Source organism: Ornithodoros turicata, unplaced genomic scaffold (genome assembly GCF_037126465.1).
Source record: "Ornithodoros turicata isolate Travis unplaced genomic scaffold, ASM3712646v1 Chromosome15, whole genome shotgun sequence".
Classification (NCBI taxonomy): Eukaryota; Metazoa; Arthropoda; class Arachnida; order Ixodida; family Argasidae; genus Ornithodoros; species Ornithodoros turicata.
In genome coordinates, this window is record NW_026999318.1 from 1,124,101 (window position 1) to 1,268,279 (window position 144,179).

At 46.3% G+C, this 144,179-nt stretch overlaps 3 protein-coding genes and 1 long non-coding RNA gene across 5 annotated transcripts in view; 2 read left to right on the plus strand and 2 right to left on the minus strand.

The window, feature by feature from the left end:
• The window catches only part of LOC135372427 (uncharacterized), a 4,088-nt gene extending 1,871 nt beyond the window's left edge, over positions 1-2,217 (plus strand). Inside the window, exon 2 of the mRNA XM_064606039.1 lies at positions 1,785-2,217. Coding sequence (XP_064462109.1) covers positions 1,785-2,084 — 300 coding nt within the window. The 3' untranslated portion in view covers positions 2,085-2,217. The remainder of the gene's footprint in view (positions 1-1,784) is intronic.
• Positions 2,218-14,607: 12,390 nt separating this feature from the next.
• Positions 14,608-18,142, plus strand: LOC135372491 (neprilysin-1-like). Its single transcript, XM_064606101.1, has 2 exons — positions 14,608-14,797; positions 14,875-18,142. Exons 1-2 carry the CDS (start codon positions 14,738-14,740, stop codon positions 17,899-17,901), a joined length of 3,087 nt encoding a protein of 1,028 aa, XP_064462171.1. The 5' UTR covers positions 14,608-14,737; the 3' UTR covers positions 17,902-18,142.
• Positions 18,143-40,539: 22,397 nt separating this feature from the next.
• On the minus strand, positions 40,540-101,739 carry LOC135372512 (sodium-coupled neutral amino acid transporter 7-like). Of its 2 annotated transcripts, none has more exons than XM_064606118.1 (10): positions 101,680-101,739; positions 96,068-96,210; positions 90,809-90,927; positions 89,335-89,485; positions 70,035-70,170; positions 59,535-59,630; positions 59,342-59,399; positions 58,582-58,844; positions 52,464-52,663; positions 40,540-40,822 (listed from the first exon to the last, which is right to left on the minus strand). In XM_064606118.1, the coding sequence occupies exons 2-10, from the start codon at positions 96,174-96,176 to the stop codon at positions 40,647-40,649; spliced, it is 1,308 nt and encodes a 435-aa protein (XP_064462188.1). In that variant the 5' UTR covers positions 96,177-96,210; positions 101,680-101,739; the 3' UTR covers positions 40,540-40,646. The 2 variants fall into 2 exon arrangements, with proteins under 2 accessions (XP_064462188.1, XP_064462187.1); XM_064606117.1 differs by having other exon boundaries at positions 89,287-89,485.
• LOC135372513 (uncharacterized) lies at positions 63,796-64,759 on the minus strand. Its single transcript, XR_010416016.1, has 2 exons — positions 64,539-64,759; positions 63,796-63,939 (listed from the first exon to the last, which is right to left on the minus strand). It is a non-coding gene; the product is annotated as an uncharacterized LOC135372513 (long non-coding RNA).
• Positions 101,740-144,179: the final 42,440 nt, after the last annotated feature.

Consider the following 144,179-nt stretch of genomic DNA (forward strand, 5'->3'; position numbering starts at 1 on the left):
TAACTGCGTGGTGTTCTGCAACGAATAAAATGAGCTCCTGAAAAAGAACGATGCGCGCAGGTGTCCTACAGAGAGCGCGCAAGGCCCTCTGTTCCGTAGACCTTTCAAAAATCCTCCACTCCTCGTGGAGAGAGCGCATCGCAGAACGAAAGGATGTCGTGACGCAACATGGTCCCCGGCACGTTGGCTGCTCCTTTAAGGCCGTAAACGGAACGGTCGTAACCTCTCCGGTAGCCCAACAATAATATCGGATGAGTCGATATCTTCCTTTATTTGTTGAAACCGGGAAGCGTAAGCCTTTTTGTGACAACGTACGCCTCCCAGCCTGTTTGCCGTCTAACTAATTTATTAGTGTCAGTTTCGTAATACCCGTTTTTCGAAGCAGCTATGAGCATTTGTTGTGGGCGTTCCATCCCTGGCCAATAGGGTAGAGGACTGAGATGGATGACGATGTGACAGGCGCTACGCGCATGAGCTGCTGGGTTCTGCCAACGCCACATAGATACAGAAAGCCTGCCTAATGCTTCCTCTCCCTCCTTCCCTACATGAAAACATAGTTCAACCGCTATTCGCATATGCAACCTCTCAAATGATTGCAGTTAACTTCGCAAACTTGAACCTGTAGAGTAAAAGTGAAACAGGCTTTCCAGAAAATGGGTCTTGAGAAAAATATGGGACCGTTTTTGCGCTTTATATTGTCTTCCCATTTCAAATGACATCGTCCTCTGCCCTGATTTGTTGAAAATTTTCAAAAAAATCAGGGCAGAGAACGATGTCATTCGAATTGATGGTTGGATTACAGGTGAATTATCTGCCGTTCTGCTAACGGCTTTGGGTTTGCCGTCTGACTAGGGTAGTAGATCGCCTGCTTAATAACTCCTCTCACTCTTTCGCACGCAGACGTACTAAGTCTGGATGTCAGCCAATCGCAGCAGAGAATTTCAAACACAGGTTTTCTGTGGATACAAGTGGCCGCCCTTGGAGGCTCGTGTCCCTATAAGTACGATTTCCGAAAGCACGGTCGGGATTGGCGGAATTTTTACGTCACGTTCTTTATGCGATCAGGCTTTGTTTCTAGGTGTTGTTTGTTTACCGTGCTTAGTCGGTCAGTGTTCGATAAGAGAGGAATAAGGATGTTCCTCTGTCGTCTTGGTTGACTATTAGAAACAGCGTGTAGCGTAACTAATATGACTTGAAAGCGATGTCGAGGAAAATGTCTCGCTTGAGCGACTCACATATATACACAGGATGGCCAAACGGGTATTGAAGCTACTATATTGATGCTAGGTCCCATTCAGGGTCATGGGTAAATGCTGCACCATTCTTATTGATCCTCAGGGCACGTGACATGTCCCAAGCCTGCCGCATACGTGCAGCGTGAAGCCCGGCTGAGCAGCTTCTGCGGAGCTCGGAGAGTGCGTTTTAAAAGTTATGTTCAAGTTATGTTTTTAAAAGTTATGTTGAAGTCAAAATGGTGATGTAGATAGGCGGGAATAATTCGCTGCGGCGAGGTCGATTGTGCCTGTTAAGGTGATGGCGGCGAGGTGGCACAGGAATGTTGACCACGTTTAAAACAAGCATTCAACAAATATATACATGCGAATCAAAAATGAAAATAGAAGAAACTTATCAGCCTCCTGGTGGCCCAGCTGACCGACATGGACATGAAGGTCCCCTAACATTTGAAACGTTGCCGAAGGATCAGCAATATTCCTTTTATGTATTTTTAAACGCGTGCCATGATATCGTGTTATTTTATGATGCGAATATGTACTCTTTCGCAGTCTACCGAGGTGCTCAGCGGAAACCATCGTCATGCGAATACAGCTTCACCCCTTGGTGGGAGTCGGTGTTCGCTTTTTGCGCGGAGTCTCCTGCTCTCCCTGCTGGCCCTAATGGGCGTCTCCTCAGTCCTGGGCGTGGTGTCGTGGCGTCTCTTTCAAGAAGCCCAAAGCATTGATTACGCCCGCAACGCCTCATCTCTGCTGAGGCTCTTCCTGAACGGGTCGTTTTTCCCAATCACGAATGACTCAGAAGCGTACGTGGATATCAACAACGATACCCTGTCTCCTGTTGGCCTCTAATGTAGACTATTAAGTACGCTGGATGTGTGGCCTCACTGTTGCATACGCCTAATCCAGAACTCTACAGATAGGTCACGATTGGGCGCTAGCTCACTCATTATTTAGAGTTTCCAAATACACTATTATCTCGCAATTTGGAAGGTGTATTTTCATTCTCTCTATTTTCACTGAGCATTTGGGTGCGTATGGATTTTACAGTTCGTTCTACGACTGGTAAGTTCGGAAGCTGGCATAACCAATGTAGATCGGAACTAATGTATATCAGAAGTTGGCATAACAAATCAGTGCATGATTGTAACAATGAATTAGGGGTAGAGGGCTTTGAGTTAAAGTCGACGATGTTTTCGGCTTAGAATTTACGTTGCTGACTTTCCTAATTTGGTTAATGAGGTGACTTTGAGCGGTAAGTCGTTCCACTATAGTTGACAGTTCTCAAGCACCTGAATAACGTCTTGCAGGCGACGTTGCTTGGTGATCGAGCGTGTACGAGACCGTCGCGGCGATATTGGTGGAGGAGCCGGAGACGTCAAAGGTTGCTCTACAGATTTTCCCGCTTTGACCTCGGACACCATATGCTCCGTAACGCTCAAACGTGTAAACGTACGTCGGAACGAGATCTGTGAAGGAATCGCAGATGTCAAAGGTTGCTCTGGACAGGTTCCAGCTCTATGCTATGCTGTAGACGTCAAAGGTTCCTCTGCAAGTTTGAAACGTTACGCGAAATTGTTAGTGTCCGCCGTGCACGAGGAAGTTGGGACGAAATTGGTGGCGGAACCGTAGATATCGAAGGTTGCTCGGCACGTTTTCTGGATCTGATTTCAGACGCCCTATGCTCCAACAAAATCGGTCGAGGAAACGAAGACGTCGAAGTTTGCTTTCCGGGTTTCCTGGCTCTATGCTCTTGAACACGAAATGCTCCGTAACACTAAAACGTTACATGGAATTCCTCGAGTGTCAGCACGTATGAGAATGTCAGGACGACATCGGTGAAGGGGCCATAGGCATCAAAGGTTCATCTGCAAATTTTCTGCCTCTATGCTCCAAAACGCCACAACGTTACACGAAATTGCGTTATAAACGATTGGAAGATCAGGTAAGAAAAAAGAGAGAAATTGTTATATCGGCAAGAGGGGAAACTAACAGCGCTCTAAGAAATGAACTTCACTGCACAGCACGCTGCTAGCCAACCATCATCCCGAATGACATCGTTGTCGCCCATGATTTGTTGGATACGGGAGGCGTACGCCTTTTTTGTGACAATTATGTACCGCATAAGAGCCACAACAACAAAAGGCGGACACGTGGCTGGCTAGCACCGTCGTTGGCTAGCGGGAGTACACAGTACGTAAACGAAACACCCATATGAATCTCCTTCCTCTCCTTTCTTTACTCACCACCTTTGGCGGCAAGGGTCAACCTCGTGCAGCTCTTTTCGCTCTCTAGAAACCTGCACTTGGCTATAGTGCAGAGACATGTGTTAGTGTGCAGGACACACTCCCTCAGTTGGGCTCGATGGTGGGCGACACACCTACTGCACTGAACGTACCTGTATCTCCTTATAGATAATATCAACTCCAAAAAGAACAGATCGGCACCTAAACGGAGCCGCACCGGGGAATGACCATTGAATTTCCTTGATCCACAACCACTAGTTTCAATAACCTTCGTTTGCCAAGTTCCTGATTATCGACTCGGATAACGAAGCAATAAAACCTGTGTCTAGAGTATCTACGTTTATAGTTAGAATCCCCATTTTTTTCTTTCAATCATCATCATCATCATCATCAGTTTATAGTCGCAAGCTCACTTGAACAGGTGATAGGAAAGGCATTTCTGGCAAAAAAAGTTGAGTACAGGTGACATTCAGGTCGAGGTAAACAATAAGAGACAAAGTAAAGTACAGTGGGGTAATTCCATCTCAACTCAGGCAGGGTGGTCCGGACACCATCACCGATTTCCTTTGGAAAAATATATGTTGTACCACAGCACGCATACACACAGGAGCAATAAATATTTTGGCTCTATGTGTTGTGGTCCGTCAGAAAAAAGGAAAAATCCCAAAGAAATTGACTCGGCGACGGAGCTTTCTGGCGGAGCGACTTTGACATTTTATTCCTCGCCATCGGACGGTCCCAAACTATAGATTTTTTTCGTACAATATGTCAGGTACAACGACTTTCAGTGTGCGTGAACAGCACGGGTCAATTCTATTTTGATGTTCAACTAAAAGTCACCGAAGTTGCGACAAAATTCACATTTTGCTCATATTTGTCTTTGCGTTGTACCTCTCCTATACATGCCATTGAGATATATGAGGTACCGGCGTGTCGGTCGAAGCGTGCTCTTGAAATTGATGCCAAATTTACATGTCTATACTTCGCCCCCTCTCGGCGAGGCGGTGTAGGGTACAGCTATGTTCTCAAAAATTGAGGTTTTTGGGCTCTCGTTTCTCAAAAACCCCACCTCCGATTTCCTTCATATTTTGTGGTTATGCAGCCCAGGATATGACCTACATCTGTTCGCAAAAGGGAAGTTTCCCTCTCAGCACAACTCGGGATAGCCCGCAACAAACGTGGAGTGCGGAACACACGGTGTACATCGCGACCGGGAGAACCACGCCGGAGAGTTAAAGGTACTGTAAAGCAGCTGAGGTCGAATGTCATTTGGCGTGGCTATTCGATAGTCCAAGCAATCAGTACAAAAGCGGCACAGATTTCATTTAATTTCAAGAGATTTCACCGCAGTGCAGACCAGCAAGTACATATACAAAGGAAAAATAGCCGAAGCTCTGTGGGTGCACGCGGAGCATGTGTTTATAATTTGATCGTGGACTCCCAGCCGGGTACAGCTGTGTCGTCCTTGCCAAGGCTTGACGGCATTGCCAAGCAGAGGTCGGCATTTCGGCCCGAAAGAACTCACGATCACGATCATCTGATAAGGCGAGCGTGAGGCTGAAGCCGACCCACGCTCACGCTCAGGCTGATATGGCGCGTGATCGCTGTGCACCATGAGCACGATACTGGATCGCACTCATCCTCGCGCCACTGTTTATCGCAATCAGAACGTCGAACGAATGAGTTAATCGCGCATGCATCGATCATCATGAGGGTGATTGCATGAGTGCGATCACGATATCAGGCAAAGGCCGTTCGTGTGATATCAAGGCATTATCGCACTGACGCGATCACCATGTAGTTGCGCTGTTGGCACATGGCACCTTGCGCACAGCAAAGGCAGGGAGGGCGTGAATTTCCTCTTGTGATTGTGCTTTCGGGCCAAAAATAGGCAAATGAAAGATCGTAATGGCAGTAAAAAGCTGTTCGAGCCCGGGTGTGGGTCCTTTGGGCACTGGTTGTGCAGGCAACAGGTGTTGCGCCACTGCTGAGGCGAAGAATCATGTCTGATCGCGTTGACGAGCTCCACACCATGGGTGACTTCGCTGTCCCCGATTGGCTGCAGGACCACTTCAAGTATATCGGCAGCTCTAGTGACGGCGAGAAAACGTTTATGATGTGTCTTCACTGTAACACGCGAAAGATTGGAAAGAGAAGAGCATGGGAAATTTCGAGCACGGTCAGAGAGCGCTGTGGATCTTTCCACAGCCCTCGGCATCCACGATGTCCTTGATACAGCGTTCCTGGTGCCTGAAGTTCGGCAGACGTCTGAACTTGACAAGTATCTTGCGGAAGACTATGACGAGCAAGATATCTGTACCTTTTGGAAACACGACACCAGTCGATATCTTAAGCTGGGTAGTCTGGCGGAGGTCTGCTTCGGCATACCGGCCACTGCCGGTGGCGTCGAACGGCTTTTTTCGGTGGCCGGTGCAATACAAAGGACGCGACAACAAACCTCACTTCTCCCGACTACAGTGGAAAATGTCATCCCCGTGGCAGAAAGCGTGAAGGGGACAAAAGGGCAGGAAGCCGGCGAAATTCCACGACGCAGCCATTAAAAGCTCACTACCCAACACGTATTTCTCCATGTCAATGTGAGGATGTTTCTCCCTTCATGTATTTCCGCGCGCTGAATAAATAAGTATGGTATTAAATGGTAATTAGATGGTATATGGTAATGGGATTAGAAGCACAATGTAGGCTACCGATTATGACAGATTTCCTCACAGCCCGATCGAAAAATCCATCAAGACTCCATCAGAAATTCTAATGGTCATTTAGAATATCTTGATGAACCATCAAAATAGCTTGTTGGCACATTAACAACTCCTAGTGGTCCAACAGGACTGTTAGCGGTCCGACAAATGCTATCTCAGAGCCCGTAAGGTGGGCCGAATGGCCCCACAAAAAGGCCTGATGGTACCACAGGGCCCCTGACGGCCCAACAAAGGGTATCTAACTACCCTTCAGGTGAGCTTAGTGGTCCCACAGGACAACTTAATGGTACGTCAACCAGGTTTTGCGATCGAATAGGTGATGCCTCATTGTAGATCAGGGGCCCGTAACGGGACATAGGAGATATGGAATGGCATATAATCGCCAAAACACTCCATGCAGGACGCCGTAAAGGACAGAACTGCAAAAGCTAAGACGGAACCTGCGTCCTGTCCTAGTCTTGTTCTTTAGTGTTCCCTTGTGTCGAAAGTTCTAGCTGTTATAAAAAATCAGCAACGCTGTAGCCGACGTTCTTCCAGTATATTGCAGCTCGCATTGTCCTGACAGGCCGATAGACCTCCGACCGTCAGGCTACTAATTTTTTATGCCGTCTTACTCATTATGACTCGGAATATTCTAATATTTCTTCAAGATATAGTCGTTCGTGATATGTGACCCCCATAAAATTCCCTAAAACTGATCAGCTCTCAAAGACTCAAGCTCCGAACGCCGCAGCGTGTAAAGACGATTGAGCATCGCGCGACGCTCCCAGCCTATAAAGGGCATTAAAAGCGATAAAAACCCCCTTACCGGGAAACAAACAAAAGGACGACACAACACACAGCCACACTGACGAACAAGATTTTTATTGAGAGACCTGCTTAAATAACCCGAGCCAGCAACGCTCTTTTCTGCAAGGTTACCCCTTTACACCCTCAAGCCTGCCTAGTAACTTCATCTTTTCGAAAGCACGATACTTATCAAGGGTCCCTCCTATTAACAACTCCTATGTCCTGTACTTTCGAAAAGATCAAGGCACTAGGCAGGCTTGAGGGTGTAAAAGGGTAACGTTGCAGAAGAATGCGTTGCTGGCTCAGGTTATATAAGAGGCAGGTCTGTCAATAAAAAATCTTGTTCTTCAGTCTGTGCTGTGTAGATGGGTAGAAATCCAGCGAACCGGTAGAGATGTAGGAAGCAGTGGCGTCGGAACTATTTTTCCAGTGGGGGAGCGAAAAAAAGTGCTACCATAAACATCATCATCTTCATCATCATAACTTATTTTCCTTGAGGGCTCATGCTGGCGTTATACAGGGTTGCTACACAAACTGTAAACGTGCTCCAGGCAAACGACATCTGCATATTTGTACAGCAAAATAGCATTGCAGAAGTTTTGTAATGAAATAGCGCTTGGTGATGGGCTAGTTGGTATGAGTTCAGTGCGTCCGGCTTTTTTATTTCTGCGCAGTGCCTAGACCTCTATGACAAGTAATGTGTAAGGAACTTCGGGGACTTGTCCCCGGCAACCGTCGTCGCGGCATGTACGCGTGCCGCGACTGGAAGCGAATATCGTCCGATCCGCAAGCCTTCTGCGGAGAAACCACAATTTCCTGGGGCGGTCTGGAGCTCAGCAAGAATGTGTCCCTTTCACACCCAGCTCTTTGACTGGGTGTCACGCTGTGGTTATCAGTCCAGGGCGACTCAATAGGAAAAGCCGGGTAAATGACAACAGCGGGTAGTTTTGGACGTCAATACGGTGGAAAGTGAGGAGCCAGCAATCCGGTTAACAGCTAGAATATTTTACTATGACAAGTGAACATATACATAATATGAAGACAACAAACAAGCTGCGATACATATCTCTTACCAGAGGTGTGGGCTTCTCCGATGTCTATGGCGTTTGATGCGTCATGTAACGCTGCTACAGGCGACAACTTGATGGCGCTCCCTCGACGTTGCCGTTGTAATCCGACACGTGAACACAACACCGGTGCGACGTTTCGTCTCAGTCAATCGCACTTATTGTCATACTACAGGTCTCACACGCCAGCTCAAAGTGGGCACCCTGGCCACAACCGACTGAAATCTGTGGCTGCACCTGGCAAACCGCCCCTATAGCAACCTTCAACCGGGCGGTATCTTTGTATCCTTATTTCCCCCGGATGCCTTGTGTCTTGCGTGCCTTTCGCGATTCCCGTTTGCGCCTCTATCCCCCCCACCCCCACCCCGTGGATTCCTCCAGCGGAGATCCACTTGGCCGGGCTTCGAACTTCCTACGAACGTGCACTTTGCGGACATAACCAGGAGATACGGACGGAAACAGGAGTTCTCTTTGATGTAGCGTGTACCTCCAGCGCGTGTTACTTTTTTATTTTTCAGAAATCACTATACGCTTTGTAGTAAAATATAAAGCGTGTTCCCGCCATTTTTTAGCATCTGCCACCGTCGCCGGTCGTTTCACTTTCTGTTGCTCCGCTTTGCTTCCCATGAGGGAAAATCAGCGCGTGTTTAAAAATAAATAAAAAGAAAAGAAAGAAGAAATAGCAACAAGAGATTGGGCCACTCAGCCGAAATGCTTTGGAAATGAAGATGCATTCACTTCCAAACAGGGAACAGACACTGTACATTGATGTTCTCGCGAGCTTCTACACATTCGAGAGCCCTGTTCGCCTGTGAGTCGAAATGAAGGGTGAGCTGTCTAAGTTTAATTCGATTGCATGCACAAAGAACTGCGAAATGAGAAATTGTTTGGCGTATTAAGTCGACGTAGAGGTAATGTCTCTGTTTGTTACTCATGTAGCTTGAGAAAGTGACTTGGTTCATGGAAAGCCGAATTTCTACGGTGCTACATCGTCCCGCGTTTCTCTCTCTCTTCAAATACATGATCCGTACAGCATCCCATCACGGAGCTGATTCGGACAATCCGTGAAACGGCCGCAACAGGACCAGTGATTTCCCCAGAAATTCACTACTGGAGGGGTGCCGAGCTTTCGGGGGGGGGGGGGGGGGCTCACGCTTGGTGATGGTTCCACTTACGGAATTTTTCTTAGACACGGAGAGAATCGTGGCACAATGGTGACATATCTGCACAGCTTTCCCGGTTTATTTGTACATGTTAACACAGTACATTAGAATAGAGATTCATTGTGAACGGCATTTCCACATTAAGATGCATCCCACGACCGACAAAGATAAGTGACTACCATCTTGTCAACGAACACCTAGCAATCAACGGTGAAAACCTTAGAATACCTCCCTTGGTTGAGTTGGGCGCAAATGGCTCTTGATGATCCACATTGAGTTTCCGTGCCCGCACGCATTTTTGCTCGTACATACGCGCAATATATGCATTGCACAGTCACTTTCAAATGATTTTGGACAAATGCATGGTACGATCATCTGCATGACTGTGGTCCTACAGCCCAAGTTTGACAGCACAGGATGTAATTCGCTGCGCCGGACTCACTACCAGAACGTGTTGGTGGCCGAGCTGGGTGGAGCCAGCTGAGAAATTTCAGGGGGGGTGTTGCAAAAATGCAGGGAGGGTGTACACCCCCCCCCCTGAGGGGGGTGTAGGGAAATCCCTGAACAGGACCTCCTGCGGATATACGGCTACGGATATCCTTCCATAAATATCCGAGGAGAGTCCCACGGAGGTCAGTTTTCGGATATGGACATTGGGATCTATTTCGGACGTCCGTAGGAGATGGTGTTCTGTCTGGGAAGGTGGCGCAAACATTGGATGTCTTAGAAGCTCTTATTCTCCAAGTTGAGAAGTTTCCCTGGCTATGCAATAGCAAAAGAAGCGACTACAGGGATGCCACGCATGGATGACAATTAGCATAGCAGTGGGTCTGTCAGATGATATCTTCACGCAATGAATCTGTCCGACGTAGCGAGTTGTACATTGCATTGTTGACGATGGCGTTAAGTTAAGAACATTAACAGTTAAGAACATCGTCAAGGAATGTCTGATTGTCTTCCAAAGCAGCCGACACCGGGGTGCTGGACGCCATGCTACTCTGTGGCTCTATTTCACTTTTCTTCGGAAGGATGGCGCTCTAGGAGGCCGCTCCTCATTGGAGGAACAGAGCGCCGAAACGTAGTAATGTGAACGATGCAGGAACGGTAGCCGGCAACGAGATGGGTACTACGTAAGCGCAACCCGTAGCCCGTAAGCGCGAACGTGGCAGTGTGAACCAGCCTTTAGAGTGTGGAGGGGATTATGTGAACGTAGTGATCTAGGCTACAGACCGGTTACAGAAAAATGGAAGGTTCACGAACACGTGGACGAAACGGGACAACAGGCAAGAATTGGCAAGCATAGCGAAATATAAGGAGGTTAGTGGTTACGTGGGGAAAATTCCAGAACGAGCGAACGTTTTTTTTAAATATATTCGTAATACAAAGTTGTGTCATGAAATAAAGAAAGTAGAAAGCAGTGGCCATGCATAACATAACAGATGATAATGGGGGTAGAAGGGAAAAGCATATTTTATTTGTGAAGTGTTTCCAGGGTGCCTTGTGATTTGGCACCCATTTGGCATTTGGCACAAGGCACCCTGGAAACACTTCACAAATAAAATATGCTTTTCCCTTCTACCCCCATTATCATCTGTTATGTTATGCATGGCCACTGCTTTCTACTTTCTTTATTTCATGCCACAACTTTGTATTACAAATATATTTAAAAAAACGTTCGCTCGTTCTGGAATTTTCCCCACGTAACCACTAACCTCCTTATCTTTCGCTATGCTTGCCAATTCTTGCCCGTTGTCCCGTTTCGTCCACGTGTTCGTGAACCTTCCATTTTTCTGTAACCGGTCTGTAGCCTAGATCACTACGTTCACATGATCCCTTCCACACTCTAACAAAGCAGCCATTCACTCCGGCCGTAAAAGCCCGTACGGAACCTTTCTTCCCTCCGGGCTGTTGACCCACAATTCGCATGAACCTTTAAACACGTCACACCTAACCCTTTAAATACCATGCCAATGATGAGGACGGTGCCCAGAAGAAGAACAGTCTCTGTTCTAAACATCGGCGGCTTCTGTCCTGAGGCAACTCCCTTCCTAGTCTGTGCTGTGTGTTGTGCCATCCTTTTGTTTGTTTCCCAGCACAGTTCTTTTTGTCGCTTTTAAAGTATGAAATACCGAACAGTCCAATTTGTAACCATTTTCTATAAAAGGCCACGTGGCATGCGCGAGTACCATAAGCATGCATAAAACGACTGGGAGCTTCATAGGTGGACGTCGCCTTCCGTATATCCGCCGGATGTTGCGTGACGGCAGTTTCAAATATTTTCCTAGTCTTGACGGAATTCTCTGATGGAATGGTGTGTTGCGAGAGAGAAAAAAACGCGCGATTGCACTACAGAATAATCGATTCTCGATGGATCTAGAGGATGTCTAATCCAAAATGAGTAAGAAACACAGACATTGTGGTAGACTTCAGTTAAAACCCCAAGCCATTCCTCACTTCAATGTTGCGTGTGTGAGTAAATTAAATAAATTTAGACACCTCACCCCTTCTGTTTAACAGCGGCAGCAAACAGGGCTGTCGGATTCGCCAAATGACGGAAGACAAGCTGCAAGTATAGTATATGTGCTATCTGCACCCATTTCCACTTCGATGCCAATGCATCAAAGAAAATGGACACTGCCAACCTAAGTGAGGTTTTGGTCTTTGAGTTCTTTGGAGCGTTTATTTTATTTTATTTTTACGTTTTCTGTTCACTTCTTGAAATGTTGTGCGCATTGTATGTTTTGAAACGTCTTCGAAACAAAGGAAATAGGAATTGAAGCAATTAAGAATTGAATTCTGTCATGAGAGGAGTCAGAAAAAAGACAGAAAGAAATATTTTTTTTTACTTTTGTGGAGTTCTCATCAGGCCATCAGACCCGTAGGTCCTAATGGTCCCATTAAACCGAAATTACGATAGGCCTCTTGGCCTATCGTAATGATGGATTTTTCGATCGGGTGACGTGGCCATTGGCCCTCTCGTCACCAGTATGTCTACATGCCAAAGCAAAGTGCGGCAAACAGAAAACGACACAGACCACCACATGCCAACATTGCAAAATTCTAGCATCGTGACAACAGACATTGGTCACCCGGCAACAGGTTCACAACGACACAGTGATCGGCGAAGACGAGATACGAAAAATTAGAGACGCGGAGCATGATAGCAACAGTTGAGAAAGCATCCAAAGACGAGCGTTCTGCAAATATCGCCTCTTATATTTGAGCTTTATGGGCAGCCTGATGTTGAGGGTAGACAGCAGTGAAGCAGAGCATCAACCATAATATAAAACTAATCAGAACGGGACTGCACACGCGGCGTTGCGAACGCGCCCAGAAAAGTGCGCGCTTCCCTATACTTCCCGCTTTTGCAGAACAACATGATCGCGGTGATGTGCGCGATCACGCAATAATCGCGCTCAGCGCAAACAGCCTGATCGCAATCACATTGTAATTCCTATGAGTGCCTGCAGAGGCGCGGCATCGTTGTCGCAATACAGGAATCACGAAAAACAGATTACTGCCGTGAGCGCGATTGCGATCACCACAGGTTTTCCTGAGGTTATTTTAGGTTATTTTCAGGTTATTTTAACGCGCCGTGGTCATCGCAAGGGCACTTCAGTGACGATTGCAATCACAGCCACACTCATCCTTTTGGTGATCGTGATGGCGTTATTGTGGGTTATCGCGATCATGCGTGATTTCGCCGAGGTCTGTTGCCAAGGCTTTTGACTGTTTGTTATGTTCGTCTCATTCATAAGCTCTCCTCTCTTAATTTATGTCCGGATGTGTTGAAATAGATTGAAAATTACCTGACCAACCGTTCTCAAATAGTAACTGTAAACGACCATACTTCTACACCGCTTCCCGTATCTTCTTGCGTGCCTCAGGGTTCAGTACTCGTTCCTCTTCTCTTTCTTATTTTTATCAACGACGTCCCGAACTCCATATCTTCCTCCATATGCTTTTTTTTCTCGATGACTGCGCCGTTTATCGTCTTTTTCTTTTCTGATTCTGTCAGACATTCCTTAGAACATGACCTCGATCGAATTAACGCCTGGTGTTCCACTCGGCTGCTATCACTTAATGTTTCGAAGTCTTCGCATATTTCCTTCTCACGCGCCAACCAGCCTTATCATTACTTGTACACACTAGATAATCGCTCTATCCTAAAATCGGATTCGTACAAGCATCTCGAATTGCATCTTACATCTAATCTAGGCTGGGGCAACCATATTAATTCTATAATCAGCGACGCCAACCGCAAACTAGGATTTATACGCCGCAACTTAAAACGCTCCTCCGTCCATAAAGAAACTAGCTTATACTACGCTGATTTGACCTAAATTCGACTACGCGTGCAGTATATGGGATTCTCACATCGCTAACATTGGCAACATTCTCGAAGCGTTACAGAACCGGGCTGCTCGTTTTATTACTAACGTCTATCAGTATCATTCAAATGTTACAGCTATTAAACAATCCATTGACTTTCGTGACCTCGGGATACGCAGGGAATTTATTACGCTCCGCCTCTATCATGAATTTTTTCATAGAGCTTTATTGAGACCAAATTTTGTGTTACCGGCTGTACAAATATCACCGCGACTTTTAAATTTGAACCTTTTTCATGTAACACTGCACATTTTTCTCGCTCATTTTTTCCTCGATGCACCACCGAATGGAACAGTCTTACAGTGCCGCTTGTCACTGGTCGTGATATAACTGCTTTCAAACGTGAACTGTTGTACTTTCTCCAGATTTGAGTTACATGTTCATTGAAATTGTCTTACATGTATCCGTTATGTCTCACTGCAAGTATGCACGTGTTCACCTTGCTTGTTATGAGTGTGCCTCGCTGTAAATATGTACGCGTCTATGTTGTTTATTACGTGCGGTAACCTATTAGTAAGTTTTGTTACTCCCCCCTCATGTAATGCCCCCAGCCTTACTGGGTTAATTTGAGGTTTAAATTAGATACTTAATTAGTTAATAAGAATAAATAAAAATTAACTTACTTACTACATCAAAATATCTGAATTAAATTGAGAGTGATCGAAGTAAATCCTAGGCCCAAATTCTCGCAGACCCTCTCAAACAGAGAGAGTGCACACCTCTTGTGATTTTTTTTTTCATCCTCAGCGGAATAGCAAGTCGACCTGGTGTTTCACTACCCTTTCCTCCTTCCCTTGGAATAAACATATAACCCCGGACTTCTGTGTGCCGAGATCTCAGCGCACTTTAAGCGACCGCAAGGTGGGCAAAGTTAATTCACGGATGCATCATCCTGTTGTCGCCTATGATGATTGTTGCCTCGCGAGGTAAAAATCCGGAGTTATTGTTGTTATCTTACAGATTGAAGACGACGAAGACATTTAAACGATGAAGACGATGCTCGGATCCTGCGCTTCAAACGTCAGCAATCCACAATTACGGCCTCTGAGTCTAAGGAGGAAGACGAATGGTTGCGTGATCTCAAACCAGTGGCTTCGAAAAGCCGTCGAACAGACCAAGTATCTTGTCATGTTCAAGTTCGCCCACCAACAATCGAGCAACAGCGCAAGTGATAGTACAAACAGCGTTGTAAGCTGTCATACTTAATTTTCATGCGTCAACTGAAATGAACTTGACGTCACTTACGGTGATTTTCGCTTTTGCAGGACATCAATAACATCCTTCATCTGAGGACTGGTAGGATCACCTTGGCAGGGCTCATCTTGGTCGTTCTTTTTGTGCTGCTTCTTGGGGCGTTGACGACAATATTGGCTCTGAATGACGTAAGTGGGACATCGTCTGCATTGCCTAATGACGATTCACATAGGGCCGGCACCGTGAAACAACCTCTTGGGGGGGACAAAGCTGGGCCAAATGAAACAGTTTGGCGCGAGATGAATGACGAGAGGACGGAAGAGGGGTTTGACAGTGATTACATCCCCGACCCAGAAAAGAGAATCAAAGGTACGCCACCTGTACAGCCCACGGATGGACTGAGAGGGAAACCAAATATGAGTTCGGACGAAGACTCTGAACGAAAGATTGATGTCAAACCTGAGAATAAAAATACGGACAAGCATATCCCGAGAAAGAAGGTTCACAAAAAGGTGGGACATGACTCTGGAGCTAGTACCAGTACCATGTCAGGGACGCTTACCATGAATGTGTCTGGGTACACACCTTTGATTACTTCAAAACAGACGGACATAGCAACTCATTACGTCACCAAAAAGAGAACGAAGAGGACAACTAAAGCGTCAGCACGAGGGTCATCTGTTGTAACACACGAGACGCAAGCGACAAGGAAACCGACATCAGTTGCGGTAGAACCGAGTGACACGTCGATATCTAGAAGTGTGAAGACGATGGCAGGAGCAACAAATGAAGAGAAGGCCAGGATAACAACTGGAGCAAATGCGCTAAGCAATGGAACAGCTGAAAGCAGGAGGGAGCCAACAGGATCTGGATTAAGTTCAAAAAGGACTACAGGAGACCCTACGCAGAGCACGGTAGAGAACTCCGTGCAAAGCACTCAGAAGAAAGCTTTTAGGGTATCTGCGAGTGAAGCACCCACGAGGCCGAATACGGTAACGGTTGCAAGAGGAAGCAAGCAAGCAACATGGAGCGAAGCCAATACTGAAGCAAAGACGTTGTCAAAGTCCACGGAAGAAGCAGTAATGGAAATCACGGATGCGACGACCTCTGATCATGCTAAGGCTAACGGGAGATTAAAGCCAACGCAGAAACATGACGAATACGGCAACGAAACGGTATGTAGTACTCCTGACTGCCTTTACATACGATGGCTGATTAACAGCTCTGTGGACGTATCGCAAGATCCTTGCAAGAACTTTCACATGTATGTGTGCAGCGGGTTCAATGACAAACTCTCAAAGACTTTTGACCTGGTGAATGGAAGTGTGTCCAACATGATAACTTACAATTTATCATCCGATATCTACCGACAATTGGTTGCGGAGGTCCCTCGTGTTAAAGGACAATCTGCTTTTGAGAAAGCAGCTTCACTGTTGAAGCACTGCTTGTCTTCTACTTTGTCGGATAACACGAGGGCTATTCGGGACTTCCTCCAGCACAATGGAATGACGCTTGTAGATAGCTTGGAATTTGATCCGCTGGAGAAGCTCGTCGAATTTTCAGTGCACATCGATATCCCGGTGTTATTCCAATTAACTGCAGACTTCGCACCCGACACGAAAGAGTTCACGTTCTTTCTAATGCCATGCCCGCAGATGATGACGTTGAAAATAAATAGTTTACTTAGTAGAATCACTCGAATGAAATTCGTTGAAGACATTTTGGCATTAACATTTGCCGGACATCCTATCAATGAATCCATAGTTGCTGCCGTCATAGAAGCGGAGGACAAAATAATAGAAATAACCAGCAAGGAGTATCCCCGACATAGCTACGTGATACCTATGTCCGACTTGGGGTTTGTAGACGGCGACAAAGACTTGTCGGTGAGGTGGCACAGTGCGCTTCTGCTCCACACGAAGGGTCGCCTTCCCGGCCAACGAACGCTCCAAGTTACAGCTGCCGATTTATATATTTTTTGTGATATATTTTTGCGTTCGAAAGTAATAGGCCTGCGAAATACGCGGATATTCATTGCATGGGGGACTGCGTTGTACCTGAACATCATATCTGGACATCTGGAGAAGAAGGCGGCCCTAAAATATACATGCTTCAGCACTGTCCTCAAAGTGTTTCCTATCGCCGCAGCGTATCCAGTTCTGTTTAAACACATCAGCAATTCTAGGATCGCCATGGTGAAGAAAATGACTGAATCCATAACGCAGGCACTCGAAGAATCCTTCATGATGTCCACATGGCTTGATGATCAAACTCAGATGGCGGCACGCAAGAAATTATCGATGCTCAGAAAATACATAGGGTACTTATTCAACCTTACATCGCTAACAGCCGTCGACATTCTCTTGAAAGACGTCCCAGACCTGACGGGTCCCTATACCGGTGACCTGATCAAGGTCAAAGTGGCCCACACGAAATTACTGTGGGAAAATGTGTTTGAAGGATCCGTGGAGTACGCCACCCAGGGTACTCTCAATGGCATGACGCCGGTTTATTCCGCTAACGCCTGGTATTTCGCACAAACGAACACGATTGTCATCCCTGCGACCATCATGTTCAGTCCGATGTTCTCACATGGAGCACCACCGGAAGTCAATTACGGTGCCCTGGGACGCATCATAACTCACGAAATGATGCACGGCTACGACGAGTTTGGCAGAAATTTTGACGGGTCGGGTCGGCGTTCCACGTGGTTCACAAACGGCAGTGCGAGAGCTTACGAAAAACTAGTGGGGTGCCACAACATCAGCGTCAAAAAGGCTACGAAGACTACGCGCTTTGAGGCCTTCTTCAACGAATACCTCGCAGATACGATGGGCGAGCGTTCGCTGCTAAAGGCTTACAGGATGGCTTCTCGACGGTCGTCGGTGACTATTGGCCGCGTCAAGGATCTAACGAAGGATCAGCTCTTCTACGTCTCCTGGTGCTTGCTCTGGTGCGGAAAAAATTTTCCCAGCGAGTCGCATCCGCCGCCGGAGGACAGGTGCAACTTTCCCCTAATGAATTCCGTGCACTTCAGTGAGACGTTCTCGTGTCCCGCTTATTCTCCAATGAACCCAAAAAAGTGCCCCTTCTGGTAGAGAATGATGTAAAAGCAGTCTCGCACATTATATTCCTAGATGTTATGATACTGAATAGACAAGACTTTGCTCGTTCGAATAAAATGTATCTCCTGAAAGTACAAAAATACTGATAGTGTAGAACGCTACAAACGAACAAACAAATGAAAAACAGACTACGGTACTAGGTCATTTGTCTTGTGTTTACAGTTGTTAGCTGACAGTGATTTGACTTTAGATCGAATAAAACGTGCTGAAAGGATGAAGTTTCATTCGTGTACTCGGCTTGTTAGAATAAGTACCCTGTGCAACAAATCATCGCTCTGTCGCATCGTTTGTTACTTGTCCGCTTTACTTTTGGCCAGCAAAGGCGTTCACATGAGATAAAAAAAGGTCAAATGATAGGGACGGGTCCCGCCGGTGTCCTGCATAAAGGCCATACATGCGTGTTTGTTGGTCGATCAGTATCACTTTCATGCTTCAAGAGGAGCCGAAGTGATGCGTTTAGCCAGGGGAGTCGGACTCGTACGAGGAAGCGTTACAACACCGGAGCTGCCATCCGTTGGTCATGAAAGGCGTTGCCTTCCGTTCGCTGCTTCATTCCGCTAAACTTGACGTGCTCGTTTCCCAAAATTCATCACCTACTATCGAAATTCAGCATTGTTTGTGCGTAGCTCATACGTATTTCTTAACCCTTTCGGCCCTGGTGTACTAAAAAAAAGAAACGTACACAACAAAGATCTGTTTTGACGCCTCAATGAAATGGCCGAAATAGACAAAGTAGAAGAGGACAACAACAACTTTATTACAAGATGATGAATGGGGAGTTTGATGAATGAAGGGCGATACTCTACCCCATTGCTAGTGGTGATGAGGGGAATGAAAGAATGAGGAGCCGCTTCATAATAAGGATCGAAGTCCTATGGTATCCAGAAAGGTGAAGAGAGCTTTGACGGCAGTGCGTTGGTGGGCTGGATGTGTCCAGGGACGAAGCAATTTTGTGAGAGAGGGGGGGGGGGGAGGCGAGAGTCCAGCTCGTTAAGAGGTCCGGAGAGTACAGTTCGGGAAGGTTGGTGGTGTAGGCAATGGAGAAGAGTGCTCTAGATCTTCTACAGCGCCGCAGTGACTGCATTGTGGATAGTCAACTTGCCTCAACCGGTAACGCCACGGCGCTGTAAAAGCCACATCGAGGCGCATTCGATGAACTAATTCGGCACCTTGACGAGAGGTGTGTCGAGGCATGCGGAAAGCAAGCGCTGGATCAACTCTGCTCAGCATGGCTGGGGGGAGAATGTCAGCGGTCCATTGAGGGGAAGCCAGAGGAGTCGTGAGGCGTCGAAGTACGGAACGACGATCTCCTCTCAGCAGCACAATAGGCCCCGTGTGCTAACGAGAGGCACCACTTGCGGGGAAAATCGGTATGACCGAACTGAGCGCTGACTGCGGTCGCGTGTTGCGCAATGGCGAACGCAGCAGCTAGTATCAAAATCAGATGCGGCTTCCGACCTCCTAAAGAAGCAGGGTTTCTTTTTTTGACCAAGGAAGGCTTTACGCGTACGAGTCCGGACACGTTTCTGAAGTGCAAGTTGTCTTCGAATACCCGGGAACAAGGGACAGTGCGGTGATAACAACCTGCCTTTTCTCAACTAGTCTTACCGTTTCAGGTTCATGCCTATCTCAGACGTAGGTTTTGTGGTTTTCGACATTTTCTGAAAAATGTCGAAAAACTCCCCGAATGATTTTTTGTCAAACTAGGCATATCCCGAAAAAGCGGACCGCTATGCGGATGTGAGTATGGTATACAGGGTGCTTCACGAGAATCTTCCGGCTGAATAATTCGTGAACAGGTGGCGCTATCGAAGAAATTTCTTTTTGGTAAAGATCCTTGGGACATCGGCCATGAACTGAGTAGTGAGCAGCTCATTTACATATGCTCATTAAATAGATAAACATCTTAACTCTTAACTTTTCCTTCGCACGATTATGGAACTTCTGTTTTACGCATCGGGACCTTCAGCGAAAAATGTTGCAAGGAAAAAACCGCATCGACACTTAGTGATTTTTTCGAGTAATTGATCGGTTTCGGTTTACATATTTCTTGCGCGGAGCAGTGCCCCAATGCGCTCTTTGGATCATCTATCCGTCTGTCAATTTCGTGTTCATCCGCCTGGTTGACACATGGGGTTGACGGAAGATTAGGAACAGCCGCAAGAGACACTTTGATATTCCTTCTCCAAGCGACTGGTAAACAGCACTGTCGATTCTGTTGTTCCGTAGGTGAGATAGCATGCTGTTATCATGGATGATGACGAATGCGCCTCGAGCGCTGTGAACAAGTGGGGTACACTCTTAAAAATTAGCTACACCGCGTAGCACGATCCTAACCAACCATCATCCCGAATGACAACGTTCTCGCTCGACTTGTTGAAAACGGGAGGCGGGGCCTTTTTTGCCGTTATGTTCGGCATAATTGACAGTACAAAACAAGCGTACGGCTCCCATTTTCCTCAAATCAAGGGAGAAAACGTTGTCATTGGGGATGATGGTTAGCTAGGAGCGTGCTATGTGGTGTGGTTCATTCTTAAAGGGACTCTGACCAGAAACTGTGGGAGCACTTTCGTACTTGTAGTCGATAAAGCACCCAACAAGGACTCTCCATGCGAAAATGCACGCATTAAAACCCCACGGTTTCTCTAAACTCGAATTTTAAACATTCGACTTCATCCGAGTGCAGCACGCCTAGCGTCAAACCGAGAAAACATACGTTTATATAGAATATCCACCCCGGCCCACCATCAAGATGACGTCAACACGGGGGCCACTCGCAACACCCACAATTGGCTCAAACGCGTCACGTGGTCACGCAATATCTGTCAATTTCCTTCATGAAATGGCATTTCTACATTAATATGTTTTTGTTACAGAGCCTCAAAAAGAAAAATATACCCTGCATTTATCACCTGCAACAGTTTCTACGATTTTCTTTTCAATCTGTACACGGCGTTCGATATATGCTTCCGTATCCGGTCAGCTGTAATGGATGCCGTATGCCGTGCTTGCGAACTGCGAACTTGTGTGACTCCCGGTTCATCCTCTTTGTTCGGGTCATTGGGTTGGTGTTGGAGTTGGTCACCATATTTTGAACGTTTCACCTATCGTTGCGGTGTACTGTTCTTGATCTGCTGCGAAGCGACGAACCGCAACGGCAATCACTCGCCTCAGCGAACTTCTGTCTGCTGCATCTCAAAGGAGCATGGGGACCTCATGATACCTTCAACTAAAAAAAACAAATGTGCTCTCGTGTGGTCCTGACAGAAAAGTAGTATCAACAAGGTTAGCACATTTATTTTTCAGTTCCAAGTCTACGTACTGAAAACCATGCAGGTGCAGTCGATCATTCTCGTAGCTGTTGTGTAACGCGTATGCTTTCTTACATATCCCACAGAACCCTCCACTTTTTCGACCAAGTTATCGTTATGAGATCCTTCTGATGGCTTCTTACTAGACTATTCCGCTCCGAAGCATTAAGATGACGAAGCGTCGTGGTAGCTGCACCCTCTGCCTTCGAAAGATGAATCAGTCATTCCACACTGTGCTTACTGGCTTTGTATAGAGTCTGGCAAATCCGACAGACTTGGACTGCATTTTTCAAGAAAGTTTGAAATGTAAGTATGTGTATATTGGTTTCACATATCCACCACATAATGAGCGTGTGTATGATAGTACTTTATATGCTACAGCGTATCAGCATACATTATTATTCAACACATAGTGTGGCAAACTCGACATCAGTCACACAAAGCCAACAATTGCCTTTTCTTCAATTGCTTATTTTTATCATATGTTTTTGTCTATATCTCAATTTACCAACCAACAAAGTATATTATTTTAGTATAATCGTCTGATATTTAACAAGTCACAGTTTTACCATGGTTTTGGCGCACTATAGCCCGAGTTGCTTATGCGTCATTAAATTGAATCATCGTCATCTTCAACTGCCATTATTCAATTGAAGTGCCAGGTGGATATAATGATATGGCAAGATATATTTTTTGCTGTCATCCTGGAATTGCTCATTTCAGAAGAATAGTCACCGTGAAGTTTGTTTTCGTTTTCAGAAACATTAAGAGGACTAAAACCAAACACTTTTCTTTCAGAGCATCCCTTATGCACCTGCATTTCAATTCCAATCTGTATTACAAGAATGACAGACCACTCAACAGAGATGAACATCTGAAAGTGAAAGAGCTGGAATGAAGATACGTTAATCTGTGTCAAAGGTTCTTAGTATGTGTGCGAGTCGAGGACATAGGTCTCAAGCTTATTCCTGTCTTCAGAAGAGGTGACAACTATGCTCCTTCTATCTATTAACCAGCTCCACTTTTTAGGGTTCCCTGTAAACTAATGGAGCACATCATGTACTACCACGTTGTCAACCAAGTTGACTCTGTCAATTTCTCTTTTTAAATTCCAGCATGGCTTTAGAAAAGGGTATTCAGGCAAAACTAACGTAGTGGAATTCGTTCACAGCATTTCAAACTGTCTTGATTTCTGGGTCCACGTAGATGTAGTATTCTTTTTATTTTGTAAGGGCTTTTGACACTGTGCTCTACGCTCGCGTGTTGGCCAAAGTAGCCTAATTAAAATTTGATCCTGCTACCTGGATATGCAGTTTCTCAACTAACCGTAATTGTGGCGACAACTCGTGAGGAGAACCTATCATATCGCCACCATGCAGCATTTGTTATATTACAATCGCTTCACATTTTAATCTAGTCAAAAGCAAGGCCTTTTGGTGATCGGTCTTGTATAATTACGTGCCCCTCCGTTATGTAACACCACACTGGGTTCTTCAACCTATGAGAGATAAATAAATATATTGCCGAGTAAATTGTCTACAAGGCTCGTTATTCCATTTCGCCACACTACCATAAGCAATTGTTGGAGTAGTGGCCCAGGGTATGAAGCTCGCCACTAATCATCATTCAAACAAAGTTCATAATGTAAAATGCTTTACTCAGAACACTGGCCTAACACAACAATTAAGAATAAAGAGAGTAAACGTTTCATTGCCTATCCAGGTGGCATCATCCCTCCAACAGAGAACAATCAAAAACAACATCAAAGGAGTCAAATCGGTGGTCCGCATTCCTTTCATCCAATGTATTTCATATGCTATTTGGAGGGCACTGTGCCCATCAGGCATTTTGACTGTGCATATCAAGTTGAGTGCATAGAATGTGATGCAACCTACATTGGCGAGATAGACAAAAGGCTTGGGACAAGACTAAAAGAGCCAGTTGCCATGGCTACTAATGCTTAGCTTAACTAAACAGGACCGAATCAGTCTACCACTGCTGTCCTAAGGGACATATATTTTGATGGTGCAGTAACCTTTGCTCATGACTAGCGATGGGGCCCTAGAAAGTTCTTAGAATCATAGACCGTGAAAGTTCTTAGAATCCTGCTTTATCAGGCGTGATGCTTCAGCCTGTAATACATACCGTGGCCCCCTATCGGATGTGTAAGATTTCCTCTTAGATAGGCTGATGTGCTCATCTTTGGCCTCTGTTGTACTGATGATGCCACCCGGATAGGCGACAAAACGTTTACGCTCTGTTTTTATTCGTTGTGTTGAGCGGTGTTTGCAGTAAAGGACGCTACATTATGAGGTTGTCACCCGGCTTTTGGAATATATTTTCAAATAAAGTTGTTGTTTTACAAAGCTCAATACATTGCAGAAATCATTCTTGTTGCCTATTGTTTTGGGGGTGCCATTCTTGCAGTCACATGAAGCACTGAAGGGCCAATTTAAAAAGTAAAGGCAGTCTGATTTATGTTCTTGCCGACATGGCACAGCGTATGTACGAGGTAGCTCCATTTCAGAAGCCTGAGAACACTCAAAGCAATTAGTGTGCTAGCATCAGATATGGTGTACAGCATTACATATTTGCTTTTGCTAGGGCAACTAAGAAGTGTGGATAGAAAGGCAGTTACAACCTGTTTCCACAAAAGACACTCAGATTCATTAGCAATTTCCTCCAAGAGAGCCAAGGCTTTTTCTAGATTACTAGAACATGGGTACCTGGTTATAAATAACAAGAATTCATCTACCAGAAGTCAGTGTTTCACACACCCTGCTTTCCATCAACACTATTAAAAGGTGTGACCCCCCAAACCTGCCCAAAATTCCTGGAGAGTCTTTACTGGACACTGTTGCTGTCCCTCTCACCAGGTGTTCTCTATGAACCCGATTCACAGTTCTGGATGCACTGCCTGAGCTAACTTCAGCATGCTTTCCCAACACGAATGGTAACTGCTATGAGGAGTGTTGTACTTACTGAAAGCAACATGAAATGCTGTACCTTGACAGGTAACGTTGATATCCTTCTTAAGACCGTAGAGAGATGTTCCTTGCTCCCTTTCTTCCCAATCTAACTATCAGACGCAAGCCCACTTGCCACCAAGCCAATGAGATGTGCCTCACAGTCAGTGCAATCAAGGGAATCTATCACTGAGGCTCAGAAAAGCTGTTTTCCATCGGGATCTGATCCAGCACTGAGCCGTGAGTAGCCCCGTGAAAGTACCAGGGTTTCTCCGAATTTTAGATGTGCCAGCATTTGTTTTCCTCCCCTCCTTCTTTTTATGTAGTAGCTGATTACTTTAGCCTTGTACTGCTTTGGAGATTGAAGATGTGGAGATGATGTAAGAGGTGGAACTAGGCTTTATGCAAAATGAGGCAAAGTGTGACTATGTACAAATCTCCTGAGAATGTCTATGTATCATTCACACAAAGAGAGGATACGTGTTACATCTTTTTCCGGTTTTGATATTCATTTATTTATGAATATATCTCAAAGGCCATTGCAGGCATTACATCAGGGGGGACATCAACATGGGTCACTTAACAAATACGGAAGTTACAAGGAACATACATATTTGGAAGACAAGACTCTATTTTTTGTTTGTTCATCAGTCTTGCTCAAGAAATTGTTCACTGTAGCAATGGCACACAATGTCACGAAAGGAGTGCTCATCTATCGTTCCGCAAGACTCATTAAAAAGGACTAGTGTTGTGTTTCAACATAACATGTTGAACTCATGAACCATGCATCATCCTGAGAGCTATAGATCATCCTAAATACAGATGCTGAATTATTTTAAATGTGATAGACGAGCTGTGCGAAGAGGTACCCCCAGTTAGGATCTTGGGTACTTGAAGCCTGTGGCATTTTCTGTGGGAAAGGCTTGCCAGACCCTCTTCACTGCACAGGCTGGGATGACCATGATCTTGTTTTTTCCAAGCTTGTGCCATACTCACCTTGCAAACTGGCGATACGCAGTGTATCTGCATCGTCTACACAGATGTACATAAAATATAGTTTAGGCAAATAGGTAACCGGTTACAGTACAGTGTGTGTGCATTGTCATTTCTACATGTACCTGAGAGTAACTGCAGTTTACCTGCCCACACCTTGTACATTACTACACATGCTGTGTTCTTTTAGAACCCAAAATTGTTTTACTTTTCACTGAATCGACAATCAAGAACACTCAATATCGCTAAAAACCTATGCTAAAACCTTATGCACAGGGCAATACATAAAAACGTGACTCAGGTCGCAGCACACTGACAATTACAAAATTGCCTATATTGGTTTTCTCCAGTCGTGTACTGTACAGTCGTGTACTGTATAGCCTTTTTATGTGCTGCGCCCTGTACTGCAGTTTTTAACGACTCTATTGCAGGACCAAACCAGTTTTGGGCGCCCAAATTTTAACATCGTTCGACAAGGACACATGTGACTTACTTGTGAATACAGTCGCTCATAGGTTCGCGCTGCCCACGGAGTTCAATATGCGACCTTCAGGACAGTCATATTGAAGAATAGAAGTTGGAAATCTTTGTGGGTTGTAATGCACTCATACTGCAGTCATTCGGCAGTGTTTTCGAGCTCCTTGCAGCACAAGCATTCGATCTCCTTCGGCATTATGACACACCAGCCACACCGGCACCATGAACAGCAAGTGCGCATTAGATATCAGAACACGAAATTTCTGAGAACGTTTACATGTTCGATCACATGCAGTGTGCGTTAAAAAGCTCATCGCTTACCTGAAGACAGGCGACTCATGCTGTTTGCTTCGTCTGTAACTGATGTTCGTAGTGCAGTGCATTGCGTAGTTGCAAGTTCGTAGTGCAACTTCGTCTCGCATTCGCGGCATCGGCGAAGTTTCAAAGGCCTACCGAGCTGTTCAGCACGCAGAATTTTCTTCTCGATGTCTCGATCGCAGAAAGGTCAGAAAGAAGTTCCGGGCTCGAGGTCTCCGCATTCCTGCCTTCGACGTCCATATTGAAGATCGCTTTCCGGACGGATGCCGGCGCTCTCACAAACTCACTAACAACAGAACTTCCGGTCCGGGCGCCCAATGAAACGTGGCCCTCGTGATTTCGTCACGCACACGGAAATTGGCGGATGTCCACTGCAAAGAGGCTAGATTTCGGCCCCGATTGCGCGAGTTGAGGGGGAAAAGCGAAGCCGGTTTTCAGCTCCCTGTTTGGCAAACTTTGCCTCCGCGCACAGCCAAAATATTTCGCGTGTGGCTTGGAGGCATATTATACCTTCGTAATAGATGCAAACGAAATATTTGTCGAACTTCTGGTCAGAGTCCCTTTAAGAGTGTACCGACTGTCGATGCGGTTTTTTTTTCTTTCTTGGTCTTGGTATTTTCTTTCCAGTCTAACTTACACTGGGAGGGTCACATTAATCAGGTTGTGTCCACACTCTTAAAAATGAACTTCACCACATAGCACTCTCCTAGCCAACCATCACCCCGAATGACAACGTTCTCGCCCTAGATTTGTTGAAAACGGGAGAAGGAGCCTATTTTGTGCCGCGCATAATGGCACAAAATAGGCTCCTCCTCCCGTTTTCAACAAATCAGGGGCGAGAACGTTGTCATTCGGGATGATGGTTGGCTAGGAGCGTGCTATGTGGTGAAGTTCATTTCTAAGAGTGCAGGGCAAGTCGTACTTTGTTTTTCCTACACTCTTAGAAATGAACTTCACCACATAGCACGCTCCTAGCCAACCATCACTCCGAATGACAACGTTCTCGCCTCTGATTTGTTGAAAACGGGAGGAGGAGCCTATTTTGTGGCCATTATGCACGGCACAAAATAGGCTCCTCCTCCCGTTTTCAACAAATCTGGGGCGAGAACGTTGTCATTCGGGGTGATGGTTGGCTAGGAGAGTGCTATGTGGTGAAGTTCATTTTTAAGAGTGTAGACGTAACTTGATGCGGGCGCCCCGTAATTTAAAGGAAACTGTTTTCAAATCATATGATGTTCTCCCCATATTGGAATATGCTTCGGTGGTGTGGGATCCCCAGCAGGAATATTTGCAGAAAAGGATTCAGGGAGTACAGAATATGGCAGCGAGGTTCGTGTCGGGTAATTATTCTTTTCTTATCTGCTCTCATGAACTTATTGCTGACTTAGGGTGGGACAACTTAAAAAATAGAAGGCGATATAATCGGTTGAAATTGCTGTACGATATTCATAGCGGAGACACTGGTCTAAATAAGGATGAATTTCTTCTGCCACCTGTGTATGCATCGTCCAGGATGGATTACTCTAAAAAGACTGAACCACTCCGTTTTTCAAGGAGTGTTTTAAGGCAATCCTTCTTTTGTTCTACCATCCCAGAGTGGAACTCCTTGCCCCAAGAAGCTGTTAATGCTGCCAATAACTCATTATTTATGGTTAAGATTAGGTCTCTTATGCACTGATTCTTAGTTTTTGTTGTTATTCTTTTTTATTTTTATTTTTTATTTTTTGTAATATTGTGTGTGTTGACCTGCTGAGAATGATGCAAGTAGCATCACTATTGTACTGCCTCACTCCTCTGCTGTAATGCCTCACGGCGCTGCAGAGCTCTCTGAATAAATAAATAAATAATAAATAAATATTTTCCCCTGAAAGTCCCGATGCGTAAAACAGAGCTTCCGTAAGCGTGCGAAGTAAAAGTTAAAAGCTAATATGCTTATTTAGTTAGTGAGCGTATGAAAATGAGCCGCTCACTACTCAGTTCATGGCGGATGCCCTAAGGATTTCTACCAAAAGAAAATTTCTTCCATGGCGCGATTATTCAGCCGGGGGATTTTTGTGAAACACCCTGTATACGCTTGCATTTACTACAACAAAAGATAGGCTTTCCTTGTTTCCCTGTTTTCTACTGACGGCAAACGCCACTGTTCACTTGGTATTTCACTTTTGCTAGTTAGTTGGCTGTTTCCCTCACTCACAAAATAGGCATTGCTTCGCGTGCAATTAGAGAGACGCCCGCATTCGGACATCCCGTCCGTACCGACGGAACATAGCTGCAGAAAGAATCCGATTTTTACTAAACCATATGAATGTCGGTAAACTCCCCCTGAATTTGCTTGAAAGTAAATGCCGAAAGCCACAAACTCTACGTATAATCAACGGACATTGCGAGTGTAAAGCGGGAGCGGCCGGCAAATGTAAACACAATGCGGCACTGGCGATACTCCTCAATCGGCCAATTTGCCACCGTGGCGGGGATCAATCCCAATTTCAAAAGGAAGGGAATACTAAGAGAAGCCTCATTGTTTTCATCACCCGGTATTTTCTGCTATATGATGAAACTGGTGCGCAAACATTATGCACACCAGATGACGTGTGTAGAGAAGTTTTACCTCGGTGGTTTGACACAACGTAGTCACATAAATTATATGCAGATTGCAGAAATGAAGACGTTCACATTTACTGCAAAACAGGACGCAGGTATCACATGAGTAGAATTTAGATTCTATTTCAGGATAGATCATATTTCCTTGTCGCGCCAGATGACTTTAATCCGGCGTCGCCTGCGGCCGCGCTTGTACAGGCGGGCAGGGAAACGATAAAACCTCATACCTCCCTTGGTTATCGGAGTGCCAACGACCCAGCAATATGAGCCATGCGGATCTGAAGTACCCGAAACGTACTGGTCATTGCAAAAGTCGAAAAAAGTCAAGAGCAGCTGCCTCCGGCAGGAGGGAGGAGGAGGAGGAGGAGGAGTGTCGTTGGGAGGAACCGAGAGGTCTGCCTGCCTGATTAGGCGGCATGTTTCTCGGGAAGGGAAAGGTGGTGGAGAGGAGGAGAGGAGAGGGTGAAGTGGAAGACCGAGCGGAATCCGCTCGGGGGGAGGATAGCTGCGTCCATGGGCCGACTTCAGTGGAACTGTGCCGGCATACGCCTATTACACATCTGAGGGAAACCCAGGAAAAACCCCAGACGGCACAGCCGGCCCGCGGACCTCCCAGTCTCCAAGCGCACCTGTTACCGCTGCGCCACCAGAGCTGGTCCGGCAGGAAGGCGAGAGCGGATTCGCCGGGTGTTGTTTCCAATGCAGTCCCCAATAGACGGATTATCTCCGATGAATAGAAGGATTAGCCATTGTGTAGGGTACACCACTAGAGGGCGCTACGAGCGAAGCTTCACCACTAGGGGCCGCTGCTGTCGCATTCCGCGGATGACGTCATTGCTCCGTCGGGGAGCATGGTGAGAGAAGCGGGAGGCATGGGATGGTGATGCGAAATAGAGCGCCCTTGTGCAAGGCTGAGGTGGCGCTGCGAGCGATGTGACAGCCGCTCCCCAGGGCGTTGTTATGGCCTCGTGACCGCGATACGTGGCGTCGGCGGCAAAAGGTTTTGGGTCCAGCGCTGTGTACCAGTCTGAGCGAGTTTTTATTAATCTCACTCCGTTTATTGTTCAACTGATGGTTGTTGTTTGAGAGATCAATTGCTATGCTGTGAGATTGCGGTGTACGGCACGCATACGGCATACGACAATATAAATAAATTAATTTAAATAAAATGATGTGCACGATAAATTACGCCACATTATTCTTCCCGTGTTGCTACACTTTGCAATATAGAGGCGCTTTCGCGAACCAGTCCGTTCACAAACAGCCGTGTGCATCAAACGCCGTGTGCAGTGTATATATTAAACTTGGATACTTTTCTTTTAATGTCGTAATGACGCTTTTGCGACTCGAGCGCGTATATTAGCAGGCTCAAGACTTGCGGAATATCATTTTGGTGATGGTGCATATGTTCAGACAAGAGCGGAGGACAGTTGTTTCTATTCGCATTATGTATTTATTCACTTCAATATATCATTCTCACATACTACTTTAAGTTTAATTAGCTGTTAGTAATACTGTAGTATAAGCAATTTGGCACACTACAGTGCTGTAAGATATATTGTAAGCAGCTTATGGCTGCAGAATCACTGGGTGGATGTCAGTAAAATTTTCTGTGGTGGTCACTGTCACTAATAGGGATTCATTTAAGCATTGTGGCAATTACAATGTAAACAGTCATCTGCTATATTGGAAAGTGAGTGATTATGGTCAAACAAGTCTCAATAAACATGATACCTTCTACAATACCATCTGTGATTCCTAAATGTCAGTATGACAAGGTATGAAGAAATGTTAACGTAGTGCATGTTATCCAAAGCAGGTTCTTACACATCCCCCCATGGGCACACACTCAGAAAAAAAAAAAACTGGTCTTGGGTTTGCCTCTGGTAACATAATTTAACTACACAAATGCAGATATGTGCGTACAAAGACATTTGTAAGGAAAGCATGAAGATTATTGCAGTTGCAACAGCCATGTCAGTAGGTCATGCACACCTTGGTATTTTTGAAATTTCTCAAATATTTCCATATATTTTATATTCAACGTGCTGGACATTTGGTGTGCAACACCTGATATTGAATCAAAATCTGAGCCAGTATTGGGTCATGAACACACCGGCGTAACATGAGCAACAATAAGGCCGACGACATGTCAACAAGTTGCAAACCGCTGTTCCATCTTGCACATTTGTCATGCCCATCTAGGTATTTTTGAAATTTCTTAAACAACTGCATATCTTTTATATTCAACGTGCTGGACATCTAGTGCGCAACACCTGATATCGAACCAAAATCTGAGCCAGTATTGGGTCACGAACACACCGGTGTAACATGAGCAACAATAAGGCAGACGACATGTCAACAAGTTGCAAACCGCTGTTCCATCTTGCACATTTGTCATGCTCGTCTAGGTATTGAAATTTGAAATTTGGAATATGAATAGGATGAATAAATGTTAACATAGTGCATGCTATCAGAAGCAACTCCTTCCACCCCCCCCCCCACACACACGCATACTCAGAAAAAAAAAGTCTTTGGTTTGCCTCTGTGCGTGTAGCTTCTCTGATCAAATTACCTAATATTGATACAAAGAGTCTGAGGGACGCACACTAAGATGTTCAGCACATTGAATATAAGAGATGTGGAAATGTTTAACATTTTTCAAAAATTCCTAGATGAGCATGACAAATGTGCAAGATGGAACAGCGGTTTGCAACTTGTTGACATGTCGTCTGCCTTATTGTTGCTCATGTTACACGGGTTTGTTCGTGACCCAATACTGGCTCAGATTTTGATTCCCTATCTGGTGTTGCACACTAGTTGTCCAGCACGTTGAATACAAAAGATGTGGAGATGTTTAAGAAATTTCAAAAATACCTAGATGAGCATGACAAATGTGCAAGATGGAACAGCGGTTTGCAACTTGTTGACATGTCGTCTGCCTTATTGTTGCTCACGTTACACCGGTGTGCTCGTGACCCAATACTGACTCAGATTTTGGTTCGATATCAGGTGTTGCACACCAGATGTCCAGCACGTTGAATATAAAAGATATGGAAATGTTTGAGAAATTTCGAAAATACCAAGGTGTGCATGACCTACTGACATGACTGTTGCAACTGCAATAATCGTCATGCTTTCCTTACAAATGTGTGTGACTGCACATATCTGCATTTGTGTAGTTAAACTGTGTTACCAGAGGCAAACCCAAGACCCGTTTTTTCTTTCTTTCTTAGTGTGTGTACATGGGGGGATGTGGAAGAACTTGCTTTGGATAACATGCACTACGTTAACATTTCTTCATAACTTGTCATGCTGGCATTTAGGAATCACAGTTGGTATTGTAGAAGGTATCATGTTTATTCAGACTTGTTTGACCATAATCACTCACTTTCCAACATAGCAGATGACTGTTTACATTGGAATTGCCACAATGCTTAAATGAATCCCTATTAGTGACAGTGACCACCACAGAAAAGAAGGAACTAAAATTTTACTGATATTCACCCAGTGATTCTGCAGCCATAAGGTGCTTACAATATATCTTACAGCACTGTAGTGTGCCAAATTGTTTATACTACAGTATTACTAAACGCTAATTAAATTTAAAGTAGTATGTGAGAATGATATACTGAAGTGAATAAATACATAATGCGAATATAGGAACAACATTGTTCCGCTCTTGTCTGAACATATGCACCATCACCAAAATAATATTGCGCAAGTCTGGAGCCTGCTAATATACGCACTTGAGTCGCAAAAGCGTTATTACGCCATTAAAAGAAAATTATCCAAGTCTAATATATACACAACGGGATGTACACAGCTGTTTGTGAACGACTGGTTCACGAAAGCGCCTTTATAATGCAAAATGTAGCAACACGGGAAGAATAATGTGACGTAATTTATCGTGCACATCATTTTATTTAAGTTAATTTATTTATATTGTCGTATGCCGTATGCGTGCCGTTCACCCCAATCGCACAGCATAGCAATTGAGCTCTGAAACAACAACCATCAGTTGAACAATAAACGGAGTGAGATTAATAAAAAGTCGCTGAAAGAGTGGTACACAACGCTGGACCCAAAACCCTTCGCCGCCGACGCTGCGTATCGCGGTCACGAGGCTGTAACAACCCCATGGAGAGCGGCCGCCGAAAGCGGCTGTCATACCGCTCGCAGCGCCACCCCAGCCTTGCACGAGGGCGCTCTATTTCGCATCACCATCCCATGCCTCCCGCTATCTCTCACCATGCTCCTCGACGGAGCAATGACGTCATCCGCGAAATGCGACAGCAGCGGTCCCTAGTGGTGAAGCGTCGCTCGCCCTCTAGTGGTGTACCCTACACAATGGCTAATCCTTTTATTCATCGGAGATAATCCGTCTGTTGGGGGCTGCATTGGAAACAACACCCTCGGAGCCTATACGCGTCCGTCTACGAGACGGGAGAGCTGCTTCTCCGGCGCTGTCGGCCTGTTCGTTCCCTTCGGCACCGCAATGGGCGGAAACCGATTGGAGAACCAGCCTGTGCCCTGCTTCGTAGACAAGGCAGTAAGCCATTAACACGTCCAACACCAACGGTGCGGATGAGCCTCGGATGCCAGAATTTTCAATTGCTTGCAGCGCAGATGTAGAGTCAGTGAACACAACCCATTCCCGCGGGGTAAAATGAACGATGTGCTGCAGAAAGAAAAGTATGGCCTAGAGTTCCGCAGCTGTGGATGAGGTCTGATGCGAAAGGCGACGTCCTTCCACTACTCGTTCAGACGGGATGACGAATGCAGAGGCGGACTTGCCATTTCGAGATGCGCCATCGGTATATGCAGCGGTAGAGGTAGAAAACTTCGCGTCTAGCAGAGCACGGAGCATAAAAATGGGCTCGAGGGCCTTGAGGGGGGAACTTCATCTCTTCGTTCCTGGAGGTCCGGAAGATGTACAAAGGTAGGTGGCACAGGCAGAGACCACGGGGCGTCCGGCGGTGGGACTTCCGTAGCTATGAAGCCAGTGAGAGCGGTGCGTGTCCTCTGCGCTACGCGATGGAAATAACTTTCAGGACGGCATCGAACTTTCCTGAGTGGTGGGTGACGGGGAATGTGCGCACGCAGACGTAGAAAGTGCCGAGCCAATTCATGCTCACGGAGAACCTTAACCGGGAGTTCACCAGCTTCAGCCAGGACTTGCCTTGTTTCAGCCATTCTTGGAAGGCCAAGGCAGCGACGAGGGTTTCGGGCAAACAGCGTCCGAAGGGCATTTATTGATGTTCTGGAAATCCTGCGCAAGATTGGAAGAGAAAATATTCGTAACACATCCTAATCCGCATCTGCATCGCTTGTCGGGATCTCGCGTGCCCTGGAACAGGGGAAGAAGACGACGAAGAAGGTAAAGGCACCTGCAAGGGAAGCAGCGGGAAGTACAAAATATTTTTTTTTATGACTCAAGTATTGTAATGTGCATGATGAGAATTTTGCATGTTATTTATGAAACACTGAAGGCCTTATGGACACTGAAAAATAACTATTGCCCCATCGTATGCATCGGATATGGCACGTCCAGGTACATACGTGCTATATTTAGTACATCACGGCCCAGCGTCTGTCACTCCTTGGAAGTTGAACTCAGGAAGTACTCCTTTGCAACAGTGTTTCCTTTGTTTTATTTTTATTTTATGGATAGGAATTCCGTCTAGTAGGTTTTATTTTGCGACGAAGACATATTCATATTCTCATATTTCCATCTGACCGAGAAAATTATCCAGGTAATGAGGAGGACGGAGAATGTGCTTCACGAGGTGCGGCAGACGACGGACATCATGTATTACATGAGCTAACTGACGTGTTTGATGAAGAGCAAATCACAGGGAATGTATAATGGCGAAACAAACTAATGAAGAAGCTATACAGCTCATTTTTGGGGCTCAAAAATTAATGTTCATCTTCCACATGCTCTGCAGTATTTTTGGCAACTGTTAGTTCAAAATGATCGTGTACATTTTTCCGTTTCTGAAGAGGGTCCAAAAAAATTGTATCGTCAAATATTTTTACCTTTTTCACAACCACTGAGCCCTGATGTACTACATTTAGTACATGACGCCATCGTCTCTAGCAAAGAAATAGTTACCTCGTATTTTGTATTTTTGGGTTCCCTAGCCGGTATGGAAACCAAATCAGGTCTGAAAAGATCCAACTGAATATTTTCCCACTACATCATTTGCGCGTGTGCTCTCATTCGTTCGTCACTTTATTATCACGAACCTCGATAGACCAGAGCATGGAAGGGCGTGTGGTTTTGCCATTTCCGGTTCCCATTGATTCGCAGAGTAGCATGAAGATAACGGTTGACTGTGTGTATTCATCTTTGAATTACTGTTGTCTTCTGAACTACATACCTACATTCGTTATGATTTATTGGTTTCACTCGCAAAGCACACAAACGCCACTTCAACACGCCGTAGGCGGTAAACATGTTCATCCGTCTCGCTGGAAAGCAAGGGGTTGGCGGTGTCGCATACCATCTCACACATAAGATATGAGTCACGTTTGATATGACAACGTTTTTCTTCCGATAATGATAGCACAAATTTTACACGCACCCAAAAGGGTCGCACGTACTCAACACAATTACGCGGCTTGCCTCGTTTCCTTCGCTCGACGTCGTTCCCTCCATGAGCCCGTTTCGGCGTTTGTTATTCCAAGTGACTGCACAGGGTGGGCAACCAACGAAGCAGCTCCGCTGTAGTTAGGGGGCAGAAATTCGTCCACTAACATTGTCCATGACCAACGAGTGGCTGCGCCCTGGTGGTCACACTCGGGGATAGGAGAATCCCATTGACAAAGTCCGTTCTCTAGAGTCTTCCTATACTCTATGCATTTAACGCGCAGTATGGGATAACGAGAAGTTGAAGATAGGGCTCCTGGTCACAAAATTATACCTTTCGGAATGATGATTGGCTGTAGGAGAGGGCGATGTGGTGAAGTCCTGTTTCAGCAGTGTATATCGCATTACTGTATAGTGCGTGATCAGGACATGATGGACGAAGCCCGATTCTACGTTAATTGCGGTTCGTCAGCATGAACAAGCTGCCAATCCGATCAGTCGTATCCCTCAATGAGAGGTCCCCACGTGGCATCCCTCAGAAAGACTCTTGCTGTTGTTACAACTCTCCCGCAGAGGGAGAGAGAAGAGAACACTTAACTACTTCATCGAGGAATGAAATTGAAGAGTACTGAACCCCGGGGATGCCAAATATTGCGGACATTACGTTTGCAATAATGGGAGCAGGACCATAGCGATTGATTATAGATAAGATTACGTCTCTATTAATAAGCGTTACATGCACCTCGACGCCGAAGAAACTCGTCTCACCGAGGTAGACATTGTTACCGAGTAGTATAGAGGGATGTCGAGTTAAATCAGTGTCCAGTCACAGCAGCGCCCAAATAAAACGGTAGCCACACTCTTAGAAATGAACTTCACCACATAGCACACTCCTAGCCAACCATCACTCCGAATGACAACGTTCTCGCCTCTGATTTGTTGAAAACGGGAGGAGGAGCCTATTTTGTGCATTACGCACGGCACAAAATAGGCTCCTCCTCCTGTTTTCAACAAATCTTGGGCGAGAACGTTGTCATTCGGGGTGATGGTTGGCTAGGAGAGTGCTATGTGGTGAAGTTCATTTTTAAGAGTGCAGTTAGTCCGCGTCTTCCTGGCGCCGCCAGAGTGCGCACGTATCTCCATCATGCAACAGACGTTTATTAGGAGAGCTTGGTCATTTGGAGGAGCCTGTCTCAAAGTACGCCATTAGACGTCACACGACGGGTGGCCTAAGGGCCACTGGCACCATCTTGGATCACAGCGTCCTTCATGGAAATCTCACATTCCGCCATTTTGGAACGGATGCACAGCTTTCAAATCCCCCGTATCGCCGTGGCTCGCCTTTCATCCCGGCCAAGTGGCCGGAGCGATGACGGCTCTGACGTCACGGCGAGCCCCCATCTCCGGACAGTCAAAGATCACAGAATAGCAGAACTGTCTCAATAAATGGGTAATGCATAATGTCAGAGACGTTTGTGGGGAGTGTTGGGCCGTTTAGAGGAGCCTATTTTAAAGTGTCCCATTTCACATCGCATGACGGGCGGCGCCAAAGCCAGTGCCACCATTTAGGAGCAGAGGTGCTGCCTTGAAATATATCCGTGCCACCACGGCTCGCCTCTTATTTCACCAAAATGGGTAGAGTGATGACGGCTCTGACTTCATGGCGACCCCCATCTCTGGGAGGCAGAAAACCAAAGAATAGCAAAAATCTCCTCCTAAACGGCTCCGTGTTATGTGATCTGTGGCCACCTGTGCGACCCCCTCCTCATGCAAAGAACGTACATACACAGAAGTCTACAAAATATATTATTGAAACACATCTGTCAGCTCCTCTGCATTTCCAGGAATAATCTAAAGAAACACTGCTTGACGCTAGCGAAATGTCCACGAAGTTCTTTCGAATCCGCGGGGTCTTTAGACCTCTTCCACACACACCTGCAACCCTGTAGTATCAATTATTATTCTTTGACGGATGCTGAACAGCTGATCCCCGGAGCTGTCATATCGACGCCCGACGACTTCCTTGCCACGCCCACGTGAACACATGCAAAGAATACATAGCTGTACATTTGAAAATATTTTGTTAAAGAACTGATTCTTTAATCTAAACCCTATGACCCGACATGTCAACTTGCTGCCCACACGTGTACGCTGTGCAAGAATAGACTTACACAGTTGTACAGTCGAAAACAACAACTTTATTTTATGATGGTGAGTGGGGAGTTTCATTGCCAGGCGAATGTACACTCGAAAACATTTTTATTATTCATATGGAACCTGTGGTGGACGACGATGACTAAGCTCGCGCCACTACAAGCTCAACCAACTGATCTCACATGTGGAAGTATCTAGTTTCCAACCAATGCAGACTATTAATAGCTGTAACAACGTGTTGGAACAAGTCATGCTAATCATACCAAGTGATAATTGTCCTGCCTTGCGTCTCTGCACCACAAATTTTGGACTATGTTCATGCTGTTCAAAATTTGAGGAATGGAACCAAAGAGGATAATGACTATTCTGTATTTACTATCATAACCACCTTTTTACACACACCCCATATTTTCAATTGCACAACCAACATTCCAGATATCAAAACCCATCAAATCATGACATTCAAATTTGCAAACATGCAAATTTTTTACACTTAGAACTATCTATTTTATGTTTCCTTACACCTGACATATCATAATTGTTTTCTTAAAGCTACCAATACAACTCTATCAAGTGAACAATAATTATTCTGCATATAATATCATAATCGTTTTTTACACTCACAAATTTGTGTCAGAGGCCTAATGATTTTCACTGATCATGTGATACAGAAACAATCCGTGTTCGGGGGGTGACATTGCAGATATCAAAGCACAACATGCAACTATAGCCGCACAAAACCAGGCACAACGTATAATTGAGGATATTTTTAGGAATACAACACAATCGAACTTTTCTGCATGTGACCACCATTTGCAACCTCAGTGCTTGGAACATATCAGGCTTACCTTACCATTAATCCTATGAGGGGGTATGTCTTAATCGGCTCACAGTTGGTAGTCACACAGAAATGGCTATACAGCACAAACTCAATACGACTTAACCAATCCTCCATGGGCTATTCCATTAGATGACAGTAAATTATGACACAAGCATTCCTCTTCAGTAATGGCATACTTTGGCTCGGCGTGAGTTAAAGGAGCATTAAAGTGGTATCTAACATGGCCCAAAACTGCTGTCATCTTGTAAAGCAGTATGTGAAAAGCATTTCCACAAAATATTTCTGTCCAAAGTTGTATCACCACGGTGCAATTAATTTGGAAAACCGCTGCCGCGGTGACAGGCCGGAGCGCTCCAACTGCAGACCACACCCACTCTAGTGTGACGTTCGTGGTAGAGAGCCCCTCATTCGTTCGTAGGAAAAACCGTCTGCTACGAACATTGCTAGCTGCTTCTTGTTGACTTCTATTATTTATATGATTTATGTCACGTTTTCTTTAAAAGAAGAAGCATATACGCAGCCTGAGAAAATAAGATTACGATCGCAAGAGTAATATATCCGTGGCTTCTGTGCAATCTCAGAATTCACAGCAGCAGAAAGCTATTGCGAAGTGGTATTGTGGAAGCGGTATTGTGGCGCCACCTGTAGGCCACTGAACCAACTGCGCGGTGAAAACTGTCGGACAGGCTGCACACTGTCGAGAAGCACGGGGTTTTTGCTGTACAAACGCAGTTAATTTCGGGCTGCACCACTCGTTCTTCCCGTGGTGCCTGCTGTCCCAAAAAATCGTGGTTGTGTCGTTGTCAGCCTTCAGACCCTCCGTTTCGGACATCACGAAGCCGGAGAACGCATGGCGTCTCCCAAGCGGTAGCAGACGCTCCGGCCTGGGCGATGTTGCTCACCTCGATCATGTGATCCCAAGTCCAATGAGGAGCGTCCTCACCACTTGCGTCACATAGTGACGTGTGTGGTGGCGCTCATCACGTGCCTATCGTAAAGGCGAAGGTGATAACATGTTCGGCTCCCGTAATTTGCTCTATTAAAAAGGCACCAAGGCGGCGACCACTCGCATCAGTGTGGACTTCGGTTGGTACTTCCGGATTAAAATGTGCTAGCACTGGCGGGGAAGCTAGAGCCGTCTTTAAGTCGGCGAATACAGGCATACGAGGCTGGTCCGCACCCCTAGTGGTGCATGTGTTGATGACTTACCAGAATTTGTACGAAGCAAGACACAGGCTGATTCTCCAGTGGGTTCCAGCCCACTGCGGTGTTGTGGCAAATGAACTTACAGCACCGCAGAAGCAACTCTGTCATCTAGGAGACGAACGAGAATTGCACTGCTGCTAGGAGACTGTCGTTCTATTCATCAACTTTTGCACCCCTGGCTTCCCGCCCATGGGCAACTAACATTCTCCCCCATCTATGCTTGCAAGAGCTGATATAGCAGTTTCTCTGAATCAGCTGGACTCTCACCTTCTCACCGTGTCAAAATTGCTTGGTCCCTGGCCAAATCCACTCCACTGACGCTCAGCCCTAAAATCAATGCTAATTTTTTAAACATCGCATTACCGGCAACAATGGGCTACAGTATCGCCGCTGGCGATGAATTTCCCCACTCATCAATATTGAAATAAAGTTTGTTTCCACTCACAAATTTCGATATGCAAATGAGCCAAAACCGCAGTGACCGAGAGTGAAGGAAGCACAGCGCTCATTTCATGTAAGAGGGTCATGTGCTTTAGAGCGATAGAAATTATAGGAGCTTATCTGCTGGCCAGACCAACCACTTTCCGACCAAGATAAGCCTCTGCTGCTGAAGGTGATACGCTCCTGGGGCGCTGTTCTGGTTTCGGCTCATTTGCATAGCAAAATTCAGCAATGAATATTTCACAGCACACGCTCTTTTCTACGTTTTTAAAAGATAGAATGGATTTCAATGAACCGTTTTCTCCCATTCTGCGATCTCGCTTTTGCCCAAAATTCCCTGATTAAACAATTAATCAAGTGTAGGTAGTTATTCATCTAGTAGTTACCTACTATCTTCGAGAGGATGTCCGCCTTGCCGTATAACTCAACAGAAAAAGAACTATACTGCTATCATAGATTTTTCATGAAAACTCTGTAAATTATAAAAAAAGCGCCTGGTATGACGACTATGATTCGCGCCGCGTCGCGAGACAACTATGGTCATAAACGACGCCGTAGTGGTTGGGTCCCTTTTTGTCAAACTCAAGGTCGCTTCTATTTGGCTTCTCAAATTTTTCTTTCGCTGAGTAATAACAAATGAATTTTGAAAGTGAAGGATGTCCACGAACGAAGTACGTCTCGGGGGTGTTGCAAGAAACCAGTCACATAGGAAGTGTAAAAAAGGCTCTGTATTTGCATCATTCGTGTGGTAGAGGTGCCTCTATTAGTAGGATGGGCTTCAGCATTGACGCTGAGTAAGATGAACCGCTGCCTGGTCAGCTACACTTATGGCTGGCCCCGCTCTTTGGAATATGATGCAAGATAGTCCGTACAAGGACCGTGCCAGATAGCAGCAGGCCAAAGATGATGACGACGCACCCCAGGAACTGCATCAACCGCTCCCGGGGCAGGTAGCCGGGTTTCTTACGTACGACACCCACCAAGCATAAACCTGAAAGCATTTTAATTGGCGGCTTTATGCACAGCAGATGACAAGAAGCAGCGTCACTTTTTTCAGATCAACTTAAATTAGCAATCAATATCGGCCTTCGGTGTCAGCTTCGTACTACTGAAGTACTATGGAAAAGATGTAATATGGAGTTAGAGATTTTCCCAGCACATACCTGCTCACCTTATTTGAAATCCTTATTTGGAATCCCCAAAACAAGAAGAAACAGCCAAAAAGGCCAAAACATTTAAAACAGACTGCAGGTACCGGTGCCACACCCCCTATGGAATTCCAACACCCCCTGAGGGGAAAACCTAACACAAATCCCTAAATGGAGCACTTTGAAAATGAGGTCTGAAACGTGGGAGAGGACAATATTTGTTCCCACGAATAAAAATTATATATGCAAGCTTTTCTCATAGCCACCTTCTTTTTTCGTCTCACATATTATGGGACGACGACTCCTCTTGCCGTGCCACACGAGAGCTCGCCCCTGTGCCATGCAATCGAACGTTGGTACTTTATTGAGCTTCGTTTTCAGTAAGTTGCATGACGTATCAATTTGAAAGGGAGCAATACCCCCTTCTTCATGAAAATCTGTTCGAAACGCGAGTTTTGGACTTCCTGCGTTGAACAGCCGCGTTTAGACGTTTTCTCATGCCAAGTACCCCACACCCCACACCGCTAGCAGGAAAAGCAAAAAGAAACAACCACCCATAGCCTCGCGACACACTCAGCGCTCCGAATGCAGTAAAAGTAGCACGTAGCATATGTTTAGTGTTAAAGGAGCATAAAAGTGACTCCCAAAATATTTTTGTTCTTCGCTGCGGCGGGTTCTGCAACGAATAAAATGAGCTCCTGTGATAGAACGCTGAGCGCAAGTGACCTACACCTTTAAAAAAATCCCCTCCTCGTGCAATGAGCGCATCGCCGAACGAAAGGACATCGTGAGGTATCGTGGGCTTCGGCCGTGACCAGTGACGTACAGCGGCACAACTCAATCTTGTATAAGCGACGCGTGAGGTGAAAAGAAAAAACAAAGAACAAAGGCAGGCAATTTTTCAGTGGTCAGCTTTATGCAACAGAACGCCTTTCTTCGACCTCGGACAAAATTCACAGCACAACCAATTATCAGCACAACCAACTAGGTCACGCTATGACGAAAACTGTCACAAACAGTTGCCATAACCCACAACAGTGAGTGTTTGGTTCCGCATAGTTGACCCTACCACCTTTGTCGCAAAGTGTCGACCATCCCAAGCATTTATATAGGATTAATTTGAGTGGCACCTGGATTATTTTGCATGGCACTCGGATTAATTTAAATGGCACCTGGATTAATTAGTTTGGCACTAGGATTAATTTAGCTGGCACTTGGATTAAAATCGCCGGGAAATCCTGTAGTACCTGCCCTATCGTCTCTTCTCTCTGTCCCGTTCCCAGTATTAGTTCATCATGCAAGAACACAACGGAGCCAATATGTCTTCCCCAGACGACGCCCCCCGGCGAAGAACTTGCAGTCAGAGAATGGTAACGGCAATGGTAGCGGAAACAAGCGGTATATTACGGAAACGATAACGGAAACCGAAACGCATACCACGGTCCTCCATTACCGAAAACTGAAACGGAAACGAAAATTATCATCTGGTATTGAATTCGGGTAATGGCTATTCCTGTTGTGCGGTGACATTTGAGTGATATTTCATTTTTATTTTTGTATTTTGATGATTCCGTTCCCTGTAATGCTATAAATACCACACGTGAGCATGGAAACGAAGCGCAATTTGGATCTCGTCCCTGTCCTCCAAACTCCATGACATCAACACCTAACTTTACTCCATCATAGCACGAGGATGACAGCCTACGATTTTTAGTTATTAGTTTACTTTTTTGCATTTCACCGTAGCTATGGCAGTATTATTTACTACTATTTATGAATGCGACATTGGATGAAGGTTACGCCCATCTTGAGTTGCTGGACTCAGAGTGCTGATGACTGAAGACATCATCCAACATTTAAAAAAAAAAATCTTGCAAGATGTGCGCATCCCGACGACGTAAAATGTGTGTGTATGCGTGACACCAACGTTGCACTTAGGCAAAACAGGGTGCTGACGGAGCTTTACCCGCAGCTCTGTGACAGCCGTTCCATTACCAGAAACAGTAACAGAAACTAAATTGAGAGGCTGGTATCAGAAACAGATAACGGAAACGAAAATATAGCAGTAACGAAAATGGAAACGGTAACGAAAATACGTCCGTTGCCCTTCCCTGCTTGCAGTTGTACATCAGTTGCAGTACTCTGAAGCTATTCAGTGACTCTATTGCTAGGTACTTGAACTGCCATTATGAGGTACTTTGCCCATCACTGCTCCTAATCTTCCGCACGACCTTGGCTGCCACCAACGAGCTGCCGCTTTTACCTGCACTCTAAAACAGAACTTCACCGCACATCACGGTGAAGGCCAACCACTGTACAGAACCACACCTTTATCACTCCCGATTTGTGGAAAGCGCGGGGCGTACGCTTTTCTGGGAACCGCATTAGTGTTCTAAAAAGGCGTACGTCTTCCGTTTTTAACCAATGAGGGAGCAGAACGATGCCATTCGGGATGGTGATTGGGCGTGCTATGTGGTGAAGTTCTGTTTTTAGAGCGGGTTCAGCGATGCCTCTGGTCGCTAAGTGTCTGCACTGCGGATGTCACCTGATGTCGTCCACGCCATCTGGCAACACGTACGCCGCGGAGTAATAGCGTTAGGCGGTGTGCTGATGAGCATTCGCACAGGAGTTAGGAGGAGTGCCGCCAAACGCTGCGGGGGATGAAGAGGCGATGGTCGAAAATGACGAACGCGAGCGAAGCGCGGCCACCCAGGCAAAAATCTGGAGTGGGACCACTTCGAAGTGGATTGGACAGGAACCACTTGGAATGTGGAACCATTCATTGGCTGGGACCAGTTAAAAGTGGAACCAGTTTCATGGTAGTCCCACTTGAAGTGGAACCAATAGAATTTGTCCAGTGGTCCCCTCTGCTAAGTGGTATCGGATCCGACCACTTTGCAGCTGAGACCACTGAATTCATGACCGAAAGTAATGCATAGAAAAGACATACTGTTCAAATAAATGTTGTTTATTCTGCCATGAGCATACACTAAGTATAAATAAATAATCGATACGTATTTATTATTTATTATCAATATCTCTCACGTATTTTACGCGTAATCACTCACTGCGTCTAGACTAGGCATATCCCTGTGTTGACTGTGCGATGCACTCACGGACCACAGGAAGCATGGCGTTTTGTTGACCACCTCACACCTTGTATTTTCTCTGAGAAGATGACACCTCCGTCCATGTAGGTCGCGACATGTACCCTTTTCCTCTTCACCAAACGATCCTAACCTTTATAGACTCTTCTTAACCATTTTCTCAGGTTTCTCTAGTTCCTGAAATAAAACACATGATCAATAGTAATCGAAGCATCACGGTAAGCACTTATACCTGTAGACATCAGAACAAGTGTGCAGAACAACATCAGAACATTATGTGCCGTCCGTTTGGCGTTTCATGGTCCGGTTCTTCTCCGGACGCCGTGTCGTCTTCTTAGCGTCAAAACTTCTCCGAGATGTCGACAATAAGTTTCACATGAATCATTGTCATCACGTTGTCTTAGAAAACGCACTAAAAGCACGTAAATACGGCACAGGAGATGTCCGATCTCTGCCACGGCAACCGAAGAGAAAAAACAACTTGTTACGGCGTGTCCAAGATCCAACTGACACTCTCCTCTCTCTGCTCACTCGCCCTACGCCCTACCGCTGCCCGCCGTTCGAATTTGAATTGATAACCTCCCGCCGCACCGTGGCGTTCTCATAATTATTGCGCCTGCTTTGGATCAGCCCGTGCAATTACCTCTTTGGTTTTTCTTCTTCTAATTATTTAGCGTAGATTGTCATCTTTTGAATGTGTCTTTTAACATTTTGCTGGTACTTTTTATGAAGTTCACCTGTAGATGAGAATATGAGCACGAATTGAAGTTACAGCATACATTTTGTCCATGACGTAGATTGATAAAAAGCAATAAAAATAGATGTTACGTGTGCTGAAATACATCAAAATTATGGATCAAACAACCCACAAGGGTATATGGCAAGAGTGGACTCTTCCTTCCCGAACAGACCTCAAAGGGGAAGTCGCCCAGTTTGGAATCTCAAGTGGTTCAATCAGTTCAATTGACCATTGTGGGAACAAAATGATACCTGTGAGGCTCCCACTGTAAGTTCTGGAACCATTTGAAGCCAGAGTGGTACCACTGATTTTACCAATGTGGAACCAGCCACTCCACTTGGGAATCCAGCTGGGACCATCCAGATTTAACTGGAACCATTCCGGGACCAACCACATTCAACTGGAACCAGTCCAGATTTTTGCCTGGGCAGTAACGCCAGGAAGCCGCGTGCGACAAGCCCTGCCGCCATTACACTCGTCCAGATGTTCAGAAATGCGCACCAAAGAGTACAGCGACTTTAGTAAGAAGTGAACATGTTTGTAGGGGACACCCGGGTTTCTCGCACGAGGCCCATGGTAGATGGACGGGTTTGCCGTTGGGCTGCACGCAAATCATGTGGGGTCACACCGGACGTATCGCACTTCGTCTCCTGCAATACTATCACATTTCGTACGCGTTTGGCGGTGCGCCGAAAAGTGCAGTGATTTTTATGTACGTAATAACGATAGGGACTAGCGTATGGGAGACTTCGCGACTAAATGAATTTCAAGCATGTGGTATTCCCGCAATCATTTACACAAACAAAACACATTTGTGAAATATCTCACTGGAAAATGAAAGGGGTATAATAAAAACGACCTTTAACTTTTGAAATTTGAGAAAGGCTGGCTTCCACCAGCGATCGTCGATGGAGGTGCTGCTTCTTTCTTTCTGTGGTCGGCCAACGTCACCGTGCATTAGCCAAACCATTCCTGTGTTGTTTCCTGACCCGTGCAAGTAGACTAAAAGCTGTCTTTTTTTCATCAGTGTCTGAGTAATCTGATCCAGAATCTTCCTCCATTGTTTTGTTCCGGGAATATAACACTGCGGCTGCGACCGGCGTGGTATACTACTTGTCCGCTCCATCCAGAGTGACGTCAACAGGGTGGCCTTGGAAGGTGAAAATTTCTATGACATCCTCTCCACGTTCCTGTTTCGGTTTGATTGTTTTCTTGGACCTTCTTTCTTGGACCTGGAATGGACCTTCAACACTAGTTTGGTTTAGGTTTCACACGTGGCTTCTAGTGAAATTCGAAGCTGCTCTGTAGAGCTGACAGGAGACTTGCAGAGTAGAGAATTTTTTAATATATTTTCCAAAGACCATGTAAAAAACAATGTGCTGTACCAACTGTATTCAAAGAAATACAAATATACTCTGACCGATGACACACAATGGGCGCAAGGTTGAGAACACAAGAATACTGCAGGCACTGTCCTGAAATTCTAAGTCACCATTTGTGAGAAAGCAATGACCACGCACAGCCTAAGGTTCATATTGAGCTCCTTCCATTATTCTTTTTATTGACAGTACGTTGGCTGCCATCCACATCCAGTTCATGAAAATGACCTTTATCGTTGAAAGAACGGTTCAACAGTAAGCGAGCTGGTGATAGTGTCCATGATGGCGAGACCTGAGGAGGTGATACAAGAAGGGACATACACACACTATGTTGAGACATTGTGTATGGTCCCCTCCTATCCCTCGTTTCAGGGTTTTTCGCTATGAACCTTCATGATGTTTCCTTCCGGAGACTTTACATATTTTTACGTAGGATTGTGAAGGCACAGTCAGGCGCTGTTAGCAAATCACACAATACTTGTCTTGAAACAAGAATCCATAGAAGGTACACAGTAATCTTCAGCATTGCACACATCTATGGGACATGGTAATCACTTTGGAATGTCACAGGCCGGCACATGATTAGTGGTGTTGAACAGACAACTATTTGTCATATTTTAGGCACAAAAAGCAGTTCTGGCACCTGCATGTTGAGACAGATGTATCCCTACATACTTTGCCATGACACAAATATATGAAGCAACAAATGAACTCTCTACTTTATTATGGTTATTAGTCAACACTACCAAGAATGTGGGAACACAGTCTTGTACCACCTACACTCTTCAAAATGACCTTCACACACGACACATTGTAGGTCAACGAGACTCCAGAATGATGTCCTCTCCTTCCCCATTAGCTGAAAACATTTTTCTACTACTTTACATACGGGGAAGTTAGTACAAGAAACGCACACGTTCCTTTTTTGGGCAAATCAGTATTCAGAGCGTTACCATACTGTGGTGGGCCTGCAGTGCATTACGTGGTACAGCACACATTGTAAAAGATTTCACTGCAGAACATGTCCCCCGTTCTAATGACAGTCTTCTCTAGTTTTTCAAACTGCCATTTGCCAAAGTGCTTTATGGTATGACAGAGTATTTCTAAATTTTTACTGTAGTTTACCGGTTGTAGCAGAAAAAGATACCACTGTTTCCGATCACAGGACGCAAGCCATAAGTGCTATACGGCAACAGTTTTTTGTATACATGATTTGTATACATGATAAACAAGTTTTGGTATACATGATACCGCTTGAATGGAACACAAGCTTCTGCTGCATTGCCAGAACACAACAGCGGACAGATTTACCTTACTTCACCTGAGAAAAAGAATGTACTGTTGCACACATTATGCTGTTTGAATGTCTCGAAAAATATAATTTATGACCGCAACACATCAACTGGAAGATTTCGATTTACCTTACTCAAAACTGAGAAAAGGTATGTACGGTTGTACACATGAAACTGCTTGAACTGCCCTTGAGGGCTCTGGAAGAACACCTTATTTGTGACCAAAATACAACAGCTGAGCCAACATTTTAATTTATACCTTACTCAGAATACACGACATGTGCTGCCGTGCATATGATACGATGATACTGCTTAAATGTACTCTGAAAGCGCTGGAGTAAGAACACAAACACCTCAGGCATGGTTGCTCTAAGCTAGCGAGCAACAGCAAGGGCATATGAACACAAGAAGTCGAGCACAAGTCATGCAATGCACTTGATTCATCAGAAAATGAAATGTCTCAGTACCAGGTGTCACTGTTCCGTCAACAAAAACAGATGAACTTTGAAGGGCCGTCTGGTTGGCACTGGTGACAGCCTTCAGCTTGAAACCCAGACGGTGATAGTTGAGACGTGGAGTGCAAGCTTTTCGGTGGTGCCACAATGCCTGCGAAATCATTTAACAAATAAGGCAATTCCAAATATGTACTGAGAATACACCCGCTGGGGCCTAATCTCTAAAGGATGAAGCAGTAACTGACAGATACCGTATTTTTCTTTTCTATGTGATGGCATTTGCACCGCATGACTGACTTGTCTAACATTACGCGTCTTACCTTTATCTGCTGCCTAGTCCTGTCCCTGCAATCTCCTGCTGCAGATAAGGTTGGCACAGCATCCGCGACGAGACATCTTCGGATTCGTGTGAAACAAGTTGCGCATTGCTTCCCTAACATTCGTATGAGCGAAATGAACAGATCAAATCGCTGCTTTCGAAGGTGGCACCCAGTCGGAGTTGTAACCGATTGTTGCAGTCAACAGCTTTTTTTTTTCGTCTTTCGGAAAGTTGTAGTTTGAAACATTGGAACTGCATGCTGAAGTGTTCTTGCAGACGGGAGCAAAACGCTCACGCATTCTCGGCACGCAGCACAGAACACAAAACACACCATGAAGTCTGTACTGGCCTAGCACATGCTTTGCAGTCGAAGGAAGCAAAACTCACGTTCCTCGTGGGTTCAGTGAAGTCCAGAAATATACTGGCTCCCTAATAGCGAACTGTTTATCACTTCCCCAATGTCAATCTGCGCAGCAGACGGCTCGACAGAAGAAACCGGCCGGCTTGGTGGAAGAAACCAAGCCAAATGTCATGCCAAGCCGGAGCACGGGCAGACCACGAATATGTCGTCGACACAGGGTTTGCGCGCCACGAGACGGAATGTCAGTGAAACTAAAAATTCACGTTTTCGAAAAACCGTGAGGAGTTTGGGATAACTATTTTGCACACATAATCAGTCTTCCCTTATGAACATATCGTGTGAGTACAATTCCATTCTGTGACACTCGAAAATCGGCGTAGCTCAGCTTCAAGGAGCAGACCTCCCCGTTGTGTTTATGAACACCTTATTTCTCCTGAGCAGAACACACTAACCGTACTACAGAAATCAATGTGGATGTACCGTGTCTCCTGGTGTAAAACGCAGTCGTCGCGTTACATGCGGTGCAAGATGCTGTCTCCAAGTAGATGCGACACAGTCCCATCAACTGGTAGATGTCTTAATCTTGATTGATTGATTGATTGATTGATTGATTATGTGTTTAATGGCACAAAGGCAACAAAGGCCATAGAGCGCCAAAACTATGCTGAGTGTGTCGGAGACGATTATGGGAAAGATGATGTGAGAGAGAGTGTGGTAGTTAAAACCTATCTACCTACTTAATCTTACACGTTTAGTTTAGCTGAGATGTAATGGGTGGGATGAACAAGCAGCTTACGCGTAGAAAGGTACTAGACGTGCTTTTACGGAACGCCAACCGCAAAGCGGCTGACAGTAAGATGCCACATACATATTCGGTAGCTTCGACGAAGTGTTCTTTACGTCCATGCAGAGATTTGGTCGGGGAGAAATGTCTTACTTCTTTCAGCACATAGACCATGCCTGCCAATGTATTTTCAAGGTAGAAACTTCGGACAGAGCATTTTGTAAAAGGTGTTGATCTTGGCGCATAGCTGCAATGCATCGTGCAGCTGTAGGCCGCCGCCGTACGTTTTTGCGTTCGTGTTCGTCGTCCGTGACTTATCAGTACTACTGGGTCTTCTCTCCGTGAAATTTGCAAAAATAACTGACATTTCATACACCGGGTTGGAGTTGGGACCACTTGTCTTGCCTCTTGGGGTTGACTTTCATTGCTCACCTGTCCGCTCAAAAAATGTGCAAGTCGCTCGTGTGGAAATATTAGGGAAGTTCTACCTATAGGAAAGGGCATTGCATCGATGTTATGCAGCCCTGCAGACGACCAAAAAGGTCATATCTCGCACCTGTCGCGTTACCCGCCGATTCACCCACACCCTTCAATGAACTAAATTTTGTTGGTGACAACGTTTGTTTGTTTCTCTTTCTCATACACCAGGCGATGATCTGGACGAGAAAGAGCCGTCCACCAGCGCCTCAAGAACATTACCACCTTCCTGCCATCACCATAAATATGATAGACCCATCGACAAATGAGAGATGAAGACAGATCGACAGCTCAACTGCCTGGAGTACATGGTCTGTTCGGATGCGAATGTCGACATAGACAGTGGCAACAGAGCAATCGTACTGTCCAATGTCTTGAGGTCATGGCATCAACTCATTGCCTTCCACTTCTCGAACGCTCACACAAGCCGTACGTCGAACTGTGCCGCCGTATAACGTCCCCGGAACTTACTATGCATGGTGTGTGTATGTGTGTGTGTGTTTATTCTTTACGATTTTTTATAAAAAGCCATGAGTGGAGCACTGATGTTATTTTTGCAGGCGGTTTATGCGCCCAACCGTACGTCCTGCGGAAAAGCCTATGTGACTACTGGATGACTGATTACCTAAATTTCTTTGATTAACTTTGTAATTGCATTAGTTAATTTCGGGAAAATACGAGACAGCAGAATTGGAAGCGGTCATTATTTGAGTACACTCTCTGAAACGAGCAGGTACTTTGATATATAAATTGCGAAACTTAATTGTGATGCAAATGAGCCGAAACCAAAACTAGGCACTTCTCAGGCGCAGAAACGACATGACTTCCGGCTTACGTGGGACGGAAAACGGTCTATCTCCCTACCAGATCAGCGCTTACTCCAATCAGCTACATCGCAGCAAAACATATGGCCCTCCGACTCCAACGTACATCGTTCCTTTTGCGCTCGAAAGGTGCGTGTTTCGGTTTCCGTTCATTTGCGTATCAACATCCGGCGGTGCATATTTCAACGCATGTGCGCGTTTCGGGATTTTTTAAAAATGGAACTGCTTTTAACAAGGATTGTCTGCCCTTCTGCTATCCCGCTTGCGCCGGAAAGCCCCTAATTAAAGAGCTAATTAATTCATTTTAGGTAATTACTAGTCCAGTAGTTACATACGGTTCCCGACAGGACATTCGCATGAACGGGTAAGCCGCCTACCAAAATCTTGGTCTGGGTAGCTTTCATAGTTAAACTATAAAATCTTTGTAGAGGATAGCAAAACGCTCTCTATATGACCAAAGTTTACAGTCCAAAACAAAAAGAAGTCATCAGAATTGACGAGACACACCATCCACAGAGACGCCGCCATTCTTGAGAAAATACGTAGAGCTGACTCTGAAGTCAGAGGGACGGATACAGAATCGTCGCACTACAGTGCACCAGAACGAACTTCCCTCGCAGGCATTGCAGAGCCAACCTATCCCGCATTGACTCTCAAGCCTCGAGCGTGCCTGCAACAGATCTCTTCTTAAACCTTCGTTCACGAGGCTAAGCCATAATTACTCTTTGGATTTCTTCCCCGCCTCATGCCTTCGTGCTTGCTGTCCTTTTTGGTGTCCTCTAAAATTTCAAGGCGTCGCTGGAGGTCTCCTACATGAGAACTTGAGACATCTGCCCCATACAGTGCGCGCTTTTACCACTTCGTCCATTTTCACGTATTTTGCGAACCGTCAGACGTGTCCACGGAGTGCTCTTAATTAGGATGATGCTGGTGATTGCAGGTCTTCCGTTGAACGCAAAAACCATACAACACAGGGAATGACGACAAGCAGCCTTATGATGCAGAAAGTGGTTCCCAGAAAGAATGTTGCTCTGATTGCCATACAGCTCCAGTACTTTTGCCGCATTTTTCTTAGTGTCGTCGTCTTTCCCCCAACCAAGATATTCGTTACTTCCATCAACATTCCACTGCGCGCTTCAACGCCAGAAGTTTGCCATTTTTATCCTTGTTTTTTTTTTTTTTTTTTTTGTATTACGGGATATACCTGGGACAGATTGGTCGCAGTCAGTGATCTCTGGCAATTTAGAGCCACTCAACGCCCGATATGTGAACTTGGAACTAAAGCGAGTTATGACGTTTTGTTTAATGTGTCGCGCTGGAGAGCACGCGAAAGCCCTTTTGATGTTGTGTCTGAATAGGGGTCGCGATTGGGCTTCGCGGGGGAGCTCTTCAGGAATCATGGGAAAGTGGTGCTTTACTGAATAGTACAAAACTTGAGTATGGGGCCCCCTGACTCCATCGCGCCTCTCAAGTCGGATCGCCCACGCCTACACTCTTAAAATCATAACCCGATTCCAGAACATGTTTCCCATTCCAGAAGATTCCCAAAGTGAACTAGCCTTCTGAATGAGACAACACTGTCACCTGATTTCCTGAAGACGGTAGCGACACAGTGAAAGCGCGCACGGCTCCCATAACAATCAGAAGACAGAACAATGAGGCAACAGTTGGGATGGTTGGTATAGATCCCACAACAAAGGCAACAGCAATACAACATAAGCAATCCATTCGTGAGCCTCATTCTCACCTGGGAAGATGTATACATTAAACATTGAGAGGCAACCCAAGAACTTCAAGGCGATTCCAAGGTCAATGGGTGATATAGCCAGCAATGTGGGAACCAGCAACCAGATGGCCATGGCGACGAAGGTTCGCTTCCGTTCTCCCTTACTTGCTTCCTCGGGAGAGAGATTGTAATACCTGATATACATACTTTCGAGCTCTTCCCTGTGAAACAAGGGGGGAAACAGGTATATTCTATGCAGTGGTACGCTGTTCAAAACAGAACTTCGCCATATAATACACCTGTCACGAGGTCTTCAATGATTATTGAAAGCGAAGGCCACTGAACATGCAGTCGGCGCGTGTAACTTGTGGACTTGTCAAAAATCATAATTAATAATTCGGGGCATTGCGCCGCGAGACAACTGTGACTTGTTAAATAGCACCGAGTGCAGTGCTCCCTGACAGGTCGATACGTTACACGCTTTGCGGCGCTACGGTTTATTCGATTTGGCCTGCACTTCCGGCACTAGTTCGGGGGAGTGCCGATGGGGTGCAAGCGCGTCTGCCGCCGACTTGCAATGATAGTGCAAGTGCAGCACTAGCACTGCGCGGTCGCTTCCAAAACCAAGAAGCGGGTGCACGAGCAGGCTGGTCGTCTGGTGTCCGCACCGCGACCACTGTCATGATCTTTACGCTCTCTTTTCCTTTCGTGTATACTGTTTGTGTGTGCTGTGCTTCATTCGCTTTACTAGTCATTGGAATAACCGTTTGTTATGGCACATTACCTGAGCATGCAGCGAAAAAGGGAAGATCGTAATCTGGTTCCCCGCTATCACGAGAACATTGTGGCAGATACTACGAACACTAGTTCTTCCTGTTGGTTCCTAGTTGGTTCCCCATCTGTGTATATTTTTATTTAAAGAAAAAACATTCCGAGCCGCTAGAAAAGCTCGCGTCATTTGCCGGCGCAGTGAAGACGAGCGTGATAACTAACGCTTCTGTATTTTGTTTATGCTTCCCGTGAAGACGAGAATTCGAGTTATCCGTTCGATTTTAGGTCTCAAAATTATAACCGCATTACCTCACGTATTTATTGCGCCCGTGCAGCTTCACTTGACTTCTGCCTCGCACACATGTCCACTCTTGATGCAGGAAGGAAGCGTACCAACATCCATGCCGCTGACGCGGACCCGCGTCGTCTGCTCTGCACTGGCAAAACGAATACAGAAGTGCTGCTCTGCCCGAACTAGTTCAAGGAGTGCAGCCAAGTGGAAGAGACCTATAGCCATTGGTTTCAATGATAACTGAATATTGCCACCAAGTGCAACAGTAATTGCAGATCACTCGTTTGACAGGGGTGTACAGGTTGTTTCACTAAAATACAACAACAACTTGCTCTCAAATAGAAATCCGTGTTTCAATTTGTACAATACAAGCAAAATTAGTTCACACAGCGCTGCGGTTTGGAAGAGAAACGCAATGAAAAGCCGTCTTCGGCGGCAACGGAGCCGTCTTTGGCGGTAACGACTGGGGTCCACACGAAGCGACGATTGGCGGCATCCAATGAGACAGCAAGACAAGCGCGCGCTTACTTATCGTGGCCGTAAGGATTTGGAACAGGTCCAATTGTAGTGTTCCGTATATGCGCGGCATGATGCGCACTGCTTCATTTTTCAATACCGACTCACTGAGTTGTAGCCTGCAACAGTTCTCGCGGACATTTATTTTCACGTCCTTCGGACAGCGACGCCAATCGGCTCCGCAACGCGCACTATGTTTTTCGCCGGGACTGCTCCATGGTGTGGCCACTGATCTCTATAGTATAGGCTGGATCGCGCATAGGGTACTCCACAGCGTGGTCACCGGCCGCCATATTGGTGGGCCTATCGCATCCTGTCGTCTGCATTTAGTTCAAGTTGTAGTGCCCGTATTTTTTTTAAAAATATCCTTTAAATTAAAGGGCATGTCATGCCAGTTTGTTGCAGCTTTGAGTACACTTCACGCGGACAGAGAAAGAGGGATAATTTTTCCAGGTAATCTCTTTATTTTGAAGAAAAATCTGTTTATTCGTATCGCGTGCATCTGACAACTCGGACTTGTTTGCATTGCTACTTCGCTGGTGCCATTGCGTACTAACAAAGTATGTGTGGCTGCTCCTATAAAGACCCCTCTCTCCAGACCATGTATTTTCTATAAACAATTCGCTTGTGCCTTGCAGGTTCCCCTCACAGTCGCTCAGCTGTGCCGAGGGGACCGGATGCAGAACCTACGCCAATATGCCAATTTGTTCCACTGTTCTTTTAATCTGTGAGGTACTGTGGAAGTAAATAAACTGCTGTGTTAACCTCGTATGTGCAGTTGCTCCTACAGCGTGTGTGATAAGTCATGCATGTGCATGCTCTTCGTGCACAGCGCTTCGAATTTCTGTAATGAAATACGCTGACAGCTGAACAACTGCAAAGCACTCGTGACAATAACGTTACTTTAAGATGAGGAATGGGGAGTTTCATTGCCAGGGTCTATACTCCACCCCATTGCTGGTGGTGATGTGGTGAATAAAATAACGAGCCCCTTCAGAATAAGGATCGAGGTCTTATTGGAGCACACGCACAGACACACTCGTAGAACATAATACGATAATGGAAAAAGTCAAACGAGAACCGTACAATACCAAACCACATAATAAAGAACGAGAACCACGGAACACCACACGAAAACCGAACAACAAACGAAAAATATAAAAGCGGAAGTACCTTACAATAACAAACAGTGTGAAACCTTTCTTAGTAAAAATGATTAATTTTATAGGTTGACATTCACCAAATTCACCTTCATGCGTATGCGCCCTGTGCACGACAGTTACGACCCCCTATTCGGAATGCAGGCAGCGGAGAAGAAAAAGAAGGCAACTACCATTAAAAACTGCAGGAACACGGTTGAAGCACGTTTGGAATACATCAGCACACTGATTCCTAAGAAAGATGCGTGCTAGTCAGCAATGAGGAGCGTTTAAAGCGCAATAGATAGTCCAAATCAGATCGCTTCCCATTGTTTCCTATGGGAGCAGCCGGCGTCAGTGGGCCCTCCAACATGGCGGCCGGTTGCCGCACCTCTCTCCCACGAGCCCTCTCCTATGCGCGATCCAGCCTTTATACATAGAGATCAGTGGGTGTGGCACGCGCGTGCACGCGCAGCATGGACTAAAAACACCGATGCACGAGCTCAAACGACGTTCACTGCATAGCGCCGACGCAAGAAAGAGTCCCGTATATTTGTTACTGTAGCTTCGTAACGGAGTGAAAGTTTTGAATTATGATAACAAGTACGAAATTAACATAGCGTGGAACGTGATTTGAAGTGAACTTGTTTTTGCATTTTAGTGCCCCTAATTATTTAAAAATGTACTTGAGATAAAAATTAGAAACCTTCTGCGTCATACTTGTAAAGGTTTCTTCGCCCAAACAGGTGGTTTCCCCCCATCAGTGTACCTCATTAATTTTTTAATTAGCTTAATTGAACTAAAAAAATTCCCGAGGAAAAGTAACGTTTTTTGCGCTAATTAGAAAGCCCATGGCCACAACACCCCATTTCAGTCACAATTACAGCATCTTTCACGATCTTTCCACAAAAATTCGACACGCGAAAACTTGCCATCACTGCAAGCCCCTTTCCGGATTTCATCAGTGGCGGCGCTATCGGCAAAGCCCGAAGACATTCCCGCTGCGCATGGAAACAGCATGAGAAAATCAGAAAAAAAAATGGAGGACGGGGAACGGCCCAATCACGCAATTTGTCTTCGCAAGCTTATCTGTTCACTGCCATCAGATACCGATAGTCACCGACATCGGATGTTCTGTGCTATTTCCTGTGTTGCCCTTTCCTCTTCCCCATACTTTAGGCGGGGCAACTTGAACGAGCGCGCCTTGATGAGCGACGGTTTTTCAGGAAATTTTTACGCGTTTTCGGGTGTCAAATTTTTGTGGAAAGCTCGTGAAAGATCCTGTAATTGTGACTGAAATGGGGTGTTGTGGCCATGGGCTTTCTAATTAGCGCAAAAAAACATTACCTCCCGTTGGGAATTTTTTTAGTTCAATAAAGCTAATTAGACAAATTAGTGAGGTACATCGATGGAAACCACCTCTTTGGGCGACAAAAGCCTGCACAAGTATGACGCAGAAGGTTTCTAATTTTTATCTCAAGTACATTTTTTTAAATAATTAGGGGTCACTCTTAACACCCTGTATGTGCACATTACACGCTTTGGGAGCGCTACGCTCCTGTTCAATGCCCATTGGTTTCAATCATAATTGAAGACTGCCCGTGTGACAACGCCCGAAGCCAACTGTCAATAATATCGTATTGTCCCCTGGCTTGTTGAAAACTGGAATTTATGGATCTTTTACAAATATTACGTAACCGCCAAGTGTCTAAAATAACTCTGATTATCACTCCCATTTTCATCAAACCAGACATTCGGAATGACGGTCGGGTAAGGACCTCTTAAGTTTTCAAGTTTTGTTGAGGAGCACTTCAGGTACAGGTTCAAGTTCAGTTTCGCCTGGTCCCTTTTTTAACAGGACAGATGTCCAGAGGACGCCACAGGCGGAAAAAACTATAGGCAGCTTGCCTAGGCAGATATGTCCGTGATTGTCCGAGAGACGGTGTTCACTGTTCACTTCACCAACTTCACGTCACGGGGTGCCCATGCCCCGTTAGGTGGTGTTGTCGTCCGGGTCACTTGTAGTCACTTGACTTACTTGACGACTGCTCTAGGCTGCTGGCTTGACTGCTGCTCCACGATGTCGTGGCGGCGTCTTAGCTTGGCCCTGAGGTTGGCGACTATTGCTGTTTGACCGGTTTGGCGGTTCAGTTACGGTTTGTAGCGCTCGCAGGGCGTTCTTCGTCTGCTTTTCCCAGTTGATCAGGCGGAGCTTGCACTTCTCTGCGTTGGATCAAGGCAGTCAAACAGTTGTGTTGTTCTTCTAGCCAGGAGAGCGCCCGTTCTGGCTTAGAATGGCAGGCCTCTGTCTTGGTCTCCTCTATAATAGTTGTACGGTGCCGGTTGTTCTTTATGTCAATATTAGAGGATCATGCGTTGTCTCTGTTTCATCTTTTTCTCCACTACTTAGTCGTGCTCTATTGTCTTCATTTCTTTATCTGTTTGTACCATTCTATTGCGTTGTTGGTCTTGTGGTGGGTCGTTCACTTTCTGCATTTCGAGTAAATTCGGCTCATTCGTTTTATCCGATTTGTTTTTATTCCCTTGTATCGTATGTGTTGGTAGATTCGTTTTGCGTTTCTATTTTCTGGAAGGCGGTGTCTTCGCCCTAGGTAACGCGTTCTTGATTGGGCCTCTCTATTCGAAACGTGACCACGCCAATTCTCCTTCGATGGCTCCGTTAGCTGTGGCCAGGTTTCCTTCCAGGATCCATTTTCCTACTAGTTTCTGCTCGCGTTCCAAGGCTTTGTTAGTGTTCCCCTTGTAGCTCGTACTTCGTTGGCATATGTAACGCTTGGTACTGCTAATGCCTTCCATAGCAATTTGCTTACCGTATATGGGTTATAGGACTGGCGGCCCATGTGACACACGCGTCCTTTTTTTCTGTTTCATGTCACTACAACTGTCTTTCCGTGGGCTTCTATAGGTAACTTGTCTATTTTTGTTTTTTTTAGGAGTACGCAGAGATATGGGCATTGATAGGTATTGGTCACGTTGAAGCTCTGGAGTGATAATCTTTTGTTGTTTATGTTACTGGTTTCCCCGAATATATTCCACTGCGTTTCCCCCCTGCTGAATTGTATTCCATTAGGTTCTGCGACCTTGGTGCGTACGTCGAGCAGAGTTTGCAGGTCGCCGGGTATCCTCGCTATAAGTAGTACTACTACCAATTTTGGAACCTTCAGTGCACACCTTTTAAGGAAAAGTCTGCCACTGAAGCATGTCATTTGTTGCACTAATTAATTGGTTTTGGTTTACATGTTTTTGTCGCGACTGGTCGCGGTGATGTGCAAATGGACGCTTTTCCACTTCCTTGTCCACCAATGAATAAAGTGTTCTTGAGCTTACTTCGCAACCAGGGAATAAAAACGACGCGCTGTTTTCTCGTAAGAGAAAGTTGCGCAATTGAAAGAACACTAACCTTCCAAAGAACACAATGAGTGGGTATGTGACAACCATCTTGATCATGAGGGCCACGATGCCGAAGAGCACGATGGGATCAGAGGCATTGAACATCTGCATGATATTGGGCTTCACGGTGTGTCCGTACGTGGCATATCCGAAGCAGCCGACGGTAACGTATGCCATGAAGAGAAACGCGAGTGCTACGGTCAGAGCCTTGGCGAAACCAACTATTCCGCGTTTCTCCATACCAGCGTACACTGGCACTGACATCTCGTGCATCTGTGGAATTACAAACATCACATAAGTGGTGTCAGGATTGAAAAAGAAAAGAAGAACAAGAGGAAATATAGCTATGTCAAACAAAAAGCAACTCGATTCTAGTTAGACGTTCTTGTACACCCTGAAAACCTCACTCTCTTCACAGTATAATGCGTTCTGCCTTCTGGTTGTTGAGAAACGGGGCACCGATTTGAAAAAAGAGTGTGGCGAAGAAATACACAACTCTTGGGGCCCTACTCTAAGTTTTATTTGTATAGCATATACTAGAAACTCGACTTCACGCCACTCTTTATACTGCTCATTCCATGTGCCAGATTCTTCGACAACCTTTGTTTGTTTGTTCGTGCGTGCGTGCGTGCGCCCGCGTCTGTCAAACCCGTTTCTCCTCCGTCATTCAAACGAGCCAATCCTCTGAACGATAGGAGAACAAATGTCCACTGCGCGGAAACTACGCAAAAAGCGACAGCCTCGCGCAGATATTCTGCGGAAGTACAAACCTGATATGCGAAGCAAAAGACAGGAATATTGACCACAAAGTCTATGATGGAATCCGGCCTGTAAGCGAAAGCAGCATAAAAGGTAAAACATTCTAAGGTAGTCAGTATAAAGTGAATTCAATGAACCTTCTCCCGTCAATAATCCGAGACCAGTTCAGCTTAACTGAAGTACGGTACCTCATGCTGTACTTACTCCGTACGCAGATGAAGATCTTCTGGGCGTTCAATGGTATAAAAAGAGTAGACTGTCAAGAAGACAGGATAAAGCATGGCGACGACCCCCACTTTGCTGCAAGACAGTAGAACGTTCGATGACACGACGAGAAGATGCATAACCACATATAACAGATTCACAAAATTTACACGACGATAGCAGTTTAGTTCCAGTGACGTAAGTGTCCGCTGCTTTGGCCCATCAGTGACATCCTTCCTTTAAGATAACTTTTAATATACTGGTACATTTAAAGGGGCACTTAACAGCTCGACGAACATTCTCCAATTATTATGCTCCATGAAAGAACGCAGCTCACGATATCCAAATATGGAATTCATTCACTTCGAGCGAGCGTCTTTACCACGAAACAATGCCAGTGCGACTAGGGTTGTCAATCCCGAGCCATTTTTGCAGTTCCGGGATTTCGAGATTTTTTGCTGTCAATCCCAGGATCACGGGACAGGATTTTAGGATTGTAACGAGTTCTGCTGGTGCTTCCAAGTGTAGTCCTTCGTGGTTCAGAAATATCTGACCCGCATCTGTCCCGTACCCGCAGGTGCAAATCCGCACCAGGCACGCAACCCGCGTCTCGTTACAAACTGAGACCCGCATCCTCCCGCAGCCTCCATATTTTTTTCCCAAAACCTCACCCGCACCCGACCCTCAACCCGCAATACGATTAACGTTGTCGAGTAAACTGAGAGTATGCTCCCTGGTCTACGCCGGATGGTTAGATATGTCTGTGTATGGTTTCTTCTACGACATCAGCGCAGGGGGCAAGAGGGGGCAAATGCGTGTTGGTTTGTGACTTGAGGCATGATGATACGAAACGCGACATGGACAAACAACACAGGCACTGTTGCACGCTGTGAGCGTTTGTTCCGCCCTTGTTGCCCGACGTTTGACGTCATATTTCGAGCCACTGCAGTACAGACGTGTAAGCAATTGAGCAACTCGGTGTACTTGCTAATAGTGTTTTGGTAAAATGCGTTGACCGCACCCGACCAGCTGCCTGCACGACACCGAAAGCCTGAACCCGCCACCTGCAACAACGTGCGGGTGCCCGTGGGTACCGCGGGCCGTGCAGGACTCTACTTCGAAGTCCATTTACCTCAAGTGACTATATCGGCGCGTTGCGCGCAGTTCATGTGCGCTTTCTCAATTCTACTTTTTCCTGAAGGAAAGCACTCGAAAATTAGCAGTGTAACCACGTTGGTAAAATAGTGGCGGCGAAATGGTTACTTTTTTTTTTCTGTGGTATAATAATGCCACTCCTTTTTCATTCATCTGCATTTCACTGTTGCACACGAAAAGTAGGCGAATCCCACTACACTTGAAGTAACCGGAAATATTATTTTATAATTTCCTCAAACAGTGTAATATTCCACTTAAATGAAGAACAGCAGCAACAACAACAAAAGAAAAACGAATGGAAAGAAACGGAACACTAAACGGTTTACAACACCGTCGCAGCGTGCTTATTACACTGTACACTGTTAAAACAGAACTTCACCACATAGCACGCTCATAGCCAACCATCATTCCGAATGATATCATTCTGTGCATTGATTTGTTGAAAATGGGAGGAGGCGCCTATCTGGGACAGATTATCTTGTCCCAGATAGGCGCCTCCCCCCTCTTTTGAACAAATCATGACACAGAATGATATCATTCGGAATGATGGTTGGCTAGGAGCGTGCTTTGTGGTGAAGTTCTGTTTTAACAGTGTACAATGATTAAAACGTGACAGGAGAAAGCACAGAGCGTCTAGTGTGGTGTCCTCCAGTTCGGAGCGAACTGTTGTGCAAATACACTCTTAAAAATGAACTTCACCACATAGCACGCTCCTAGCCAACCATCACCCCGAATGACAACGTTCTCGCTCTAGATTTGTTGAAAACGGGAGGAGGAGCCTATTTTGTGCCGTGCATAATGGGCACAAAATAGGCTCCTCCTCCCGTTTTCAACAAATCAGGGGCGAGAACGTTGTCATTCGGGATGATGGTTGGCTAGGATCGTGCTATGTGGTGAAGTTCATTTCTAAGAGTGCAGTGGCTGCCGAACTGAAGGTCCGTTCAGCTTCTGCGCTAGAGGAAACGACAGTCAGCAAATATCTTTACGCACGTGTAGGCAGCGATCCTCTGCCCCCTACAGTCATAAAATGTGCCATTTCCTTACGAAGGAGTGAGTCTGTGCCTGATGGCCTATGGGTGTTTGATTTTCCTGACATATTTGCTCTCACGAAATCCCGGGATTTTCCGGAAGAAATCCCGGGACTTCGGGACGTTAAAAATTGGGCGGGATCCCGGGATTTCAGGATTCGGGATATCCCGATTGACAACCCTAATCACGACACAACGTTCCAACGTATAGCAACACCGCATTCCATACTGCGGAGGTGGGGTAGATTTTGCCCTCCTAGCCAATGACGGGCCTCAATGAGGCAGGCTGTAGCTCGCGAAGGAACCGGTTGCGGGAGCATCGCGGTGACCTCGCGGAGAAATACAGCACCGAAAACATAGTGCGCACACGAAATGGAACATTGTGTATCGGTTTTTGTTACCTTTTGATCTGGTTAGCTTGGGATTGACAAGTGGACACATGTTTAGAATTGACCTGACTTATCGATATTACAACCAAATCAATTTATAAGCGTCCCGCATTTTGAATGGTTGGTGGTACGCGACCTCACAATGACGTGTGGCTAAGGAAGCAGTGAAATTGTGCTATTACGATTGCCCGAGAACGTGCTTGGTAAATAATGCAATCTAAGAGGGTACACTAAAAATTTTTTTCGATGAATTATGCCTTATCGGTGCAGATTCAATTTAACCAAGAACAGAGACTCTTGCGCAGACCAGTGCAACCTTCGATGCGCAAACTCAAGGCCGAAATGCGTGGAACGTCTTCTGAGAGTCAAAATGTCACGCGCGCGCCGTGGACTTGCACGAGCAGTAACGAAACGCAGGGGATACGACCGCCGGAAATGCATGGGATGCGTGCATGCGAACGATGCATACCAATGTTGACGTATTCGTCTACCAGTATTTTGCACTGGCGTTTGTTGAAATGCGCCTATGTCATTGTTTTCTGCGCTTTCTGCCTTCACTCTCTCTAATTATCGTTCAAATGCAGAAGTGAATTTACTCTGGTAGACGTCATCCCGAAAATTTCAACGCGCTATTGACACCCAAGTTTGTCTGCCGCACGGTAGCCATCGCTCTCTCAGCTTCCCGGAAAATGCGCGGTATGCCTGTAGTGGTCGTCGGACACCCCCCGCGATATGTAGGATACCTACAGGGTTAGTCTAGCAAACGTTACACATTTTGATCGCATCGTAAAAATAGAAGACGGGGTTCATCCAACACCAAACTTTGCAGACTGGTAGCCACTTGTCTGAAGTTTTGTGGAATTTTTTCTGAGTATTATGGTCCTGTAGAAGAAAAATTAAAAATCAAGCAAAATCTCGCCCCATGCATTTTCAATGGCCTATCTCACTCAAAAGCCGCCATTTTCTGCTGTGTGCGCTTCAGTTTCATTTCACCACACACAGGTGGCACTAGCATACAGAACAATACTTGAACAAGACGATTGGTGCATAACGTCAGAATCGGCATGTGACATCGTTGTAGGCAGCGCTACCTGTGGAAGCTGATGTGAATGTGAAGCAGAGACAAGAAAAAATGGCGGTGTATGTGTGGGATAGACCATTGAAAATGCATGGGGCGAGATTTCGCTTTATTTTTAATTTTCTTTCTACATGACCATAGCGCTTACAAAAAATTCGAATGAAACTTCAGATAAATGGCTATCAGTCTGCCAAGTTTGGGATGGGCCAAACCTAGTGTTCTATTTTTACAGTGCGATCGAAATGTGTAACATTTGCTCGAATAACCCTGTATATGCATGTCGCCATCTCTTCGCGCCCTATTGGAAATTCCTACTTGACTCCATATGGTATTATGACACCAGGTCCTACATGATGAAGGAACCTACATACAAATAGGATCCTGTTTAATTGTGGGTCCTACATGCAAATGCGATCCTACATATAAACAGGATCCTATTTGGTTGGGGGACCTACATGCAAATGCGATCCTACATATTAACAGGATCCTATTTGATTGTGGGACCTACGTTGGGTCCTACATGCAAATAGGTTCAAGTCTCTCGTTGTGATCCCGTATAATTTGTGCACCCTATTGTGCTGTGTATATTAGGAAATAACAAATCATGCAGCTTCTATTTTTTTTTTTATTGATATCGTTCATCATCCCTGTGACATGTCTGTTGAACAATCACACTCTTGCCTGATGTACAGCGTCTTCAACACCTTTACAGATCATGCTAGATGATAGCTCTAAGATATATTTCTTGTAGGCATCTGAAACAATAAAGTGAGTTAGGAAGCTAGATTTAACAAGGGATAATACATTATGTGTCACATAAAATATGCCAAAACTCGTGCACAGGTTAACCAGACTTCCCACATATGCTGTTACTTGAGGTCCAAAGACAATGGCTTTGTTTGTTAGCAGTAAGATCAATTAACTATGACAACTGGGGCTACAGCAAGGGTGTCAGTAAGGCATTACCTGAACAGGGTGAAAACAATGCACGTTGAGTTATAATATCCGCAACTATTTACATTCTGTCATATTCCTTCCACACTCGGGGAAAATATGCATGACACAAGCTGAGTTATTATGAATTAATAACCAAAAAAGGAAGATCTGTATCTTTAGAGCACCGGTACCCTGTAGCAGGGCCGCAGAAGCATCACACATTATATCAACCTGATGTTAAGTGATGATACAGGTTAACCAACAGGGTAAGAGCACAAGATTACAGATGGAGGATAAGGAAATAGGTAACAATAGGGTAATAATCGCACTGAGCGGATAAAGTTATAGGAACCCACACGCTAGGAAGAATACAAAGCAAAAGGTGCACGAAACATGGCATTACATGCACACAACTAACCTTCAATTCACGAAATCCAACAGCTTTCGGTCTTCCAAGGTACACACACAGAAACAGGTCCAGATACCACTAGTAAGGCATGAAATACAGTCACAGCACTGCGGGGCACCAAAACCACCAAAACTACGACGAAAGACGCTTCCCGAACGAGAGCTCTCTGGACATGCGTCCGAACGCTTCTATGATTTCCCTTCCAAATGAGCTGGAGGAATTCCAAGCTCCAACGGCGCCGCCTGGCCTGGCTGTAACGGCTCTCTCCACCATGCTCTCCTCGCGCTACATCCAGAAAGCAGAAAGTCGCGCGTACGGGTGACCAGTGCCATTGGAAAGAGGACGTTTTTCCCGTCAAAATAAGTCTTCAATCACATTTCTACGCCAACAAACAACCGACATCGAAAAAAATGCCCCCAGCCCCATGTATAACGAGCCGCTTTTGCCATGTTTGTCCTCACTCGAGAATGGAGAGAGATAAAAAGATCCCGCAAGTTTCTAGCCGTTCGGTGTTCGGAGTGCACGAATCCATTAATAGGTGATTCAGATCTCCCACAGGGTTCAAACCTAAAAACAGGGACGAAGGTGCGCAGAAGGAGAGTCAGCCTAAGGAATTTCGGGAATAACGCCATAACCTGTAGTATATAGACGGAAGGTGCGAATTGAAAAGTTGTAGAGCAAAGAACGAAGAACACGCATCCAAAATTTCCAGTAAATTGGACGTTAGGTAAGCGAGATTACGGCACTAAAGGAACGGCACCCACGGAAGCGTCTCCGAGCGGCGTCAGCCAGACTTGCTGGCGCCAGTGCCATGACCCTCCAACTGCAAAGCCCATATCTGGGGAACGGAGAGTCTCGCGCTTACGGGATTAAAGCGGTTGGAAAGAGCACGTCAAGAGCTTCAAAACTATGTCAAACACGACTCTGTAGGTGCGATGGAAACGGTTTTAGGGGAAAAACAGCCGGCTGTACCATGTATTGGGAGGAGTGTAAACACGGAAACCGGTAGCTCGAGAACCAGAAGACTTTGACAGCTGTAGTAAATTTTGCCACGTTCACCGAGTTGAGGCGAGTACACTCTAGAAAGGTGAAAACTGTCCGACGCGGGCTTCCGTCCGAAAAAGGGCATCAAAGCTTAAAAAAACAGAGTTACGAACGCGTCTCTGCCCACAACCCCCGAACCGCTAAAGACCGACTCATGGTTCCATTTGACCGATCGTAGAGCGACTCATGTCCTACTAGGACGGAAATTCTGGCGTCGACATGACCACCGGGGCGGATGTTACGGAGCTCCGAATGTATCGGAAGTGCAGACGGAGGCCTGGAATTTTCAAGTATCTCGACTACTCTTAAGATTTCCTGCGAGCCGTGAGCGTGCACGTGAAGGCGAAGGATTGGGGAATCCGTCACAACAAGCCGCGTCCTGATAGAACCGGTTTAGTCGTAGAAATTAGACCGAAAACCCCATCGACACCGCAATGTCGCTCGATGGCGTTCAACCGCCACCTCGACCTGTTGCGCACTGTTGTCGAAGTTTGTGCTTAAATAGTACTCAAAGGAATGCACGCATCATTGTATGCTTGATGTTTCGTCGCCTAGTAATGGGCATACTCTATGCATGTTCCATAAATGAATGCAACCAGTCCATTCAGTTGTTTTCAACCTAAAAAAATATATTCATTTGCAGTGGTTCTAATAGAATTCGCACTTGATAACCTGCCGTATGTGTGCGCGTTGGCAAACATGATTGAATATGACTAGTTCGTTCTGGGCCCCTGTTTTGAAGGAATCAAATAATGTTTGTTGCTGTGTTAATATATCACTTCCATATCTCAAAATAATTCCCCACGTCCTCCCCACATGAAACCAAACAGGCCACGTAAGATCTCCCATAGCTCCTTTTTGATGCCTTGTAGGATCCTACAAGTCTGCTACGTAGCCGGATATAGGCGATGTAGTGTCCTACAACTCTACTATATTGCCGAATATGGGACAAGTAGGACACCACAACTCTCCTACATAGCCTAATATGAGACATGTAGGATCCTATGACTCACCTATATGTGAATTAATATAGGACATGTAGGATCCCACAACTCTCCCACATGATACAAAATAGGACATAAAGGATCCTACATCAATTTGTATAGGATAAATAGGATCGCATACAACCTATTTGGCTTTTTTTCAACAGGGCGGTGCCTCAGGTTCCTTCGCTGAAGCACTCAATAAATGTGATCACAATTGGATCGCGATCATTATTTCGCCTCGTAAACGTGGGAGCAAAGACAGGTTAGAGCATTAAAAACGAGTAGAGAAGCGTTTGATAGGTATCGTTTTATAAGCATCGCCTGAAGCCCTCCGAAGTGTAGAAGGCATGGGTAGCCGTTCCGAAGGAGGAGGATGTTACGGTACGTGAAGTAAAGTAATAAACAAATAAGTGCCCTTAGGTTTTCAGTAGGCAGTTTTATGTTTGCAACTTACACAGAGGATCTCAAGTATCTAGTACCTAATTGCTTTTATATACTTTTTATACCTCCCTCAGAATCGTCAAAGGGGCTCTATTGAAGCCATCACTACAACGAAGCAGCAGCAGCAGCAGCTAGGGCACTGTAGCTATGGGTATCAACCTGAGTTGATATACCGGTGGCTTTCAGGCCGAGATGTGGCGCTACGCATGCTGGGGTTTCGAACTTCCGGTGCGAAATTTTAGTTTCGCTCAATTGGAGCAAAGCAGAAGTTTATAAACTCTGACTCAAACTACAAGCCGAGATAAGTTCGCCTGGGAACGCCTGCCCCCCAAACGAAGTAAGTTACTTTAACAAATACTTTGCACGCACATTTTTATGGCCAAAGTTTGGACTTCTTGACACTTCTTGCATCGATGAAAGATGGAAGTCACTCAAAAAGGTTAGCCAGGCTGTAAGATTCGAATCCACATCTTCTGGATGTGGGTTCGAGTCCTACAGCTGGCTAACCTTTTCAGTGACTTTCATCTTTCATCGTTCATTTCTTAGGCAGTTTGAGGCTTTGTATGTATTTGTCCTTTCTATGTTGTTCCAGCCTCAGAACATCAGTTCTCTCAACTTCTTGCATGTTTCGGTTCCGTGCGCGTGCTTTAAATCGCGATCGTTTGCTGTGCGAAATGTCCCGTTGCAACGCGGTCAACTTCACAAATATAAAAAGCAATATTTGAGATATGGTACAACAAAATCTACAGGAAGTATTTTTGCGCAGCAATCTTCTCCACTCTGAAGATTATACGCATGTAGTCATTTCCTTTTAGTTTGGGACGAAGTTGTATGACTTTAATGAAATTCTTCCCACATTATAAGTTAATAAGTTCATACTTTTTCACAGATTCGTCCACAGTATCCCACCTAACATTTCTCCGCTTACCCGCTCTACAGTTATATTCCCACGTTTCGACCATCGATGCAAAGTAAATCGTTTTCAATGTCGAACAGACATCTTTGCGAAATCATTTTTTTGTCGAACCGCAATTAACTGGAACGATCTTCCCTCTGACCTAGCTGAGCTCGTTGACTACGATAATTTCCGTGGCCAACTTTCCGTTTGATGTTTGTATTCTTTTTATAATGTACTATTATGTTTTTCTATTGTATGCTCCACTTTTCGTGCCAGCCAGGCAATATGACTGGATCATTGTTTTGTACTTTTTTTTTCTCTCTCTCTCATCGTTTTTGTGTTGCTGACATGCATGTACCATCCTACTCCCCCATGTAGCGCTCTGATGAGCCTTTGGGGTACTTTAAATAAATAAATAAAAAAATGAAAAATAATGTTATCAGAGCCACGCACAATTCTACATGGTAAGTACACGGCATGGCGTTTGGTGAGAAGTACCTTAGCTGGTTCTCCCCTTAGTTAAATTTTCTTTTACGCTGATGACGTTTTTCCAACGGAGCAGGATCCTAGGGTACGCGATACGGTAGGGTAGGGTATTTTACGTATTATTTTACGATATATTTTTCCGCAGAATTAGTGCAGTTACGAGCTGAACATCCGCGCATTTTGTACGTTGAAAACACGCTGACGCTATGCTACTTAAGGAGAACTTGGCCTCGAAAGCGTAAATACACGTGACATTGAAATTTCCCTTACGTTAAGTTGACAAGTTGTTTCAAGCGACACATACAGCTGGGTCCCTGTGTGTTAGGTCAGCATCAAGAGCAGGCGTATCATTCACCCACTGCAGACCAGCAGGCATGTTTTCAGCCGCAGCTGTTATTAATGGCACAGATCGCCTTTACGCGTCCGCTTTCGACGTTGACACAAACCCCTCCTTCTCCCCCTCCCCCATCCTCTTTGCAATCCCCCTATCTGAGTTCGTGCTTGTGATGTGGTGTCTCTTTTTTTCTGTTTGTGGAACGTGTTGTCTAGGCGCCGAAATTATATAGTCAGGACGGGACCTCCTAAGGCGTCGCATGGAACAACCTGCCTCCAAAGTAGATATGTACCCGTTCACGAAATATGGTATCGCGACACTGATACTCGTTACTTGAGTGAAAAGTATCGAAATACCGATACCGACATCTCTTCTTTAAAGTAACAGAGTGCCACTACCGTTACTTAAAAAGGTATCGCGATACTGTGCCCGATAATGTGTTTTCAATACGAAGACGATGCAACATAGAAATCTCACTTACGCGAACGCCGCATTTGTATAATAGCAAACTGGGAAAATACAATTTTGCAGTAAATAGATAGCGTGTTTATTATGTAGCTCGCACACATTGCTTGACGTTTATCAATAGCTGATTCTCAAAGTCGTCTTCTGCCATCCTAGCAGGCCGTGGTGTATCCGCAGCTGACACAGGCCAGTATGAGAATTACGTTAGTGTCCTGTCAGGCAAACGTATGCCATAGAGTATAATGACCAAGGAGACCTATACGAAGAAAACAACACTACAGTATATTTGAGCGTTACTCAGTGCGACACGGCAGCTTAGCAGCGAAATCCAGAGCGCACTGTCAATGGCTTGACATCTGTTGGTTGACCTCAACTCTTTTTTGTTGAGCCCAGCCTGGTTGTTAGATCCAGGTTTGAAGAAAAATGTGAACATGTGTTTGGTGTAATTCCCGATAAGGAGCACTTAGGCGTGTCCACAGGTTGGTTGCACTGTTGGTCCGCTACGGTAAAAATAAACCTTTATGTTGTTTGCTTGATTTCGTTGTTGTGCTTGTTCCTCTGCACGCGGAACGGACGGGGACGATTTAATAAATTTTCTCTAAAATGCAAAATAAGGAACCTTTGACCCTTTCTATTTTACGTGGATGGTATACGTATGGAGCACAATCGAATGCAATCATAATCCGAGTACCCTCTGTAGCTCCGGACTGCCCATTTATGCCATACTTCACTGCATATGAAGGGGTATCTTGCTACTCCTTTAAGACTTTACCATTGCGCTGGATAATATGCCATCCACATGTAACTGTGTCAACCGCAATGTAAATCGTACACGCAAGAATTATGTTTACCTGGCACGCTGCAGGAGTGTTACGTTTTTCATAAGGCACAGCGGCAAGATGAAGACTATAGCCGTGGTGACGATGGTGAAGTGGCGAGACATGTACCATTCGTGGCAAAATTGCGCTCCATACGCGGAAGCAAATACTGAAAAAGTAAGGGACCGTTCGAATGACACATGCATATATTTTCTCCGCACTCCACAAGTATATATTTTTCTCTTCTTTTCTCCTACCATCATCATCATCTTCCAAGTAAATGCAAAAACTTTGCAGGTGTCACGAACGTCGAAATTAGGAAGAAACACGATGTTGCAGGAAGTCCTGCCAGAGCTCATGTATGTTAAGCACCGCATCGACACCGCGCGGGTTGTCTAAACGACGTTTCGACTGCGTTCGGTTGTATTCGCGTGGGACCTGTTCTCATGTACAACGCCTCGCTTCAGAGCGCTCAAAAACAACGCTGGAAACGAAACGCTGTTTTCTACCTTCGTGTTCTCACTCGCGCTCGGCAGCTGAAGTTTCGCAGAACCTCATTGGCGACGTGACGCAGCGCCGTTTTGTCTTGTGTTGATTCATGCTTCCTGTAAGCTATGCCGACGCACGACCTCAATTAGCTTTGCAAAAAGGTAATTCGACGGGTTTTTTTTTTTTTTTCGATTCACCCCAACCTCGACACAGCACTGCAAAATCAGGAAGCAAAACAATCCCACAGATTCTGCGACGTCATGGGTAAGACCGCCTCTTGACTGGCCATCACAATACTGGCGCTGGAAAAGTTCAGAGGAGCTCAACTCTGATAAGCGCTGTTTTCTAGCGCTGTGGATCAAAGCGCTGCACGTGAAAACATTCACTTAGTTTTAGATAGGGTTACCAATATTAGGCAATATTTCTTGGTAATCTGGTAGTCAGTTGTTCAATTTTGTCGCACACGATGTGCCTGATATGAGCACAGCCATTTTCTTCTAACGAAGTTCCAAAACCTATAGAAAAAAAAAACGATACTATACATGCTGTGAATAAGCAGATGGTGATGATGAGTAGAGTTTTCTTTTTTTGTTTTTTATGACGCACAAAGCAACTGAGGCTCTGGCGCACCAAGACAGTGGTGCGCAGTTACTTGGAATGTCGCTAACACAAATCAATAAATACCTTATGTGTAGGATCCACAGAAGCCTTTTATAAATAATTATAAACCCATCAAATCACATACGTTGAACAAAGTCTGACTTCAAGTCTGAGATAAAGTGACAACAAACATCATGTCAAGATAGCCGCGCGATGTCTTTTTTTTAAATACATGTCTTTAAAAAGTATAATGAGATGTAGAAGCAGAACCACGTGACACGCTCAAGGCTACATCAAGTACAGTATCCAATGTATTTAGAAAGTATAGAGAATGAATAATTTCAGAATCGCAGGGCTCTCGCTAACAATAGGGAGTGTCCGGGAACCGTCGCACTCATACATAGCATTCCAACGCTCCCAGATGCCTTGTGATAACTTCACCTAGCAAACACACACGGTGCTATGAGGAGGGGAGGAGTCACGTTGAATACCCTGACATAAACGATCCAGCGTCCTGCCTTTTGCGTCATCTATCGTCCGAGCTGAGTTTTCGGCGCAGACCGCGGGAATTTCCGAGGGGGTAGCGCAATAATGCTATCGCATTGAAACATCCACCCTTCCGAGTCAATGTAAAGATGATCACTGAATTCTTCCTCTTTGTCTTCTATTTCTGACAATTGAAAAACAGTCACAATTAACAATGGATTCACTATTTGCACTCCAGCCTTGGCCGGTCTTGTCCGATCACGTGACCCCGCTGTCTGACGTAGGCAAGTAGGCGGTCCATGCCCGCAGGGCTGCGCTGGCTGCTGGCTGTGTTGTGTTAGTATATTTGCTCTTGTCTTGAAATGTGGTCTCTTTCTTTTTGCCTTGCTAGCGCTGGAAAAACTTTTATGGTGTGCCGTATATCGTGATGAAATTCTACATCATTTGAGCTAAGAGGCGACGGTGGTCCTGAAACCTCTTCACACTGTTTATAAAGTACTGCGTCACATAGGTTTACACTGCTGCAGGACATTCCGGGCTGTCTGCTGACAACTGTAATGAGACCAATTTGAAGCCCAGTATCATAAGTCGGCCGGTTGTGAGTTGCATTAGCTGGGGATAAAGCCACTAGAGTACGCTCACCCTTGTATCCGTAGCATTACTCTGCTATCGTCGTGTTATAGTCACTAATGATAAAACGCAGTACATTCAGTCCATAGGATGAAAATGCTGCCCACAACCAGAGGTGGACGATCACCCTCACGATATCTTTGTCCTCATCTCACTTTTTATAGACTGAGGATTCCACTCACCTCACCAAGCCTAATTTTCCCTCACCTCACCTCGTCCTTTTCTGGAAAACCTCACCTCATCTCCAACTCTCTCTGAAAATTTTCCTCACCTAACCTCAAAAGTTCGTCAGCCAATTCTCATCTGGCCTCAAAATGTTTTAAGGGAATCTTCCCGGCCCCAAAAATGCTTTTCGCATTCCTTCCCTTGATATTTTACATAGAGCCTTCTGAGTTCCCACGGATCTACCGAAAAATTGTCATCCTTGCTTCTGACGGGGTATTTATTTTTTATGTACATCCCATCATATTTTTGTTCCCATGGAACACATCCTGAAACAACGTAATAATCGAGACATGGAAAACCGGTATAAATAAATACCTCACCTCACCTTAAACTTCCTTCACAAGTTTGTCCTCACCTCAGACTTTCTTCCAAAATTTTTCGTCACCTCTATCTTTCTTTCGAACTTTTCTCCTCACGTCACCTGAATCATATTTCCAATGTTCATACATCACATCACCTCACATCAAACTCCGTAAGGATGCCCACCACTGCCCACACCACATGCCGCTGCACAGATAATTTTATTGGAAAACTTCTGCACCATATGACCATCCACATGTTGGGATGTGCCAGTATGCAGGAAAGGTGACATTTGATATAAAACTTGTATAAAAGCAAAAAACGTGCTTTATAAAAATACTTACAAACAGACATTTGTGGATTACATTGGTGGTGCAGTGTTTAACGTAGCACGCAGTTCTTCTGCCCTTTTTCCAACCCTGTTTTGTGTTTTTCATAACAGCCGTCTACTTTTTGCAAGCTTGAGCCTCATAATTGGACCGCTGCTTGGCCTGTTTTTTGCTTGACCCAAACAGCCTCTCACTGGTGACTGCCTCACGTAGAGACCACTAGTTGATGGAGTTCCCTCCTCACGCAGTTTCTGTGCTGCCAGCATGTGCTCTAATGTGGCTTGAGCCTTGGATTCATTTGCGCAATAAAATTACATATTTTGAATTCTAGCTGCACTATTTCGAAGCATCTGACGTGCTTTTCCTAAACCTTGAGAAACCCTCCGTGGTAGGTCACCTGCTTGAAATTCATTACTTGTGCTAGCAAGGGGCACATCGTCAGGCTGTGTAGCATCAACAAACAAGTTCTGTTCTGAACATCCCCCATCAGACACAACACAACAGTTCTCCAAAGTCAGGTGTATATTGTGCCTGTATGCCTCGGGGAGCCTTTCGAATGACCGTCCATCACAGTTCTGGAAGCCTGCACAGAAGTGCTTGCATGGCAGCTTGTGCATCTTGAAGTCCAGGCAAGTGCATGATGGCTGGTTGAAATCTACAGTGTACCGTTCTTCACGAACTGTGCTACACCTTACTGCAAACGTGCCTTGTACGGATAGACTGGCGATGTCTTCATCAGAAAAGTCTGTTGCACTCTCCAGGCGGCTCATAATGCTGCTTTATTACAGCAGGAGTCCGGTTGTGCAGGTAGTCGGGGACAGTGTCATGGTATCTTCTATAGCTTGAAGACCGCCTCATGTTTTCGAGGAAGAGCCGGTTCCTTCTCATCGGAAGAAAATGTTTAACCAAGTTTTCAATCCAACCGCTGAAGCTCTTTCGTCCATGACTTCCTTTCAGATGTTCATTCAGCAGTCGTTTTTGTGATTCAGTACCGTTGTTAGTAGTTATGACAACCCCAAATTGAAGTCTCATAAACTTCACCCATTTTTCAACGTGCGGCATCCAGTGTGTTTCAATGTAACTTTTGAAGTGTGGGTTTTTCCACGGTGCTGAAGCAGTCAGCTCACTGCAAGCTCTTTGGTATTCTTCTGTGTTTGCATGTGCCACCCGTCGCAGGTAAGAGAGTGCTTCTTCCTTATTTTGCACACACCATTTTCTTTGTGTCGTAGCCATCGTTCCCATGCCTGCTCACGATGGAAGTCGCAGAGCATCACCCTGCTCTGTGGAAATGCATCCTTGATTGCAGACATTTCGGCCTGACAGCAGTCAACCATCCAATATTCCGGGCAGAGGGTTGGACACCATTTCTTGAACACTGACAGTGCTTCTGATATGCACTCTGTAGTTTCAAATTGTACTATAAATATTCCTGCAATCATGTAGCCAGTTGCTGCTTTTACAACAAGCAGGAATAGTGGCAATAAATAATCTGTGGTCTTATTGGTTGCATCGAGGTAAATCAGAGAATTGCCATATTTGATAAGCAGTTGCTCCACAAACTCGGGCATGTAACGGAAGAGTAGCGTGTCTGCAAACGTCTCTGCTGCCATTGCTTCCCCGCCATCACAGTGTGTGGTTTTCTCGACAAGAATGCCTAGCACGTTTACGTCTAAGGTCTCATGGGGCTCAACTGTTGTCTGACTAGCATTCACAAAATACACGTCACTGCTTCCATGCGGCGTGGCTTGTTGTGATGCATCCCCACGCCTCTTGTGTGGTCGAAAGATTATCTTTGAAGTGAGTTCTTCTGTCTCCAGCATCTTCACAAGCTTAATTGCATTCTCCTGGTCTTCAGTACTGCTCCTGTCCTTGCTAAGCGTTCTGTGAATATGGTTGGCAATATCTATAGTTGTTGGATAGAATGCCCGGCAGTGAAAAGGTGGCTTGTCTTTCCCTGAGAATAGAACATCCGAGACATAGTACTTGATGCACGTCTCAACTTCGTGGACCGATGTTACACCCTCTCGTACAAGCTCTGTGATCCGCTGTATCACACTACTGTCGATGGTTTGCCCGAATGCCATGAAATGATAAAATTCATGTTCAGTATGCTCTTGCATTGGTGGCATGGCAAAGTATATCCTTGTTGTGCATGCTGGCTTTTCTTTGGATGACAATGCTTTTCTCAAGCTTGCGTGTGCAGCTGCCTTTTTCATCTTTATGGAAGTCTTGCTGTCGTTTCAACTAATGTCAATCTGTAAGGCGCAAGACAATGCAAACACATGCTTGTAGTTAAAGCTAATTCTAATGCCTACTTCGATAGAAAAATACTTGTCTGCTCTGCTTCAGTAATCTGGTTCCCTGTGGGGGTAGACACACTTGCAATGCAGTGCAAACAAAACAGAGGAAAGAAACCCTTCACCTTGTGCAGGTACTTCTACAATCCGAGATTTCTTTTGTCATGAACGTGGAACACAATTCAGGATCAGAAACTATGTTGTTCATCTGTGATAACCAGGTCTGCACCTGACCTCGACATCTCCCACAATCAGGCAGGTCACTTTGAAGCACAGCAAACAAGCACTGGGTTTCAACGAACTATGTATTTGAGAAGCTGAATCTCCTTGAGGCTTTCAACATAGCAGAATTACCTTATAGTCCGAAAATAGTTCAATCCGTCTGAGGTTAAACTTTGCGGTACAGCCCTTCTTCTTTGTACCTTGGAGTTTGTTCCTCTTGTGCTGGAATTTCTCGTTGGTCCAGTCTCCGCAAGGGTCCACACATTCATTCTTGAAGGAAGAAGACAACAAGGACACTCCTAAAATTACAAACTGCCACACATACACATAACATACACAGCTTTCAGCAGGTTGTCTGAAATCTGGGTTCTGCGCTATGACAACGTTCTGTGGCTTCTACTGGGCAATTACCTATAAAATTTGACACCATCTGGCATTGCGTGCTTAGTAATTACCCAACTTACGTGAACTGCTGTGGTGCCCCATGCAGACCATAAATGCGGTTTCATCCACATAAATTTCAGATTACCTCAACGTCGCAATAAAACATTAACAGCGGAAAATATGTTAACCCCATGGCAACACTATCTGGGGGCAAGTTTTCAACCGTCGCTGATAGTTGCAGATGGCCGGAGCATTACCTATCGTCTGCAACGTCTTCGGTCTAGTCCACCTGTTGACTACTACTTTGACGACACAGCTTTTTCCAGAACTCACGCAGAGGTCGCTCAGGCGTGAAACTGAGATTTCAGACAGCTGCATTGAAAGCTGTATGTGCTGCATTTCTATGCTTACAATTTCCATTCCTTCTGAGTTGAGTCTGTATTCATTATAATTAGCCAAGCATTATTATTATTATAATATATATTATAATACAATAATAATATTATAATATATATTGTAATATAATGATAATAATAATAATTATATTATTATTTGTTACTTTTCTTTATGCATTTTACCCCATGTATAATGCTGTACGGCTTTGAGGGCAAAACAGTAAATAAACAAATGAATAGGATAATGACAATGATAGGAATGGAAGATAGGATCAAGTGTTGGCCTTACCTGCCCACGCATTTGTGTCTTGTGCTTATCTGTCCCAAAAAGACAGCCTTTGACCACAGAGAGAACACGGAATGGCATGTCCACATTGATGGAACAGAACCCAGATTTGAAGAGAACATAATTGTGGCTGAAATTAAATGCCACAACACAATGTATATATGCACACAGTGTACAGATGGTTCACAATTATGTGTAAGCGTTATGAAACATGAGCATTTCTATTTTTTAGGCGCAAAATAACTAGAAGTATCCCTTAATCATACTTAATTGCTTCACTGTCATTCAGATAAGACGAGACTATCTTGCAACTAGCGTTAGTAAGTCATATTCGATCAAAAAATGCCCAACAGAAACGCTTTCGCGCATCACTTACAGCTTTTACTGTTGGTGCCGTCTGCCGTGGATTTCTTATATTTTGACGATTCTGTCTTGAATGACACTCCAATTGTCAGTAGGTCCCGTTCGAGTTCTTCAAGCTACTGGTCGTTCCCCAGATACCCAGTCCATTCTCCGGCTTCTAACTTCAAGTCGGTTACGTAGCGTCGAAGAATTTCAATTTCACCCCGGTTCTTTTCAGCGGGCATGATGGATGTTAACAGGAGGCCACCAAATACGCAGACACCACGTCCACGAAACCCGAACGAAGATCAAAGTCCCAAACACATCCAAGAGCAAAAGAGGAAACGATCCGAGGTAAGTCGAACTATACACCGCTCATGACTGTGAGTTAAGCGAAGGAAAGGAATCGATAGCCCTTAAGCCTGTTCACCTCAAATGGCTGTCAAATGCAAGCATCACGTCGTGGTTGGCGAGATGGCAAGCTTTGGCAAGCTCTTGAAGTAAAAAACGATAAGTAATATGAAGCCCATGTTTTCTGCACCGCGTTCGCGCCAAACATCAACTGCGCAGACTGCCGGCGCCCGGACCGCCCACTTGGCTACGTCAGAGAGAGGGGTCACGTGATCCTACAAGACCTGCGAAGACTGGTGTGTAAATATGAAACCCCACGTGCACGTCTTCGCGTGTCATAACAGAGCGGCGAAAGGGGCGGGTAGAGATCACAGGGTGACACAAACTCGCCATTGTTGTAACTACCCTCAAGCGGGTGCCTTTGTCAAAACTGCCATCTTGTCCTAGTCGCACGTCATAGAAAACGTCATTTTGAGGTCATGTGACTTTGTTTACATCTCGTTTTGCCGCTTACCGACATATCACGGTCGTCATAAAGCCAAGAAATGAACATATTTTGCAAGCGTATACCATGCGATGCTTCTTCCGCAACATGGCAGCCCATTTCTCCTTAGTTTAAGTACATCGCATTGGCTCGGTGAGTCTTAACGCACGGTCGTCATCACATCTTTGGAAGTCGTAAACAGTACGAGGCCATATGTGCAAAATTGTGGGTTTTACTGCGAGATTATCAGATAAAAATAATTACCGTCATCGAAAGATATCCAAAACGTCGCGCAGAAACAGCAACTGCATTGTTTACAAACGGTTTTGCCGCCGGTCACGGGCGCCGCCATCTTTAAGGTCACGTGTGCCTCGACGTTTGCTGTGACGTGCGACCAGGACCTGTTCAGAATGCATTGCGTTTGCCCAGCACGCTTTCGTCTACGGAGCAATACATTGAGTGCCACCCCTGTGGTAGAGATGGAGCCAAGGAAGCAAGGAGGGCACGACGATGGCCAGCGGGCGAAGCGGGGCAAGCTCTCTGCATTGTATTGCGTACGTACAGCATTCTGGGTGCGTGTAGAATTGAGCGGTGCTGTCGGTATCACACCGTAATGGTTGTGGATCATATACTATTTGAGGACTTCTACGACACCGATAGCGATTTGGGCATTCCTTTGGTAGGCGTCATCATTTGAAAGTTGGCTTCACCTAACACTTCCGTGTACTGTGGTCAAGCCCACTTCAACGAACGCTTATTCCTCGAGATCTACGTCACTCTCACGTGATCTGCCCACTGGTGGGCAAGACAAACACACGTGGTCATATACGCCAGAACACACGAATAGTTCCAATGGAGGCCGGCGCCCACCACTATGACGCTTCAGTCGCTGCAATGTTTACATGACACGGCCCAAGCAGCACAGCGCGTCGAGATATATTCGTCGGCGCATATTTTCCAGCCTACCAAAACCGCTACAAAGCAACACTCGTCTGGACTCATTAGTACTTTCTTGTCAAAAGGAAACTATAACGAAGCACAATTGCAGGGTCCAAGAAGACTCACTGCAGCAATATAACCAAAAGTTAAAAAAAAAGTCACAGTAAAAAGACACGCGACAACAACCATGTACCAGTCAAATGCATTTGGGATAGTTCAAACATGGAGAAAATATTGTTACATGAAGACGAGTGGATGTTTTTCCTGAGCGCGTGCCCCCCCCCCCCCCCCCCGGCTCGCTCTCTGACATTCTCTCTGGACATTAAAGACACAGTCTCAGCGCCTGTCAGTCTACTCGCATCATTTTGGTGGAGGTGCGAGCTCGATTACCCCACACAGTCCCCACGGCCCCGCCTCGGTTTAGTCGGCGCCTCCGCGGTCTCCGGCCGGAATTCCCAATGACCGGTGACGACGTCGTCGGACCCTCGGCGTCCTCCCAATCTGCCGTCGCCAGCGAAAGATCCTACGCGGATGTCCTGGCGAGTCCGCCTCATCGTTGCTACCCGCGGCGGGACGGGAGGCCTCAACGTTTTCAGGCAAACGGGGCCAGGACCCTGCACATTGGCTCCATGAATATCAACGAGTGAGCGCTGTAAACGGTTGGGACGACTCTTTTCGTCTTGCCAACGTCATATTTTATTTCTCCGGGACTGCAAGAATCTGGTTTGAAAACCATGAAGACTCCCTGCAGTCCTGGGACGAGTTTCAGTCCCAGCTCTTGGCCATTTTCGGTAATAGCCACCATCAGAAAAGGGAAGCAGAGGCCATTCTCGCTTCTCGGGCGCAACTCGTCAACGAGACCTGTACGGACTATATTGAAAACGTACTCAAACTTTGCCGCACAGTAAATCCTGACATGACGGAGGAGGAGAAGGTCGGCCACGTGCTAAAGGGCATAGCCGAAGATGTTTTCAACTTCGTGACCATCCGGAATGTTAGCTCCATCAAGGGCCGCGTGGAAGAAACACGAAAATTTGAGGCGCTCCGGCGCAACCGCGTCGCTGCAATCCATCCCACAAGACTCCCTAACGTCGTTCCCACGTTAGCTGCCGTTCATAACACGTCCGAAGACCTTGAGACCCTGATTCGTCGTATCGTCCGCGATGAGGTACAGGCAGCCCTACTCCACGTCCTTCCGGCCTCCCCGGTCCCCCATTTGTACAACGCCGTCCACGACGAAGTCCAGCGGGTAATGTCCTCACTGCCTCCCACTGGGGTCTCCACGGCGCCCCATGCCCACGTCAACACCAGTGTCCCTGCTGTCCTTCCTGGAAACGCCCCCTACAATATACGCGGCACTGGCGGTCACACTCTTCCTCTTATGGGCTACACTAGACGCGACTTCATTGCTCACACAGCGCCTGCACAGCTCCCGCCCGTTCCCCCTTATGGCCGCACCGCAGACGACCGTCCCATATGTTTCGGATGTGGTCGTGTGGGCCACGTGCGCCGTTACTGTCGCACTACTAATGCCAACTGGAACTACTCCAGTGCACAAATACCGCGAGACCAAGGGACACGAACCTCAACCACTCCACGAAGTTTTTCTCCTCGCTCCCTGTCGCCCAGCATCCGCACCTCCCGCCGACAGTCGCCATCGCCGCCTCCTGCTCAAACGCGGAGGGACCGCACCCCATCGCCACTTTTCAGGCCCCAATCCCCACAGGGAAACCAGTGATAGCGACCGTTGAAGGCCAGGCCGCTCCACGTGTTTCAGACAAAGTGCCTTCATCGGAAGTTCTTCACATGAAGACGAATGTTGTAGATATTGTCGTGGACAATGTTGTCGTGCCGACGCTGATTGACACAGGTGCTTCCATTTCTGCTATGAGTGACGATTTCCGACGAAAGCTCCACAAAATTATTACACCTTTAGGGCCCCGCTATCTCCATACAGTCAACCGCCAGCCGTTACCCTCCCTCGGCGTCTGTACCGCAAGGCTTTTCTTTCGGAACACTGTCGTCCCAGTCCAATTTGTAGTTCTCGAACATTGCACCTACGACGTAATTCTGGGGATGGACTTTCTGGCTTCACACGCTGCACTTATTGACTGTGGTGGCGAAGAGCTTCACATTTCTCCGTTCCCACACCCATTGTTCTGGGAGGACCATTCAGCCCTACATTCTGGGAAGCTGAAACTTCGACAGACGACGATAGTGCCGCCGAAGTCGGCCGTACGCGTACTCGCAATTGTCGACCCTAATCATATTCACCGGGTCACCTGCGGGGACATCATCGCCGAACCTGCGTGCACTCTACTGTCTAAAAAGGGCGTCGTGGTGCCTTACAGTCTCACGTCACTTGAAGGGAACTCCGCCAAACTGTGGATTCTGAACACAGGCGACACACCCGAACTTCTTCCCGATGGTATCGTCATCGCTTCGTTTCGCTCCTTTCCACACTCCGCCGAGCTCACTTGTGTACCCGTCGACAAAACCGCCGACATGACCTCGCAATGGCCTGTCTTCTCTATTCAAGCACTTGAAACGTGTGGTGCACGCGACCGGCTGGCCAAGATGATCGACTCCAGTCTCGACCCCAATCAACATACTGACGTGCTCTCCGTTCTCCAGGACTACGTTGGTATCTTCGATTTCGACCGGAAACAGGGTCGTACGGCACTTGTCCAACATCCGATCGACACCCAGGGTCATCCTCCTGTGCGCCAAAAGCCGTACCGCATATCCCACGCTGAGCGACGTGTTATCCAGCAACATGTACAGGATATGTTGAACGACGACGCCATTGCCCCGTTTTCCAGTCCGTGGGCTGCGCCAGTAGTCCTTGTTCGCAAGAAAGATGGCTCCTGGCGGTTCTGCGTCGATTTTAGGAAGCTCAATAAGATCACCAAAAGAGACACTTACCCGATGCCACGTATTGATGATGCCCTGGATTGCCTCCAGGAAGCCCGCTACTTTTCTTCCATTGATATGCGTTCGGGATACTGGCAAATTGAAGTTGACCCGAAAGACGCCGAAAAAACTGCATTCGTCACACCTGACGGACTCTATCAGTTCAAAGTGATGCCGTTCGGTTTATGTAACGCGCCAGCGACATTCGAGCGCATGACTGACAACCTCCTCGGTCCACTAAAGTGGACATCATGTCTCTGCTACCTCGATGACATCGTCGTTTTCGGCCCCAATCTTGAACAGCACAACAGCCGGCTACGCCAAGTACTCGAGTGCATGAAGCTCGCTGGCCTAACTCTCAATCACAAGAAATGCCACTTTGGGTGTCAAGAACTGACAGTCCTGGGCCACCTTGTCTCTCCTGATGGCATTCGCCCAGACCCCAAGAAAACAGAGGCTGTCACGAATTTTCCCCGACTCACCACGATCAAGGCCGTCCGGAGCTTCCTTGGTTTATGCTCGTACTTCCGGCGATTCATTAAACACTTCGCCAGTAAGGCACGACCCCTGAACGACCTTTTGAAGCAAGGCACTGCATTCTGTTGGGAAGCCGCCCACGAGGCTTCTTTCAACTGCTTGAAGTCGGCTCTCACTTCTTCCCCGCTGCTCCGCCACTTTGATCCACGAGCGCCAGTTGAGATCCATACCGACGCTAGCAGTACCAGCCTTGGCGCCATGTTGACCCAACGTCCTGACGACGCTGAGCACCCGGTGGCCTTAGCCAGTCGTTCTTTGTCTGCCGCAGAACAGAACTACAGCGTCACCGAGCAAGAATGTCTGGCGGTCGTGTGGGCAATTCCGATGTTTCGCCCCTACCTCTACGGGAGCCGTTTCAAAATCGTCACAGACCACCATGCGCTCTGTTGGCTAGCCAGCATCAAGGCGCCATCTGGGAAACTCGCCCGATGGGCACTCTTGCTACAAGAGTACGATTTTGAGATTGTCCACAAAGCCGGTCGCAAACACCTTGATGCCGATGCCCTATCCCGCGCTGCCCTACCGGATGTCGCTTATATCTCATCATCGGTGGACTGTACTCCATTCGACCTCCTCGAGCTTCCTGAGGAACAACGCCGCGATCCCGCTTTACGGTCAGTCATCGAGAAGCTGGAAGCCACCTCTCCTCTTTCTCGACAGCAATCCCGGCGGTCACGAAACTTCGTCCTTCGTGACTCAGTCCTCTACAAGAAAAATTTCGATCCCTTCGGACAGCCGTATTTGATAGTGATCCCGCGTCATCTTCGGGCAGCTATTCTACGACCTCTTCATAATGACGCAACGTCTGGACATTTGGGATTTGCACGTACATACGACAGGGTGATCCGGCGGTTCTTCTGGCCTGGAATGCGACGTTCCATTTCCGCGTATGTACGGCGCTGTACTGAGTGTCAGCGACGCAAGCACTTGCCGTCCGCGCGACAAGGACCCTTGCAGCCTATCCCGCCCCCTGCTGGCCCCTTTCAACGTCTTGGCGTAGACCTCCTTGGTCCCTTCCCTACTTCGAACGATGGCAACCGGTGGATCGTCGTCTGCGTCGACCACCACACCCGATATGCAGAGACAAAGGCCCTTCCGCCCGGCACCGCGCCTGACATCGCCACGTTCCTTTTGGAGCAGGTTATATTGCGCCACGGAGCACCCAGAGAACTCCTAAGTGACCGAGGTGCGGCCTTCTTGTCGACCATAGTCTCGGAGCTCCTCCAAGCCTGCCAGATCCGCCGCCTCACTACAACGGCTTATCACCCACAATGCAACGGTGCCACCGAGCGGCTGAACCGCACCCTTGCGGATATGCTTTCTATGTACGTCGACGCCTCCCACACCAACTGGGACACGGTTCTCCCTTTCGTGACCTATGCCTATAACACCTCCCAACACGACGTCACCTCCTTCAGCCCGTTTTTCCTCGTGTTCGCCCGCAATAGCGCCACCACTTTGGACACATTGTTTCCTTACGTCGAAGCCGGCCACAGGACTGATTTTGTCACCGAACTCATGAGTCGTGCCGAAGAAAGCCGACCAAAAGGACCGTTACGCCGACGCGCACTCCGATACCCAATACCACCCGGGAGTCCTGGTGTGGGTGTGGAAACCTGAGCGCAAAGTTGGCCTGTCTGAGAAACTCATGCGGCGCTATTTCGGCCCGTATAAAATTCTTCGTCAAACGTCGCCGGTGAATTACATCGTCCAAGCTACTGAGAGTGCACATCGGTCATCCCGGAGAACATCAAAAGAAGACGTCGTACATGTCTCCCGTCTGAAACCCTACCATTCGCCCGCAGTTGATCAGGATGATCAACCTCTCCGTGAGGGGGATATTGTTACATGAAGACGAGTGGATGTTTTTCCTGAGCGCGTGCCACCGTCCCCCCGGCTCACTCTCTGACATTCTCTCTGGACATTAAAGACACAGTCTCAGCGCCAGTCAGTCTACTCGCATCAATATCAGAACAACATTTAACCGCTGTCCCGCCAAGTAAAACTGAAAGACGTTGAAGGTTAATGAGAGTACATTGTATGTCTGGGTTCATGATATCCAACTGATCATCTGCTCCCAAACCAGTTTTTTCTCGGGATCCTCGTCTATGTGTTACGTTTGGTATAGTTTGTGGAATTCCTGGTAATGTATGGCGAGTTTGCATCACGAACGGTCATCCCAATTACCTCATCTGCATTAGCACTCATCAAAACTCAAACTTAATCCGCATTTTGACAAAATACAACTTTTATCTGCGAACCAACATTTTTAAACACGTGAAACTTGCAAATTGTAGCGTTCGGGAATGAGGAATCATCATTGTGTAGCGTAAAATCGGTGACTGAGTCAAAGTGCCCAGTGTACCCAGGCAAAAAATCTGGAGTGGGACCACTTCAAAGTGGTTTATTGGACAGGTCCATTTTTATCTATGTAGTGACTGGGACCAGTTGAAAGTGGAACCAGTTTCAACTGAAGTGCAACTAGTGGAATTGATCCATTGATCCCCTCTGGCAAGTGGCCCGGGATCCGGTCACTTGGCAGCTGGGACCACTGAATGCATAACCGAAAATAATACGTGGAAATGAAGATATTGCTCAAGTAAATATACTGTTTATTCTACTCAAAACACACACTAAGCAGAAAGAAATTATCAATGCATCTCCATATATACGTACTACGCAGTATAAGTCTGATCTCTCACTGTGTATACAAAGCATATGCCTGACTGTGCGATGTACTCACGGACCATAGGGAGCTTTACGTTTAGTTGGCTACTTTACACGTTCCATTTTCTCAGAGAAGATAACACATGGCACTACTGTTTTCCATGCAGGTCGCGACATATACCCCCTTCCTCTTCACGATACGTTCGAAATCTGTCTCTCTTTGATTTCCTCCTAAGTTTCTAAAATGAAACATCTAATGAATAGTAAGCAAAACATCACGGCCATCACTCATACCTTCGAACATAGGAAGCACCACCACGTGCAGACCGGTTGGCGTTTCACCGTCCGTTTCTTGTGAAAATGAGTGGGAAATGTGTTGCGCAGGGACCACTGTCATCGCATTGTCTTAGAAAGCGCACTAAAACACATGCAAATACTGCACGAAGTTACACGATCCTTGCTACGGCAACCGCGAAGACAAAACGAACTCACCGCAACGTCGCAACGCGTCCAGCTCCTAACTGTCACTTCTCACTCTCGCCTCTCCCCCTCTCTGCTCTCGCGTTTCGCCGTTTGAATTTGTAGACGCCGTGGCGCCTTCATGGTTCTGCATTGCATCAGCCTCTGCATGGTAAGCTTGGATGTCCTAAAAGTGCGCTTGCCTGCTCCGTCATAAGGCACGGCCACATGATACAATCGGCGTGGTGTCGGGGAATGAACGGGGTGAAATCCTACGTGTTTTTTTTTAAACATCTACAACGTGATCACGAATCGGGTGACTATCGGGGATTTTTCGGGGAGCGACCGCACAATTTTTCCCTCTCGCATTTCTCATTGCTCATGCTACTGGGATACTATCGGCATAGCCTCGGGTTCCTGCAGTCGATACCGGCCTTTGCAGAACCAGTAGCCCCGGTGCCTTCCCAACCTTTTCCCGGTCCTCTGCTTGGGGGGGGGGGGGGGGGGGGGCCTCTAATACAGCTCCCCGTGTTATGTATTCTGCATGTAAGAATGCATATGGAAGAATGCTTATTGTTGCTTAATGGTACGTTTGTAAATTTTCCGCAACTTTTCGATTCATTCATTTGTGTTGCGGGAAAGCCAACTTTAACCTGACATCATAGACTTTGTTTAGTGATCAGTTAGGTTAGATTAGTGCGGCTGTGGCAGCTTGCCTCGCCCTTCCAACTTCATTATCGAAGCGGCTTTGGGGGCAAGGCAAGCTGCCATGGCCCTATTAATCTAACCTAATTTCACTAAACTAACCTAAGACATCATAGACTTTGTTTAGTGATAAATTAGGCTAGGTTAGTGCGGATGTGGTAGCTTGCCGCGCCCTCCCAACTTCATTATCGAAGCGGATTTGGGGGCAAGGCAAGCTGCCATGACCCTATTAATCTAACCTAACTTCACTAAACTAACCCAAGACATCATCAACTTTGTTAGTTTAGTGATAAGTTAGTTTAGTGATTAATGGGGCCACATGACAGCTTCCCTTGGCCCTCAAAATCCGTTTCAATAATGAGATGAAGCAGCCTTGCAGAATAGCAATGCCAACCAAAAGAGTTTCGTACCATAAATGGTGAAAAAATCAACAAAACTCACGCTAAACAGAGAAGAAACGGAGTTCAGCAACGCTTGGCGTTCCTTGAAGTGGGCTTGCCCGCGGTACACGGAAGTGTTAGGTGAACCCAACGTTCAAATGCTGACGCTTACCGAAGGAATGCCGCCATTTGCTCTTCAGCGGCTGAGATGAGCATGCTACCGCCTAACGTGTTGAAGCAGTGGTACGGAGTGCTGAGCTAAGGAATAAAGAAATCGTAACACAGCAAGTCCTTACGAGGACGAAAGCAATTCGTAGAATGCTACACACAGTTAACTGGCGTCTTCGACCTGCTCTACGAACCAACGGAAAATACGCTGATGCAAAACCAAACTACCCGCTATTCCTTGCTGAAGCCTTTTGAGTTCACGTAAAAAAGCAGCGTGCAGACGACAACACACAAGCAAGTGACGTAGCTTAAGATATTCTTTCGACATAAGGGCGGCCCGCATAGGACGTTTTCTCGACGCAAGAACGCCGAGCGCTCGGCATTTTTACGTTCAGATCCACGAACAATAGCCGTCGAGCGGGGACGCCGACATCTGAGGTGAACAGATCGGAGCGGCAAGCGTAGGAAGCGACGTGTCGGTCTTGACCAATCGCATGCTTGGCCGGAAACGACCGTCTCCACAGCCGCTCAGCTGTGTGGGCATAGACGGTGTGGTCGCGAAGTACGCGCAAGTGGAAGGCACAATGAAGTGGACCAGGCAGAATTGGCTGGAAATGAAAATAATTGGGGACACGGGAGCGACAAAACACATACCATCCCACTTGCTAGCCATTGTTCGATTGTCGTTTCCCTCTGGCCTAGATATCGCTGCACCCAGTGGAGTGTTCTCGACGGCCTTCTTCAATCCTTCTACCGCAACAGCTGTCGCTTTTAGAGAAGAAGCAGTTTCTTTTTTTTTTTTTTTCAACAGCAGCAGCAATTTTCGCCTTAGGTTCATACTGGGGGACGCGGGAGGACAGCGGACGGAACCGGAAGTACAAGCAAGAGATTTCCACGTTGATGGTCGGCGCGCCTTGGTTATTGCGTTTGGTTACCAGATACTGTATTTATACAAAGTTATACTGCATGTTTTTCAAGTGATATCTGTCGCGTATGTTATGCCAGCCTATAATAGCTCTTACTCATGACGGGAAATGCCGCCAGGGGCCTCGAGTACAAACTTTGCGCCGGCTCCTAAGCTGCGCCGAGAAAACGCCGTTTGCGGATGGGGCCTGACGCTTCTCCATCGGGAGTGACGTCACGACCTCAAAGCTCGGCGTATCTGCGTCGAGAAAACGTCGTGTGCGGTTCCCGCTATATTCGTTTGGAAGATGTAAAAGCCAAATTTAGCTGAATGAAACAACCAACGGAAGGCGACGCCTTCCTTGTGGTAGCTCTGTTGTGGTAACGCTCATGGGAGAAAGTCCGAGCCCCCTGTTGCCGCTCCACTAGGCAGCGACCGACCGATCGACCGTATGCAGCACGTCGGTTCCCGGAAACGCCCTAATTTCTGAAAGCGTTCACGTTTCCTTTCTCTACCCGATGCCGCCGATTATTCGCTGTCACACTAGAGTCATTAAATAAGCTTCGTTTCAGAGCAGTGACACTGAGTTCTACAGGCGAGCAGGGAAGTCATTTTGTTTCCGCTCGACACCAGCGCCATCCTCAGTTGAGGTGCAGAGACAGCTAACATAACAATGCTCGCCGTGAAGGCCATTGGTTAGGGAACCATATGCGATAGTCGTGTAGTATTATCCATGTATTGCCCACGAGGGAGGCCACGCTCAGGGGTGACAACAAAATTTCGATTTTGTAACCACACACAAGCGGCCACTTGTGGAAAAATCGCCATCTTGCCCTGGGCCCACGTCACGGTAAACGTCATCTTGAGGTCAATCGCCAAAGGGGGCTCACAGACTAGCCTTGTCCGAGTGACGTTTTGACCGAGTTCCATTACTACACACAAAAACTACTCCATTAATTCGCGTCACATTATCGGCTTATTGTCGGTGATGAACGATGATGATGAGGTGAACGAGGTGATGAACGGTACTATAGGGTCGGAATCGAAAGGGACAGACGCGGTATTTCATTTAAATGCACTACCGGATACACATTACTTTGTAGTGCATTGTTCCCAATTCTGCATTACCGTGATGACAAGGAAACAATTATGTTGTAAGCTCTTCTAAGGGCAATATGAAACAGGATTTGATGCCGTCTGGTTGCCCCAGTTGAGCGACTGTTCCGCGTTGGAAAGGTAGCTTCGGGGACATCAGGAGATAAACTTTATGAGCCGCAGCTTGTGCTGAAGTGCACATTGCGCAGGCAGCTTACATTGCACTTTAGTGTAGGACTTGGAATAAAAGTTTGTAACTAGGATCCTTATCTTCGCATTTGAAAGTAACCAAGTAGTTTGTAACTAACTTAATCGGATACTATTTCTACAGAGCAACTGTATCTGTAAATCTGTTACATAATTGGGGCAGTAGCTTTGACTGTACCTAAATTATTTTTCCCAACTTTCAACTTTTCCCAAGACTGACCTTGAGTGGTGGGTGGCCGTGAGCGTGTTACGTGACCAAGTTCTGCATGTACAATGATAACGTTATAACAGAAAGTGTGGCGTACGCCCTTGTGTGGCAGCTACCAGAACTATACTGTGTCCGAAAGTTCTAAAAAAGGCGTACGCCTCCCATTTTCAAGAAATCGGGGAAGAGGGCAACATCCTTCTCAGAGCGCCTCACTCGTAACTTCTCGTTTCGTGAAAACGCTCAAATGTATCTCGGGGATGCTCCAAAAAGGTACGAAGCTTACTGCGGTCCGTAAGGTCGCCGATAATTACAAGTAGAGCGATGCAGATACCGAAGTAGGAGACAAGAACGGACCAGGCGGACACATTCCGGGCTCTCGTCCCACAGCAAGACTCCAGGACCTCGTGGTACGTGTTGTCACCGTGAGCATCCGAACAGTAGGCCAGAGCAAGGGCCGTTGGACCCAGGATGAAAATTATCACCTGCATGGATAACAGGCGCTATCTTCAGGGTAACTAGGATGCCACTGAGAACTGAGAATGTTGATATTTCAGTTTTCTTTTTATTATTATTATTTCACGTATTCTATACGTCATATCCTAGTACTTGCACAATGGACCCGAAAGGTTTCTGTGCGACACCTTATCTTTAAAGAACGCGGTGGTAATTCCCCGTCACCTGCGGGGGTACTTGTTGGGCGAACAAGCATTCGTGTACTTCAATATTTTGTTTTGACGGCATTGGCTTACTGTCGTGTGCATGTAATAACAAATGAGATGATAAATGGCAAGCACCTCAAAATCTGCATTTGTTTCAAGAAAGCGACGTCAAAATCCTTACAGCAAACGATTGCAGCAATTTACCATTGCTGCTCGAAATTCTACTCCATATCAAGCGTTCACAATACAGAATTTCGTATTATACTTTTTCGCCCGTTGCTCTTACGAGAAAAAAGAAAAAACGAGCCATATGGCGCGGCATAAGAGAGACCGAACAGGATCGTTCGCATTACACTTTTCTTTCTTTTCAATCTGTTCTTTCTTCTCCACTTCTTATTTTTAGGATAGGATGCAGAGCTTAGAGCATTACTGTGCGCCGCCAAACCGGAGACAAAATACGCTACGGTAGCCTGTCTCTGCGCAAGGGAGGGGTAAAGTTTGGAGGAACCACGTGACCAAGTGCCTGTCCGCTCACTAGGCAGCAAACCAGCAATAAGGAAGTATTCGTAGACCAGCATTCATCTCGGAACGTGTCCGCAGAAGGAACTACGTACGCCCAACATATACGTGATATCCCCTTATTTGGGAGATTGAACAATGAGGTAGCTCCACGCACAACAGAGGAAAGATGGAAACTGGGAAGGTGCGCTGTCAGCTGACCTACCTACGTAGCGTATTTGGGGATGGTATTCCCACCTGAGTGCCACCCGATACAGAGCCCACACGAACTGTGAGTTGTTTATGCTATCCTAGGTCAAGACATAGACAGCATATGGAACTATATTAGGTAATCCAGAAGGACTGAGTTCATCAACTTCTAACAAGTACGTTCAACTTTGTGTTCTACACCATTTAGCTACATAACTTAATTACTGGTTTATGGACTGAAAGAAGCGATGCAAAGCAGCCCAGTAGCGGTTCGGCGCCCTCTCTAAACCTTACGGCGAGGTGCCAAGAGAGAAAGTAGGTACACCGTCACTCGTTGTGCTTCTCTTCTTACATTGCGCGGGCTTAGAAACTTCTCCATGCATGAATGAAAGACTTCTGCACTAACGAGGAACTTCATGACGTCAACCGAGCACTTACCGCTTGCACGGCTGTACCGATCAAAAGGCCGCCGGCCTCGTCATACGCAGCTGGATAGTGCAGCACACCAGCTCCGAGGGCACAATTCACCAGCATAAAAGCCACGGTATGCCAACCTCCTGCAAAAATTAAGACGCAAAAATACTCCAAAAGCCGGGAGCCGACATAACTAGACAAAAAAGTTGACAACTCCGACTTAACATAACAAAATAACAAAATTTACCCAGACGTTTCGTCCGTCATGCGACGGACGAAACGTCTGAGTAAACTTTGTTATTTTGTTATGTTAAGTCGGAGTTGTCAACCTCTTTGTCTAAAAATTAAGACGTACCAATGGAGCGTGTAGCCCTGTGTGAAGAATAATTTGACTACATATATGTTTTGGCGGAACATGAGGTAAGCAGTGCAAGAATTGTGAAGTGCGCTAAGATATCCTTGATCGGCCCTTTTCGCCTTTTTGTTTGCCTTATTGCTGTTCTGTCAATGTGAGCACCTTTTTGTCCGCGACCCGCGATGAGCATAAACAGGTGAATAAAAAATATACAATTACTCATGTCGCTCACACTTGAATGTATGGCCACTTAGGCACCTATAGGTGAACACTTGACGCCCTGTTATTTCCGATACGTCCATTGCACTTACTCGCTATCCACCAGCAATGACGCCGTACAAGCGGGTGCTCCGAGCAGGATATAGCATTCATACTTGCGCTTCGTCTTATGGTGTTTGTGTGCAACACACGGACTATGAAGACCTCGCCTACCCTTATGAAAGGTTGCATCTCACTTCGATAGCCCCTACACGGATAAAGAGTAACTACAATGATAATTTATTAATGTGTAATATGTCAGCCGACCGTAGTAAGTCCAGCTCAGACATTTCGTATGCTGCTGACAACCTGTACCAACACTACAGCTGACACCGCCTGTATCCGTCCGCTGAGGGCTTGTGCAGCACATAACGATTCCTTACCCGTCGAGGAAGGTGTATCTACATCGAGGAGCCTTCCAGCACGTAACCTAAAAGTGAACGGTACCGACGTCTTTACGGTGTGTGGCTACGTGCATCCTCTGAAGAGTGAGACCAGCATGTGGCAGAGAACACTGCCTACTTCTTTACATGAACCATATTGGTTACAGGAGTATATCGCACTGTGTCCGAGACACACTCTAGGTTCTATACTGATCAGGAAGTCTGAATACTAATCAATAATACTGGTCAACAGGGGCAGCGGTTGCGAAAACGTTGCACTTGTGCCAGCAGGTTGCTTTTTTTGAGAATCCAGTAGTAGAGAATCTAGGAGACAACAACAACTTTATATAAGATGATGAATGGAGCGGATTGACGGATAAATGGATTTCATTTCATTTCTGTTCGCCATTGCTGGTGGTGATGTGGGGAGTGAAATAATGAGCCCCTTCACAATAAGGATCGAAGTCCGATTGTGCCAAGAGACAAAATGCATGTAAGCGTAAACCATTGTGTCTGTAGAACCTCTGTGAGTTATAGGCCATGGAATGCTATCCTCCTCCTTCTTGGTAGATTTCCAAATGGTAGGGTCACGAATTTACAGCAAGAAGTAAATATGACATTGGTCATGGCAGTCGCTTATTCGCAAATTGAGCCATTGAGTATTAGCAACGCATTGCGTGTGCCCTTTTACACAAGGAACCTTGCAGGTACGCCACATGGTTCACCTTTTAGCTTTGCGGCCCCCAATCGGTATTGGCAATATACATATATGTGGCGTGGTCTTACAAAAGGATTGCAAGTCCAGTCGTGTGGTGCAGCTGGTTCAGCCGCTGACCACGTCACGTCAGCTGATCACTTTTTAGGTCACCACGCGCGAGGAATAGCTGGACCATATTGCCCCACATGCGCGCACTTCTAAACAAATTGTCTGAGGAAATTCGCGCTCCCCAAAGAAAATATTTTGCGTCACAGTTTCTGAAGATTCCCCCACAAAACTTTACTGTTCCACGCTTCTGTTGTCATATAGGCACGTGTGAATAAAAGGAAAGTGAAGGGACCCTTGAACGTGCCGAACACCGACTTTATACCATCGTGCAAGATGTGCCGACGTCAAGGTCAGTCATGCGGACACCCAAATCTCAGGTGCTGTGCAGTTCGCTCTTTTACCTCACGATGGAAAGTGCATCGGTACGTAGCCGCCGCGGAGATCTGAGAGATGAGAATGCTAATATTGAGCAAACATGCTCATTTGAACCACAGAAGTGCAGTCCTTTCTACGGCATCATAAGTTTTCAGCTTTCAAGCCTTACCGAGGAACAGCAGTCTCGATCTCGGCGCAGCGCAGCAACTATCAACGACATATGTGGGTACCACTACTACTGCCTCTGCACTAGTAAGTGCCTATTTGCAATAACGTCCAGAGACTGCGCGGATCCATTTGCAAATCACAAAAAAGAAAAGTTCGGGGCACAAAGAGCATTTTCGTCAGCTTGGCACAAAGGTTGACGTCAATTGGCTTCGCACCTGAGAACAAGATCTGCCCGACTTGTTAGAAGTCGCTCATGAACGTCGAAGCAGCTTTCCAGTACCAGAACCACAAAAACTTCGCGAATTTCTGGAACCATGAAGTGGATGTGCGTCGTTGCCGCTTGGAACTTCTTCGCCACTACTCACGGGAAAGGACCTTGCGTTTGGATAAGCGGCAGAAAGGTCACTCGGAGGTCACTCGCTCCTTGCGCGACTGACGATCCCGGACTGCAGTGACCAACCAATCAAAGCGGAGACAACGACGAAGGTCCGTGGCGAATGAAAACTAAAAGACTACCTGGAAGCGCGTGCCGATGTTTGTCGTCGTTGTAAGCACGTCGCCCTCGCCAGTGTCTGTCGAGAACACGACGAACGTCAGTGTTGACCAGGAAGGAAACACAAGAGCGACCCCTCGCATAGCTTTCTATGGAGGCTCAGAGGAGCCACGGCCACCGGAGCTAAAGGTGGTGGGATAATCCTGTTTACCACGTGATTGCACTCGTGACCCAAACAACATGGCGGCCTCCATGGATGAAAAGGAATCCGGACGAATTTGGTGTTATCCGGTCACTATAGAAGAGTACCAGTATAGAAGGTGACATAATCAATAACATGGACACCGACGCATGTAACAAAGCGATGCAAATTGAAACTGAAAATAAAGTCACGTAGTGGACACGAATTAATGTCAGTTTTGACTAGACCGACCGCAAGAGGTGCCTCACCGCACACGAGATGGAAACCAACGCTCCTGTGTTTATTTCCTGCATGGTGCGAACACGCTACCCGTTCTCGGCTCTCCAGTCTCCGCTCTAAGAGCACACGCCCGGCAGCACGAACCTTAAAGCGTAGACGTTGTGCTGCAGAACATTCGCGCAAGTATAGAGCTCTCAGATGTGCCGCCATTGCTGTGGGAGATGCACACGCGTTGGTAAACTAATGAGGAACGTGAAAGGTGTGTTTGCAAGAATTCCAGAAACGGGCGTGCGATGAAGGGTGTAGCCATTACTCTTTGCCAGACGTCCAGAAATGTGTACCAAAGAGCACAGTGACTTTGATAGGAAGTGAACGCGATTGCAGGCGGCTCGCGCACGAGTCCCATGGCATGATACTGTCGGGTTTATTGTTCCACCGCGCGGTAATCATGTATGGTCACAGCGCGGGCAGTGTCCTTCGTCTCCTGCAATGCAGCGTGCCAGAGAGTCCAGTGACTTCTAGGTTGCTCTTTCTCCGAAGAAGATCGAATGCCAATTTTTAGACTGACGTGATTTCATAACCATGTCCAGTGATTCGGATCAGTCGTGTTGCATGCACGTCCTCTCAACGATGCATATTGCATGTTAGTGCTCGAATTAATCAAGGAGCCAAGTAACTGCTAATTCACAGCGCGCAATCTTGTGAGATACACGCCTATTCACGTGACCGGATATCCGCACGAGCGAATTTATCTGGCGGGATGTCGGCAAAGGAGCGCGTAGAGGAACCGAGTATCCGACTGCCCTCGCTAGCTCAGTCGGTAACGTGCTGGCTTGTTGAGCTCAAGATCGCGGGTTCGATCCCTGCCGAGGGCGGTAGAAATGTGCATGGGGAAGGTAAACATTGCTGCCAGCACCGTGTGTCGGAGATTTCCTGCGCACGTCAAAAGAACCCAAGGTGGCCAAATTATCCGCAGAGCTGTCCTAGACTGCAGCACATACAACATGTTGCCACACTGCGCAGACAAACCTTACGTGTAACATCACAGTACCATTACCGGCTATCCGCACCAGCGACTTTTTCGGGCGAGATCTCGGCGGAGGCGTGAGGGCGACAGGAGCGGCGTCACAGTCTCTTGTGTCCACATGAGCAACGTCACGTCTTCTCGTGCACTCGTCTGCCATCAAGAGATTGTGCGAGCTCCACAGAATTTCTCCGAAGAGAAACCGCGTCTGCTAGCTGCGCTGCGTTCAGCGCCGTCCGCCGTCACGTTTTTGAGAAACTTCTCCACCGTCCTTGCTGACGTCGTTCGGATGCGTTCGGTATTTATTCCACGATGTCTTGTTGGCACGTACTTTCCTCCTCGCTCTTCTTTGCTGACTTCTCGCCAGATGAAGTCGGTTGTGCGGATACTCGGGAAAGCACGCGCCAACGAGATACCGCGGAAGAAATGCCAAGATCATCCGAATGACGTCTGAAGTGGTGGCGGGAAGCTGCTCAAAAACGTGACGGAGGACGGCGCTGAACGTAGTGCAGCTAACACAGGGAGTTTCTCTTCGGAAAAACTGTGTGGCGCGCACAGAATCTCTCGACGCACAGGAGTGCACGAGAAGATGTGACGTTGATCACGTGCACTCAACAAACTATGACGCTGCTCCTCTAGCCCTCGCGTCTCCTCCGAGATCTCGCTCCAAAAAGTCGCTGGTGTGGATACCCGGTGAACGACGTCCACCAGAATACTCAAATTGATGTTCTGCTAAATGGCATAGGTCCGCTGCCACGTGAGCAGCTCTCCACATTTTCTTCCGCTACGACGGTGACGTGCCGACGTCGCTGATGTGAACACACGGTGCGTGTAATAGCTCAATTTGGTCACATATTACGGAAGTCATCTTGGATCAAGTAGAAAACACGACACTCTCGACAGCACATATATATATACAAGTTTTCCCGGACAAAGCAAATATTGCGAGTAATCCAATTTGGGGTGTAGTCTTTGTCGAGGATGCGTGCACCCTTGGGGGTGCGTACGTTAAGTACCGATCGTGTGCCTGTGAGACGTACCCGATGATAATTTGTGTTCCTCCACAGGACCTTCAATTGCGGGAACGTCGGCTACGACCCTGGGTATAGCCACTTCTTTCGGCTTTGGTTTTCGTGGATGAAGGTACATCTTTGATATTCAGCAGATTCTCGTGGCTCTGTTGCTGAAAAAAAAGGGCGGCAAGGTGTCGTTCATGTGGTACGGCTTCCTAATTACTTACAAGCACACTCTTAAAGCAGTACTCCACCGCATAGCACGCTGAAGGTCAACCATTGCACAGAGTCAACTCCTGACTTGTAGGAAGCACATGTCTCTTTGTGACAACGTAACCGCATGTGTGTCACAAAAAGACGTACGTCTCTTGTTTTCAAAAAATCGGAAGAAAGAACGGCGCCACTCGCGATGATGGTCGGCTAAAGTATGTAGGAGCGAATATGCGGAAAATTTCGCCCTGCATCGGATGTCCAGTGCAAGAGTAAAAAAATGTCAGATTTTTAGAGCGCAGCTCTTAAAGGGACGGTCTCGTACAGCCCGGGCGATTCCGAAACGCAGCCAAAACTATCTTCACGACTACTGTACACATACAACCGTCAAAGCTTCATTGAGAATAACCAAGTCGTTTTCGAGGTATTTGTCGAAACGTGCCCTAATAGCAGACGACTGAACCTGCACTTCACGTCATGCAACGTCACGCATGACGTCGACCTGGGGAACGTCGCCGTCGCCATGGCAATCAGATCCTGCAGAAGGATCTTCGGTTGAGTCATCTCTTTGCTCTCGGAATGAGGACACTCAGATATGCAGGGTGTTACCCTATGAAAGTCTACCCGCGCCGGCATGCCGTCCTCGCCACTTACTCAATGCAGGCGCTACAGTGTGTTGCCTACGTATAAAACTCATAAGGACATTCCATCATGGTAAATATCGAAGTGATTGAGCACCGTATCGCAAAGATATAGCGCAAAACATGAGGTTGCCGTAGTCAAAACAGCCAAGATGGCGCCTCTTAGTAAGCAGACGACATCCCTTTTGAGTGTCTTCTGCTGAGTACGTCCGCATTTTTCGTTCCTCACGTCGCTTACTTCTGAGCAATATACGACAGCTACACGAACGAAAGCGAAATGAAAACTGCAGTTCTATCCGGCTGGCAGAATATGCGACACGTCGTCGTCTGGGAAGCAGCATGTCAAGTGCTCTTCTCAACGCCGCTGTCTTGATTGTTTTGACTACGCGAATTGCACGTTTTGAGTTATAACTTTGTGCTGCGGCGCTCAATCACTTCAAAATTTTCTAAGATTAGATGTTCTTATGACCTTTATATGAAGATCGCACAATGTGCCACCTGGATTGAGTAATTGGCGAGTACGGCATTGCAGCACGGGTAGACTTTTATAGGGTAACACCCTGTATATCTCTATATATCTCCGCGAGCGGAGAATGTAGCCCGTGCATTGTCTGTGGGGTCTCCGATAATGTGGCGCATAATCGGATACGTTGAAGTAACGTGTTTTCTTTCCGCGAGTATTTAATGCGGTTTTTAAATAAACATGCACTCTTTCTCCATGTCCGTCGTCAGCGGCACTTCATTTCGAAACATGATCAGTGTGCAACGGGGAGTGTAACGAAAGCGCGCGTAATATATTGCGTAGCGCTTCCTGGCACACTGCAACCAAGTTCTTGGTACGTTTCCAGTCTTACGCTGGCATTGCAATAAGTGATTTTTTGGAATTGCTGAATTTATATTTGGATTCTAATGTAACTTGCATAGATGGCGTTTTATACACCCAAAATGATGGTGTTTTCATAGGTTCGTCTCTTGCACCGTTCTTATCTGAAATCTATTTAGGTTGCCTCGACTCTCATTTAGGTGCTTTTGTAAATTCGTGTTTGCCTGACACTGTTTTGGTGGCTAGATACGTTGACGATCTGATATTTGTGTCTCGTTCACGCTCCTGCTTGGCAGAACTGCAACGTGTGGCTCGTGAATCGGCCCCCGAATTAACTTTTACGGACGAGCATCCTACCGACGGGAAGTTGAAGTTTTTAGATTTGACCTTACACTTCAAAGGTGGGTTATGCTTGGAATATGGTGCATCAAGTAAAAAACACCTTCTGCCAAGAAGGAGTTGCCATTCTAAGTTGGTGAAAAATAGTTTGATAAATTCTTTGATAACCAGTGCATTGACCAAATCTTGCTCGCATTTTGTGTTCAGTGCTCTCAAGCTACAGACAGCCAAATTACAAAGAGCAGGATATGATTTTAAGCTAATACAGCACAATCTACTTGCTCAGTTTCAAGAACTCCCGAAACGCTTAATGGAAGAAAATGAGAAAAACAAGAAAATGGCAGTAGTTCCGTACTACCACAACCAAGTTCAAACTTGCGAAGTACGCCAATCGACACAGCCTATTCCCAACAACGTACAACTGTCACATAGTTGCGCACAATCTCTTGATCATCATGTCCTAGAAAACGATGACACTTCGTGTATCCTATTTTCTTGTACGCAGCACGCAGGGGAGGAAGCGCGAAATGCCGTTTTCTAATTCCGGCAACCAATTCGAACACGCCCGCGACGTCCGACCAATGCACAGGCACGGATTGCTCCGTGCGCAGTAACACGCTGTGCACTCTTAAAAATGAACTTCACCACATAGCACGCTCCTAGCCAACTATCATCTCGAATGATATCGTTATCAGCCATGATTTGTTGAAAACGGGGGCGTACGCCTTTTTTGTGACACTTATGCTGTTCATAATTGTCACAAAAAAGGCGTACGCCTCCCGTTTTGAACAAATCAGGGTTGATAACGATATCATTCGAGATTATGGTTGGTTAGAAGCGTGCTATGCGGTGAAGTTCATTTCTAAGAGTGTGGGTACTGGCGAAGCGAAGGATGAAAGTACGAAAGAGCGTGAGGAGGAAAGCAGCGGGGAAGCGTATGGCGAGAGTGAATAGGGTGCGAGGAGGAAAGTGAAGGAGGTCACGCTTGGGAAGCCCGAAGGAATCTGGTTGCTGTTCGGCGAGCTTGGCATGGAGGAAGGAAACTCAAGGAGCGGCCCTTCCCTTCAGACGAGGGTAGCCACCCTCTGGCGGTCGCTCGAGTAAAAACCGCCATTACGTCCTGTCGACCACGTGATCCTCTTTAAACTTTCGCTTTTGCAAGGCTTTGTTTCTCGCGCTGCTCTCCGTGCGTTTTTGCTTTTCCAAAGTCATTTATTGTTAAAATGGGAGCACCATCGCTGAAACAGTAATGTGTTCCTGCCCGACTGCGGCTCTCGTTCAACAGAAAGTCACCCTGTCAAGGGGACACGTTTCATTCGTAAGTGCGCAATCAGCTGTTTTAGTAGTGTTCGAGTCATCTTGAACCGTTCGTTTGGGAGCTAGATCTGTGCCGCAGGTTCATTTCATATCCTCTCTTGTTATGCACGTCTGATTAATGGTGTTGTGGGCACATCATTCTTTACAACTTAAGCAAGAGACATACGTACGTTGCCACGCGTGAGGTTTCCGGTCCGGCGTACTCGTCCAGCGTTCTGCAGACAGTGACTGGTCTCGTAACATAAAAGTAACCCTCCAAACACGCAAAATTAAAGTGCACGCACGCGTTCAACATCATGCTGACTTGACAACACACAGCTACACCTCCTGCCATCTGCTTTGGTATGCTCTGTACTGCCTGAGGGGGGGGGGGGGTCACGTGAGTGGTCACGTGGTAGAGAGGAGCATCCTACAATGCAACACGAAGGCGGCTACGATCGTCCCGATGGAAAACGGGCGGAGGGGCCGCTCCTGTTTCCTTCATCCATGGAGCTTGGCTCCACACTTGCGACCCGTGGCGGCCGGAAAATTGTACGTATGAAAACGTCTTGTACACCAATGCCAAGAGTCATCCGCAAAAGTTGATTTCCGGCACTAGGTCGCGCTACAGACATGCCGTGCCGTACCTCACCAACGTGGACAACGACTTCACGAACTGAGGTAGGTGGTGCTACCTGAAGTACGTACTATGTGTGAAAAATAAAAACTTTACCACAGTAGCTGCGCTCAAATTTCGCATGACAGACTATCATAATCATCCAATGAATTTCTCGCCCAGTGTCTGCAGTTCCGGAAACGTCAACTCCAGGTGAACACGAGGCCGGCCAATGAAAGCGCAGTTCTGCTACGATTTTGTGCCACCTACGTCTCTGTGTCTTGTCGTCTGCTGTCGCCCGATCCCTTTTTAGCCTACTGCATCGCTTGAACGCTGCGCATTCTCCGGCAAGAAACACCTCTTCCTTTGTCGGTATGCCTTTGCCTTTTAGTATATGTCTTTCAGTACATTACTGGACAACTTTTTTTAGACAGTTGTTGTATTTAGTTGAAGAATTTGTGACGTTAAAGTGCCACTAGGGACTAAATCTCGTGTCTGCAGAATCCAATCAATGTTATGTTACTGAAATCTCTTCTGACTTAGAGAAAATAATTTTTTAATTATGAGTTATTTATGAGTATACTACTTGTTGCCCTTCGCCTCTTCCGAGGGGGCTCACGTTTTGCACTCTATTAGCGGAGCCCCACATGACATGTCCTCCTACCGCTCCGACCTTCGAGAAAACACAAGGAGGGGGAGACATCTCTGCCATTTTCCCCCTCTTTCGATGAGCGTCACGTGACTTCTCCAGCACGTGACCCTCGCCGGACGCCAGCGTCGTTACAAGGAGACGAGCGCCTTCTCCAGAACATTACATCAATGCAATTTCTGGGCAACACATGGCGTCGCCTGCTTTTCGCGTCATCAAAAATCGTGGAGGTTAGCAGACTTTCATAAAGTGATAGAAATGCACAACGCTCGCGAACAGGATTGAAATTTCGCTTATAGACTCCTTGAGGTACATTTTTTTCATGAGCTAAATGATAAACTCCGCTTTCCGTGTCCGGAGTGGCACGTTAAGCGCATTTTTCCGAACGACTGATATCACAGGGCTCTCAGGGGGAAACTCCGACGCTGGCTTTTGTTGCAAGTAGGTAGCGAACAACTGCCGGTGGAAGGCGCATAGCACTCTGCCGCAAAAAAATCCGCAATGACTTCGTCAAAGCCGGAACGACCGTAAGCGGACCACCACCCATCTCTGCAAGACATGCCATAGAAAATGTATTCCAGTACACAGGCGCGTCACTTAATTGTCCGATTGAAATATGTAGTCTGTGTGTGCAAGCCTATGTTTGGTTATTTTTTGTCATGCTAACTGTCTAACTCGCACGAAGAGATGTTTTCCATGTGATATTTTAGAGCCTTCACCCTCTAACTACTGTACAGCAAATCCGAGTGATCGCTCGTGTAAAGATTGCACCGCAACTTCGTCGGATACACTATGGTATCGTCAGGGATATTCCCGGGATTTTCATTTCGATGATAGGGAGGTCCAGTATTGAGGGATGATGCCCACTACAGCCGCTTTTGTGGCGCCACCTTTCTATCCGGTATTTTGGAGAGTGTTATGCACTTTTGGGGGTGTTAGTGGGTTGGCGGGGGTGTGGGAAAATTCCTCTGTGGTTGGCAAACAGGCTGTGTCCGATGCGTAGTATCTTGCATATGACTAGGGTACAGAACTACACGGTTAATATAAGATGATTTTGTGGATTACCTTGTGCTTGCAAATTCCTCCACTCAGTCAGTAGCCAAAACAGAACACACCTTCTTTGTCGTCTTCTTCTTCAACCAAACATATTTTCACCTATCTGACGCGCATTAGAAAATAAATACGCTTTATCTAGAACGGTAGCAATGTGGTGGAGGTAAACATTGCTTCTAACACCGTGAGTCGGAGATTTCCGCCGCGCGTTAAATTCGCTAAACTTTGTAAAGATGTCAGTGGTAAGTCGCTAACTTGGTCAATCGCTTGCTTTGTCACTAGCCACAGCCAACTAAACTGCATGGTCCTTCCAAGAAACACGAATATGGTTCGAACCCGATCGTGGACGGTACCAATGTGGGGGCAGTAAACCTTGCTTCGAGTACCGTGTGTCGGAGGTTTCCAGTCAACGAGTAAGGTCACGAAAAAGCCAATGAGACAAGTGCTGAATCAAGTTTGTGTTGTAATTCGTCACTGTTTCGTGTGGTTTCTTGTAACCGAACCCCATCTCGATGATGAATGCTCACGCTTCTGAAAACCATTTGTGTGATTTGAGGCTGTTTTGATACTGCGACTAATTTGAAAAAAGGTCTACCAATAGGGCATTTGCCGGAGTTCAACTAAAACATATCGAACCTTTCTGCAGTTACGACGTCTGCAAATTTATGTATTTGGGAAAGTCCGCCCTCTCGGCTTCTTCCTTCGTAATATAGTTTGCGTCTTTTGTGTAACATTTGACCCCTCGAAACTGAAGAGCAGTTAAATATTTTTCACCAACTCTTTTGGCAAATGCATATTGGTAAGACGGATTATCTATGGTATTGTTTTCCCTTAAAAAAAAAAAACTGAGGAGTTCCAGAATTTCAGGGGTCGGTTGGTACATGTCGCCTCGCTCGCTCCAAGTCAAACTGAGGGGTGTCGAGCACATACCTGCCATCTCTCCCGGGTTTTGTTCAGTCTCCCGATTGTACGGACGCGCCTTCCAATCTCCGAGAAAATTGGGGACTTGGACTTTTTTCTCAAATATTCCATTAAGAGCTGCGCGAACGTATTCCTAAAGAATTATACAGCAGGTAACAGGTGTTTCGCGGCATGACCATCAATGGCTGGACGCGGCGGCAGATAACGTGTTTCTTTGGGTTAGTGTTTCTCAAAAAGATGCGCTATCGTCCACCGTCAGTCCACTTCGGTACACTAGTTTCGTCTCCTCCGATCGCTCTCCCCAACAGAAGAAATATCCGTACGTGTTCCTCAAACATGCCAAGTGCCTTTTCGCAGGTTTTCTGGTCGAGCACAACCAGCCGCAGAGCGGAAGCAACCACGTGTGATCGCTGTTCCAGAAGATGTTCCCAAAAAGTGACAGAGCGAAGGGCTACAGGTGTGGAAGGACGAAGAACACTGCCATCATTGCTGAAAAGGGTGCGACTGCGCAAAATGCAATGTCCTAAAATGGCTCATCTTCGCAGTTGCGGTTCACGGGACAACGATAGCGCCTCACAGCTTGTGGGAATCCTACTGCCTCTTCTCGGCAGGCGAAACCCACAACCAGGACCCGCCGTCCGTTTACCGGCGGAAGGAGATACTACACGAACAACACGTAATACAAAGGCAACGATTTATTACATACTAGCGAACGCAGGAAAAAACACAAGCGATACCAACAGTTCCCAGCCAGTTCCTCAAACAGCCTTCTGCCTGGTCCGGGGAAAAAGGAGCCTCTCCCTAAGCTAGGCCGTGAGCCTCGTTTTTAACCGTTTTGGCCCCGCCCCCTGTATGCCCTTGCCTAGAACTTCGGCACGTTTCACGCCAGCCACCTCCGTTCGCGACAGTTATCAGTCCTTTGATAACAAGAGTTACACAAGCTCCACCCAATAGTGGCTATCACTCTTAGAAATGGATCTTCTATCGTGTCTTCTACAGACACCCGAAAAACGGTAATTTTGGGTTTATACTTAGAGACCACGCGAAAGCGCGGGGAATGACGTCGCATCACGTGGTTCTGGACCAAAAAATTATCGTGGATACCCTATGGTACCAACAGACATTTCTCAAAGCTTTACTGGGTAATATTGAGCCCCTGTCATTTTACGCGGGGTCAAAGTTTTAGGTAAGCACGAAAACCATAGTATGCTTGAAATAATCGGACGGGTGCATCGCTCGCGTTACACGCATAATTATGGTGGTCAAACAGACGACTGGGTTCAGAAAATGTGCTGAAGGAGCAAATTTGGGGAAATTTCAACTTTTAGTGCCCTAAAACGCCCCAGCTATCGGCGCTTTTTCTTGCGAGTTTGCGATTTTTCAAATATACTTTACGTAACAGCTGGAATCCTTGAAAACTTTGTGGCCGTTCACGAGGACCCATTCTACGAGCCATCTGGTTTTCAACGCCGTCAATGCAGCAGTTTTTGCCATATAGTACACCTCAAACCTAGCGATTTTCGCAAAGTTTGACGTTTTTATGGCCAATTTTGAAAAGGAAGCGGTCGTCACAGAACAGTAAGTTGGTATAAACTAGGTAAAGGAAACCCTCAGCCAAAACATGTAAAAAACTAGACTGGTACTTTTTGATAAGCGCGAGAAAATATTGTTTTTCGCTGAACATAGTACGCGGAGGCGCACGCACTCTCCGGTGGATGGAGAGCGTTGGTGAGCATCCCGGGCCAGGCGCGCTACAATGCGACAGCTCAGATACGCCGCTGCTTATCGCACGATGCCAAAAACGACAATTTGAACTTGTGTGCACCGGTCTAGTGCATGCACAACCTACTGCCAATGTCGCGACAGGGAGGGAAACTGCCGCCACCAGTATAGCAACGGGAGTGCATACTTTGCATTACAAACCCGACGGAAACGTATAGCGGCGTGAAAGCACTTTTACCTACACCTTCCATAGTTGCGAGGATCATATACATAGCCTACAAAGCTGAAAATTTATCAGTGGAAAAGGGTTGTTTTCCTGGTCCTCAATTGACAGTTGCCTGCTTTTGGAGACAGGTGGCGGGGTGGAGACACCTGCGGTGCAGGTGGCAGCATGCCGCAGGCTCTACACGTTGGTCAGCTTTGTATATGCCGCTAGGTTATTGCGCTTGTAAAAGGCAAAGATATGGTAAGATAGGAACCTTTTGGAGATAGCGGCTCTCGGGGAGATACAAATCTCTTCTCTGGGATGCAAACCCAACGACACGTGAGCATACGTGTGTAAGTTTTATACTCTGTGGCTGACAGGACAGACCCTGTTGGGTGTTGGGACGACTTTGTCGATCACGTGACGCATAAATTGGAATCACTGAAATACCACCACTGCACGGCCAAGCAACAATGAGGGTTCCTTCGGCATCTAAAAGATACCGTCCCTCCTGAAGAAGGTGTCATCCTAATAGATTTTACCGAAAACTAGAGTTTTATCGTACAGGACACACCGCAATATTTCTATTGCTTGGAAGACTCGATGACGACTTCTGCGATGCGCGGTCGACTTATATATTTAGTGTGTTTGTCTGGGAGGGATCCTTGGTCACCCCATCCCAAACTGAAAGGGAGCCACCAGCCTCTGAAGAGGTTGTGGCTGCATCATGAGGGCTGGCTTTTAGGCCAACCGAAGCAATCAGAGAGGACACTTGTGTCTCTCTCTGTTCTGGTTGGGGAGTGTGGAGTGGAGGCCCAGGAGTCTGGGTCTCCACGGATACTCTGAGTGGTGCCACTCCCCTACGCACCACCTCAGAAAACATTCCTTTTTGAAAGTCCAGCTGTGCTTTTGCTGCCTTCTATGTCAGTTTTTGTTCGGTCCTGATTCTAAGTATATCTTTTTCGTCCTTCCAGCGTGGGCATGACCTCGAAGAGGCCGGATGGCTGTCTTGACAATTGACACAGTGAAATTCTTTGCTACATGACTCCGGTGTGTGGTCATTACCGGCAAACTTGTTGTCCACGACGCATCTGGGAGCTGTGGCCGAAAAGTTGCCATTTAAAGCATCGTCTGGGGTTCGGAATGAATGGTCGTACATGACAGTTAATGTAGCCAGCCTTGATCTCGGATGGGAGTGTGTGTAACCGAAAAGAGAGTATTACATGCTTTGTTTGGACTTCCTTACCATCCCTTCTCATCACAATGCGCTTTGCACATTCAACCCCTTGATCCTTCAATCCTTCCTCGATCTCCGCTACGGAACACGAAAGGAGTTCATCCTCGGAGATCACGCCTTTCACTCTGTTTAAGGTGCGGTGTGTTGTGACAGTAGCTTTGATGTCACCAACCTGTTTCACTGCTTGGAGTGCGGTACTCTGTTGTTTTGTGTGGACTTCAACCTGAAGATCCCCAGTGTTTAGCTTTTTAGCATTGTAAGACTTGCCTAGAAGTTTCTCAAGTTCCTTTGCTACTAGAAGTGGCGATACTTTCGCAAGAGGTCTGGATTCATTGTCAGATTTTATCACAAGTACTTTGGGGAACCAGGGTTCGGGGTTCAAACCTACGATATCAAGTCTAACTCTATCGGTACAACCCCTTTTCAAGGGCCGATCATGATTTTTTGTGCTGGCTGAATCTGCGAAGAGATGTGTGTAATTCAGTGCAGTGGGGTGCCGCCCACCGCCGAGAACAACCAGGGGAACGTACGGTCTGCACGTTAACACTTCTCCTGCACTATACCCAAGTGCAGCTTCAACGAGAGATTTAAAGAACTGCCCAAGGTTGACCCTTGCCACCAAAGAAGGTGAATAAGAAGCAGGGAGGAGGAGAAGAAACAGAGCAGGGAGGAGGAGATGAAAAGACAAAGTAAGGAAAATAGGAGATGGCTACTAGCTGAATAGTCCTGGCCGGGCCTTCCAGGACCTCCCGTCTATGGGAAGCAGGGCCCAAAGCGGTGTGTTGCTTTTCCAGAGGGGGCACGGAAGGGTCGTAAACAACCTCCGGGTCCACTCAGCCGCAAGGATCCCCCTTTCCCCAGACACGGGAAAGCCACGCACAGCTATACGTGGGGGTCTCCCTCCTGCGGCGATCCAACCGTGAGTGCATGGAGGGGGCTACTGCGGTTGCTGCCGGGCGAAGGGGGCGCCACTTTCCCGACGCCGGGATATCCAAATAAAAAAAAATGTAAAAATGGGCTACCAATCGTAAAAACAATGGGGAAAATATACGTAATAAGGACCAATTAAAAATTCTTGGAGTCACAAGAGACGAAGGATTAACAGTTCTCCCGCATTTAAACAATACACATAGGAGCGTTATAGAATTAACCAGTAAACTAGCATCCATATATGATAATACATATGGAATCAACAGTGACAATTTTGGAGAACTTTATATTAAGGTAATTGAAAGAGTTATAACTTACGCAGCTCCAGCCTGGTACAAAGAAAAAAATAGCGGTCACATTCTCAGAAAGCTTTGATCTATCCAAAGACTCCCATTAGTGAACATATCGAGAGCCCATAAGATAACTGCAAATTATATACTCCCAGTACTGAGCAACTTTCTCCCACTTGAGCTCAAACTGGAGGAAGAATGTAGTCTTTACAGAATAACTCACGGAAGACAAGACATCCAACTACAGGATCAAGACATCATAGCAGAGGAACTCGAGAAGAACTATGGTATCTGGGAAACACATCCCCTACAGAGACTCTCCATAGACTACAAACAGCCAAAGCAGGTACTCTACAGGAAAATCACCATTTTCACAGACGGGTCAAAGGCACTGGACACTGTGAGTGCGGGTTCTTGTGCAATGATTCGGGATGAGGTTATTCATGCAGATCAATTCAAACTTCAAAAACATGCAAGTATTTTTGACGCGTTTTGACGCGAAGTAACTGCGTTTTTTGAAAGTCTAAAATACGTAAATAATAATTTCAATTATGAATTTTACATATACACTGACAGCCTCTCTTTACTACTCTCAATAAAAAAACTCAAATAATCATAACCCAAGAATACGAATGATTAAGGAAGAAATCATCAAAATTAAACAAACTAAAAATCTAGAGATCAATTTCATACAGTCTCACACGGATATTCAAGGTAATGACCTGGCAGACGAACTAGCAAACAAAGGAAGAAATTGTAATAAAATCATACAGACTCCATTAAGTAAAAATTCGGTTAAAAAGTTAATGAAACAAGATGTCAGTAGAAAATGGAACACACTGTGCAGGGATAAAGAACAGTAGCTCATAAAAATATGGATTCCCGTCTGGCGACTTGACCTGAATTTGAGAATAATTTTTTCATAAGACTACTACTAACAGGGCATGGGAAACCTCCTCCCTACCTCAAAAGATTTCACACAAGAGATAATGAATACAGTAAATGTACAATGCGTAGGGGTGATGTAGTCCATTATATTCTGAAATGTAACGTCACTAAAAATACTAAGACAAAATAGAACAAATCCTCCATTAAAAAGATCAGAAGGTGACTTCCCTAAAATGCTGAAAGAACAGCAAATAAGGGAAATACGATGCAAACTGGCAAAAGAGATAAACGACATCAATGAATAGAAAAGGAATGTGGAACAAAGATGAACACAACTGCGGCCTCAGCTGGCTCATTATCCCCGAGGTGGGAGTGAGGGATCCAGCTGTAAAAGGCCAGGGACTGGTGCATAATAGAAAAATATCTTAAAATCGCAGTAACCACGTTCGCTTGGAGAGATCGAGATACCTGAAAGGAAGAGGGTAAAAGGGCTACTCATCACCTCAAGAAGCCTTCGTACAAACGGACTACGCACCAAGTTGTGCAAAAAAAAAAAAAAAGAGAGACAGGTAATCAAAAGGCTACCATTAGCGAGCAGCTCACTCCAAGTACCCCACAAAAAAAAAAACAAGTAAAAAAAACACAGAAACAAAAAGTCAGAACAAGAAAAGAAAGCTTGAAGCGAGAGAGAGAGAGAGAAAAAAAAAGAATGGGAACGCATCACCTTATGCCCATATGATGATGATTGGGAGTTTTGTGGCGCAGCGACAACTGGGATCATAATTATGCCCATATAAAGCAACATAAAGAAAACTACGGTCTTTAAGCACAAAATCTGAAATAGAAAGCGCTCTCTCCAGACGGATAGCAACAGAAGAAAAAAAGACCCACATAAACACCGTTTACGCAATAGATCATAATATTAAAAACAAAAAACAGAGATAAAGAGACGCAGTCAAAAGTAGACACCTGAAAGAAAAAAAAATAACATGAGAGAGAAAATGGGAGAAATAAGAGAAATATTCGAACCAAAATTAACATCATTTCGAATAATTGCATTAACACTATTAAACTTATTTTTCTAGACAGGGACAGTTCTACAGTGATCACACTCAGTCATCAGATGACAGCAAAAAGGAAACCAGTCTCAGGCAGGACAACGGCCAAGGTGATGATGATGATTGGGAGTTTAATGGCGCATTGACAACAAAGGTCATAATGCGCCATAAACTGAGGTATGATTGAGACAGTGGTGATGTTATGGTTATTTAAGAGTAAACACGACGACTAATAAAAGGTGGGTGTATACGTGTAAAACATTACTCTGCGACTACAAAAGGCTAATAACGCCAACGTCTCTCAGGAAATCAAAGACGCTTGTAAGAGGGACGGGAGCCTCTTCACCAAGCAATAACAACGGCCAAGGAAGATGAGAAGACAGAGGAACGTGATAAAGAAGACCTAGCTAAAATTATATAAGCAGACACTCTTCTATCACAAACATAGCTAACGTTGTATGATTAGATCACATTGTATCCCAATATACAGGGTGTCCCAGAAAACGTGTCATTGAATTATAATAAAAAAAACTACACCACCTAGAGTCATGCGGTCAACGGCATTTGTTCTTACTGGGTTTTTGCCACCTCCTCATGTGAATGTCGTGTAATGTTAGTTTAATTATGTAAATTTTTGCGAACTGAACTCGGAAATTTGCTTAGTAAATGTCACTTTTTTACCCCACCAATGTGAAGAGCGTGTCTAATTTACTCAAATTAATGATAATTGACAGGGATATTCAAGAGCTATCCCATCGGAAAAAATAGCCGAACATCATGCTCTACGGAGGTCGCACAGAATAGCGCACGATGAATTTTTCAGCGCAATCTTTGTCAGTCCGACGAAAGGAGGTTGGAAACCCAGCCCACCCCGGCATCGCAAAAAGAGATAACGCAGGCATGGCTTATCACGTCCGACTTTCGCTGGGATAATGCTTTCCCTCTCCCAATTTTAGGAACTGTTACTTTTTCTACTATCACTCTTTGGGCTGGCTTCGGAACCTCCTTTCGTCGCACTGCGAGCGATTGCGCTCAAAAAGACATCGCGCGTTATGGTCCGGTGCTTGGAAAAGCATGATATTCGGCTATTTTTTCCGATGGGATAGCTCGTGAATATCACTGTCAATTATCGTGAATTGGAGTGAATTCGGCACGCTCTTCATATTGGTGGGGTAAAAAAGTGACCTTCCCTTGGCAAATTTCTGAGTTCAGTTCGCAAATATTTGCATAATTAAACTTGGGGTACATGACATTAACTTTACAAGGTGGCAAAACCCTAATAAGAACAAATGCCGTTGACCGCATGATTCTAGGTGGCGTAGTTTTTTATTATAATTCAATGACACGTTTTCTGGGACACCCTGTATATAACCAGGCATTATAAAATAAATCCGCCGATTGGCCGGGTATGTTCCCTTGGCTGTGGTTCTGGATAGTGGAAAATCTCCCACTCTATTTTTTTGTTCTTCGCCTCTTGCTATACCTCGTGTTGAACAAGAGGTGGGGATGTTTTATCTCTTAACACATCTTTCCTTTCTCTCATTTCTTTGTCGTCCTTACTTTCAATTTTTGCATTGATATATGTATAGTACATACTGCGAGAAGATGCAGAGCATGTTGATAAAATGGTTATAAACCAAAGGAACAAGAGGAATACGTCTGGAGAGGAAGTCCTAATGACTTCCTGAGGATGCAGGGGCTCTTGTCGCTTGAGAGCGTGTCGTGTTGTGGTATTTCTGTTCCTTGTCTCAGCTTTTATCGTCGTTCTTTTTTTTTTTTTTTTTCAATGTGCCAGCTCGCCAGCATCCTTGCACTTCTACCAATGGCGTATACACGTGTCCCTTACATTCATCAGGGATATTCATATCATCCGCAGGAAATCATTAGGACTTCCTCTCCAGACGTGTTCCTCTCGTTCCTTTTTTGAACGCAAGATCTTACCGGTAACATATCTCTTAAAAGGCGAGCGGAAAGGAAACCAGGCGACACACCGGCATCCGAAGCAGATAGGACCACTCGGTAGCCAAGTTCAAGCTGCAAAGAAGTTGAAACTGAAATTGTTTCATCGTGTCCTAGAGCAAGATGAAGTCCCTATGGCTGATCTCCCTTCTATGCATCGCTTATCTGGAGATAAACGGTACGTCCAACACATTGCTCGGTTTTCAGGCCGTTTTAGGCACGTTTTCAAATGATTGGTTTGATGCGGTCGAATGAGGCAGTTGTTACGAGGTGACGAAAACCTCTCACTATACAGTTTTGCGATACGCTGGAAATCGTCACCGCCATCGCCAAGCGAAGCAATTCGAGTTCTAAAAAAGTGATGAGAGTGTGCACCGTGACAGAATATGCGGGGGATACCCGGCTGCACCGTTCATGTTTTCAGGACGGCCGCCGCGTCCTCAAGAGCTACTACGCTCTAGTGTACTGCCCGTGACACGGTTGTCTGAAATCGCCTGTCAGTAGCTCTGCAGCGTTTATTTCCTTGATTTCCCTCGAACATGGCGTTCCAATATTCTATTTAAAAGTGGACCATGTGCTGCACGTGTTTCTTACTCAAAATAAATGACCTTGTAACACCTGGAGATGGTTTAAACCACGGGATGCAGATCTCAGACAACCGTGTCGCAAGCGGTAGAATCGACGTTTCACGACCCAGGAGCACACGGGGCGTTAGCCACCCGAGCAACCAGGGGCCCGTTGCTCAGCTTTCCGTTCCTCCGTAACGCGCGACAGATGCATCACTTCTTTCACCGTGATTCGCTAGAGATACTTCACAAACCCAATCCCAACATTTATTCCCAATAAACCGCAATAACAAAAGACGTTGGGCTAGTAGCAATAGGTTATACAAAAGACATTATGGAATGCGCACAAAAGACAAGGACGAAGGATGGGGACAACCCCGTGAGCCAGTTTTGTGCGCTGGTGTTTTCCCCATCCTCCGTACTTGTCTTTTGTGCGCATTCCGTAATGTCTTCCGAATGAACGTTGCATTCTGAATAAACCGACCAAAGCGGTTTTCGCGTGCCGTAGTATTTGAAGTGACGTTTGAAGCGCACCAACTCAAAAACACCCGCGCGCACACCGACAAGAAACGTTGAGTTCAGTCCAACTTCAAGGCCCATGTGAATGCACTACGCGCATCATACACGATTTGGTACGCCTCACGACTTTTACACTGGACGCATATCCGTGTACAGAACTTGGCAGAACCGATAAACCCCCATCATTAGTCCCCAAATCACACGTTCGTTCAAATACTGAAGCCATGCGATATATTGCACGCGACATAAGGACAGTGCGAAGAATGAGAGGTACGCGTTACAAGCCTTCCGCCAAACGCCTTCATTGGTCTTCAGTAATGCTATTTAGTATGAATTATTAATTTATTACTTCTCTCTGGATATCAGTTCTCTGTTACTGGATTGCTGTGAAATCTGAACTAGTAATTTCTCGTGTTTTCGGTTATTGTAATTTTCGAGACTTCCTGAAACGCGGCAAAAATTAGAGCAAAAACTTAATTATAGTACTCAAATACAGCATATTAGCTAGTACAAGATTGAATTGGTTTATAATACCACTGTGATAGCCCCGAGATGCCTTTACCAATCTTCACCCTATCTCGTAATCTCTCGGAAAATATAATCGCCGAAAACGAGAAACCCAAGACCAATTTCTAAGTAGTTCCTTTGTTGGTTTGCAGCGATTAGCGCGACCTCTCCTGTACGCCCACCCGACTGCGGAGTGGACGGGATGTGGATCGCCATGTCCTCTCGTTTGCGGTGAACCACATCCGACTATCTGCACTTCAAACTGCCTTTACAAGTGCGACTGCCAAGAAGGCTACATCCGAAGTACAAGCGAGAACGGCCCTTGCATACCGCTCAGCGAGTGCTCGGAGGTTCCCAGCAGTCCTTTGCTCTAATGGCTTTATTGACGGCACAATGGCGATGGTAATTCGTCAAAGGAGACACCACCTTCAATGTTCTAACTGATAATTATTCAATGTCTTGGATATAGTTCACTTTGCATAAACACGTACGTTTCGAAAGTGCAGTTTGCTGTGTTTATTTTCTCTTTCGATCATATTGCCAGTTGTCGCGTAGAACGAATATAGCTGCTGACCTGCACCATCCAGCCCGTCTTTGACCTCGAACGTCTCGTATTTAACTGGTAGCCTCTGAAGGACTGAAGGTGCTCAAGACGACCAAGTGTGCGGCACAGGAACGAAACGTGTCAATTACTTTCGCGCCTAAACCTCATTAATCGGTTGTTTAATTTAAATATGGCTACCTCACTTGTTCCAAGTGGTTATCTACTGCGCGGTTATCTACTCGGGGTTACCTACTTCTCTAGGGGCTACTAGTTATTCGAGATAAATATAAAATATGATTATTTTCATCGACGTGAACCTACATTCCAAGTTTTACAGCAAAGGAAGTGAAAAACGCCTAAAAGTAGGCATCGCGAATACTAAATTCTAACCCGCCCTGACATCACTGGAGCTGCTTCCGTCAGTGAGATTAGATACGACAACCAAACGGAATGGCCATAGCTTTCGCTCCTGTAACGCGAAAGCTCAAATATTAAACAATCTATAGCAAACAATTCTTTACTAAACGAGCTACTGTTTTCCGGAGCGCAACGCTCTATATGTCGTGCTCTCGCGCTCTATCCTTCGGGTCGGAGCGCTTAACTGGTGCTCGCCCTTCGTGATGTATTTCCGCCGTTTCTGCTTCCTCTGTTGGACGATGGCAGCTCCGGCGCAGCCTGTTTACGTTCTGGAAGATGTGAAGCTAAGGTAAGCGACCACTTGTTTCATGAAGCAAGCAGCAACACGAAAAGCCAAATAACGGTTCAATTGAATGTTGAGCATGTTCCTGAGGAAGGTATAGTCGCGTAGTTTTCACGGTCGTGCTGCCGGTCAGTGTTGGGGATTTGAAATCACCGATTTGATTTAAATTCTCAAAAGAGACTGGAAGATTTACTTTGGATTTGATTGGCGGGGGGGGAATATATTTATTAGACGAAAAGGAAAAAAAAAACTGGGAAAGGTCAGCCAAACCGGACGTCGGCTTGCTATTCCAGAAATAAGAAATAATAATAAATAAATAAAAAGAAAATAAGAATGGTAGAAAGAAAGAAATAGGAACGAATAAGAAAAAAAGAAAAAAAGAAAATTAAGAAATAAAGAAACAGAATTAGGAAATAACGAAAAACTTACAAATGATGAAAGAAGGATGAGGTAGATTAAAGACAAAGATGACAAAAAAAGATGACTAACAAACGGTGAAAGAATGATGAGATGGATCACAGAAGATTACTTTAAAAAGAAAGCATGAGGTTGATGCTTCGAGGGTGAGAGTGGGGCACAGAAGAATGAGATTGCACGACTCAGTTCACAGGCTGGCGGCTGATGATTGGTGGCTTCATTATGAACATGACTTGGATATGAATTGAATCATACTTTTGTTCGGGGATTTGGATTGAATCACATTTTTGCTTAGAGATTTGTATTTGGATTTACATAATTTGCCATAAAATTCAGCCTATATGCATGAACGATGTGTATGCTTGCGCGACTGTGGCGCAACGCTTGATCCGGCTCTGGCTGCCTCTGTTATACCGTGTAATATAATGCTGATACTGGTGGTGGTGCTGATGAAAGGGCACGCTGTTGTCGGCCTCACAGAGCTGGGCATCGTTACGACTGACGACCTAGGAAAATGCGCGTCCTGGGCCGACTTCTAAGGGAACTGTGCCGACATATGCCTGAAAGCACTGGCACTAAATCCAATACACTTCAATAATCGCCGAATAGGCCACTAAGAAAGGCTCGGCGACCCTTCATAGGATAAACCGTGAACCGCATGGCCCAAAAAGCATCCGAATTCTTTCCGAGCCGAATTCGGGACCAAACTTTTCTCGGAGAACAGAATTTCGGGCCGAATTCGGCCCGGTCTGACCAAGCCAGATTTCTCCTCCGAAATGGAAAGTGACGCTAACCGAAAAAGTAGAAGCATCCACTGGCTATTCAGCCGGAAGGAGAACCATAGCAACGATAACGTAGCAATCGGGTCGACTGTTGCTGTGTGTGCGACTTCTACCTCTATGAATGCAGGGATTATCTCGTTGAGCTGGATGGTTGAAAGGCGATGTTCCCCAAGGCCAGAAGTCATCGGCCGAAATTCGGGATGCATCTCGGTATCATGCAGTGAGCCTTAACCCCAGTTCAGCCGGTTCAGCCTTAACAGGTTTTTCTTCGGTGGTATTTCCATAACGCTGCAACGACGGTTTTGCACGTTGCTTACGTCAATTTACGGCCTATACTTCATGCGCGAAAGAAAAAAAAAAAGTGCTAGGACACATCTTATCCTTCCACCTCTCTACAAAGTGCTTATCATTATGCTCCTGTCTCATCTCTTTATGATGATGACGATTCGGGTTTTTATGGCGCACAGACAACTAAGGTCATAGTGCGCCAAAACTGTGGTAAAATGATGATGATGATGATTAGTATTTTAATGGCGCAGCAGCGACGGAGGCTATTGTGGTAAAAGTATGACTAATTACACTTGTGCATGAACAATGGTAGGAACGTGATCAGTTAAAATTGTATACGATGCCCAGTAAAAACATTTACAAATGCATAAAACAGTTATATAAAATTACAAAAGGATGACCATCCCGGTGTCTTTCCAGAAGTTAAAAACTCTGCAAAAGGGGATGATTGCCTCATCACCAAGCAATAGGGTTGGGTGAAGAGGCAAATGATGTGTATAAAACTGCCTGAAGTGACGTTCACGATGAGCCTCATTGTGAGGACATGAAATGAGTATATGTATGACAGAAAGAAATTCACCACAGTGCTCGCACTGGGGTGGCTCCTCTCCGCGAAGTAAAAACCTATGAGTGATGAAAGTATGTCCGATGCGTAATCTTGATAATAAGACACTCAGCAGACGGTTTTCTAAACCATGTTTGTGTCTTTGGATGTTTGGCTTAATGAGATGAAGCTTGTTACGTGTTTGAGCATCCCAGAAATTTTGCCACTTTGTATAAATTGATTTCGTTGATGCAGATGCAATGTCTTGTAAGGGTAATTCTAAAGGCTTAACATCGCTAGAAACTGCAGCTCCGGCAGCCCTATCTGCCAGTTCGTTGCCCTGTATGCCAATGTGGCTGGGCACCCAGTATAAGACCACTGAATAGCCTTTCTTGATTATTGTGTGGGCTATGCACTGTGCTCGTTATACAAGAAAATTCTTTTGTTTACGTATGCTACAGATAGCATTAACAGAACTGAGGGAATCCCTGTACACAACTGCTGACTTTATGCAGCCTTCAAGAATGTAGTTCAGCGCAAGGATAATAGCATAAACTTCTGCTGTAAAAATGGATACAGCGTTTTTTTATGCGGTAGGACCTTGTGCATGTACCAGAAACCATGCCACAAGTCACTCCTGCGCTAGACTTTGATCCATCAGTGTACACCTCAGCGTGATCCCCAAAGTTTTGCTTCAAATGTTCAAACTCTTGTTGTATTATAGGCATGGCAGTATTATGGTTGCTGTATTTCGTCAGTGTAGTGTCAGATTTCGGGGGTGGTTCCAGGGTGGGATCCTCTTACTACGTTCTACAACCAAGGAATTGCAATAAGAGAAATTGTGAGACTCACTGTCATCCGTGAGTCGCATACAGAGTGGTGGAACAACTGAGCGTTTGTTAGTAAAGAGCTGTTCAAACCGTGCGCTTGTAACACAAGGCAGTGCAGGGTGTTGTGGATGACCTCTTATTCTTAATGCGTAAGACGCCCCAAGATAAAATCTCCATCTCGTCAAGGAGTATTCATGACTTTCAACGTACGAACTTTCAACTGGTGAGGTTCTAAAAGAACCAGTTATCAGCTGAAGTCCTTGATGATGTACAGGATCCAGTATTTTTAAAACAGATGGACGAGGTGAACCATACACAATACCCCCATAGTCTAGTTTCGAACGTACTGTCGAAACAGATTTTACGCAACGTCTCTCGATCTGCACCCCAGGACTTGTGAGAAATGATTTTAAGAACATTATTCGATTGATTTGATACATTTGACTTTTAAGTTTTATGATGTGGCAGAAAAGTGATTTTTTTGTCAAATGTAACACCGAGGAATTTGTGCTCACTTCTTACGAGAATGTCACGGCCATTCAGTTCCAGTGATGGCACAGGGAAAACACCTCTAACCCTCGAGAAAGGAACACATACAGCTTTCTCTCGTGAGAACCACTCAGTAGACCACTTTACCAACTTATTTATAGCCAGCTGAATCTGTCGCTCACATATTGTCAGGTTGGTAGAGGAATAAGAGATTTGGATATCATCTACGTAGAGAGAGTATGTTATAGATGGTGGCGTTACACTGGCTACGGAGTTGATTTTTACGAGGAATAAGATGACACTGAGAACAGATCCCTGCGGGACGCCATTCTCCTGCACAAAATCATGGGACAGTATGGTACCCCGTTGAATCCTAAATGTTCGATTTTCGAGGAAATTAGAGATGCACTTGAGAAGACGGCCCCTAATGCCGTAACGTCAAGCGGTGTCATAAGCCTTCACTAAATCAAAGAATACAGATAAACAGTGTTGCCTTGTAACGAAAGCTACCCGGACAATCGTTTAATAACGAACAATAATCGAACGAGGTGATCCGTGGTGGAGTGTCCCGTTCGGAAGCCACATTGAAATCGACATATTAAATTGTCCTCTTCCAGGATATGAATTAGACGGTTACCGACTATTCGCTCAAACGTCTTGCCAATACAACTTGTAAGGGCAACAGTCCTGTAACTTGAGGAATCCGAGGATTTCATTGCTGGTTTCAGAAGGGGAATTATGGTGGCAACTTTCCATCGTGCGGGTAGCACCCCTTGTGCCCAAACATGATTGAATAATTCAAGCAAGCATGACTTGGACACCTCAGAGAGGTGGTCAACCATTGAGCATGTGATCCGGTCTGGACCTGGAGCAGTTGCTTTTGCAGACAGTAAGGAGCGTGACAGCTCTAACATGGTGAAAGGCTGATTATATGCGTAAACATCACCCCCGTGCAGTGGAATGTTTTGTTTTTCAGCCATTTGTCTAAGTTTAATGGGGAGGGGCAATATGTTTATTAAGAAAAAAAAGACAGGAAAGGTTAGCCAGGCAAAGAGCCGGCTTGCTATTCCGACAAAAATGAAAAAGAGGGAAAGGGGAAAACTAAAAAGAAAAGGAAGAAGAAAGAAAAAACAAAACGGGGAATCAAACAAGAAAAGGAAGGAAAAAGAATGAAGGGGGAATCGAAACAGAGGAGGGAAAGAAAAAAGAAAAACGGGGGAGTTGAAAAAAAGAAAAAGAAAGGAAAGAAAACCAAAAGGAAACAAAAAGGAACGAAAGAAAGAAGAGAATAAAGACTAGCACAACGGTTACATGCAGTTCACGAGTCCTTAGACTCGGAGAGAACCGAGGAGTGCGGCAAGGAGTGCTGGTTGGGGTGCAAGACGGGGCCAACAAGAGCGGCCAACGAAAAGTCGTTACAGCCGATGTGGAGCAAGTTTCAGGAATTCGTTACTATAGCGGGAAGAACTGGATACGCTTTGGAAGTGATGCCCGAGTACATTAGCCTGTCCTTCCAGGCTGTCACACACTTTTCCATTTATTGTAAAAGAGGGACAGACCGGCTGACATGTTCGCCTCTAATTTTGCGAAGCCTATCCCAAACCACTTTAGATGGGGTATTACAACATAGAGAAGATACGAAGGTTTGCCAAGAAGATCGTTTACCTTGTTTGCGTGTCCACCTGGCCTTCGCTCTTGCCTTTTTGAAGAGTAAGAGATTTTCTGATGTGGGGTATCTCCGAAATCTACCCCACGCCCGATTTTGAAGTTTGCGAGTTTCTTCGTATTCACTATTCCACCAGGGTTTAGGTCGTCTTTGGAAGACGACCAGAAGACTGGGGAATGGATGTAATTGCTGCATCCAGAATGATGATGATGATGATTCTGGTTTTTATGGCGCACGGACAACTAAGGTCATAGTGCGCCAAAGCTGTGGTGAAAAGAAAATGGGGATGGTTGGTGACTATGTAAAAGCAGGAAGATTAAACTAAAATCATCGTTCTAGAAACTTTTAGAAATTAAAACATAGACTAAGTTGGAGCACACAATGCTCGTATATAAGCGATGAAGGGGGGGGGGGATACGTTTATTAAGAAAAAAGAAAGGAAAGGTTATCCAGGCAAAGAGCCGGCTTGCTATTCCGAAAAAAAAGGAAAAAAAGGGGGAAGGGGCAAACGAAAAAGAAAAGGAAGGAAAAAGAAAAAGGGGGATCGAAACAGAGGAAAGAAAGAAAAATAAAAAGCAACAAAAAGAAAGGAAAGGGAAAGAAAACAAGAAAGAGAAAGAAAGGCAAGGAAAAGAAAGGAAAGAGAAAGAAAACAAGAAACAAAAGAAAGGAAAGGAAAAGAAAAGAGAAACAAAAGGAAAGAAAGGAGAAAACAAAGAAAGAAAAGAGGAACAACAAGAAAGAAAAGAGAAACAGAAAGAAAGAAAAGAGAAACAGAAAGTAGAGAATAAACACTAGCACAACGTTACATGCAGTTCACGAGTCCTGAGACTCGGAGAAAACCGAGGAGAGCGGCAGTGACAGCCCACTGGTTGGGGTGCAAGACGGGGCCAAGAACAGCGGCCAACGAAAAGTCATTAAAGCCAATCTGGAGCAGACGGCAACGGAGGGTGTCCCTATGTTGAAGGTGCTGCTGGCAATACAGGAGTTGGTGTGGGATGTCCGCTTCCACTCCACAGACATTACAGTTTGGTGAATTTAGCCGACCCATCTTGAAGAGAAGTGAGGGTGTACGGGCAACATTGAGTCGTAGGCGGTGGAGAAGGGATTCTTCTCTACGGCTGCGGTGGCAAGTGATGACGAACTCCATCAATGGGTCGATAGACCGTAGGAATGAGTTGTAAGTCGTTGTTTCGGCACGGAACTGCTGAGCACATGTGGCACACCGACGGCGTATGTATAGACGGCATGTTGAGGCTGTAAGCGGCAGAGGTGCCAGGGCCGAATCGTCATCAGACCCAGCGCGTCTCGCTACTGCGTCTGCTCGGGTATTTCCATACACGCCTACGTGGCCAGGGACCCATTGAAACGTGATGTTGTAACCAGTGGCGAAGAGCTCATTGAATTTTTGAAGCGTCATGGTATGCAAATCGCTTATTATGCTGGGGCGAGATGACGACAACATATCTAGTGATGCCTTGCTGTCGGTAAGAATGACCCACGTTCCGTGCCCGGATTCAGTAATATGCTCCAGTGCTGCCAGGATACCAAACAGTTCGGCTTCTGTCGAGGACACTGTATAGGGCAGTTTGAAACCGTGGCCCAGGTCTTCATCCGGAATGTAGAAAGCCGTGCTCGAACTACCTTCGGTTACCGAGCCATCTGTGTATATATGGCGACTTAGTCGGTGTGTTGAGGCGAGGTGCTCCAGTGTGAGCTGGTGGGCCACGACTGTGGGGACGTCTTTCTTGCATTGGAGTCCAGGGATGTTAGAGTGAATGAAGGGTCTCACGATCGGCACCCCAAGACCTGTGTGACAGGATTTTCAAGATATTTAAAGGGATAGTCGCACCCGGAAGCGTGTTCCGGAACTGTTATGGTCATGTTCCCTGTCGTTCATAATGTACGCCAGCAAATTTTCTCCGCACAAATCCACTTGATTGACTCAGAAACGATTTTTAAATGTTCGCGCTTCCGGCGCGCACGGCAATCCCCGCAAGGCGCCGACACTGGATGACGTCACCCGGATAAACCAACCATCAGGAGGCGCTCCTTCCCGCCGTAGGTCGGTGTGTGTCTGAGCGTGCGTCTGACCCTTCTTGTTGTTTTGTCGCGTTTGCTTTGAAGTACTTTGAACCACAGCGTGTGCCCTAGGATTTCACGCCGTTGACGTGAGATGTCGCAGCCAGGAAACCGGTGCTACGTGCCCGGGTGCACAAAGACTTATAACGCGAATCCCGAGCTTACATCTAAACGACCTCGCAATGGCGAGACGAAACGAAAGTGGGAGGCAGCGATCGCCAGCCACTACTGTGGTGTGGCCCAAGGATTGAATGTTTCACGCGTCTGTTCCTGTCCTTTCGCCGACGACGCCTATTTTGATGAAGATGTATTGCAAGAAGATGCATTGAAGATGTATTGCAATCTGTGTTTGGCTACGTCCGAGACACTTCATGTTGCATCAGTATTCTACTGCAGCCTTGTTGCTAATTTTTGGCTCTATTTCAGGCGGCAGCAAGCACGTCAACGGAATCAACTGGATTTGGTATGTTTTGACAAGCCACGAAAAAATTGCAATTCTTTTTGCACGTCCCACAAAATAATGTACAAGCCCTGAAAATTGTCGAGCTCTGTGAAAGGAATCTTGTGTGGCGGCTGCCAGTGTTTATAACGTAATGTGGACAGGAAAATAACTGTGCCAGTGAAACAGGGACCGCAAAGGGGAAGATTTATTTGCAGAGTCATTTTTTATGTTCGTTATTGTACTCGCTAGGCCCTCAACGTATTCTTTTGAGTGTTAACACTCAAGGCCATATTTCAGATGCGGAGGTCATGGCTGAAGCAAGTGCTGGGGACCCACTTCCCACTTCACGGCGCATCTCACAAGGGGGTTGTTATCCCCTGATTCCAGGAACATGAACACAAAGGACATTGACTTGCATAGCGTATTAGTACACCACATATGGATCTGCCAACATGAACCCTCCTCACATCCCTGTGGCAGTGTACCTGTAACCACCCAGACTTCACACCACATTAATTTAGAACCACAGCACAACATAATAAAATAGCTTAGGTTTATTTGGCTCCCATACATAATAGGAGGCAAATAAACTTAAGCTATTTTGTTATTCCCACTCCATCATACTCCACTGTACAATAAATCGATACAATTATAGGGTCATTCTTTACTCCCGTCACTACACCGCATTGACAATCTGCACAGAGTTCCAAAATATTCCCGCCTCGGCACCAACTTAGTGCAGTACAGTCTGGATTTGATGCCAGAGCTAATTCTGCCACGTGTAGTAGTTTTTGCTGTACAGACGGGTAGACAGTCTGTTGACTGCAACTGGAGATACATAATGACAAGACAAAACAGCCCCCACACTGCAATGACGAAAATTGCTGCAAGACGAAAATTTTGCTGACATAGGCACACTTCGTGTAAGTGAGCCCTTGGTCATCCCCATTGCCTCCCATCAGAGGTTTTCGAGGATACTATAGGTATGTGGTATACGGATAAAGTATCCTCGAAAACCTCTGATGGGAGGCAAGGGGGATGACCAAGTGCTCATTTACACGAAGTGTGCCTATGTCAGCAAAATTTTCGTCTTGCAGCAATTTTCGTCATTGCAGTGTGGGGGCTGTTTTGTCTTGTCATTCTGTATCTCCAGTTGCAGTCACCAGACTGTCTACCCGTCTGTACAGCAAAAACTACTACACGTGGCGGAACTAGCTCTGGCAATAAATCCAGACTGTACTGCACTAAGTTAGTGCCGAGGTGGGAATATCTTGCCACTACATGTCTCCAGTTCCAGACATCAGTATGCACCAGCTTGTCTCTCTTGTCAAGACACCCTTGTTTCGATGGTCCTAACGCTGATAGCCTTGATAAGACGTAGACGGGAACTCCCTCCTGATTGCTCGGACAACGCGTCCAGGAACCTGTCGTCTGTTCCTTGGACCAAGGTATACCCAGACACATCTTGTGAATGACGAGCATGCCGTGAACCTCAGGCAGCCGGAAAAGACAACTCCACATGACATTTCTTTTTGTTTAACATCATACCTTGTTGGCATTTGCATACCTGCCAAATCTCCTGCAGTGTTGGGAAGACAATGGCCACAACAGACACTATCCCAACTTTGGAGTTCAAAGCCTGTTCATTCCTTCCTTAGTTCCAGGGTCTCCCGCATTTTGAATATGGAAGGTTGGCAGGTGTGCAACATTGTACTACGGAAAAATGGTCCGCCTCTTTCAGGATGAGCCCGATTCCAACTGCTAATCCCCCTCCCAAACCAGCTTCACTCCGATTTCGGCAAAATCCAATTTCTCCCAAAATATGTTACTCTTACATTCTTCAGTAACATGCTTCCCCCCTTCATTGGCACCTCAAATGCTTCTGTTTTCAGACTTGTAAGACTTTCCTTCAGAGTTTAAAATTCCCACTGGATATCTGTCAATCAATCAGGGTTTTTATGTTGCCAATCAGGCCATGGCTAACTGGCATGTGAGAGCATGTCGAGACAAGCTGAAGCGGCGGTGTTGCTCACTTTTCCTAATGGGATTGTTGGACCAGGATTATCTGGATTGTTCGACGGCTGTCGTCCACTCTTACGATTTATGGGGGACAAACTTGTTTAGGCCAAAAAGCTGCTGAGAATAGTCGGCCTTTTGTATATAGCCCTTGTCCACTTTAGGTGCGACAATTTGCGTTACCAACAACACCCGACTAGCACCCGAGTTTACCCTTCAGAATCTTGATGGGGGGTCATTTAAACCGAAAAAATCATTACGGTCGTAATCATATCGAAATTGCAAAATTCCCGTATCGGACCCCCCTCCTGGGAACAAGGCTAACCGGAAGTCGCGCGTACGCTAGTAATAAATTGCGCTGTAATTTGCAGATTCCTTAGTTAGGTCAGTACACATTACTCGCGCGAGGGGGGGGGTATCCCCCCTCACTCCGCAGTTGTTCGAGACTGTGCTCACTTCCGTCAGAGCCTCGTTCCCAGGGTTAGATCGGAGCGTGTCCAATGTGGGATATCTGTCTTACTCTAACCATATAGCAAACGGAAGAGCACTGCAGCAGGTTTACCTGTGGTCCTGGGGATCGAGTCGCCTAAAATGTTGATCATAGCGGCAGAATTGAGGCGCGTACACCACTAGAAGTTCTCTACGGAGGCATGTCCCTGAGTAATGGGTGTTGTGTTGTGCACTGCACGGCGGCACTGTTGCACATTCCTACCACCCTGGCAACAGAATGGCAAGACAGGCGCTCGTCGGGCTCCTGTGGGTCGCAGACTCCACACAGACACCTGGCGATTTCAACATTCTAAACTGTTTCGCACATCCGACGGCAACCATGCAAAGAGATACGTCACCTAAAAATGTCACCCCGCGGGTTAGCCGCAGCCACATCTCGTGGATGGTCGGCGGGTTCCAGAGGCATTGGGTCCGTAGAGTATGGGTCATCATCCAGCATTAACTCGTCGCCGCTACCGCTAACATGTTCGTCAGAATTTCCCCCAGGCAGAGAAACATCACTCTCGTTTTCCGACTCCATGTTCGCTCCCTTCGCTTCGCGATCGCCAAACAGGCGCGCGGCTCGCATTTGACCAGGGCGCGCGCTGATTGGCCTTATCCGTGTGACGTTTGCTCCCACTTTTAGAGAGCGAGGGCGAAAGGATTCCGGTTTCTCTTTCATTGGATTGCGCGAAAAGTACGCCGCGGATCGAAATCGTATTTTCGGGCCCACTTCAGTGGTCGGCAAGGAATTAGAATTCGCATTAGTTTCGAAATTGACCTCGGAGAATGCGACTGTCCCTTTAAAGACTTGAGGCACTTTGCTTTTAAGTTTTCGATATGCGCTGAGAAGGTGAGCGTTCTATCAAAAGTTACTCCCAGCAACTTGTGTTCATCCCGAACGGCAATATCCTGACCACTCATTTTGAGTGTGGGTTCTGGCAATGCACCCCTAATTCTTGTAAAATGAATACAGATCGTCTTGCTCGGTGAAAACTTAAAGCCGTTTTCACATGACCACTTGTCTAACTTGTTAAGAGTCAGTTGAAGCTGTCGCTCACAAACAGCAAGACTTGAAGCTGAGCAGGACATTTGCAAATCATCAACGTACAAGGAATACTTGACTGATGGCGGCATAACGCTTTCAACGGAATTCACTTTCACTATAAACAGTGTAACGCTGAGAACGGAGCCTTGTGGGACCCCGTTCTCCTGCACGAATGGGAGGGACAGTATAGCTCCCAGTTGGACTCCGAACATACGTCCTTGAAGGAAGTTGGAGATACAACGGAACAACCGGCCTCGTACTCCCAAGGAGTGCAGGTCCCTTAGAAGGCCGTATCGCCAGGTTGTATCGTAGGCTTTTTCGAGATCGAAAAATATGGAAACACAGTGTTGCCTCCTTATAAATGCTTCTCTTATGGTAGTTTCTAAGCGCAGGAGGTGATCTGAGGTAGAACGGGAGGATCTGAACCCACACTGGTACTGGTCAAGGCATTGATTTTCCTCCAGGTAGTATATAAGCCGGGCATTGACCATGCGCTCCTCAACCGGTCCGGTCATTTTCCTCAACCGGTCCCATATTATTTTAGAAGGGGTGCTTGAGCTCAGGGATGACACAAAATTCTTCCAAGAATCTTTTTTGGCTTGACGCCTTGTCCAACGTGCCTTTGCACGAGCTTTCTTGAAAAGAAGTAATATGATGATGATTAGTATTTTAATTGCGCAGCAGCAACGGAGGCTATAATGCACCAAAACATTGTTAAAAATGTCACTAGTTAAAAATGGAATAATAAGGTTAAAACCAGTACATGATACAAATTAGTTCAAGTACTGTGTTTTCAGGAAAATATCGTTAAAATTACAAGGCGTTTAAAAAACCAGTGTCTCTAATAAAATTATAGACTCTACTAAACGGTAAAAGAGCGTCATCACCCAGCAGTAGGGCTGGGTGGAGCGTTAGGTGATTTCTATAAAATTCCTGGAAGTGACGATGGCGAAGAGGTTCAAACAAAGCACAAGAAATAAGGATGTGTAGAACAGAAAGGGGTTCCCCAGAGTGCGTGCACTCGGGTGGCTCCTCTCTGTGAAGATGGAAACTATGGGTGAGGTGAGTGTGGCCAAGTCTTAGCCGTGTACAGGTTACTTCATGTGCTCCCTTTTCCCAGCTCTGTATAGGGTGTCCTATGTTATTTTTAACCAGGTGGAGTTTATTGTGTATCTGTGTGTCCCAATATTCCTGCCATCTTTTGTTTATCGTCCTCTTGAGATGGGGCTTCAAATCCTGAAAAGGTACATCAAACGGCGTCACATCAGCAGAGAGCGCAGCAGCGGCAGCTTTGTCGGCAAGCTCGTTGCCTGCTATCCCTCTGTGGCTCTGCACCCAATAGATGATAAGAGAAAGACCTCTGTTTACTACTCTGCTGGCTATGTACTGAGCTCGCTGCACAAGGTGGTTCTTCTGAGGTTGGATATTACATATGGATTCTAAAGCACTGAGAGAATCTGTATACATATATGACAGATGATTCGATGTTACTTTCTAAAATGAAGTTCAGTGCTAAAACGATGGCATAAACCTCAGCGGTGAAGACGGACGTGATGCTCTTTAAGCGGTGCATCCTAGTAGATGAACCGGATACCATGGCACAGGAGACACCTGTGCTTGTTTTGGACCCATCTGTATAAATTTCAGCGTGGTTCTGAAAACTACTCTTCAGGTGCTCAAATTCCTGTTGTAGCACTAAGGAAGGGGTCACATGTTTTTTGTACTTTGTAAGGTAGCAGTTATATTTTGGCGGTGGTTGCCATGGAGGTACCATCGAACTATTTTCTGCGATCATATAACTGGAAGCAGTAAAGCCATAGAGTTGAATCTCATCTGATATTCGCATGCTAAAGGGAGGGATAGCTGCTGGTTTGTTTAGGAAGAGTTGCCTAAAACGTGTGTTCTTAATGCAAGATAAAGAATGATGTTGAGAGTAACCTCTTATCCGTAGTGCATACAGAGTCGCAACAAACAAACGACGTTTTACTAAGGACCACTCGTTTGCTTCCACATAGAGACTTTCAACAGGTGATGTACGAAAAGCCCCCAGCACGAGTCGCAGTCCCTGGTGATGAACTGGATTCAGAGCCCTCAGCACAGATTGGCGTACAGACCCGTACACAAGGCATCCATAATCTAGTCGTGATCGGACTATACATGTGTACATGCGGTATAACGTTTCGTGATCTGCACCCCAAGATCTGTGTGAGAGGATTTTAAGGATGTTTACAGATTTCAAGCATTTCACCTTTAGGTTCTTTATGTGGGCTGCAAAGGTGAGCTTTGTATCGAAAATAACACCAAGGAATTTGTGTTCTGATTGGACTGCCAGTTCGCATCCATTTATGCTTAGCTTGGGCTCCGGGAATAACCCTCTTACCCTAGAACATGGTACACAGACTGTCTTTGCTGCTCAAAACTTAAACCCATTTTGAGACGACCATTTGGCAAGCTTATTAATTGTGAGCTGGATTTGCCTCTCACACATGGCCAAGTTCGTAGACGAATATGCTATCTGGAGATCATCTTGAAGTAGTAAGAGCGCAGTGCGGCAGTGCGAAACAACAGGTTTAATGTGGGAGCGAACAGCAAAGGTAGAATGAGTGCGCGAGAAACAGTGCTCATGCGCCACAAGGCTGTTGTCGCCCTCTTCTAACACCCCCCCTCGACAACTAATGCTCAAAGAGACCCACGTGCTCCCTCAGAAGCAGTAGTCGCGGTCGCGGGATGGGTTTGGTTAATGCGTCGGCGACCATCCTGACTGTTTCGCAGTATTGCAGGTGTATGACTCCGCGGTGGACCAAATCTCTGAGATGATGATGTCGCACGTCAATGTGTTTTGTTCGCGCGCTGTGTCCCTCGCGAAGTGCAAGCTCGATGCAGCCTTGGTTGTCCGCGTAAAGGCAGGTCGGCTTAGGTTGGTCATAACCAAAAACTTGTAAGAGCTGTCGAAGCCACAAAACTTCTTGTGACGCGTGTGCCGCTGCGACATATTCGGCCTCTGTAGATGACAATGCTACAGACATCTGTTTCCTCGTGGACCAGGAGACGGGACTGCCTCCCAGCTGGACGAAGTACCCGCTAGTCGATTTGCGGTCCGACACATCTCCTGCCCAATCCGCATCCACGTAGCACTCCAGCTTCATACCTGGCTGCCCGGAGAGCTTCAGCTTTAAGCTTACGGTGTACTTCAAGTAACGTAAAAGCTTTTTCACGGCATTCCAGTCTTGCTGGCGTGGCTTACTCACGCGACGACAAAGAATTCCGATGGCACAAGCAATGTCCGGTCGCGTAGTTGTGCTCAAGTACAGCAGCTCCCCGACAGCTTGACGGTACTGACCGTTGATCGGCAGTAAGCCGTGGTCCCCGCTCAACTTCAGGTAGTCGTGGTGCATAGGTGTGTGACTAGGCTTGACGTCCATGAGCTGGTATTTTTCCAGAAGGGTGTCGATCTTTTTACCTTGGTGGATGTAGAAGCAACCATCTTGTGATCTCTCTATTTCAATTCCTAGGTACCGGCTGACATGCCCAAGGTCCTTGAGCTCGAAATGCTTGTTCAAACTTTTCCAGACTCCAGTAATGACTGAATCATCCTTGTGGCAAATCAGCATATCGTCAACATAGAGAAGGATATATGTGCGACTGCCTTTTTCTGTCTTGAAGTAGAGGCAGGGGTCTGCCTCGCTACGGCTGAAGCCCTCTTCAAGAAAGACTTCGTTTGCCTTGATGTTCCATGCCCTCGCGGCCTGCTTGAGCCCATAGAGGGATCTCTGCAGCTTGCAGACTAGATGTTCTTTACCCACCGAAACGAAACCTTCGGGCTGTTTCATGTATATGTCTTCAATCATTCCATTGAGGAAAGCAGTCTTGACATCGTAGTGACGAACCTGCAACTTTCGTGATGCTGATACCGTGAGAAGAACCCGCAAGGTCGTAAGCTTTGCAACGGGGGCGAAAGTAGCGTCGTAGTCCTCTCCGTATTTTTGAGAGTACCCCTGGGCAACGAGCCTTGCCTTGTATCTCTCAACATTGCCGTCTTTGTCTCTCTTTGTTTTGAAAACCCATTTGCAACCGAATGGTCGTTTTCCAGGGGGAAGCTCCACAAGAGTCCACGTGTTAAGTTGGTGAAGTGAAGCAATCTCTTCGTTTGCAGCCTCAATCCACTTCACTCTCTCGCAAGCTGGCAATGCTTGAACTTTTTTCCAGCTCCCAGGATCAGCAGTTGGCGCGGCCTGAGCGATGTAGGAAAATCGGTCTGGCGGGACGCCCTTATGGCTCCTAGCCGAACGCCGAAGCTCAGCTACGGCTGTCCCTCGATCCTCTCCCGGTGTACCACTGACCTCTTCTTCCCCGGGTGAAGATATGCTCGGCCACATCTCTACTTCTATCTCGCTGGGACTATCTGCACCCGGTTCATGACGTAGCCGGTGATCTCCTGATTCTTCGTGACATGGTGGAGACGATTCCGAGCAGAACTTCTGTATGATTGGAGCTTCATCGATTACCACGTCCCGAGTCACCTTTATCTTATGACTCCCCTTGAGAAGTACTCGGTATCCCTTCTGAGTTCCTCCGTAGCCAACCAGTCTCCCTTCGACAGCACGAGCATCCCATTTAGACCGTTTTTCCTTTGGAACATGCACGAAGACGTGACTCCCAAACATCCTGAGATGTTCCAAGCTCGGCTTTTTGCTGTGCCACAGCTCGTAAGGTGTTCTGTGAACTGCTCTGCCTGGTAGTCGGTTTTGGAGGTAGCACGCCGTCACGATGGCTTCGCCCCAAAAAGTCGTTGGCATATCCGCTCCAAAAAGCATGCTCCTGGCACTCTCACACAGTGTGCGGTTTTTCCTTTCTGCTACACCGTTTTGCTGAGGGCTATACGGAACAGTGGTCTGAAGCTCAACCCCACAGTCTCGCAGAATCAGTCGAGATGTACTGCCAGTGTACTCGGTTCCGTTGTCCGCACGCAGGACCTTCGGGTACGTGCCAAACTTAGTCTTTACTAATGCAAGGTACTCTTTAAGTTTCGAAGGTACCTCGTCCTTGGACTTTAGCAAGTATAGCACAGTGTACCGAGAGTAGTCATCGATAAACGTTACAAAGTACTTGTTCTTGCTCGGCGTAAGAACCCTCATGGGCCCGCAAACGTCCGTGTGTACCAGGTCCAGTACGCCTTCCGCTCTTGAACCGCTCACTTTTGGGAAGGATGTCCGCTTCATTTTTCCTTTTATACAGCTTGTGCATTTGAGCAGCCGGTCGCAGTCTTCAATAAGGATTCCGTCTGCCAAACCATCCCTGTACAATTGCTTTACGGCTTGTGCATCTCGGTGCCCTAACCAATGGTGCAAAATATGGATGCAATTCCTATGATGCGAAGCTTGTGTAATGTTGGCCACTTCGGTCTTAGCTGTCACAAGCCGGTAAAGGTCCCGCTCGAGCTTTCCTGTAGCCAAGACCTGCTTATTCTTAGCAACCGTGCACTGGTCTCCCCGGAAGGTCACCACGTTGCCGAGACCAGTTAATATCTTCACGGAAAGCAGGTTACCCTCCAGAGAAGGCACGTAAAGGACTTCTGTGACAGGAATAGTCTTGACTACCGACGGCGATACCCGACACTGCAGGGTGCCATCTCCCACGCCTTGAGAAGAAAAACGTGCTGACCTTTCGCAACTGTAACCACTTCTGTCTTCTCCCTGAAGTTCCGCGTGAAAAAGTTCAGGTCGTTGCACATATGACTTGTGGCGCCTGAGTCGATGTATCAATCCTTGGCAGAAGAATTTCTCGATAAAAGAAAAGCAATCTCCGACGAGGACGAGTGCTGAGATACTGCCGTCTTAGCACGCTGTCTGCTTCTTTGTTTCTGCGATTTTCTCTGCGCCTTCCAAGCAGCGCAGTTCCTTTTGATGTGTCCATTCTTCTTACAATAGAAGCACTCTCTTGTATCGCTGGACGTATTCGTGTCACGGGAACCTTGCACACGAAGTGCCGCTTCCGAGTCGGGCATTGCTGACACAGCTGTCATCTCTTGCTTCCTTTTAAATTCGTCTACAAGCTGGCCTTTTACGTATTCGAGCGTGAGGTCATCGTCGGGCCGTGTATCAAGTGCGGTGACCAGTGCTTCGTAGGAATCCGGAAGCCCGCTAAGAAGAAGAGCAGCGACTTGGAAGTCAGTTATCTCTTGACCAATTCCTCGTAGTCGCTCCACCAACTCCAAGGTGCGCCTTATGTAGACTGGCATCTCTTCACCCTTGTCCAATCGAGACTGATATAATTTCCTCAGTAAATACAGCTTATTACTGAGGTTTGCTCTCTCATGAACCTTCTACAGTTCATCCCACATTTGCTTCGACGATGAGCAGTTACAGACGTGCACTATTTGGCTGTCATCGACGCTAAGGCAAATCGTACTTTGCGCTTTCCGATCTCCAGCAACCCACGCAGCCGACGGATCCACTGGGGCTTCGTCTGCAACGTATGTCCAAGTGTCCTCCCGGATCAGAAGCATTCTAATCTTGAATTTCCAGGCCTGGTAGTTGCCGTCTGTCAACGTCGCAACCATGAACTTGACCGAGTCTGCCATAACTCCGACGGCTGACGCAGCGGTAGTTCAATTAGCAAAAACCGAGGAAGATAAGCCGGGAACAGTGCTTCTGAACAAGGTATCCTGGGCCCATAACCTGAACAAGTAAGAGAAGCGCAGTGCGGCAGTGCGAAACAACAGGTTTAATATACAACAGGATATGGTGACGGCAGTTCATCCAGTAAATCTTCCAGTTGTTTTTGCTCTACCACCACCGATGGAGGTAGATATAAAGAGCAAACTGTTAAGACCCTATGAAGACAAATTTGAACAGCAACTGCTTCAAGACCGGTTTTCAGTGCACGGTGCCTCGTAGGAACAGAATTTCGTGTGAGGACTGCAACACCGCCAGATGTACGTGTTGCATCTAAACGATCTTTTCGGAACAGGTTCCACCGCCTGAGTGTGTGTGTCTGTTGGGGGTGCAGGTAAGTTTCTTGTAGTGCGACACAGAATGCATCATGCCTGTCCGAAAGATCGTTGACGTCATCCAGATTTGTGAAAAGCCCTCGGCAATTCCACTGTACGATAGCCATAATGAAGAAAATAAGAGGAATATATACAAAACGTGCCTGCATTATGGAGGAAAGTGTACTATTAAAGCAAAGTATTCTAACTTTTTGCTTTGGGGGCATTATGGGCTGTCTCGGTGTTTTCTTCCGAGCAGCCGCCAGTTCCTTAGGTGATATATCAGGGAGTGAGCCACTCCCCGATAGGCCACCTTTCGGCTGTCGTTTTAATGATGATGATGATGATTCGTGTTTTAATGGCGCAGCGGTGACTATGACCATAATGCGCCAAGACCATGATAAAAGCATTTAAAAGTTTAAGAGAAAATGATCCAGTGATTCATTAAAGGGTATAAGGATTTCATTAAAACTAACGCATTACCAATCCAAAGGCATAAAAGAAAGCTGTAAAACTAGAGTGCATTTAAAAGACCAATGTTTTGGAATGTTGTAAAACTCACGGAAATGACGGTGTCGGTGGGTTTCATACAATGGACATGTGATGAGAAAGTGGAGGACGGAACTGTGCGCGCCACACCGTGTGCAGAACGGGGGATCCTCCCTACGGAGGAGGTGACCGTGCGTCAAATGAGTGTGGCAAATCCTCAGTCTTGCGGAAACAACTTCATGTAGACGATTATTAAAAACGTACGTTGATTTCCCTATAGTGGGTTTAACTAAATGGAGTTTATTCTCATGTTGTGCATCCCAGTGCTGCTGCCACCTGCTATTTATGCTTCTCCTAAGTGCTAGACGGAGGTCATGAGAGGGTATGTCAAACTGGCTGATCTCAAATGAAAGTGCCACTGTGGCAGCTGTGGCAGCAAGTTCATTCCCGAGTATACCAACATGACTGGGTACCCAGCAGAAAGTTAAAGAAAAGCTTTTTTTTGTCACCCTACTGGAAAGGCACTGTGCATGCGTACAACAGGTTCTTTCATATCCCTATGTTGCCTATTGCTTTAAGACAACCTAGAGAATCTGTGTAGATAACCGATGACTTGATATGATACTGTAAAATATAGTTCAATGCGGTTATTATACCATATATCTCAGCACTAAAAATGGATAGTACATGAGGTAGACGATATGAACGTGTACACCCATCGGATACCATTGCGCATGATACAGCGATACCAGTTTTTGAACCATCTGTATAAAAATCTCTGTGTTCACCAAGACTTCGTTTCAGCGACTCGAACTCCTGCTGGAGTACGACAGGTGGTGTGTCCTGCTTCCTCCACTTCGTCAATGTGCAATTAAAACGTGGTGGAGGCTGCCACGGTGGAATACGTGAGCTAGCCCGTACTACCGTGGAATTGCAATGAGGGAAGCAATCCCAATGAGGAGCAAATCCCACATCTGGCACCCAACGTGGGGCGCCAGATGTGGGATTTGCTCCTGCAAGTAGCCTTCCCCACCGGGTTGTGGTCTAAGTAACCAGTACGTTCCCTATCGCCAATCAAGAATGACTCCGACACCAGACTGGAATGCAACCTACATCGTTTATTCGTCTCGAACAGGTCTTCCTCCTGCGCTGCTCCGGTCCCGAATGACCCCTTTTCCCGTCGCTCCCTCCCGCCTCACCTCCCATTGACCCAAATCCGAGCGACAGCACGGCACGTGCGGCGATCTTGGTCAGTGGAAGAAAACCTGCCGGGAGGGCAGCTGAGAAGGTTGGGGGGCCTCAGACAAAGGGCCGCCCCCTCCTCGCGACTGCGTCACCACAGGTTAAATTCCATGACCTTGTAATCGTATTCAGCAAAGTTGCATCGTTTAACTTCCTGAGAGATGCGCATTCAAAAAGGAAGTGATTGTGACGGTTTATTCAAAAATTGTTGCTTGTATTGAGTTTCCTGCACACATTCGAGCGCTGGATGTTGGGGGTAACACCGAACCCTAAGTGCATATGTGGCGCTAAGAAAAAACCTCTGTCTTGCGAGTGACCAGTGGTTCGACTCGACATACAAACTCTCCACTGGCGATGTTCTGATTGCACCAAGGACTAAGCGTAGTCCCTGGTGATGTATCGGATCGAGTATCCTCAAAGCAGTTGGTCGAGCCGACCCACAAACAGCACATCCATAGTCCAATCTAGAAAGGACAGTGGAGATGTAGATGCGATTCAGTACTTCGCGATCTGCTCCCCAGGACCGGTGTGAAAGTACCTTTAGAATGCTAAGGGATTTAATGCACTTATTCTTGAGTTGTTTCATGTGTGGCAGAAATGTCAGTTTTTTGTCAAAGATGAGCCCGAGAAATTTGTGCTCAGGCTGTACATTAATTGGGTGGCAGCGCAACTTCAAAGCTGGCTATGGGAAAACTCCCCGAAGCCTCGAAAAGTGGACACAGGTCTTTTCAGGAGAGAACTGGAAGCCATTTTCATTTGACCACTTCACTAACCTGTTGATTGCCAGCTGGAGCTGGCGCTCGCATGCAGACACATTTGAAGAGCAATAGGAAATCTGCACGTCATCAACGTACAGCCTTTCTAGATGGATCTTATGGCCTAGCTAGATGGATCTTATGAATCCTTTCCTGGCTTCAACAGCGGGATTATGATCGCTACTTTCCAACCAGAGGGGAGTGATCCTTCTCGCCATACGGTGTTGAAGAAATCTAAAACGCATTCTAACGAGGAATTGGATAGGTTTTCTAGCATGCTGTATGTCACACGATCTGGACCTGGTGCAGTAACGTTTCTGCGTGATAGGGCCCTCAGCAGTTCTGTCATTGTAAATAAGGAGTTGTAAGTGTACCCATTGCCAGATCCAGGGGGGATGGTATGCTTCTCTGACTGTTCCTTGATTTTAATGAAGTCAGCGCTATTATGTGAAGAGCTCGATATGCTCTGAAAGTGTTCTCCAAGGGCGTCTGCCTGTTCTTGCACGTTTTGGCATACAACGCCATTCACTTGTAGTAGAGGAACAGAAAAACTAGCATAATCTCCCTTTACTTTTCGGAGCCTGTCCCAAATTACTTTTGAAGGTGTGTTGTTATTCAGACTTGAGACAAAATCCTTCCACCACGCGTTTTTGGCTTGGCGTCGTGTCCAACGGGCTTTAGCCCTAGCCTTATTAAACCGGATTAGGTTTGTTGTGGTTGGATATTTGTGTAAGATACTCCATGCCCGATTTTGCTCCTTTCGCGTATCCTTGCAGTCGGTGTTCCACCAAGGCTTGGAGCGCTTTGGCAGGTTCCCAGACGTTTGTGGAATGGATAGAACAGCTGCATTTATGATCGCATCAGTCACCACTCTGTTTGCTTCTTCAATATCTCCTCTCTCAAGAGTCAGAGATGACAAATCAACTGTTTTCTTAAAATTACTCCAATCCGCGCGGGAAAGGTTCCATCGAGGCGGTCGTGTTCTTAAGCCCCTTGTTGGACCAGGAAATCTAAGTACAACTGGAAAATGGCCGCTACCGCGAGGGTTTGCTTGCACATCCCAATTGACATTATAATACAGAGAGGGGCTGCACAAAGAAATATCTAGGGGTGAAAATGTCTGAGTGGCAGAATTTATGTACGTTGGGAGCCCAGTGTTCAAAGGGCAGAGCTGCTTTGAAAGTAAAACCCTTTCAATTAGCTTGCCACGACTGTCGAGCCTTGAGCTGCCCCACAGCGGATTATGGGCGTTAAGGTTCCCGAGAATCATGAAGGGCTGAGGAAGCTGATCACATAACTGTTCAAACTCTGCTTGGTCTATGTTTTCTGCTGGCGGTAAGTACAGAGAGCAGACAGTAATTACCCGTTCGAGACATACTTGAGCGGCAACAGCCTCTAGGTTTGTTACCAGGGGTACAGCCCTTGCAGGTACAGACAGCAGGACAACGACAGCCACACCTCCCGATGCGCGCGCGCACCCTAAACGATCCTTTCTGAACACGGTGTATCTCCGAAAGGGGTTTATGCTTTGTGGGTGTAAATTTGTCTCCTGTAAGCAAAAACAAACCGCCCTATGTTCCTCGAATGTTCCTCATAATGTACGAAAGAAAGAGAAAAAAGATTAAATCTAAGTACCTCGAATCAGAGGACCGTGCTTTCATTTCCTACTTTTTTGGCGCAGTTATTTTCTGTCGAGGCGTTTTCTTCCTGGCCTCTGCCAGTTCCTTGTCAGAGATGTCTGGGAGCGAACCACTCACAGACAAACCCTTGACAGTCTTTTTCTGTCATTGTGAGCTCGTGCTCACGAATGAGAGTTCCGAGCTCGAGTCATCGTCACAATCCATAGAGATTTTCTCCACGGAGGACGATGACAGTTCTGACACCACAGCTTCAGGTGGCGTCATGGATGTAGTTGGTAAGACAGTGGGTGTGATGTCAGTTTGCGTTTTGGTGGATTGTACCTGTGTTTCTGTTGCGCGTGTTATCATTCTTGGTTTCTCCTTAGCCTTGTCTGCATAAGATTTGTTTCCGAACAAAAATGGTGATACCCTTCTTCTTGCCTCAATGTAACTTATATTAAGTGTCACTTTAAGATGTAGAACCTCTTTTTCGGCTTTCCATTTTGGACAAGACCGAGAATAAGAGGGGTGGTTCTCAGAACAATTGACACAATGTTCAGCACGATCACATTCCTTGGTTTCGTGTCCCTCCTGCCCACAACGTGCGCAACAGGAGCGGCCTGTACATGCACCTGCAGCGTGTCCAAAGCGGTTGCACTTAAAGCAACGAAGAGGGTTGGGTATGTAAGGCCTAACGTCGGTTGTTAGGTACCCCACCTTAAGCTTCTCAGGTAGCACCGGTGTGTCAAACGTAAGTATAACGTTCCTAGTGGTGATATATTCGTTGTTTCGTCTGTTTTTTATCTTGCGGACGTCTATAACTTGTTGGTCGTTCAAGTTCACCAGAATATCTTCAGCTGGCACATCGATCAGTTCAGACAGGGAAATGACGCCTCGGCATGTATTCAGGGTCTTATGTAGAGACGCTGAGATCTTGTGCCCCATCATCTCTGTCGCGTTCAGAACTGTTTTGCTATCCCTTTCGGATACACATTTGAGCAGTAAGTCGCCAGACCTCATGCGTTTGATCCCTGTCACATTTTTTGAAAGTGATGCAACCGCTTTTTCGATGAAAAAGGGCGACATCTTACCTAAAGGAGTGGGCTCAGGGCCAGCACTAGTCAAAACAATGAACTTTGGTGTGTTGTTTGGCGTGTTCAATAGCACAGTTTTGTAAGCCGTCGGTGCGAGGGCGCTTACCGTCCCCGATCAAAGATTTAGAAGAAGATTCATTACCCATGCGGTATTTAGAGCTGGACGATCCAAACTGTCTCCCACACTTCACGTCCATACATGTGGGAAGGTCCCGGAGTTACTGAAAACCCTTTGGCCGGAGTTTGACCAAAACCTCGACCGCCTCCGTTCATGGTTTCTCTCCCTTCACCTTTCATCCCCTCGGCACGGTAGGTAACACCTTGGGACTGGGGGCTGGGGTCCGTGGTGGCGCCACTCACCAAACACCAGCCGAAACCGGTGCCCCCTGCGGGGGCGAATGAGATGATCGGTTGTTGAGCATCCCATTCGAAACCAACACTGAAATTGCGACAAGCAGTTATTCTCCTCCAGATAGTGCACAAGACGGTTGTTAACAATTCGTTCAAATGTCTTTCCAATGCAGCTCGTGAGGGCGATCGGCCTGTAACTACTTGGCGTTGAGAATCCTTTCCAGGTTTCAGGATTGGGATGATGGTAGCAGTCTTCCAAGCAGATGGCATTGTGCTCCTGGACCAAACTTTGTTAAAGAACTCGAGTTGAGAAATTTTAGACTGTTCTGATAGGTGTTGTAGCATTGGGTAGGTGACCCTGTCAGGTCCTGGGGATGTGACGTTTCGAAATGATAAAGATCTGACAAACTCCACCGTTGTAAAGGGCTGGTTATACAAAAGCTCTTCACCACCATTCATTGGAATTACTCGTTTTTCTGTGTTGGATTTTATTGTTCTGAATTCCCTGGAATAATGTGATGAGCTTGAGGCATTTTCAAAGTGTTCTCCGAGAGCATTGGCCTGTTCTTCTAGGCTGTTGTTTGATTGGCCATTAGTACGTAAAAGAGGGATGCAGTAACCGATATGCTGTCCCTTGATCTTTCGAATCCTATCCCAAACAATTTTGGATGGGGTATGACTGACTAATGATGACACGAAACCGCGCAGAGATGTCCGCTTTGCTTGTTTGCGTGTCCACCTTGCTTTGACCCTCGCTTTTTTAAAAAGCAGGAGGTTATTTGCGGTTGGATATCTTCGGAATACCCCCAAGCACGGTTTTGAAGTTTGCGCGTCTCCTCACATTCGGCCGTCCACCAAGGCTTTGGGCGCTTGGGCAGGCGGCCAGAAGACTGTGGGCCATGTCACGTCGAGACTGGGAGGTACCCGGTTCGAATCCCGGTGCCGGCTGTGCTGTCTGGGGTTTTTCCTGGGTTTTCCTCAGACGCTTTCAGACATATGTCGGCACAGTTCCTTTAGAAGTCGCCCCAGGACGCACATTCCCCAGGGCGTCAGTCGTGACGTTGCCCACCTCTGTGAGGCCGACAACGGCGAGCCCTTTCATCACCACCACCACCACCACCACCACCAGAAGACTGTGGAATGCTTTCAGTTGCTGCTTGTATGATAACATTTGTGATGAGGTCGTTAGCATTCTCAATTGCTACATGATTCAATGGGATCAGACTGAGGTCGCACTTCTCACTAAAACAACTCCAGTCAGCGTCCTAGAGTCTCCATCTCGGAGGACGTTTTGTGAGTGTATTAGCTACTGGAAAATATTTCAAGATTACTGGGAAGTGGTCGCTTCCAAAGGGGTTTGCCTCAACTGTCCATTCTACATCCTGGAAAAGTGATGGGCTGCAGAAGGACAGGTCTAAAGCAGAGAAAGTCTGAGTTGGAGTATGTAAATAATTTGGTGATCCTGTGTTTAAGAGGCAAATCATAGATGATGGGAGGACTGCTTCCAGCATCTGTCCCCTGCAGTCAACCCTCATGCTGCCCCAAAGAGGATTGTGGGCATTAAAATCACCCAAAAGGAGAAAAGGCTGTGGCAACTGACTATATAAACTTTCTATATCTATTTGTGTGACAGTTGCTGCTGGTGGCAAGTAAACTGAGCATACTGTCACAACTTTATCAAGACAGATCTGCACAGCCACAGCCTCCAACTCTGTCACTAATTGTACTTGCTTAGTTGGAAAAGATCCTCGTGTGACGATCGCTACGCCGCCAGATGCACGTGCTGCGTCTGTTCGACCTTTTCTGAAGACGTTATGTCAGCGAAGTGGATTCAAAGTGTTCGTGTTTAGATAAGTTTCCTGCAGACAGAAACATGCCGCATTGTATCGGTCGAAAAGTTCATTGACGTCATCCAGATTTGACAGCATTCCACGGCAGTTCCATTGAATGAAACTTCCCATCATAATAAATCAAATAAATATGGGGAGCGCAGTACAAATAACGATAGAGACATTAAAAACTCTACTGTGCAGCTTGAGAACCGATAATTGCATTTTGGGAGCTTGAACTCTCCGCAGTTGTTGTTCCTGCTGTTCATTTGCTTTCGCGCCCCTGCCTCTACCAGCTGTCCTCTTACGTTTCTCTTTCGCTTGGGAGAAAGTGCTTGGACGACTCGATGACGACATCTGCGATGCGCGGTCGTCATCATCGACCTCCATGTTTAGTGTGCTTGTCTGGGAGGGATCTTTGGTAACCCCATCCCAAACTGAAAGGGAGCCACCAGCCTCTGAAGAGATTGTGGCTGCATTATGAAGGCTGGCTTTTAGGCCAACCGAAGCAACCAGAGAGGACACTTGTGTGTCACTCTGTTCTGGTTGGGGAGTGTGGAGTGGAGAACCCAGGAGTCTGGGTCTCCACGGATACTCTGAGTGGTGCCACTCCCCTACGCACCACCTCAGAAAACATTCATTTCTTTTGAAAGTCCAGCTGTGCTTTTGCTGCCTTATATGTCAGTTTTTGTTCGGTCCTGATTCTGAGTATATCTTTTTCGTCTTTCCAGCGTGGACATGACCTCGAATATGTTGGATGGCCGCCTTGACAATTTACACAGTGAAATCCTTTCCTACATGACTCCGGTGGGTGGTCATTACCGGCACACTTTGGGCAAAACGTTGGGCTGTGGCCGAAACGTTGGCATTTAAAGCATCGTCTGGGGTTTGGAATGAATGGTCGTACATGACAGTTAATGTAGCCAGCCTTGATCTCTGACGGGAGTGTGTGGAACTGAAAGGAGAGCATTGCGTGCTTTGTTTGGACTTCCTTACCATCCATTCTCATCACAATGCGCTTTGCACATACGACCCCTTGATCCTTCAATCCTTCCCCGATCTCTGCTTCAGAACAAGAAAGGAGTTCATCCTCGGAGATCACGCCTTTCACTATGTTTAAGGTGAGGTGTGTTGTGACCGTAACTTTGATGTCACCAACCTGTTTCACTGCTTGGAGTGCGGTACTCTGTTGTTTTGTGTGGACTTCAACCTGAAGATCCCCAGTGTTTAGCTTTTATCATTGTAAGACTTGCCTAGAAGTTTCTCAAGTTCCTTTGCTACTAGATGATGATGATACTTTCGCAAGGGATTTGGATTCATTGTCAGATTTTATCACAAGTACTTTGGAGAACCAGGGTTCCGGGTTTAAACCTACGACATCAAGTCTAACTCTATCGGTGCAACCTCTATTCAAAGGTCGATCATGATTTTTTTGTGCTGGCTGAATCCATAAAGATATGTATGTAATTCAGTGCAGTGGGGTGCCGCCCACCACCGAGCCCAACCAGGGGAACGTACGGTCTGCACGTTAACACTTCCCCTGCACTATACCCCAGTGCAGCTTCTGGAGGGTGAAAGACTGCCCAAGGTTTACCCTTGCCGCCAAAGAAGGTGAAAAAGAAAATGGAGAGGCTGAAGAACTAGAGAAAGAGAAAGCAATGAAAAGCGAGATGGCGACTAGCTGAATAGTCCTGGCCGGGCCTTCCAGGACCACCCGTCTATGGGAAGCAGGGGCCAAAGAGGTGTATTGCTTTCCTGGAGGGGGCCCGAAGGGTCCGAAACAACCTCCGGGTCCACTCAACCGCCAGGATCCCCCTTTCCCCAGATACGGGAAAGCCACGCACAGCTATACGTGGGGGTCTCCCTCCTGCGGGGACCCAACCGTTGGTGCAGGAGGGGGCTACTGCGGCTGCTGCCGGGCGATGGGGGCGCCAAGTTCCCGACGCCGGGGCTGTCGTTTTGACTGGGAGCTCGCGCTCGTGAATGAGCTTTGCGAGCTTGTGTCGTCATCGCACTCCATAGAAGTCGTTTCTATGGGTGGCGATGACAGGAGTGGCGTCGATGACGGTGACGCCACGGAAGTTTTGTTGGTTGGAGGTAGGTGGTTACCTCCTTTGTCTTCACTTGTGTTTAAGTCTGTCTGTGTGCACTGTGTGATCAATTTTGCTTTTTGTTTGACTGCTGCTGTAAATGACTTCTCAAAAAAGATGGGAGGTACTTTTTTTTTTCTGGCTTCTGGGTAGCTTAAGCTTTGGGTAACCTTAACGTGCAAAACTTCTTTTTCATACTTCCACTTCGAACAGGATCCGGAGTATGATGGATGGTCCTTGGAGCAGTTGACGCAGCAGTCTGGCCCTATACATTCTTTAGTCTCGTGGCCAGACTGACCACATCGTGCACAACAAGGCACGAGTCCGCAGCATGGCCAAACCTGTTACAGCGGAAACACCGGAGAGGATTTGGAATATAGGGACGCAAATCGGCTGAGAGATATCCGACTTTCAATTTCTCGGGGAGTGTTGGCTGGTCAAATTTCTGCGGAAATGAAAAATAAATAAATAAATAAAATGTAAGCACGATGTTCCTGGTTGTTATGTACTGGGTTATTTTTTCTTATTTTTATCTTAGGCACGTCGATCACTTGCTGGTCTTTCAAGTTGGCAAGGATCTCCTCAACCGGCACATCAATTAGTTCGGGAACTGCAACCACTCCACGACAACTGTTTAATGTCTTGTGAAGTGATGCAGCAATCTGTATATCAAGCATTTCACGAGTGTTCAGGATTTGTTCACAATCAGCCTCAGATGTACATTTTATAAGGAGGTCCCCTGATCGTAGCTTCTTTATTTCCCAAATGTTTGTTGACAAGGATGTTACTGCTCCTTCAATAAAGAAAGGTGACATCTTTCCAAGAGGTACAGTTTTTCCATTTTCTGGAGACATGGCTGACAGCACGATGTACTTGGCACAAAAAGGTTTGGATTTTTGTAGGAAGAATTTGGTCCGGGGACGTTTACCGCCCCCGATCGGAAGGGAGTTAGAATGTTTAACCATGCGAGGTTTAAGAAAATGAATGTTCCTAATTGTCACCCACACTTCACATTCATACATGTGGGAAGGTCCCGGAGTTTTAAGGAAAACCCATCGGCCGGAGCTTGACCAAGACCCCGACCGCCGCCGTTCAAGGTTTCTGACCCTTCACCTCACATCCCCTCGGTACGGTACGGTTAATAGCTTGGGACTGGGGGCTGGGGTCCGTGGTGGCGCCACTTACCAATCACCAGCCGAAGCAGGTGCCCCCGCGGGGTTGAAAAGTTTGTGCTTGTGGGGTATGTCCTGAAAATACCCCACGCCCGATTTTGTTGCTTGCGAGTCTTCTCGCAGTCACTCGTCCACCATGGCTTTGGACGTCTTGGAAGGTTACCTTTTGTTTGTGAAATTGACTGCTGAGCAGCATTTATAATAGTATTTGTAATTACTGTGTTTGCCTCGTCAACATGAAGACGTTGAAAAGATTGGGTCAAGATATTGACCTCTTTGGTGAAGAGGTCCCAGTCTGCCTCTTGTAGTTTCCACCGAGGCGGGCGTGTTGCAATGTTGTTGGCGGGGCCACGAAATGTGACAACAATTGGGAAGTGGTCATACCACGTGGGTCGTGATCCACTCTCCAATCTAAAGAGGAAAATGGGAAGGACTGCAAAGAGTGATGTCAATAGCAGAGAAGGATTGTGTTGCAGAGTTTAGGTAGCTTGTTGACCCTGTGTTTAGGAGGCAAAGTGACCTTGAAAAGAGAACTCTCTCAGCAATTTTTCCACGGCTATCAACCTTTGCGCTGCCCCACAAGGGATTATGCGCATTGAGGTCGCCTAAAATCATCATGGCCTGAGGGAGCTGGTCAATTAACTTTTCAAACTCTCTCTGACCGACGGAAGTTGAAGGAGGAAGATATAATGAACAGACAGTGATAGTCTGTCCAAGACACACACGGACGGCAACAGCTTCTATGTCTGTTGTTAGCGGAATATTCATTGCAGGTACAGAGCGAGGAAGGGCAATGGCTACACCACCCGACGAACGTGTTCTGCCTACCCGATCTTTTCGAAATATATTGCACCTACGAAAGGGGTTGAAATTTTCTGGATTTAAGTAGGTTTCCTGCAGACAGAAACAAGTTGCATTGTGTTCCTCAAACAAGCCATTAACGTCATCCAAGTTAGAAAAAAGACCTCGGCAATTCTACTGAAGTATGGTGCCAGCACCCATTAGGAAGGTAAGGGAGGAAAAAAGGAGCAATAACTTCGTCATAACTTGGATGTGTAACTTGGAGTGTCGGCATGAACGTTTAGTTTAGGGAGGAGTAATTATCGGTGGAGGCATTTTCGGTGTCTCTTTTACTTTGTTTCCCCTACTTCTGCTAGCCGTTTTCTCTCTTTGTTCTTTTCCAAGAGAGGAAACACCTGACTGGCTGGACGACGACTTCTGTGACAGAGAGTCATCGTCCTCCACCTCCATATTTTGTTGTGTACCTTGGGACGAGGCCTGTGTGGCCCCGTCCCAAATAGACTGCGTGCCGTCAGCTTCACAGGAAGCTGAGACCGTCTCCTGGCTGCTCATCTGGCGAGCCAGAGAACTTTTAAGGGACACTTCCGTGTCCTGCGTGTCGTGTTGGGGAGTGTGGGGTGGAGGCTCAGACGTCTGAGTCTCCACTGAAACTCTGAGTGGTGCTACCCCCCTGCGCACCACTTCAGAGAAAGTACCTTTCCTGTGAAATTCAACCTGTGCCTTTGCCGCCCTGTATGTTGTGTTTTGCTCTGCCTTTACTCTCAAGATTTGTTTCTCCTCTTGCCAACGTGGGCACGACCTGGAGTACACTGCATGCCCACCCTGACAGTTTGCGCACTTTAAGGCATTTTGGCACGAGTCAGAAGAATGGTTTGTCCCTGCACATTTTGGCCAAACAGCCTGACCTCGACAGACCTGCGAACGGTGCCCAAACCGATGACAC

Coding starts and splice junctions, on each gene's coding strand:
- LOC135372512 (XM_064606117.1), bottom strand. CDS start 96,176: ATGTACCTTCATCCACGAAAACCAAAGCCGAAAGAAGTGGCTATACCC. Junction 89,486..90,808: donor TCGGTACAGCCGTGCAAGCG/GTAAGTGCTCGG, acceptor TTATCCATGCAG/GTGATAATTTTCATCCTGGG. Junction 70,171..89,286: donor CGGCGACCTTACGGACCGCA/GTAAGCTTCGTA, acceptor TTACTTTTTCAG/TATTTGCTTCCGCGTATGGA.
- LOC135372491 (XM_064606101.1), top strand. CDS start 14,738: ATGTTCAAGTTCGCCCACCAACAATCGAGCAACAGCGCAAGTGATAGT. Junction 14,798..14,874: donor GTGATAGTACAAACAGCGTT/GTAAGCTGTCAT, acceptor TCGCTTTTGCAG/GACATCAATAACATCCTTCA.